Consider the following 125,982-nt stretch of genomic DNA (forward strand, 5'->3'; position numbering starts at 1 on the left):
TATTTGGTTTAAGAAAATAAAATAGTACTTTCAGTTTATTTCAAACCATTTCAGTTTAAGTATATTAAGAGTTGACATAACTTTTATCAATAATCCGTCCCCTAATGGATCCATGTAATGAACCTGCTGCTCCCGTACATGGAATGATTGTTATCCTATGTTCATGTAATTCACTCACTTAGTGCTGTCTTCTTTCGAGTTTTCAGCTTCTGTTTGTTTCTCTTTGTAACTTCTTGGTATGTATCTGAAGAAGATGTCCCTGATAGGAGTTGCCCATATGTCCCTCCAAAAGAATGTGACCCAGATTTAAACCGTGAAATATACGTATGAGTTGCATTTATATATTTTTTCCATTTAACCTGTTCCAATTATACACAGAAACTATAACATTTTGTGAATACGAATTACATGAGGAAGAATCCAAATCCATAAAACTGTACAACATTACAGAAGACCACTCCCATCAGAAGAAATCATCAACCGCTACATTAGATGAAGGCAGCTCACGCTCATCTTCCTTCTCCATCTCCAACTCTGGTTCGAACTCCGTCAGTTCAACAGCCGCAAGCTTCTTCAAATCAATAACAGATAGCTCATCCAACCTCCTCACCACCAGATCAGCCGCTCCAAGCTCATACATCGGATGCTTACTAGCCACAGCCACACACTTCATCTTCCCGTCATGAGCCGCCTCTATCGTCTGGTTCGAGTTTCCAAACACGATGCACCGTTCGGGTATGAAATCAAGAAGCTGCGCTGCGTAGACAAACATCTCAGGATCCGGTTTACCTCTGTGAACATCTTCAGACGCAACTATGACACTGAAGAACTTCTTGATCCCTATGGAACCAACGGCATTCTCCAGCGTCTCGCGAGGACGGGTGGAGACCAAAGCCATGGGGATCTTGTTATTCATCAAGACATTCACAAACTCCTGTGACCCGTCTCTGAGTCTATACACTCCTCCATGCAAAGCCTTGAAGATCTCTTCTTTCCGCGAAGCCATCCTCCTAACTTGCGCAGGGTCCCTCGACCAACACAGAACCTCGGAGATAGCTTGCTCGTTCTTCATCCCTTCGATGCGTCTGAGGATAAAAGCCGGAGGAGGAGACTTACCTTCCTCCTGAGCTAACGTAAGCCAAGACTGGGTCTCAAGGTCAGGACTGTCTTCAATCAAAACCCCTTCCCACTCAAAGATGGCACCCAACCAACCGCAGCCCATACGCTCCTGCCGTAGCAGAGGGTTATGCAAGGAAGGCTTGTCGGCTTTGTTCTCAGGAGGCCACAAACCGGGTTTATCAACCGAGCCGGAGTCGAGATAGTTCCAAGTCCTCGGTAGCTTCCTCCCGTCTTTCTTCTTAAAGGCAGGCATCTCCTTCGTCAGCTCCATAGCGAGAGCCCTGATTGGCTTCTTTACCACGCTCTGCATCTTATCAAAGACAACCCTGAATCGAACCGTGTTCTGGGATCTCTGCATCTTATCAAAGACAGAGATCCTCGCGATCGAAGGCCGATGACCCACCAAAGACACAGCATCCGCCATCGTTACAGAATCAAGAAGAAACCCCTAAATTCAAATCTCTCTACCGATTATCAAACCCAGAATCAAGAACCAAACAGCTTTCACACCGGTACAATTCCAAAAGCCTAATCGATCACCTACCCTCAGAATCCATTAGAAAGATCGAAACTTACGAGTATAGAGACACTCCAGCGGAGAAGCTTACAAGACCCAGATGACGAAACTTGAAGATCGATCAATGTACACGAGAAAGAAAGAGGGAATTTTGGATTGAAACCTGAGAATGGAAACTTCAAACGCGAAGAAGGTTAATTTGTGATTCTCTTTATGTTTTCTTGATTATTTTATTTTATTATGTGTGTGATTGTAATAATTCGAAGAGAAGCCATTGATCCAGATATTTCTGGTTTCGTTTATCTCACGGTGGATAAACACCCACGTGTCAGATGCTGGAGGTGTCTACGGAAAAGATTATTCGACGACGAAATACCGCTACCGCTGCAAGAGAGGAGATTCCTCCTTTGCCACGTCTCTCTATCTCTAGTCACCTGTCTTTTACAAAACTCGTATCCAGTACTAGAGTTCAGATTATCGCCCCAGGCCCATTTTTGTTGTTAGCCCAGATAATAAGCTAACTAGTCTCTTTTTGATTCATAAAAATAAAGCTCCCTAGTCTAAATTTTATTTCCTACCGTATAAATATTAGGAAAATTAGGTGTTATGCCCGTACATGCGTACATAATCTTCTAACGAATAATTATTAGTTTAAATCAAACCAGTGTGATAAATTATTATTTATCTTTTCAAACAAATTAAATCAAACATCAAATTATTTATATTTGATAAAGATTTTTATTAAAACATTCAAATATTAAAAATATTTAAGAAAATATCTTTATGCATCTTTTACCTGATTAATATTTGATTATAAATTTTTGTATATCTTAATTTAAATATTTTATAATAGAAAATTATTATGTTAAGATAACAACACAATTTATATGAATTGTCTTATTTTTAAAAAAATTATGATATTATTAATATAAAATTTTGAGATAACAACACAATTCATTTTTAATTATATATATATATATATTCATTAAGATAACAACACAACATGTGAATTATCTTCTTTTTTAAAAAATGATATTATTAATATAAATTCGTTTTTAGTTATATAATAAAAAAATCATCAAGGGCAACAATGACATTAACCAGTCTAACTTTAAATGTGAATGCTTGAATGCAAAAAAAATCACTTTGCAAATAATAATATAGATCGCACCTGAGAACTAGCCCCATACATAAAAACTGGAACCGACCTGAAATGAACCGGTTCGGTTGTGCCATATATACCCACATGATTTTACAGTCTTTACCCATGGATATCGTTTCGGTTACGGTTCTAGTTCCTACTTGGAAACGATCAGATTACCCGATTAAACCGAAATACCAACCTTAAAATCTAGCATATAAGGTAAAATAACATTAACCCCACTCGAACCCATACTGAATAGAAAGAGTGAGAAAATGTTACCATCAGGCAACTTTAACTTTAGCGTATTCTCTTACATCATAAATATATATAGTATTTCTATATTAAAATACTTATAAATTGACTCGAACCCTGGTAAGATTGACGAATGGACAAGTGTAACTACTAGACCACTTCGATTAACAATTTATGTTAGACATTTTATATATATATAGATATATTTATTTGATTCACATATTAAACGGGTATTTAGAACCGACACAGAACCAACAATATCTGAATCGAAACCAAACTGAAATCTCATAAGTATCTATTGGGTACAAGAATCATTTATCCGATAAATCCAAAAGCGAATGGATCTTGCCCGAATCCGAACCGAATACCCGAATGTCCAGAGCTACTGATAATATCAATACTATTAAAAGGGAAGGAGTCCTAAAAAGTCTACCTATAAAAGTTGTTTGGACAATTTCATTAGCTAACAATATTTTTGGTCTTACCATAATATTTAACTAATAACAGTGCATAACCAAATATTTCTCTAATCATAATTTATGTATTGATATCGTAGACATTTATTGTTACCTATATATTTGGAAATGTTAGCATCAGTTATGGGGTTAATTTTATATCCACCTATATATTTGGAAAATATATATCTTTTTCAACCCAAATATATATTTTCTCTGGGGTTGATTTTTATTCAATCAATATATTGATATCACTGAACGATATATTTTTGATGAGATTCTAATAATACTAATTGAATCATGTATTGAGTGAGGATGATTAGAATAGGAAACATCAAGTTTATGACTAAGAAGTAAGCTCGACAAAATGTAAGTAGGTCGTGTGTGTTAGATATATTAATAGGTAGATGTATTAATTTAATAAAATGAGTCGTTAAATATTAGTATGCTTAGGTGGTAGTCGAGTTGTTAATATATAGGTGGGTGTGTGTTAACTAGAGTAGAACCTCTATAATAATGTTAGAATTTTGAAATTTTATTAATTTATAGAGATAGTAATTACAAAAATTTTCTTATTTACATTTCTTATTTTAAGATAAGAAATATATATGATTTTAATGTATAGATATTAATTATTATTTTTGAAATTTGAAAGTTATATTAATTTTATTATATTATTTGGTGTATATATTATATATTGCATAGAGCTTAAATGTGGTTTTAGATATAATATTACTAAATTTTATCAAAAATATATGAAGTGTTAAGAGAATATAAAGATACTTACATTGTGAATATAAAACAAATAATATAATAATAGGTTATTAATTATATAAAATATGTATACATATAAATTATTAATTTATAATTTTCATGTGACCATATATTTACATATAATTTTCTAAAAAAAATTATCATCTTATTATTTTATTGATTTGTGTCAAATTTTGAATCAGTCCAAGTTGGAACCGACGAAATTTATTAATTTATAGGGATTATTAATTTATCGAGGTTCTACTGTATAAGGCTGAAGTATTAAAAATTGTTAAAGGTAAAAAAATTTCTGAAAATATGATGGCACAAAAATAATATGTCATTAAATTTTTTTTGATTAACATAATATATTTCTGAAAATATGATGGCACAAAAACGCGGTGCAACAAATTTTGCAAGTAGATTTTTGAGATGATTTCCTTTTAATAGTATAGAAAGATATAACTTGTGATGTATGTCACAACTTTTGTAATTTAATAAATTCATTGTTATCAACTTATTACAGAATTTAAACATGTAACAATATTTTATATACTTTGTTTTATTTTTGTGTATTTTGATAGTTAATATACATATAAATAAATGTGACCAGAATTTTTTATATATATATTTACCCCACTTTATAATTTTTATACTACTAAATATACAAATTTAATTTTAAAATTTGAACACATTCTTCGAATCCATATAAATCAATAGTGTTTATTTAAACCAAATATATAATATATATATATATATAATAATTTTATGTCTGTTGAATCAAACAATAAACTGCGTTTTGAAAACGTCTGGTCCGAATCGCAGTTCTATTTCAATGTTTATGTGAATCCACATTATCTTATAAAAATTCATTTAAAATAATAATAATTTAATTTCAAATTTAAGTTAGCGCTTTTTAAGCGCGGATCAAAATCTAATTATGAAAGTTAAATCAGTACCATAGATAATCGTGAATATTTATTTTTTGGTATTAAACAATGTATCATGTAGCAAATAACATATCAGCTACCAAATTATAATTATGTATCGCTTAACAAATTATGTATCAAACAATTTATCAACTAACAAATAACGTATCAGCTAATAAATAATTTATCAAACAACACAGCTAAAAAATTATGAATCAAACAATGTTTCAATCACAATTTTTTTTTTCACATTTCGTTTATCACTAACCGAACGAGGATATCAACCTAATTATACCTTCTCTCTTGTATATATAATCAATTCTCTCAAGAAAAAAACTACGACACTCAAATCTCCTAGAGACATAAATGTACAGTTTTCTGAAAACATAGACTTCTAACACGTGGCTAGTCTGGACCCACTTCTGTGGGAGCCCGAATACCCATGCATAATTAAAAAAAAGTGTACATTTTTCTCAACAGCCCTAGTGCAATATAATATATGTTTGAATATACATATACATACACCTAACCTTCTCTAGTAATTCCAAATTCACCGGTTCGGTTTGGATTTTCTATGTTAGTGATTACTAAATTTTTTTTTCATCGGCAATTTATTATAATCACATTACCAAAAAAAAAACATTACAAACCTGGAACCCGAACAAGAGAGGTTATAGAGGTTTAGCCCAACACAGAGCACCGTCGACCGGAGAAGGTGTAGAGATGATGACCTTTTTCGTTCTCTCTCGATTTATTTTGTTATTTTTTTCTTGTGCTTTAACTAGGTTAAGGTTTATTGATTAGTCTAACTACTTGAAATATATAGATTTTGAAACTTTATTCGCGCCACACTTGTAAGAGAGATAATGAATCATCTTGTAATATGTCATACACTTTACGGTAATTTCGTACCAATATATTCAAATGAAAATAAACTGAAACTTATTCGTTTACAGAAAGTACAAAGAAATACATACATCGAAAGACATACCCCACGATGTGAAAACATTACATGGTTAATGGTTTACTATTGTACACCATTGATTTATTCTGTCACAAACTCGAAAGGTGTTCTCAATTTATTCATAAAATCAAAACACCCCCATTTATTTATTACTATAGCATATAAAAAGACATAGGCTTACATAAGCACCCTTTAGTTGACACCATTGACAGCTTTGCGTGGAGTTTCACCTGAAATGGAGTGGCGATCACAAAAGCTCTTCAATCTATCAAATGCATCCTCCAAAGTTGGAGTATCCATGTCAATAGAATGCCTCACCCAGTTCTTCAAAGTAAAAGCAATCCCTAAACCAAACCAGCACACAATATATAAGTTGTTTTGTTAAAATTATCAAACAGAAAAAATGATTGTCTCCCTTGGTAGACCGCTAAACGTTGGACATAGATAATGAATACCTGGTAAAAGGACGAGGTTTTCCTCAGTAGCTAATTTTTCACAGAAGTCTTCATCATCTTCAATGTCCACAAAGGATGATAAGTTCAGCTCGGTCTGCGAGTAGAAAAGAAAACATAATTTAAAGAACACAATTATACAGAGAAGGTTAGAATAAGTTCTAAAGATGCATAGTAATGATAGAATACCCAAAAGAAGGTGCACGCTTCAGGTTTCATGTAGCAGGTGAGGGAAGGTATGCTCTTGAGCTTATAATATGCAAACTCGGTTGCAACTTTCAGAAAGCTCTGCCTCCTTTGGAAGAAATCTTTACCAGTTTTCTCCAAGATGGTGGGAATGGCCGCCTACATAATAAAAACCTGACACATTAGCTATATAATTGATAATAACTGGAATAGTCCGTAACATTTTATTTTATATTGTTACAGAAAGTGTCCGAATCAGAAAGTCTCGTACCTGGATAACGGTTGGTGGTTTAGAATTTAGATCAAGGAACTGTTTTATAGCAGCTAAAACCTGTCCATATAAAACAAGATTAGGAAAAAAGTTCATAAGAATGAACGTTGATAACTCTTAATATCAAACATAGTACGTGCATACTGAATATTAATGATACATTTCATTCATATATTTGCTTAAAGAGTGATGGAGAAAAATAGACCGGACATTTTTGGATTTAAAGACACCATCTAGGTCGTGAAGCGCGATCCAGCCAGTTCGCCATCCAGGGACAGACCATCCCTTCGATATGGACCCGAGTGTAACCACCGGTACAATGGACGAGAATTTTCCCATGGGAACGAAGGGATTACTCCCAAACACCGACCAACGAAAAACTTCGTCAGAAACAACCGTTATTCCAAGCTCTCGAGCCAACACAGCGAGCTAAGATTCATTAATATACAAACAGTCAAAGGATTATAACATAAGGCCATGTGAATACTTGGATAACTAATTAGAGTATAGGTGAAAATACCTGCTTGAGATGTATAAGAGAATATACGAAGATAATCTCATTGATATCGAATACTCTGTTTTAGGAACATTCTGTTTATACTTGACTTAGTCTACAAGTCTTGTCTCTGTATATAAACTGACGTCTATTGTCACTGTAATAATAAGATCAATACATTCCTTACATGGTATCAAGAGCCATCCGATAACCCTAATTATTTTTTTCTGTTCTCCAGCCGCCTACGGCTTCATTCTCTTCTTCTTCTTCCTTTCTCTCGATCTGTTCTTTCTCTCTCAACCATGGCCACCAACGCAGAAATAATTGATGAGACACAACCACTGCTCAACCTCAACATGGTCAACATCACAAAACTAACCTCCACAAACTACATGACGTGGAGCATGCAAATCCATGCCCTGCTTGAAGGCTACGACCTCGCTGGACACATCGACGACACGACTCCCGCACCAGACGAAACAATCACCACTCATGGAGAAACGACAGTCAACCCTGACTTTACCAAATGGCGTCGCCAAGATCGTCTAATCTACAGCGGTCTCGTCGGTACTCTCTCTCCACCCATCCAAGCGTTGATCACAAACACCAAATCCGCTCGTGATGTTTGGAAATCACTCAGCGCCACTTACGCAACCCCAAGCCGTGGTCACATTCAACAACTCCGTCTCCAATTGAAGCACTTCACAAAAGGAGACAAAAGCATCGACGAGTACATGAGAGGCCTCACAACTCGATTCGATCAGCTTGGACTACTAGGAAAGCCGCTGGAGCACGAAGACAAGATTGAGTACATAATCGATGGACTTCCTGAGGAGTACAAGTCGGTTACAGATCAAATCGAGGGACGAGACACAACTCCGTCAATTGTCGAGATACATGAGAAGCTGATCAACAAAGAAGCCAAACTCCTTGCCGTCGCTACTCCACCGTCGAACTCTATTCCGATGACTGCGAATATTGCCTCTGCTCGTCCCAAGCAACACCAGTCGCAGAACTACAGAGGAAACAACCCCAACTGGAACGTAAACTCCAAGCCCAACACTTACCCCTCGCAGAAACAAGACGCTCGCCCTACCAAAGGCTATCAAGGCAAATGTCAGCTCTGCGGAGTGTTTGGTCACAGCGCCAGACGCTGCACTCAGATGTCTCAGCACTATACAAACGTTGGAACCTCTCCTTTTCGCCCCTGGCAACCACGAGCTAACATGGCGGTTGCAGCTCAACATCCTACCAATGCCTGGCTCATGGACTCAGGCGCCACTCACCACCTCACCAGCGACCTCCAGAACTTGGCTCTACACCAACCCTATCTCGGTGATGATTCAGTTCTTATAGGCGACGGGTCCGGTCTGTCTATCACTCATACCGGTTCCATTTCTCTGCCTTCTTCTACACGCAACTTGCGTTTAAATGATGTTCTTTGTGTTCCAAACATTAAAAAGAATCTCATATCTGTTTATCGTCTATGTAATGCTAACAAGGTTTCGGTTGAATTTTTCTCTGCTTCTTTTCAGGTGAAGGATCTCAGCTCGGGAATCCCGTTAATCCAAGGCAAGACCAAGGATGAGCTGTACGAGTGGCCAGCCAAACCTTCTACCCTTCACTCCTTTTTCGTCTCTTCCAAACCACAAATAACGCCTTCGGATTGGCACTTTCGTCTTGGCCATCCCTCGGCATCTATACTTAAGTCTATTATTTCCAAATTTTCTTTACCCTGTTCGCAGTCTGTAACCCAAAACTCTTTATGTTCAGATTGTGCTATCAATAAAACTCACAAATTGCCTTTTCACCAAACAACCATCTCTTCTTCCCGACCACTCCAATATATATTCACTGATCTATGGAGCTCCCCTGTTGTCTCCATTGATAATTACAAGTATTATCTTGTACTTGTAGACCACTACAGCCGCTATACTTGGATGTATCCTCTGAAACTCAAGTCTCAAGTCAAAGAAGTATTCAAGATCTTCAAAGCTCTGGTCGAAAACCACTTCTCTCTCAAGATTGGAACCTTATTTTCTGATAACGGTGGCGAGTTTCTGGCGCTTCGTCAACTACTTGCAGACGCTGGTATCTCTCACCTAACCTCCCCACCACATACACCGGAGCATAACGGCATATCTGAGAGAAAACATCGACATGTGGTTGAGACAGGCCTCACCCTACTCACTCATGCTTCAATGCCGAAGTCTTACTGGACTTACGCATTTGCTGTCGCAACCTACCTGATCAATCGCCAACCCACTGCAGTCCTCGACATGGATTCACCCTTTCACAAGCTCTTTGGGACTCAACCTAACTACAGCAAGCTCAGAGTCTTTGGCTCTCTTTGTTTCCCCTGGTTGAGACCCTACACTGCTCACAAGCTCGAAGACAGATCCACACCGTGTGTCTTCATCGGCTACTCCCCAACCCAGAGTGCATACCTCTGCCTACAACCACACACTGGTCGCATTTACGTATCGAGACATGTTCGTTTCGACGAAAGAATGTTCCCTTTCAAAACCATGACTTCGCCTCAACCAAAACCTCAAGAAAATATCTCTCCACCCACAAACACATCACCCCCTGTCACATCCATACCATTACCCAAACCTATCCCAACGACCAACCCTCCAAACCCTACACCACCACTCGTGCAGCAAACGGGAATCTCGAACTCAGCTCCTTCCCTGCCAGAACAGGTAAATTCTTCTTCGACTTTGCATAGTCTTACTAACGATAACAGTGCTAGTGCAGAGCAGTCCGCGGGCTCACAATCCTCTGTTCCGGCGTCTCCAAATGTAGCTTCAGATTCTTCTTCCACGCCTGAGCAACACCAAGCATCACCAACACCACCACCAGCTACAAGCTCACCTACGCATGAGCCTGCTCAGCCCCCAAATACACATCCTATGGTCACAAGAAGGAAGAATCAAATCACCAAGCCAAACTCCAAGTACAACTACTCTGCTGCTCTATCATCTGGTGTCCCCGCTGAACCAAACACGCTCAGTCAAGCCCTTAAAGACAAGCGTTGGCGAGGCTCCATGTCAACTGAGATAGACGCGTTTGTACGCAACGGTACCTATGACTTAGTCCCGCGGAAACCAGAGTACAATGTAGTGGGATGCAGATGGTTGTACAAGAACAAGTTCAACTCCGATGGTACTCCTCGCTGCTGCAAATCTCGTCTCGTTGCAAAAGGATACAATCAAGAGTATGGTCGCGACTACACGGAAACGTTCAGTCCCGTCATCAAAGCCACTACACTTCGTCTTGTGCTCGACATTGCTGTCAGTTACTCATGGCCCATACAGCAACTCGACGTCAACAACGCATTCTAGCAAGGAACACTCACCGAGGAGGTTTACATGGATCAACCACCCGGCTTCGTGGACACAGACCGGCCAGACTTCGTTTGCAAACTGAATAAAGCGGTTTATGGCCTTAAGCAAGCTCCACGAGCGTGGTATAATGAACTTAGCAACTTCCTCATCAGTCTTGGCTTCATCAACTCACTGGCTGATACATCTCTATTCATTCTTCGCCGCGGCTCGCAGATCATCTATCTTCTCATTTACGTCGACGACATCTTGATCACTGGTAACACTACTGCTGGCATATCTCGCGTTCTTGCTCTACTTGCCGAAAGGTTTTCAGTCAAAGACGCGGAAGACTTGAATTATTTTCTCGGTATTGAGGCTCACCGTACACCGCAGGGTCTGCATCTCTCGCAACGGAAATATGTGCTTGATCTTCTCCACAAGTACGATATGTCCAACGCAAAACCAGTAACCACTCCCATGGCGTCCTCACCAAAGTTACACTTACGTTCTGGTACAGCCCTCACTGACCCGACAAAATACAGACGCTTGATCGGGAGTCTCCAATATCTCCAATTCACTCGCCTAGACATCGCATATGCGGTCAACAAGTTATCTCAGTTCATGCATATGCCCACCGAAGACCACTGGCAAGCTGCGAAGAGAATCCTACGGTACCTTGCTGGAACACCAACACATGGCATATTCTTCTCCGCGTCAAACAAACTGGTCCTCCATGCTTACTCGGATGCGGACTGGGCAGGAGACTCAGATGACTACGTCTCCACCAACTCCTATATTGTTTATCTCGGTCGTCATCCCATCTCTTGGACATCCAAGAAGCAAAACGGAGTGGCCCGGTCGTCTACTGAAGCAGAATATCGGGCAGTAGCTAATGCTGCATCGGAACTCAGTTGGATCTGCAACCTCTTGTCTGAACTTGGCATCACTCTTCTATCACCACCGGTTGTCTACTGTGATAATGTTGGCGCGACCTTTCTCTGTGCGAATCCACTTTTTCACTCCCGCATGAAGCATATCGCCATCGACTATCATTTTGTGCGAAATCAAGTTCAGAAGGGAGCTCTCCGGGTTTCTCATGTCAATACACGCGATCAACTAGCAGACGCTCTAACAAAGCCGCTAACTCGAGCTCGATTCATGGAACTTCGAAGCAAGATTGGAGTACAACTTCCTACTCCATCTTGAGGGGGTATATAAGAGAATATACGAAGATAATCTCATTGATATCGAATACTCTGTTTTAGGAACATTCTGTTTATACTTGACTTAGTCTACAAATCTTGTCTCTGTATATAAACTGACGTCTATTGTCACTGTAATAATAAGATCAATACATTCCTTACAAGATGAGCTTCAGAGTAGGTGTTCCCGTTGGGATTGTGCGGGTTTATTATAAATATTGCGAATGTGTTCTCATCCGCTGCCGCTCGGACGCTGTCAAGGTCAATCTCATAGTTCTTTTCGCGAAGAAATTCGTAATTGCGGACCTCAAGGTGCTTGAAGATGGAACGGATTAAGTTACTTGGGTAGCCTGGCTTGGGAAGCAAGATGTTGGCATTTGGTTTAGCCAATGTATCAACGGCAAGCTCGATGGCTTGTTTGCATCCAACGGTCATAAACACGTCATCAGGTGACAGTTGCTTCGGAAGATCTCTGTTTAGGTAATCTGCTACTGCCCTGAGAAAAGCAAAAACTATGGGTCACTTTTTGTCAAAGAGGTCTAAAATTAATAAACTATGCTACTATAATTCTATGTATGTATATATCACCTTTTGGCCGCCGGAAGGCCAATACTGGGAGCATAGGCGTTTCCAGTGCCGAATAGGACGGCTTTAACAACAGCCCTTTCAGCGGTGTGGCTAGTCCAGTGCCGGCTTTAAGGGTGTGCGGACAGTGCATTTGCACCGGGTCCCGTCCTATTAATTATTTTTTTCTTTGCATTTTAGGGCCCAAATTTTCTGAAAATTTGTAAAATAGGGCCCAAAATTTTACAAACATAATTAACACACCACATTTTGTTTATGTTTATATATTGCACAGGGCCCAAACACCTTTTGAGCCGGGCCTGGGCTAGTCTCGGCAGTTTCACCTCGTGGAGGCAAAATGGCCTTTCCTTGAGGATCGCACAGAGCAAATAGTTTAGAGGTGTAAGTGCTTAGTGAGGCTTCTGAGGCGGCCTTGCCCTCATCGCTGCCACTGAACTGCCAGTCAACGCTTTCGTTGTTCGCCATCTTTTTTTTTCCTTTTATTTCCTTACGTAGTTTTTTCTGTTTTTGGATGATTACTCTCGTTACTACTAGTGAGATTATATAGTACAAGTTTTTACACTTTTTCTTATCAAAGTTTATACTTCGCGTGGTTAAATAAGAAAAGAAAGGAACTAAATGCATCTCCAGTCCCCTACATGTTAGAACGTTTCCTCTAATCACGGTAAGTACAAAATGTAAAACTAACTGTCAATGGAAAATAGGTAATTTTTTTTTGGATCAAATAGGTAATTTATATAAAATATTTTATCAGACAGAAAAATCACGTGCTATTTGGATTTTCAATTATACAAGGTGATATTATATAATATAGTACCAAACTTATTTTCGGTTTTCTTTCTATCCGTAGTTCTTACCATCGGTAACGGCCGTGTGTCACCATCAACACATAAACGCAAGACTTGCGAACAATTCTAATGATTTGAGACGTGATTTACAAGAAACAACGGAATCTTCTTTTTTTACATCGTGTTTTTAGCTTTCGTCTATACACTGGAAATCGTGAGGATAAGTTGGAATAACCTATCGCCATACTAAATTTCTTTTGTATATCATACATATTCTTTTCTAAAATAACGTCTTCACTTTTAACTATGTAAATCAGATCACGTAATGTAACACCTTAAAATATGACAAAATCATTGAAATAACACTTAAAGATGTAGAATAAATTACCGGGGCTTGTGGCCCGGTGGTAATTATCTTGAAGCTCAATAAGGTGAAGTCATCTGGGTTCGAGTCCCGACCATTAGAGAACTAAATTTTTAGTATTGCCATGAACAGTGGACTGACACAAAATAGGCGAGTGATTTTTTTGTTTTGTTAAAGCGGTACAACCGGTGCTGGGTCGGAGCGACAGCTAGCAATACCATACTTGAATCGACATGAGTATGACCAAAGCACAGGCCCGGTGGTAATTAACTTGAAGATCAATAAGGTGAAGCCACTTGGGTTCGAGTCCCAGCCACTAGATAATTAAATTTTCGGTATTGCAAGGGACAGGATACTGACACAAAATAGATGAGTGCTTTCTGTTTTGTTAAAGTGGCACGTCGGAGCGACAACTAGCAATACCATACTTGAATCGATTTAAGTATGACCAACACACAGGCCCGGTCCAGGGCATAGGCAAGAGTTAACTTAGTTAACTTTCCAACGACATTGACCATGATAAGTCGAGGACAAGAGTTAGAAAATATTCATATATGCAGGGGCCAGATATGAGTCATTTGGGAGGTTTTGTTCGGCTTAGTATATTAGAAGATAATGGTCGAACATTGAAAGATACTTACCTGGATGAGGTCGACTCTTGATCAATAAGATGAGTGGCCTTAGCTAGTAACTTCCATTGCACAATAAGGAAGGGTGCTTAGCTTAAGATTTTCCCAAGTGGAAGAGACCGCGTCTTATTTTGCGGTAATGGGGCTTTGCGTCCGTGCGGCTCCTCCCACTCCCAACAGTTAAATTTTTTAATGTTAAGTCATTGTGTCTTTCCAAAGAAAAATCTGTTGAATTGGTTAAATTTAAGAGTAATTTGCAACTATACACAAATTATATTTTGTTTCTCAGTGTTCTTGCTTTTTAGAGGGTTCTTGTCTTGAAATATCAAAGGATTTGTAGATGAATGAAGTTCTTGTCTTGTCACTGAAGTTCTGTATCGTTGACTTGGTTATTGAAATGGTGAAGAAGAGGAAAGTGAAGGACATGGACATTAAGATCAAGTACACATGTCTAGCCATTACCGTATCCATTCTATTGTCCACGTCTCATTTGTGGCGTATTAATCCTGGGCATGTAGAGTTGATATGTGACATTGTTGAATTTAACCATGGGTAAGGCATTGCAGATTCTCCATTGTGATGTTTTTGGTCGTGAATCGCCTCTTTAAATACATATTTGATTATATGTTACAAAATAGGTTACTGCAAATGATAATTAGTAAGATGTAATGAAATAGTTGTCCATAGCTGATTCAAATTTTGGTAGCCGCTACAAATTTGTTATAAAATAGATGTTGTTAGTTGATAAATAATTTGTCAGTTTCTACAAAATCAGTTACAAAATAGTGGTCATTAAATGCTTCCCCCTCTATCCTTAAACCGACAAAATGTATGAGATGAAAATATTCACCACGTCCATAAGTTGTGGTGAAGAAAAGATAAATAATAATTATCATTCCGTTAACAAATATATTATCAGTTAAACGAATAATTTTTGGGTTTTTATATCTAAACGATACATAAACATTTATCTTTTAACAATAGTTGTTGTATTACCGTTGTTATATATGACCTACAAATGTATTGAATTGTTTTAACATGTTATATCAATACTATTAAAAGGGAAGAAATCCTAAAAAATCTACTAACAAAATGTTGTTGCACCTATTCATTAATGGTCCTCCCTTTATTTTCTGAAATTGTTCAAAATTATTGTTATTAGCCATAGTAATACATAAACATTGAATACGACAACAACAATTAAAGCAATATTATTCTCCCATAATCATAATAATATCTCCTACTAATTACATTTCAAAAAAAAAATTCCTACTAATTACTTACACCTTGATAGATTTTTTTTTATGTTTGAAAAATCGACAACCATTTATTTATTTTGTTATGAACATTTTAATCCTTGATTTAACTTCTTTTGCAATATTTACGTTACGAAGACCTCTTACTCATGTTTATTTGTATTCTATTATTAATAATATACGCCAACTACATATCAACAAATTCTAAACTTTTAAACCCTGAAAATATTAGCATTTTCAATGCAATTCAAAATTGTCAAACATATGTCCAAATATTTAAAAAATCCAATTTGATAAAAAAACACTTTAGAAAATATCTCTTAAAAAAATTATAGATTTTGCATTAATTTTAATAAAAAGTATTAATAATAATAAAAAAATTCGTTAAGATAAGTTTAAAAATATTAAAACCCCTACAAATTTATAGTATTAAATTAGCTAAAATCTACCAAATAAATCTTAAGCCTCATCAATTCAACAAATGTAATTGTTATAAAAAAAGCATACAAAGTATACTGAGAGAGAATAAGTTTGAGCATTTGGGTTTTTGGGTTAGGTACAAATCTGTTCTTTTCGGTTCTCAATTTTTGAGTCTTAAACATTTGAACCAAATTAGATATTTAAATTTTTTTAGTTTGGGTTCGGATCAGTTTCTTTCGTGTTGGGATAATTTCGGATAATTTAAATACCTGTAAAATACATGTAATTGGATACGTATCGGGTCCGGTTCGGTGCCGATATTTAGGAACTAAAAATCCGAAGTATCCGAAAACCAAGAAAACACTCAAAATCCAAACAAATACCCAAAATCCCAAACATATATCCGAAATTATTCAAATACCAAAGTTATATGAATATGTGAAATATATTTTAATTTTTTTAAAATTTTCCTTGAAACTCGAAACTATAACCGAAAACTCGATCCTGAAAGTTAAAAAAATATCTCTAATACCAAAAACATATATCCGAAATATCCATATATACCTAATATAAACAAAATATTTAGTATACTTTGGGTATCGAATCGGGTCTCGGGTCGGCATGTCTAAAAAAATACTCAATAGGTATTTTACCATGTATCGAGACCCAAGATAAACGTATATTTTTGGATTGGTTCGGTTGTATTTTTTGGATCCGAAAAAAACTCTCAGATCTAAGAGAAAGTTACATAAGAATGTAGATACAAAATCTCAAATAAACTAAAATTATATAATCTTAAACAAATTACCTTCTTCGATGTAATATATACTTTGTAACATAATAATATACAATCCCAAAATACTAATCCATATAAATTTTTTATAAAAGTAAACCCGCGCTTTCGAAGCGCGGGTCAAAATCTAGTTACAAAAATTATAATTCATCAGATAATCATAAGAATCAGATAACTATAAAAAGACTATGGTTAGAATATGATGTATTAGATAGTATTCAGACCATAATGTCCTTTTATTTTTATTTTCTCCCTATGCATTTTAATTTAAAAAACTTAAAAGGAACAAAGAAAAAAGAACGAACTTTATATGGTTAAAGGAAAGCAAACTTGAAAGCAACGAACATGATTTGTTTAATCCTTACTAGATCTTGACCCACACAACCGCGCGACTATTTGTTTTTACTTTTATATGCAGATTTTTTTGTCATTAACTTAAAAACAGATTCATACTGATTCTCTAAACCACACAGGTAGCTCCCCATCCGTGTGAACGATGAAAGAATGTTGTTTTCAGACACTGCGTGCTAGACTATCCACATTCAAATTCTGCATTCTCGATAGATGAATGATCTCAGAGCTGAGAAAACTTTTTAAGAATAATCTGTTGCAAACGTGACCCGAAACTACCGCAAATTCCTCATACACTCAATTGCCCAAATTAGCGCCTCCACCTCCGAATGAAGAGGGAAAAGACTAGCCCTGACATTTCTTACTCCCATCAAATCAGCAAAACCTTCTAAAGTAGTATACCACTCTTATCCTAAAAGAAACCTCATTATATTTTCAAGAACCATTTGTAAAATACCATCGCCCTGGAATTGATGGTAAGTTCATAGCTTAAATATGTTGTGCTGCCCTCTGTGTGGTTAAAACTTGTGCTTCAGTCCAAAGTGTTGATTCTGTTTTCGCAAATTTGAGCGTATCCATGGAATCAATGTGCAGATTACTGAAAACTTTGTTGTTCCTTCCTTTCCAAATGTACCATAAAATCCATGCAAATTGATGATCCTCCATTTGTGGAAAAACTCTCCAGAATAAATGATCCATATTTGTGAAGAGAGCTTCTGTGGAAAAAATAGATGGGTTTGATGGTATCTATGAGAGAGCCCAGACCTGACATGCTTGGAGGGCATTCAAAAAACACATGGTTTATTGATTCTTGGAAGGCTCCGCATCTGGTACAACATATATCCCATTGTAGCCCTCTTGCTTGCAGATTTTTCTTAGCTTATATACACCTTGACATCAATTGCCATAAAAAATACTTTATTTTTGGTGGGCACCAAACTTTCCGTCATAACGCTTTCAATATCAACTGTATGTCCCAACATTATTGGTGTTGTTTCCTTATCTGTGTAAACTCGTTCTACTTCGTATCTTGATTTAACCGTGTATTTTCTATTTCTTGTGAAATGCCACCCATCCCTATCTCTCATATGAGTCCTACTCAGTGGTATACTTTCTATGATTTTTACATCATGGGGATCCACCAAAACCCGAAGTGCCTATGAGTTCCAACTTCGTGAAGTTGAGTTAATGAGAGAGTCAACTGTAAGGTCTAAGTAAATGTTATGTTGATTTTTGTTTGCTGGTCTCGGGCGAGTGGTTGGGAGCCATGAATCGTTCCATACGGATATAGATGATCATTATCCCACCCTTTTAATTAGTCATTTGCTAACCAGAGATCTAGCTACAATACTCTGCCAGCCATATGACGGAGAATATGATCTAATCGGTTCCAGGGGTGAGGCATTCCTGTAGTACCGTCCTTTAAAAACTCGAGCAAATAAGATATTTGGTTTCTCTATTAGAAACCATAACTGCTTACCAAGCATCTTCGTGTTAAAATCAGTGAAATCTTTAAAACCTAAACCTCCTTCATCCTTATTTATACATAATTTGTCCCATGATTTTCAGTGCATCACTTTTGTGCTTCCCCCTGGGCTCCACCAGAATTGTGCTACCGCACTCGTCAGTTTCTTTGCGGTTACTTTTGGTAAACGATAGCAGGACATCACATGATTTGGTAAGGCCGTAACTACTGATTTAATGATCACTTCCTTTCCGCCTTTAGTAAAAAGTTAAAAGTCCAACCATTAACCTTATTATTTAAGCAATCTTGTATAAACCCAAAAACTTGAATCTTGAAACCTCCGAGATTCTCAGGTTGTCCCAGGTAAGATCCCATTCCTTCTAACGTTTGTGTTCGTAAGATATCACGCAACTCCTGTCGGCTGGATTCCTCAATTTTGTGTCTAAATTGAATTGAATTTTTTTGAAAATTTATTAGTTGACCTGATACAGCTTAATACTACTTCAAAATCATGTGAATGGTTTGGGACTCCTCCCTTTGTGCCTTACAAAAGAAGAGACTGTCATCTGCAAAGAGAAGATGAGATATCGATGGACAAGCTCTAGCTACTTTCATTCCGGTTAATGCACAGATATTTGTTTAGATCATTGGTAGTATATATTTTTAACGTTAATCATATACTTAAATATTTATATAACTATTTCAAATACAATAATTTTATAATTTACATGTTATAATTAATCTATTGTTTAAAACCGTCACATGTATTTGTCACTTCTTATTATATATATATATTTATTTATTTATTTATTTATTGTATTTGCATTTAGTTAATTTGCATTTAGTTATTAAACAAATAAATATATTCATCAGAAAACATATTTGAAAGTTATTTTGTATTTAATTTTTGCTAAACCCCGACTTTCCCTTCAAAGCAGGATTGCCTTTTACCAGTATTTTAAATATATATTATTTTATATAAAAAAGTCTAAGATATATTAATTTTAGATATAGTTTGCTAATTTTTAAGCAGGCCTGTCATCATAATATATTTTTAACACAAATAGTTTATATCTATGAAATAAAATTTATAAGTTTATCAATTTAATATACTTTTATCATATTTAATTTAATATAATAATTGAGTGTTTAACATGATGATTATGATTATAGAGTAGATAAAATGGGATATAACTTTAATTTTTCATTTTATAAACAATAACTTAATATATATTGATGCATAATAATAGTTAATTGCTAATTACAAAATTAGTGAAAATATTTACATAAATGTTTTTAAAATTAACATATTGTTAAAGTATTTTTTCAACAGATTATTAGAATTTTAAAAATATAATATAATATATACATATATATATTTATATTTATATTTAAAATGAAAAGATATCATGATTAAAGTAGTTACAAAGGTTTAATTTTGAGAAATTAGCTTCCTTATACAAATATAACTATATAATTTGCAAAAATAGAAAATGGAGATTTACCAAATATGACTCAAAACTTGATTTTGATTGCAAAAGTATATCCAAACTTGAAACAAATGCAAAAGTAACCCAAAAACTTTGTGAAATTACATCCAGCCTCTTGTGACCAAACAAAAAAAAACAGAACTCATTTTTACGAATATAGCCCGTTAAGTCTTCTGAGATTATATTAAGTCTTCTGAACGACTTCCACAAAAGTCGTCTGGTATAGTTGATCTTAAAAATAATTTATAAATTTTGTAAAACATATTTTGATAAGCGAAAAATAAAAATTATGTAATTATAAACAGTTTTAAGTGATATAAATTAAGATATAATAAAATTGAATTGTTTTCAACATAGATGAGTGAAAGTAGTGAATCATGATATTCTTTGGTCTAGGGTTTGGCAACATATGTTGATGAATTGTATGTATTCTTAGGTTTAGATTTTGGAAAACTTAAATGTTTTTTTGAAAAATTAATTTTGTTCCTACATGTGATTATTTCTATGTATAGTAAATTCTTTTTAAGTTTAATTTGATTTTATGAAGTGTTTAGTTAGTTAATTTAGTTTAGGGGTTATGTTTAGAGTCTAGAAGACTAACATGTAAGTCGTCTGGCGATTAGAAGATTTCTCTGAAAGTCTGCTAACCCGCTAAAAATATTTTAGTTTCCTGCTAAAAATATTGAAGTCTTCTTGGCGACTTACAAGTAAGTCGTCTAGTAAGTCTTATGATCGAAAATATTTAACCTTATTGGAATTTTTGTCTCCATATATAAAGAAAAATTTACACATTCTTTCTCCTCCTCTCAAATGGCTGCAACAAAAATGGTATGTTCCTCATTATAAAACTCTCTAACCTCTCTCTTTGAACTTATAAATATCAAACTTTATATCAATTTATTGTTTTTGTCTCATGTCTTTCTCACTAGTTTATCTTGTTTTGCAGGTTTTTCATCACATGCTTCTCATCTTCCACTCATTTAAAGGTAGATTTATTAATTTTAGATATGTTTTTTTTGTGTGTTTTATAAAGGTAGATATATCTAATCTCTGTTTTAAGTCATTTGAACGTTTTTGGAGATGTATGTTTTTCAGATCTGGATTTTGATATGCAGATTTTTCGGATTTGGAAGACTTCTGGGCTAGAAGACTTACATACGACTTCCAAAAAGTCTTCCAGACGACTTCTAAGAAGTCTTCTGACGGAGTCTTCTCCCATGTATCCCTTTCATAATAGATCTTAGCGTTTTGTTAAGTTTTTATGTCTGATTTTCTTTCATTTGGTAAGCTCCTGTTGCATAAAGTTCATACACTTTTCCCAAACTAAAACTCTCCAAACCCACTCTAATCTCTTTCACTAATCTATCTTTTTGTTGCAGATTTTTAATCAGATGGTTCTTATCTTCCACTTGGATATGTACTTTGTGTGTTCTATAAAAGTATTTCTATCTAATTTTTCACTTATTTTTTCTGTTTTTAAGTCATTTGAACGTTTTTTGATATAATATGCAGGTTTTTCAGATTTGGGTTTGATATACATGTTTTTCAGATCTGGATCAGACTTTTGAAGACCTATGGGAAGTCTTCTCGGAAGTCTTATAAAATATAATGCGCTAGAAGAAGTTTTCCAGACGACTTCAAAGAAGTCTTCCAGACGACTTCAAAGAAGTCTTCCAGTCGACTTCAAAGAAGTCTTCCAGACGACTTCAAAGAAGTCTTCCAGACGACTTCAAAGAAGTCTTCCAGACGACTTCTGACGAGGTCGTCTTCCATATCAAGCGGAGTCTAAGCTTGTCTTTGTAGAGGAAAGATCTTAATAGTTTTGTTTGTGGTCTTTTTTGTGATTTGCATATGTACTCCTTTAGTTGTGACTTTTTTTGTAAATTTGAAGAGATATTAATGAAAAAGTTTGGTAAATATGTTCATTTTCCACAATATTATCTTGCAAAAATTACTTGACATAATTGAAGTTGTTGATACAACTTCAATAACAAAACACAAAAACACAAAAAAATTAATCAAATTTATTACAACTAAAGGAGAAGAATTCTCAAGAAAACTTAGTCAAATTCACAAAAGATAAAAACATTAAGTTCAAAGCTAGAACACTTTCATTAGATACATAAGTAAAAAGTATATCTTATGATCTGAGAAGACACATTAAACCATGATACTTGATATTCTTGAAGTTACTTAACACTTTTGAAAATTAAATAAACATCTCTTAAAATTACTTAACAAATTTACAAAAACTAACGCAGAAGACTTCCACAATTAGCTAGAAACTTTACTAAACATGAATGTTGGTAGTCCCAATATTGACTAATATACATGACGCAGACAACATAGTTTATAATTTTGATTAGCCGTGTTATTGTACGGTTGACTTAATTAAGTTATTTTTTCGAACTGAACTAGTGTAAGAAATTTTAATATTATATTATAAATATATATGATACTAGATTAAAATATTAAAAATATATTAAAATTTTGCTTAAGCCATCCAAAAATGTTATACCGGCACTGTCTATTGTAATATCTCATTTGGAAATATGTTTGTTTCCTAACTTTTAAATAGTTTATTTGTGTATAAATCTATTAAAATCTATCTATACTATTATTTGCGAAGTGATTTTTGCAATGGATCTCTCATGTTGAAAGTTAGAGCGGCTAAAGTCTTTAAGACCCTAAATGAATAAGATGATTTGTTAATATACCATTAATTTAAAATAAAAAAACAAATTTAAATTATTTGAAAATTATGATTATCTAAAAATAATTTATATTGTCTAATAAAATCATTATTAACCTTAATAAATAATTAGATTTGTTAATATATAATAAAATATGAATAAAAATAATAATTTATTCATTTATAATTATCATTATATAAAATTTTATATTGTGTTATCCAAAAACTATTTTACATCATAAATGTATTTAAAAATTAAAAATAATGATTAATCTTTATATATATTGTATATAATTTTAGTTATACGTAAGAGTTTTTAATTTATTTTATATGATAAAAGATAATTTTATTATACTGAAAAACTTTGTGATATGTATAGAATATGATATTTAATATATTAAAGGCATGAGTGTTTTTAATTGTAATTTGACATAAACAAGTATTTAGGTTTTTCTGAAAAAACTTTGTATATATATAGAATTTGTTTTAAAAATTTATTTTTGAATATAGGTGCAATATATTATAAATATTTGTAAAATTATTATGTCCGCAGGTGCAGACAAAAAACCTAATCTAAATAATTGATGAATCACCTTAACGATTTTTATCTGAAAAAGGTACAAAATAAAAATTAGATATCCCAAAATGAGATATCCTAGATGAGAAAGTTGACCATTTTTATTAAATAATTTGACCAACTTAGTTTTCAAAATAAAGTTTCCTAAATAATTATTTGACCATTCTTATTTCTTAAATAGATATCCCAAAATGATAAAGTTCACCAATTGTTTTGGAAATAATTTTATTTTTGAACCAATAAAATATGTTTTTAACTAATATAAAATTAAATCAAATTAATAATATTAATTTTTTTTTAATTATGCTATAAAATCTTACAATATTGTTTTGTATCGAACTACATTTTAGCTAGATCATTCTGTAAATTTATAATATAACTGAAAATACTTTTTCTAAACAAACATTTAAATAAATAATACTTTTTCAAAAATTAATAACTAAGAAATTACAAACAAATTTAATTTGCAAAATTTGGAAATCAAATAAACTTCAGCGTAACTTTTGTTAAAAAAAACGTAACTAAATTAATTTTAATTTTAACTTTCACATAAACTTGTCAAAATGAGACTAAGATACTAAAGTAATAAAATAGATTCATCATAAAATTCCTTAAAGATAATTAAGCAATAAAATAAATCTAGGCTTATAAATTTACATTTATGAAATATAATTTATAAATTTAATATACTTTTATCATATTTAATTTAATATAATAATTGTGTTTTAACATGATGATTATGATTATAGAGTAGATAAAATAGGATATAATTTTAATTTTTCATTTTATAAAAAATAAATTAATATATATTGATGCATAATAATAGTTAATTGCTAATTACGAAATCAGTGAAAATATTTACATAATTTTTTATAAAGTTAACATATTGTTAAAAGTATTTTTCAACAGAATATTAGAAATTTTAAAAATATAATATAATATATACATATATTTTTATATTTAAAATGAAAAGATATCGTGACTAAAGTAGTTTCAAAGTTTAGTTTTGAGAAATTGGTTTTAGTGAAATATCTGTTAATTTTATATGTATTTTATAATTTGCTAATGTTAACCCGTCGTAGTAATGTATTATATTTTTATTTTTGAACGCAAATATTTTATACTTATGAAAATAAAATATATAAATTTATCAATTTAATACAATTTTATCATATTTAGCTCAATAAAATATTTTTATTTTAGTATGATTTATTATGATTACATTATAAATAAAAATAGGATATAATATTTATTTTTCATTTTGTAATAGATAACTGAATAAATTAATGTATAATATATTTCAAAACTAATTTCAAAATTGGTGAAAATATTTAAATATAATTTATAAAAATTAAGATCTTGTTAAAATCTTTTTGAACAGATTTGTTATATTTTTTTAAATAAATATATTTATATTTAAGATGAAAAGATATCAAGATTAAAGTAGCTTCAAAGATTTAATTTTGAGAAATTAGCTTCCCTATACAAATATAAGTGTATAATTTGCAAAATAGAAAAAACACCTTTTGAGCTGAGCTGTTTTTTTTTAATAATGGTCGAATTACCCCTACAATAACTACAGCCGGATAACTATATATGTAACATGTATCTAATTGTTTTTTCTTAAATTTATTTTAATGTTCTTAATTTGTTTTGTTTGGTAAAGTTTCCGCTCTTTCTTGACTGCGCCACCGCGGGACTTCTGAACATCTTTGTCGCTGCGTCATTGTCATCTCGTACCATGAGTTTCATGGAGTCGCCAGAACCGGAGTCGGATCACCAACACGTAGCACCTTTGGCTCTGTGTCGTCATGCTCGAGAGTTTGCAGACGGAGTCAAGAGAGGTGAATCGAGCGCATTAGTCACCTCAACTCTATCGATTTGCAGCATACAAGACTGAAGAATTGAAGTTTAAGGATGAGAACGCCAGATCGAGAATTTCTGGTATTCACAAACCGATTGATTCCAGCAAGCTTTCGGGTTTTGTTAGATCTGAGCTTTTCTACCCTTTGCGATTTTGCACGTTTGGTGCCTGATCTTTGTGACTCTTCGATTTCGGCCCCAAAACTTTCAAATAAGCAGATTTTTCATCAATCTTCTCCTAAAATCTTAAAATATGCTATGATTGCTTCTAAGGTTCTTATGGCTCTTAATGAAAGTTATTATACCTTTAACCGACTATTGATCGAAATTGCAACTAACAATTCTGATATTCGGATAATTGATATACATTACTTAACTTTTAGAGTTTGAGTATATACTGATAGTCGACTACTGGTAAAAAAACCCAACTAAAAATAATAGTATCCGGATATTTATTTTTAGTTAGCCAGTCACTAACATAATAATCATTTAATATGTAAAATATCTGGATAAATTGGAATATAACCATGCAAAGTCACAGAGGAAGATGAATAAAAAACATATGTTTATTAGTCGGTTAAACTAATTTATAGACTAGAAACATATTTGTTAGCCGTCTAAAATAATTTAAGATCTCTGATTGCAAAGAGCAAGGATAACAACGTCATTTTACCCTTATCTCTCTCCACTTATTATTGTTCTTCCATTTTTGCAAATTTTCAAGTTATTAACTGCTTTTCATGCAATTCATTCTTATTTGGAGGAATTGGTTTTAGTGAAATATATGTTAATTTTATACGTATTATATAATTTGCTAATGTTAACCTGTCGTACTAATGTATTATATTTTTATTTTTGAACACAAATATTTTATATTTATGAAAATAAAATATATAAATTTATCAATTTAATAAAATTTTATCATATTTAGCTCAATATAATATTTTTATTTTAGTATGATTTATTATGATTACATTATAAATAAAAATAGGATATAATTTTTATTTTTCATTTTGTAAATGATAACTGAATAAATTAATGTATAATATATTTCAAAACTAATTTCAAAATTAGTGAAAATATTTAAATATAATTTATAAAAATTAAGATCTTGTTAAAATCGTTTTGAACAGATTTGTTATATTTTTTTAATAAATATATTTATATTTAAAATGAAATTATATCAAAAGATATTATGATTAAATTAGTTCAAAGATTACATATATTGTTAGTATTAATAAAATATATTTAATAAAAAAATTAAAAGATGGTCCAAATTAAAAATCAAACATGAAAAAAGTCACGGCTTATATTTTAATAAATAAAATGCAACTAAAATAATAACCTTTATTTATAAACATCGTAGTGTACTGATTACCTTTTATTTTATTTATTAATTTGAAAAAAAATATTTTATTAAATTAGTAAGATATCCTAAATGAGAATGTTGACCATTTTAATAAAACTTCCTAACTAATAAATTTGACCATCTTATTTTATTAGAAAGATATCTCAAAATGATCATAAAAATCCTCAAAGATAATCAAGCAATAAAATAAATCTAGGCTTATAAAACTGTAAGTTAGTATATATATGCATGTATCTAACCTCTTTGTAAAACCCAAAAGTTAAGAAGGTGTGTGAAGATACATACTATGTTCTATCATATTGACAAAACAACAATATATATCTTATTAATTGTCTCTGTTCTCTTATTCACGCAGGGAGGAGGAAGAAAGATGGTGTCTTGTGGGAGGTTTGCTCAGGTGTCCTCGAGTGACGACGAAGAGGACTCCCTAGCGAAGACGAGGTCTCAGGGACAGAACTCAAGGAGACCTGAGGAAACAATGGAGGGAAAAATGATGAAGCGTGAGAAGGTGAGCCTGAACGAAGAGTCTGATGGGGAAGAGGAGGAGACAGAGAGGAAGAGAAAGAAAGATGACGAAGAAACGCCGCCGGAGGAATTAGAGCCCGATGACGCGAAACCGGTTGGTGAGCCGGTTAAAGTTACGGGTAGAGGAACCCATTACTGGCAGTTCGAATACGGCGGCAACAGATACGAGCTGGTGAGATACATCATGCTTTCCCTTTGCACCTGAATGCTTTGTTTCTAGCCTCTCTCTGACATTCCTTTATTGCACAGGAGGATTCGGTGCTGTTGCATCCAGAAGACAATAGTCTTGAGCCTTATGTTGCCATTATCAAGGTACTGAATTTTTGTATATGCTCAGCGCTGGTCTTGGACAAACCCAAATGAAACACTGATCTTAGGCACCCTAAAATTTTGAAGTAAATTACATAGACATGCCAAAAAGAAAAATAATTTACGCTTGCAAATTTGTAAAAAAAAAAAAATTAGTTGAAATGTTTAATAAATCACCTATGGCCTCTTAAATCTTGTTGTATCATCCATTTCACTTGTTTTCTTGGGTAGGATATTACCAAAAAACAAGATGGAAGGATGATGATTCTGGGACAATGGTTTTATCGTCAAGAAGATGCAAAGAAAATGGATGGTGGAAACTGGGTAGTAAATGATACACATGAACTTTTCTACAGTTTCCATCGTGATGAGGTCCCAGCAGAATCAGTGATTGAAAGATGCGTGGTGAATTTTGTTCCAGCTCATAAGCAACTTCCGAGAGGCACAGGTTTTATTGTGCGAGAGGTGTATGATACGGTAGCTAAGAAGCTGTGGAAGTTGACTGATATGGATTATGCAGTTGCAAAACAACGTGAAATTGACCTCTTTGTGGATAAGTCATTGGCGCGATTGGGTGATCTTCCTGACCTCTAAATCTCTAATCTAAACTGTTTCATTTTATATGGTTTTGTGGAGAGTTAAGCCAACCGTAAACCAATTAAAACTTTAAAAGTATAATAGTCTTTGTTTAATAATGCAAAAGCTAGTATTTCTCTCCATCCTTGCAATAATTCTAGTATTTCCTAAAAACTATGTCTTAAAGGATCGATTTCTCTCCATCGTTTAGTTTTATTTTGTTTGAGAGCGTCCCTTGGCCATAACGAGTGAACTTATTTTAATCTGAATTGTTCATATTAATTTTTAATAGTGTACTAGATTTTGATCCGCGTTTAGAAAGCGCATGTTTACTTTTGAAATTAAATAAATTCTTTTTATATAAGAGATAATGTATAGGTTTGAATACATTTACCCGAGTGCACTAAACCGTACCAAACTGAAAAAAAAAACTCAAAATTAATCTGAATTTCATAAATAATCGAGCATAGAAAAAATAGAGACGAAAGTAAGGACCAAATGAGTACTTAAAATTTTAAAATACAAATTATATAACCTATTAAACATAAATAAACCATTAAAAATTATATTATTAATAGAATTATATGTGGTAATGATCACATTTGAATAATCTATCATATATTCATATGGATTTATTGTTAGCAATTATATAATAGATTTTGAGAAAATAATAAATGAATTCATTTAAATTATGTAAAGTATTTATATAGTTAGAGAAATATAAGTTAAGACCAAATAAATAGTTAAGTCTAATGAAATGGTCCAACAACCTTGTTTAAGTAGATTTTTTAGGAGTGATTCCCTTTTAATAGTATAGATTATTAACTTAGAGTTTTAGTGCACATCAAATCACAATAGTATAGAAGGAAGAAAATCAACTAAGACCAAGATTTGACAATAAGTCTGTGATAATAGAGTCAAGTTAGGGCAAAAAGGGATTTTGGTTTTCCTTAAAGTAAGCAGAAAATAAATATGCAGATATAAACAATGAAATAAGAGCGTCATGCTTTAGGGAAATCACATGAAATCTGATTATGAATGTATACAATTTATGAAAAAAATCAACTAAGCACCATTCTAAAACGAATGTATAAACTTCCCACTATTGTGGCTCCAGTTACTATGTCTAATAACTTAGAGAACTAACTCCCATTGAACCTAAGAGATTGAACATGCATCAGGTTTGAGTTTCGATAGGTCCACAAAGCGCAATAGCATCAATCTCTGTTGGTTAAGAACACCTTGCTCACATGAAATATTTTCAAGCAATCAAATCAGCTCACACTGCATTCAGATAACCTAAGATCATGAATTAGGTGATCAATAAGTTCAAACATTAAAAACAATCCAAGTGAAGAACTGTAACGCATATTATCTAATCAAACAATCCTAAAATTCATTCTCTTAGATTCCTTTGAAACCCTAAAATCTAACTATAATGCTACTCAACATAACCAAATAACACAAGATCAATGATAGAATATGCATAATTGGAATAAAGAGACAAAAACAAGGTTCAAAAAGATTCTTTTGTCTCTTCACAACTTTAAAAGCTTAAAAGTCTGGACCTAAAAACGACTCAAAATAGTAGATATAGGCCAAAATACGTAATCATCAAATTTTAGGACAAATCAAACCGAAAATAAGAAAATCTAAAAAAAAAAATTCTCGTATTAAATTGGCAAATAGTCCAGTTTTCATAACTTTCGATCTAACCGATAGATCGACCTCCCCCGGTGGTATTGGAAAGAGAAGTCAATTCTCTATCTTTTTCCAAACTGAGCTCAATCTCAATGTAGAAAATCTTCCTTCAATTTCTGACACATTTTACATCTTTTGTTTTTTGTTTTTTTGTATCCAGTTCAAACTATATCGTTCTAAGTAGACTTTAAACCTGTAAAACTACCAAATAACACCAAAATAATTCAAAACACATACTTAACTTAATAAAATACTCAAAATATAGGATAGAGGTAGTAACAACACTGATATATCCTGTATGTGTAAACATAGTTTATAATTTTGGTTAACGCTATACGTCGACTTAATTAAGTTATTTTATCGAGTTGAACTAGTGTATGGAATTTTAATACGATATATATTATATTATAAAAATATATGATACTAGATAAAAATATTAAAAATGTTAAAATTTTCTTAGGCCATCCAAAAGTGTTCTACCGGCACTATGTGTCGCGAGGAAATCCCAATCTTACTCTATGTTTCATTCTTAAATATACATTAAAATAAAAATGACCCAATAGTTCATTATATTTTTTATATATAATAGAGTGAAAACGAGTTTACTAGATTAATTTGTTTATTTTTTATTCACCTCTCTATTTTTCACTTTAAAATAGAATACTATTGAAATATAACTCAATTTTATTATAGAGTTATTCTACTTTAGAGTGAAAAAGAGAGTGAACCATTGGAGATGGTCTAACATCTCATTTGGATATATGTTTGTTTCTTAACTTTTAAATATTTTATTTGTGTACAAATCTATTTAAATATATTTAAATAATTGAGGAAGCACCTTAACGATTTTTATCTGAAAAAGGTACAAAAGAAAAATTACTAAACAAGCACAAACCACTTAAGTATATATCATGAATTATTAATTAACTTCCTATTGTGAAAAATACAAGTCTTGACAGTGTTTTATGCAAACTACTCAATCTTTAAGGAACTAAAATACTAATCTTTACGTACAAACATAGTACGTAGTTTACTGATTACCTTTTCTTTTATTTATTAGCTTGACAAATTTTATTTTTATTAATAAGATATCCTAAATTAGAAAGTTGACCATTTTTCTTAAATACTTTTCCCAATCTTAGTTTTGTTAATAAATTAAACTTTCCTAAATAATAATTTGACCATTCTGATTTTCTTAAAAAGATATCCCAAAATGATAAACTTGACCAATTTTTTGGAAATAATTTTATTTTTGAACCTATAAAATATGTTTTAACTAATATAAAATTAAGAATATTAAATTTTGTGATTATGTTATGAAATCTTACAATATTTTTGTATCGAACTACAGTTTAGCTAAATATTTATGTAAACTGATAATTTAATTGAAAATAATTTTTGCAAACAAACATTTAAGCAAATAATAATTTTCGAAAATTAATAGCTAAATTTAAAAAAAAATTATTTTTGCTAAATTTGGCAATAAAATAAACTTCTGCTTAAATTTGGTCAAAAATGTAACTAAATTAATATTAATTTTCACATAAACTTGTCAAAATGAGACTAAGATACTAAAGTAATAAAATAGGTTGACCATAAAAGTCTTTAAAGATAATTAGGTAATAAAATAAATCTAGTCTTATAAAACTGTAAGTTAGTAAATATATGTATGTATCAAACCTCTTTGGAAGATCCAAAAGTTAAGAAGGTGTGTGAATATACATACTACGTTCTATCATATTGACAAAACAACAATACATCTATTTAATTGTCTCTGCTCTCTTATTCACGCAGGGAGGAGGAAGAAAGATGGTGTCGTGTCGGAGGTTTGCTCAGGTGTACTCGAGTGACGACGAAGAGGACTCTCTAGCGAAGACGAGGTCTCAGGGACAGAACTCAAGGAGACCTGAGGAAACAATGGAGGGAAAAATGAGGAAACGCAAGAAGGTGATCCTGAACAAAGAGTCTGATGGGGAAGAGGAGGAGACAGAGAGCAAGAGAAAGAAAGATGACGAAGAAACGCCGCCGAAGGAATTGAAGCCCGATGACGCGAAACCGGTTGGTGAGCCGGTTAAAGTTACGGGTAAAGGAACCCATTACGGGCAGTTCGAATACGGCGGTAACAGATACGAGCTGGTGAGTTACATCATGCTTTCCCTTTGCACCTGAATGCCTTGTTTCTTTTTTCTTTTTTTTTGATCAGTCGAAAGAAGATATGCTTTGTTTCTAGCCTCTCTGACATTCCTTTATTGCACAGGAGGATTCGGTGCTGTTGCATCCAGAAGACAATAGTCTTGAGCCTTATGTTGCCATTATCAAGGTACTGAATTTTTGTATTTGCTGGTCTTGGGTAAAGCCAAATGAAACATCAACCTTAAGCATCCCAAAATTTTGAAAAAAATTACATAGAGAGGCTCAAAAAAAAAAAAATTTAGGCCTTCAAATTTGTAAAAAAAAATTAGTTGAAATATTTAATAAATCGCATATGGCCTCTTGAATCTTGTTTTATATATCATCCATTTCACTTGTTTTTTTTTGGGGTAGGATATTACCAAAAAACAAGATGGAAGGATGATGATTCTGGTACAATGGTTTTATCGTCAAGAAGATGCAAAGAAAAAGGATGGTGGAAACTGGGTAGTAAATGATACACGTGGACGTTTCTACAGTTTCCATCGTGATGAGGTCCCAGCAGAATCAGTGATGCAAAGATGCGTGGTGAATTTTGTTCCAGCATATAAGCAACTTCCGAGTGGCAGAGGTTTTATCGTGCGAAAGGTGTATGATGCGGTTGATAAGAAGCTGTGGAAGTTGACTGACAAGGATTATGAAGTTGCAAAACAACGTGAAATTAACCTCTTTGTGGATAAGTCATTGGCGCGATTGGGTGATTTTCCTGACCTTGAAATTGAAGAAGATGTAGAGAAGGCTAAAAGATTTTCCGGGAAATTAAAAAGACTTCATGTTGATCTTAGAAAGGACAAAGATGTGTTTCCTATTTCATCAGAGTATCATTCTATCTTAGACAAGTTTGATTCACTAACAGATAATTCTCATCGTAACGAATGTTTGGCGAAGCTTCTGGAAGCAGTCCAGAGCATATGCTTTAATGCTGGTGATGAAGCAAATGTGAGTTCCAAATAGTCTCTATTTTCACGCACTCACCTTTCATTAACCCTTTTGTTTAAACTGCTTGATAGGATGAGAGCTTTCTCTGGCCAGATGCTGCTGTTTCTCCCGTGTGTGCCCTTGAGCTGGCTATAAATGTTTCTTATGCATCAGACTATTCTAAATACAATCAAAGGATAAGGACATTAGCATTCAATCTGAAGGTTAGAATCCGCACTCATGCCATTTCATGATTATCTCTGCACGTATGCTCCATATTCTTAACCGTTGTTGATCTATGAATTGAATGTGACATTCTTATATGACATGCTAAAATTTGTATGCCTTTCTGATCATTGAAAAATAGTTCCATTTTGTTTTGTCTGTAGAACACTGCACTGCTGGCTAAACGACTGCTCAGTGGCGAGTTAGAACCTGAAAAGATTTCGAACATGTCACCCACTGAGTTAAAGGTTAGGGAATTGTTATACTATCATGTTTGTAAACAGATTAATCTTAATCTTGCTTTCTGCTATAATGGGTAAATAGTAATGATTATTTCTTAAACTTTAAACTAATAAGATTTGTTTTTTTTATGGGATTCAGGTGGGTCTAACTAATGAGGAAACAGAGAAGAATGAGCCTGATGATGCGGAACGAATGCAGGTTTTTTCATTTATGACAGCCAAAGTTTTATCCAGTTTCTTGGATTTGTGTTGGAGAATGTCTTTGACCATGCCATGTGTTGGCTTTTCATGCAGATGACTGATGTAAGATGCTCGAGATGCAGTCATATTAAAGTTGGCCTGAGACATATCGTTCAAGCTGGGCATCGAGATCGCTATCAGGTTCTTTTGCTTTTCAATATTAAGTCATCTATTCTCGGCACGATCTTATGCATATTCATGGATCATAATAATCACATTCTGGTTTTTTATGCATTTAGTTGGAGTGTATTGCCTGTGGAAATTCCTGGTACACCTCAAGGGATGAGGTAATATCCTCTAGCTGTAGATACTGAACAACCTGCCTAAGGTACAAGGAGTGAGGACGTTGAGAAGAATTTAACCAGTCCTCCTGAAGCTGAGAAGAAAGCGACATAAGACTCCTTGAAGACAACCAATGACTCAAATGCTGACAACAATCCTGAAGCCACCAAGAAACCTGAGTGAAGAAAGTTTATTTAGGGTTTTAGGTATGAAATCGGACAATATGAAAACTAATTTATGAAAATAATTGTAAAACTTCGATTATGGGGATATATCAGTTGTCAATGGATTTTTGTTTCATTATGGATCCTGCAGAATTTGGAATAGAATAACTCTATTATTTCTATTTATTGTTATTACTTTGAAGTTAGATAAATACCTTTTTTTATGATTTTGACAAATAACCGTTTAATGTAAGAGTTAAGTTGCATTTAGTTTGAAAGGTTTGAAACTTTTATTTGTTTGCTACGACTAAATGAATCAAGAAATCGTTATTCTTAGATATTGCTAGAATAAATAAAAGTCTTTCCTTATCTTTTAGCTTCTGTTTCATCACTATCACTTTTTGGTCTTTATCAACAATTATCCTTTTTAGGTACCAAGCAGGGGCGGAGCCAGCACCTTATCCAAGTCATTTGAAATGTAGTGATGATGCATCTATCACCAACATATATCCTCGTTGAAGATGATGCTCCTATGTCTGATGTTGTAACCTTATGTCTGAACCAATTCTTAATACAGAAAATATGCTCAGTACATATTTCTTGTTGTAGAAATATATGTATATGTAACATGTATATGATATATTACTGTTTATGTCAGATAAAAGTAAAACAGAGACAAGAACTAGAGAATATTTGATATATACTTCCAATTCATTACATTTCAAATATCAAAAAAAAAAAAAACTTCTTCAACGAGGATAGAAATCTGTAATCGATGCATCATTGATAGAACCAGTAATAGACCTGCTTGTAGATTGGGTAGACTCCAAGCCATCAGTGTCTAGTTCATGCCTGCTTGGGAGGCAAAATCCTGGTGCTCTAGGCACAGGTAAAGTAGTTGTGCTACTAGTGAGCATCACAATGATTTCTGGCAACAATGGACGATCTGCAGGATCTTCTTGAATGCATAATAGTGCAATATGGATGCATCTAGTAGCCTCAGTGCTTTGATAACTCTCTCCTATTGTAGGATCTATAAGATCTAATGGTGATCCGTTTCTCCAAAGCCTCCAAGCCTAATACAAGTGATCAAGTAAATGAAATCATATGGCTTAATCATATAGACAAATGTAACTTCAAAGATCAATACTCACATGTGCGACCAAATTGCCACCAGAGTCACCAGTGTGGTTGAAACTGCTAATCTTTTTGCCACTTATGACCTCCAGAATCAAAATTCCAAAGCTATAGACATCAGATTTCATGGAGAAATTGCCACGCATCGCGTATTCCGGAGACATATAACCACTGCAAAAATATGTTATACACCTTTTTAGCCTATTGATAACAAATCGACCACCAATAAAGTTCATATCATCAATTTGAGCAAGAAAGTTTACTATGTTCCAACAATTCTTCTTGTGTCGGCTTGACTTTGATCAACTCCAAAAATCCTTGCCATGCCAAAATCTGCAATCTTGGGATTCATATCAGCATCTAAGAGAATGTTACTCGCCTTGAGATCACGGTGTATGATTGTAAGCCGTGAATCTTGATGAAGATATAGGATCCCTCGAGAAATCCCTCCAATAATGTTGTAACGTCTTGTCCAGTCTAGTTCGCTTTGCTTTGCAAGATCTGCATGTTCATTGCATACATATGATATATTTAGCTATAACAGCACTTAAAATTAATTAGTACATAAGTTCATATATCATACCAAAGAGAAAATAGTCGAGGCTTTTGTTCGGTACAAATTCGTAGACAAGTATCTTTTCTTCTCCTTCCAAACAGAAGCCTAGAAGCCTAACCAGATTCCTATGCTGAAGCTTTGTCACAAGAACGGCTTCGTTCTTGAACTCATGAGCACCCTGTCCTGATGATTTCGATAGTCTCTTCACAGCTACTTCAGTTCCAGTTGAAAGAGTTCCCTATAAAAAAATATAAATCAAATGTTGCATTTCAGAAAGGGAAATAACAAATCACGCTGAGAAACCACTTATTACCTTGTAAACTTCACCAAATCCACCTCGGCCAATCAGATTACTGTCTGCAAACGTATCAGTTGCATCTTTAATCATTTTAAAACTAAATTGCAGTGAGCGTGTTGTTGTGATCTCATCACCAGCTGCACAAAGAAAGCGAAAAAAAGATCTTTCTTAACATCTAATTTCTTTTTCAAGAATCTGTAAAATAAAACAGTTAAGCAGTTGATTGGTACATGGAGAACCAACCTCGAACTTCATTTGTTTGGTATAACTTCCTTTTCCTGCAAACCATGAATCCTACAACTAGTAGTACCAACATAATGACGGCAGGGACAACAATTGCCACAATAATACCTGTTGAAATAATCTTTCGATCTACAAAAAAAAAGAAATCACCAACAAAAACGGCAAATGAGAAGAGTCCACTTGACTTTTCCACACATTCTTGTTACAAATAATATAAAGAAGTTCTACCTTTGCCGGTTGTATTTGCCGTATCGCTTACGGGAGGACTCAAAGAAGGCGGTGGCGGAGATGAAGCCTGCGGTCGAGCCGGTGGCAATGTAACATTATCAAAAGCTCCAGCATAAGGATACAAATCCCACCGGAAAAAGCAACTCGGTCTTATAACCGCACCACCTTGTTTACCGCGACAACAAGAAGAATACTCGCCGACGCTTTTCTCGAGACAAAACTCACAGTCCCCTGAAGAAACATCAGGCGTACATTGCATCATTGCGTACATAGTTTCTAAGTTGGTCAACGAAGCGACCTCAGCTGCGAAATACTTTTGCTCAAAGGATGATGATCCGTTTGAAGCTGCAGTAATTGTACGGATCATTAACTCATCATAGACTCTATCGAACACCGTCATATTAGCATCAGTATCTCCGATATCTCCAGTGTTGTACAGAGCTTGTGATGGTTCCATGAGGAGTGATCCGGAGAAGGAAACGTTGGAATAACGTACCATGCAACAATCTGGCCATGTATAAGCTTCTGTCTGGTTAGGACAGCTTTGCGATAAGCGGTCTGATGCGCCTTTGATGCAATCTGAACAAGTCTCTGGTTTGGTTCCAGGGATACACATGCCAATGATGAACACTCTGTTGGGGGTTTGACCGATCGAGGAGCTGAAGAAACCGTTGTTAGATGTGACATTAGAAGCAAGAGAAGAGAGGAGTTGACGACGGTTTAAGTCGTAAGTAGAGTTGGGTTTAAAGAATCCATTGAAGCAGATCTCTTGTGCAGAAAGAGAATCTAAGGCTACGAGGGAAACTAAGAACACCGGTAAAAAGGAAGTCTTGAGCTTCATACTCTCAAGATCAAAACCAAAGGCTGTTTATGAGTTAAATTGTTAGAAGTTAGAGAAGGTCAACTTCAAATACTGTGTGGACTTTTGTCTGCTGATTTATCATCATTGAGAAAAGATTAGAAAATGACAGATTAGTTGAGTTCTGCGGAACCTCCAAGCTGGTCAAACAAAACGACAAGAAATAAAAAAGAGACCCCACTCTGATAATGATGAAAGCTACTATACTAGTTTTACCAATAATATGGACCTAAGAACAGATAGAATAATATTATAACTGTGGAAAATTAAGCAACTAAAAACCTTAATCATAAATCTCAACCACCAAAGTAAAATATTTTCAATACACAACAAAAGATAGACGAGGGAAGCAAAGTGAGCAAACAGTAAAATTTTCTTTTGGTTTTCTATTTCAGTGGTAAACTAAATAGAAACCGGTTACAATTATACACAATTGGCTCATCTTCAAAACAGAGTTTCCTTGTGACACGCGAAGATCATATACACAACATTTGTAAAATAAAACATAGAAACATCATCTGCCTTTTCCAACCAACCATCATTTAAAAAAAAAATGATCTGCCATCTTCAACGAGGAACCAACTCATTTATCAATGAATCATTTACAGAAACAGGAACAGATTTAATCGGAGGTAGACCCATCTCTGAACCCTCATATACTGGTGACTGGGGAAGCTGTAAAATGATCGAGTTACTGGTGAGCATCGAGATAATTTCGGAAATATCTGGACGGTCATCTGGATCAGCTTGAACACATAATAGCGCAATATGGATGCATCTGACTACTTCATTACTCTGATAGTTCTTTCCTATTTCCGCATCCACTAGTTCTAGTGGTGACCCGTTCCTCCAATGCTTCCAAGCCTACCAAACAATGAACAATCAGTTAAACCTTGGAAATAAAAAAGGCTACAGATTCAAGAAATGTTAAATCTTTGTGCTCACATGTGTGACCAAACTCTTTCCGGAACCGTCAATCTCGTGGAAGTTGCTGTTTCTTTTTCCACTAATAATCTCGAGAACCAAAACTCCAAAACTAAATATATCAGATTTCCTGGAGAATTGCCCATGCATCAAATACTCTGGAGAAATGTAGCCGCTGATACAAAAACAAATAAATATATTGAGTTTACCGTTGACAAAAAAGTTCACAGAATGTCAGAAATTAATAGGAGATAAAGGGGAAAAAGAGAATATTACTGGGTTCCAACGACTCTCCTTGTATCGGCTCGAGATTGATCCATCTTTAAAATCCTAGCCATTCCAAAATCTGCGACTTTGGGTTCCATTTCAGCATCTAAGAGGATGTTACTAGCTTTGAGGTCACGGTGTATGATTTTGAGAGGCGAGTCATGATGAAGATATAGGATTCCCCTAGCAGTCCCGAGAATAATCTTGTACCTTTTAGCCCAATCAAGCTGGCTTTGCTTTGTAGGTTCTATACAAGTGTCATTAACTATGATATTAAAAACCTAAGTTTCAAGAACTGCAACATAATAATAATCATTATAACTTCACAAGGTTAATCTGAGTGTTATATGTAAAATACCAAACAAGAACTGGTCGAGGCTTTTGTTGGGAACAAACTCGTAAATGAGTATCTTTTCTTCTCCTTCCATACAAAACCCGAGAACTCCAACCAAATTTCTGTGCTGAAGCTTTGCGACGAGACTAGTCTCATTCTTGAACTCTTGTACACCTTGTGCTGATTCTTTAGACAGCCTTTTCACCGCAATTTGTGACCCATCTTGAAGTGAACCCTACAAATTATATGGAGGGTAGATAAATTAGTAAATCACATGCACACAGTTAAAAGAGAAATATCAAAGGTGGAAAAAGAAGAAGATCACCTTAAAAACTTCTCCAAATCCACCTTCACCGAGCATGTTTCTCTTGGAAAATGTGCACGTTGCAGCTTCAATCGTTTTCAAATCGTATTGCAGTGAGTTTTTAGGTACATCTGCAACACGTGTACCACTATTAACTTTTAGATGTCATCCACCAGAACATCTTCTAAGCTCAACCTTATAATCATTGGCTATATGGTAAAAAGTTACACGGAGATAGAGCAATTGACATGAGCAATGAGGTCATTATTTCTATCCAAAACTCATATTCGTTCTCCAGATCAAGCAGTATATGTCTTGTTTCTTTTATGAAAGCAATTAAAAAAGAACATGATGAGGAAAAACATGAATCAACTTACTTGCAAAGTCAGGCGGTGGGTTAGACCTTCTCCTTCTGATAACTAGTATTACCACTAGAGCAAACAGTATACAGCAGATAGCGACGATGGGAACAACAACCGCCACAAACATTACCGTTGAGGTTTTGTTGCTACCTAGTATAGAAGAAGAAACTTTATCATCCAGTGATTGAATCTACAGTTTCAAATATATAAAAAAAAATTATAGGTTTTGAGAAGTTCTTGGAATGTTTTTATTTTATTTTATCTTTTTGTAGTGTGACGACTTACTTCGATTGAAACCTCCGCTGAAGGGATACGAATCCCACCGGAAGAAACAGCTTGGATATGCAATGACGCCTCCTTGCCTCCGAATGAGGTATTCATCCTTATGATAAGCACCAACACTTTCTCGAAGACAGGCCGAACACTCAGTTGAATTTAGATCCAGAGTGCATAGCATTAATGCGTGTAACTGGAACTTTGTCAAGGCCTCCACTTTAGTTGAAGCTTTTTTTCCACTAGAAATTTCAGCTATCAAACCAACTGTTAAATTGCTAAAGTTTTCTTCAAACTCTGTTAACCTCGATAACCCAATGCTGTGCTCCGAATAAAGCAGGTGCGTATCATGGGTTCCAACAAACGAACGGTTAGAGAAGCGTGCAAAACAAAGGGCTTTATACGGAAACCATATAAATCCTTCACTCTCGTTATTACAGTTGTGTATTAACAAGTTAGTCGCAACCCTGAGACATTCCGAGCATACCTCTGGGTCACTCCCATCTATGCACATTGCCATTGCATATACTCGGTCAGGAGAGTCAGGACGATCTCCCTTCGAACCGTTGTAGAAACCGTTGGGCATCTTCACATTAGCAGCAAGAGATGAGAGGATTTTTTCGCGGTTAATAGCATATGGGCTACCTTCTCCAAAAGACCCAGTGCCATCGCATAGTTGTGAAGAAACAACAGTAATTCTGCTACTGAGGACAAACAAGAAGATCAATAAGGAAATCTTCTCGGCCATTCTCATGTTTATGCTTTGGGTTAGTATATGCATATGTCTTTCCACTTTGTCGCATTTTAATAGCAGTTGAGTTCTGTTTGCAAGTTGCAAAATTTAGTTGTCAGTGGTATTATTAAAGCTGAGTCAAACGATAGACAAAATCAGAGAGCCAATCATAGCAAATACCTGATGTGTTTATGTTAATAAAAATACTGTTGAAGTTTCAAATATGTTTACCATGTGAGATGCACCCAGACCCCCCACGATGTTTGTTGAATGGTTCTCCTGAACTCACACAACGAAGCAGGGTGATGAAGAGAGAGAGGATCATATGAGCTATAGGTTATATAGCATTTGTTTCGTTAATATAGAAAGTCTCAATCTTTTTAGTCAAATGAATGATTCAGTCTAGCCAATAGATTTACGATAACAGTACTTTGATACCTCCAATAGACATTCTTATTATTTTTTCAGCAAATTGAGCAATCTCAACGACTAACATATATAATACTTTGACACCATCAATATTTTCTTATTGCTACTAACATAAACAGTAATACAAAACCTTTTTTTTTTTTGCCTGAGGCATTGTTGACAGAATCATTCAACTTGACTAAAAAGAAACAATATCATTGTCGGCACTCACTTTGAAAACCTAACATGTGTTAAAAATAGCGCCTCAAGTGGTGAAGCGATGAGGAAGAACAATCTAGCCTAGGCCAACGCTAGGGTCGCCTTTCCGACATGAGGCGTCCCTAGACAAGAAACATAAGGTTAGTAATCATCATTGATCCTTACACATGTTAACACCATTTTATGGCCATAAAACCATGTTAACACTATTTTAATAGCCGAATATAATTTTTTAAAAAACAGAGAAATAGTCAAACAATAAACCAATCCAAACAAAGTTACAAAATCAAATTGGTTAGGTTTTACACACCTATCCTTGACAGTGTAACATGGTTCCATGATCTCAAGCTTAGCAGCAAACAATGCAACAAACCCTTGACTATATTCAAGTACACCATCAGAGTCTATGAACTTAATTTATGAACTTTGCAAATAGGTTTAGGTCTCTAATTAAGTTTTTTTAGCTTACATACTATTAATTGAGAACACACAGTGAAAACATCTGTGACTGTACTATTAAAACATATAAGACATTTTTTTAAATCCCCTTTGCTTTTAAAAATATTTACAACAATGCCATTATGTTTTAATTTTAATTAAAAATATGAAAATTATTTGTATTATTGTTAAAGGAATATTTTCTAATTTATTCAATCTCTATAATATTATTTGAGAAATCAGATTCCTATGTGTCGCTCTCACGTTCACTCTTACGATGATTGATTATACTGATACCCTTAATCAAATAAAAATATTACATTTAAAATACTATTATTTATTTTTATTTAATTTCTTTTTTAAAATTTTCCGAAAAACATATACATATAATAAAAAGGAAATTTTTTTATAAATTTAAAAAAATTTAAAAACGAAACTATATGTATATATAATATGATTTCATAAAACAAAAGTTCACAAAATAGTAATATTATATTTAAAAATAACATAAAATACACTTTTGAAGTAATAAAATACTTTCTTTATATCTATATTTTCTTAGAAGGAAAATATATATATTTGTATGTAATGTGATTTCATTAAAAACAATTTACACAAATAATATTGATATTAGAAAAAGAAATATTATTTCTTTTAAAACATAATTTTAAACAATACAAATATGAGTACATAATTTTTTTTACTACACTTGCCACAACTCATGTGAGTTGTAAAATAACCAACCTATTTTATTGTCAACATGTATATGCACAATCATACATATATAGTATGCAACCTTATTAGTTTTTGTAATAGAATCAATATTGAAAATATAGTATCTATTTTATTTTAAAATTAAACATTTTTGGTTCCATAAATATAAATTTGATAGGTTTTGGTTTAAAAACTATTTGGGTTGTTGTCAAGAGAGAAAAACAAATTACTTGGGTTTATATAAGATATTATTTGGAGTTCCTTGGAGAGCAAAAAATTAACTAATGATCCTGTGCTTATTCAACAAAACCTGAATCATTATTCTCATATACACCCAAATTATCTACAAAATGTTTTGCCATTTACAAAAATTGTTGTCTTTATAATAGGAGTTTAATTGGTTGTAGAAGGTGGTTACGTAAAATATACAAAATTAGAAATTGAGATTAGTAGGATAGATTTGGTTAATTGAAAAATAGGAGTTTTATATCATCGTGTCCTTAGAAATAGGACATTAGTGGTTATGGAACTGCTTTATTAATTTTTGTTCACGTGTTATTTAACGAAGTGGCGATCAAATTGTGCTGAAAAGTAGGATTTTAGAATTTGTGGAACTGCCGTAAAAATTAATATAGTATTGATAAAGTTATATAAGCAGTTATATTTAGATGTTATTTTTTTTTTAAAAAATTGGACACAACTATTATTAATGGGGCATGTTCATGTTCTAATAGTATACTAGATTTTTACCCGCCATTTTCAAGGGCGGAATTATTTTGTAAATATATTTTTAGTAAAAATATTATTTGTCTTTTTAAGTTTTATTATAGTGGTAGTTTATTTTTTTTTTACTTTCTTTGTGATAAACATGATACATGCTAATTGTTTTAAATCATAACATGTTTAATTAGTTTGTTAGAATCATAAAAATTTGAAAATTATATTGATACTATCTTATTTTATACTATTCATTTGTATTTGTTTTTATTTGTAGTAAATATATATATCTAATACATAACTTTACCAAATTTCCAACCCGTTTTGTAAATTTTACCTTTTTATTTGATGTATTTTTTAAAATTAAATATATATTTGTAAGATTTAAGATTTTTTTTGAAATTTGTGTGTCTGGTATAGATGATAATATTTTCTAATTTAGATCACTATTTATAATAACTATGATATATATGATATTAAATAATTTTAATTTCAAATTTACAACCTTTTAGCAAGGGTGATAGGTTTTAAAGGAGCCATTGAAAAATGATTCATTTTTTTACGTTTTCGTTTGTGCTTTACGCCTTTTAGCAAGGTGATAAGTTTTAAAGGAGCCAATTGAAAAAAAAAGAATTTTTACGTTGTTTATGGTTCGTTTGTGCTAATGAAAAGTTTCATCAAAAATATTTTTAATAGTGTAATTTATTTTACTACGTAATCTAGGTAAAATCTAAGATATTTTGTCAAGATATTAATGATATTAATGATTGTTCAGAAAATATTGAGTTTAAATTAATTGTTAAGATATCTAGAATCGTACCAGAAATTTAGGGAGGTTTTTGTAGCAACCATTTAACAGATAAGAAAGTGTCAATTGTTCTGTATCTTCTTTCCATCAATGTAGCAAGTTTATACAATATGCATAGATACTAAAACGTTTTCACATATTTTATGTATTTTTAAAATGTTCTTAGACTAACTCATTAATATAAAATGATGGTTACTGTATGAAACATATAATTTTCCACTATTATGATGCAACATAAAATCTTTTAATTGTATATATAAATATACAAATTAATTGTCGATGTAAAACATTTTTAAAAATGATATTCTATTGTTTTCATCTTCATCTTGTTCATTCATATGCAGGTTTTCTTGACAAAGCATTATTAGAACAGAGGATTAATCAATCCTGAATTTGTGAGACCTTGAAGAGATCTTTGTTATTGACTCAAAGACAAAAGTTATTCATCTTGGTCATTCATATGCAAATTTTCTTGATAAAGCAGGATCAGAATTCAGGGTTAAATGACTCTGAATTTTTGTTAAACCTTGAAGAGATATATGTTATCGACTCCAAGACAACTGTTATTGCCAGAGTTCTAGTTGAACGAATTGCCTTTTTGTTTATCTAGATTTGATAAGCATTGTGGTGTTGATGATGTAATACGTAGCTTTGGAAGTTTTGGTAAATTTTGGGAACGATTATGATTGTTCATATAACTAAATATTGACTAACCAAATTAACAGAGTATATTTTATATTAATGAAACACAATTTGAACAGTTCCAAAACTTAAACCGAATTTTTAAATGGTGGTTTAAATGAAGATTGGTTTAGTTTAGGGACATTTGCTAAAACCAACCCAAATATTCAAGTCAAATGTAAAAGTGTACCCCACTTTCAGTCAAATGCAAAACCAACCTAAAGGAGTAGTGAAAGTACTATTTCACCCTTATGACCAAACAAAAAACATAAATGTATTTTACGTTTCTATCCTTTGGAAGTCTACACGTAATAAAAGAAGTCTACATATATATAGACTTCCTACGAAGTCTACTTTATAGACTTGTTTTGTAGTCTACACTCTAATTTGGTCTACTAATTTAATTTTGAAAATGTATAAAAATAATTATTGTGATATTTTTAATTAATCATCAATATAATGGATAATATGAAGTAAATAAATTAAAATTTCATATAATCGAACAATTTTGAAGAATATATACTAATTTGGTTATCATGTGCTAGACTATGTTCATAGTTTAGAAACAAAAGGTTCTAACATGTTATGTCTTTTAGTAGTTGATTTCATAGGGTTAGATTTTAGATTTTGTTTTTTTTTTTGTTTTATTAACTTAAATCTGCATATTAATGTTTAGTAGTTTATATTTTGTATAAATGAGACTTTTTGATTATCAAGCAAAACATTTAGGGTTTGATATTTGTGGTTTAGGGTTTCGTAGACCTACAATAAAGTCTATTTATCTGAAGACGTCTTTTTCAGTCTATATTTTTCAATTTGTTTTACAAAAAATCATTATATTTAAACTAAGTTAAGTTCCTTAAGAATAAAAAAGTGAAATCATATACTATAACTATTAAAAAATAAAGAAATAAATTTAATAAATCATATATTAAAATTATTAAAATAATAAAGAATAAACAACAATAATTAAATTATTATAGTAGACTTCCAAAAAGGTCTACTATGTTATAGTAAGATCTACTCCAAAATTTTAATTTTAGTAGACTTCAAACGAAGTCTACAGTATCGTAAATTTTAACCTAGTTACATTTTTGTCTCCCTATATAAACAAAATTTATTCAATCTCTCTCTAAAGTGGCTGCACAAGTTCTTAAAACTCTCTCCCTTCTCTCTAAAACTTTCTCTCTTCTCTCTAAAATTCTCTCAATTGTTTCTAAATCTCTCTCATTATCTTCTTTCTCTCTAAAATTTTCTCAAGTCTTTCTCACAATATTTTCTTGTCATTTTAGATATTATGATTCATGGTTTTCATCTTCTCCTTTAAAAAATGTAAGTTTTAGATCTATAGATTTTAAATGTGTATTTTATGTTTATTTCTCACAATATTATCTTTTTTTGGTAGGTATTATCACTCATGGATTTCATCATCTCCTCTAAAAATGTAAGTTTTAGATTAATAGATTTTAAATATGTATTTACATGTTTATATTCAAATAAATTTATAGATCAAGCTCTCTACATTAATTTGCTACTAGTTTACCTTATAAATTATATTATGTAAAGTATTTTCAGATTTAAAATTATTTTCACATTTCAAAATATATAGATTTTTTCAGATCTGAAAATTATCAGACAGTGTAGACTTCTAAAGAAGTTTACTAAAGCTTGCAGACTTCATATGAAGTTTACTAAACCATAAAGTTTAAGCAGACTTCATTGGAAGTCTACAAAAATATGACTTTAATTTTTTTTCTATGTTTTTTAATAATTTTATCTTATTTTGCAGGTATTTTCTTCCATAGTTGTTCTCTTCTCCTCCTAGAAATGTAAGGTTTACATCTATAGATTTAAAATATGTGTTCTAGTATTTATATTCAAATAAAGTTACATATTAAAATTCATATTAATATGTCTTTAATTTATAACTATTTTGTCTATTAAATCATATTTTTAAAAGTTTTTTAGATTTAAACTTATTTCATATTTTTAATGTATTATTTTTCAGATCTATTTTTTTTGATAGAGTAGACTTCATTTGAAATCTACTTAAAACTTACGGCTGGTAGACTTCAAATGAAGTCTACTAGCCTTGAATTTTAAGCAAATTTCATTAGAAGTTTACTCAAATATGATTTTAATTTTTATCTTATTTTTTAAAATTTTATTTTATTTTGCAGGTATTCTCTTCCAATATTTTCAAATCATCTTCCCAAAAATGTAAGCTTTCCATATATTCATTATAAGATATTTTGTGTTTATAATGAACTAAATTTATAGATTCATACATTATCTTTTTGCTTTGTTACAAGGATGACAAAAAACCATTTTTGAAATATTTTCCAGAACAAAGTATTTTCAAATTTTCTAAATGCACACTTTTAAATATGAAAATTTTCCATTAGTGTAGACTTCAACTAAAGTCTACTAAACAATAACTTTACGTAGACTTAATAAAAAGTCTACTAAAATATGATTTTATTTTTTATCTTATGTTTTTCTCATAACTCTATCTTATTTGGCAGGTACTTTTTCCAAGACTTTATTTGAAGCATCAAGATTATGAAAAATCAAACATACTCAAGAATAATTTTTAATATATTGCTCTGTAATAACTTTCATAATAAAATATTAATTTTTAAATAATTTTTTAATGCATAATCTATAAACATTGTATTCATTTTTAGTTGTTTTCACTTGTATGATATTATTAATTTTTTGTTAGATATCAATTTTTTCACAAGATCTAACCAACCAAACAAGTAAAACCACCATAAGCTAAAATAATAACTAACACACATGTGAGAAGAAGAAAATCTATACAAAATTTTCCCAAAAATTTTCAAGAATAATACTAATCAAAACAATTTGCAATAAGTATCAAGTGTATAATTATAACACATTAAATTGTGAAATTCATCCAAGACCATTAAAATTTTACTAACATACACTGTAAAATAATTAAATCATGAAAAAATATGATGAATAATACACAAATACACTTTTAATAGAATTTACGACGTAGACTTCAACTGCAGTCTACATTTGTAGATTTACAAAAACGTCTACACTTATTATTTAACATATAGTCAATCCAAATTTTTTAGTGTATTGGCGCAGGCTTGATACACAAAGGCGTACAAAGTGTGTCTTAGATAACTCGATCAAGTTCCGTACTTGTCGATTATTCGTGACAGGCATAAGAGGAGTATATTCCTATTCGGAGTCATTTGTTTTAAATGATGTTTGGTAAGGAATAGGTTAGCACCATCTTCTCAATTTTGTTGTCCAGATCATAATCTTCTTGTGTCATTTCAAGAAGTTTACCATGTGTACAGCCATCATGCACAAGGAACATTCTTCAACCTTTCCGATTCTTCATCTTTTTCGAATATTTTGTCACCCAAAATGTCTTTGGCCCATACTTCACACTCGCTCTAAGTTTCCAACCACATCCTTGAACACGACACTTAGCCACATACAGAGTTTTTGTTGTCTTATATGCTGAAAATGTAAAATTATATTCCACAGTCACCGACTTCAGCTTTGAAACAAGCTCAGCCTTACTAGCAAAACTATAAACGAAGACTTAGAAATACGTCTACAATTATTAGCTAACAACATTGTCAAATCAAATGAATTATACCTTCATAATTATAAAAAAAAAATTATTTTCAAAATCACTCAAACCCATTAGGATTAACTAACACACACTGTCAAACAAAAAAACTAGAAAAAATTTAATGAATAATACACAAATTCACATTTTTATAGATTTTTCTATGAAGACTTAATATTTAGTCTCTGAAGATGTTGACGTTCTTTTCAGTTTACAGACGTAGACTGTCAAATAGGTCTACTCTTTGGGTTGGTTTTTGCAATTGACCATTTTACGGGTTGCTTTCTATAGTTGAATAAAAGTTGTAATTTTGTACATGTAGACTTTCATTTCAGTCTACAATTTAAAAAGGTTACTTTTTGCAATTGACCAGAATTCATCCAAGATTTGACTTTCAGAACTAGACTTCATATGCAGTCTACATGTTTGAATTTTTTTGAAAGAGGTTAGTTTTGCAATTGACCAAGTTTGACTTCAAATCAGTAGATTAAAATGAACGTCTACGGGTGTGTAGACTTCTTGTGAAGTCTACTCTCAAATCCGACGGGTTGGTTTTGCATTTGACCAAAATAAAAAAGTAGACTTTATACGCAGTCTACATTTTTTTTTTAAGATAAGAAGACTGCATATGAAGTCTACAATTTAATAAATTTTTGATTGCTTTTTAAACTTTTTGGTCAAACACAAAACTAACCTATTCCACGAAGTCAAAGTTTTGGTCAAATGCAAAACTGACCTTTTATAGACTTTGTTGGCAGTCTACATTTTGTAGACTTCCGTTGAAGTCTATTTTGAAAAGTCAAAAGTTCGGTCAAATGAAAAACTAACCTCTTTTAGGTAGACGTCTTAGTAAGTCTACCGAAAGTTTTATTTTTGTTGTCAAAGGTAAAGACGGAGACTACTGGGGAAGTCTGCGTTAGAAAAAAAATTTGTCTGCTCAATTGCAAAACTAACCCGTGCGTTGACAAATAGACTGCATCGTAAGTCTCCACGGAGGCGTAGACATACAAAACAGTCTACCGTCGCGACACAGATCTGAAAAAGAACGAAAACCATGTAAATAGTTACATTTTTCATGTGTAAAGCTTGTTTCCAACCTTTTCAACCGTCCAAACTCCAAATATGAGCAAAAAGAAGCATCTTTAACGATTCACTAATGAAGAAACTCGAAAATATGAAGTTTGTGATTATGAAAATGATAGTTATGAGAGTTTTTTAGATGGAAATGTAGAGGAGATGAGAGAAAATGAAGTTTTTTGGGTTATAATGAGAAAAAAAGTGGTTGAAAATTGAATTCTAGAGCTTTAGAGCTCAAAAATGGTGGTTCATGGTGGTTGGAAAAATTGATGATGATGGCATTTTTGTAAATAAGAAGAAATGGTTAGGGTGTATTTGATTTTTTGTTAATTTTGAAATTAATAAAAAAATAAATAAAAATGGCAATTTTGTGAATAATTCAAAAACATAAGGATAGTATGGAAATTTTATTGATGAATAGTATGGACAAAAAAAAAGGGTTGGTTTTGGATTTGACTTGAAAATATGGGTTGGTTTTGAAAAACACCCTTTAGTTTAAGTATGTTGGTTACCATATAAATTTGTATATGAAACATATCTTATATATTAAAACAGAAGTCACAACCTTGATTCATATGTGATTTTTTTTTAAATGGACCTAATGGACCTATTCATAGAAATTCATACTATATTTTAATTCAGACTAATAATAAATATAATTTTAAAATATTTTAATCATAGTATCTTTTGATATCCTTTCATTTTAAATATAAATATATTTATTTTAAAATTCTAACAAAACTGTTTAAAAAGATTTTTACAAGATCTTACTTTTTGAAATTATATTTAAATATTTTCATTAATTTCGAAATTAGTTTAAAATATTATTATACATTAATATATTCAGTTATATAAAATGAAAAATAAAAAAAATGTATAATATTTTAGTTATTATATAATCATAATCAATCATGTTAAATTAAAATTATTATATTGAGCTAAATATAATAAAATTTTATTAAATTTATATATTTATATATTTTATTTTCGTAATTATAAAATATGTATGTTCAAAAATAAAATCTAATATGTTGGTAAGATGGGTTAACATTATCAAACTATATAATACATGTATAAAAATTAACATGTGTTTCTTTAAAGTTAATAATATAAAATCTTTGTAACTACTTTAATCATAATATATTTTCATTTTAAATATAATATATATTTATATATTATATTTTAAAAATTCTAATAAATCTGTGTAATATTTAAACAATAACTTAATGTATTTTAAGTTATCGTTTATAAATGAAAATAAATAAATTATATCATATTTTGTCTACTTTTATAGTTATGATCATGTTAAAATATAATTATTATACTAAAATAAATATGATAAAATTATATTCAATTGATAAATATAAATTTTATTTTCATAAATATAAACTATTTATTTAAAATATAATATGATGATAGAACGGCTTAAAATTAACAAACTATATAATACATGTCTAAAAATTAACATATCTTACACTTTTATATATACAATAATAAATTATCTAAAATGAATAAGCATAAAAATATTGGTAAAAAGAAATCCTGTTTTGAAATACGGGTCAGAATTTAGTATAAATTAAATATAAAATATTTTTTAAATATATTTTCTCATGAATATATTAATTTGCTTAATAACTAAATGAAAATACAATAAGATAAATATATAATAAGAAGTGACAAATACATAAGGTTTAAACAATTAATTAATTATAACATGTAAATTATAAAATTATTGTATTTGAAATAGTTATATAAATATTTAAGTATATGATTAACATTTAAAATATATACCACTTATGTTCTAAAACAATAATTTATGTATAGAAAAATGAAAACAAACACCCGTGCGGTTGCACGGGTCAAAATCTAGTTTTAATATTAAGTCACAACATTGTTTAATAAGCCCAAATTAAAAACATGCCATGGTAATTTCAAATAGAACTCTATTTTAATAGAGTAGATTGATTTCTGAAATGCATATAGTACAAGTGTATTTTTATGCAACTTGACAAAAAAAATTACCAAAAATTATATTAAATTAAATTAATATCAAACACAAATATGATTACAAAAAAAACACAAATATAAAAATTAAATTTCTCAAAAAAATTTAAACAGACAATATACTCGCCTTTTAAAGAGCGGGTCATAATCTAGTTTCATGTAAAATACCGTACTTGTCTAAAACAGAAAATAAAACTTTTTGTTTGTTCTAAATTTTTTTTGATGAAAAAGAATATTTGTTCTAAATTTTACAATAACGCACATGATACAAATTAGCTTGAGTTATATATGGTGCGTTATTGATAATTCATGTGCGTGTTTAGTTAGTTTATTTACTCACATGATACAAATTAGACTGATTTTTTTTTTTTTGCTTAACATTTAGACTGAGTTTAATTTAAATGTTTGTGCATTAACTCTTTTTAACAGTTATCCAAATATATTTATTTATTTTATTAATGTATATAGATATAACTAAAATATTCAGAGCAGTTGATGTGTATTTATATCTAATTCTCTAACTAAACCAAAATCTGATTTTCAAATATTTAAATCTATTTTATAAACTGAAATATCTTTATTTGATTTTCAAAATTACTGACAAAAACAAAATATCCAAAAAATCTAATAACTAAAAGTCTAGAATATATAAAACAAAATAAATCTATACTAATAAAGTAGCTCAGAAAGGCTCCAGGTGAAGCCACGTCAGCAGACCCTGTTTGTTTTGTTGACACGTGTCGAAGGGAGAGGGGATTTCGTTTTTTCCGCGTGAAACTTTGATTCAGGAAAGGGATTTCGTTTTTGATTTATTGGGCTTTAATGATATCCCAAGCCCGTTTGTGGTTAAGGTTTGGTGTTTCTTTGAGATTGCGATCTTCGCCGTCCTCTTTCCATCGTCTCCGATTTCGGCTCCTCACTGTAACGTATTGCTTCTCATTGAAATTGATCTTTAATTTGGTCATCAAGCTTTACCCCACCTCTCTTCCCACTCCATCTCATTTACTCTCATTGACGATCCGCATTTGTAACAGATCGAAGGTGTCGCTATAAATAAGTGTGTCTTGGAACGATGAGGATCTACAGCTTTGAGATTTATAGCTTTTGTATTAGTTTTTTTTTTGTGAACCATAAATAATAAATCTTTGGCAGGTCGTCAATGGATTCCGACGTGGTGGAGATTGCTCCTCCTGCATTTGCTTTGGGTTCTACAACTCTGGAAATCCAAAAAGGTCGAATCTTTCTATCCTTTTGTGTAGTTAATGTATAAATCATGGGCCGTACTTGAGCAGCTTCTTATAAATCTTATCAACTCCATTGATTGTGCTCCAGAAACAGAGCTCCTCAAACTCGAGTGTAAGCTTCCCTGGAGGTAATGTGATTATAGATCGGAATGGCATAAGAACAGATGCGGTAGAGTTCCCAAGTTTAGCAACCAGTGGGTTCCGAATGTAAGCTTCCATTACGTCTGGTTTGTTCAGCCGCTCTCTCTATGTGATCTAGCATATGTATGTCATCGTTGTACTGTATTGTGTGCTCTCTCAAATTGCGTATTAATGAACTTCATATAGTGAAAAGTATGTGTTTGAAAAAAAATATGTGTTTGTGTAACATCTATTCCATTCTCTATTGTTGCTTAAAATCTTAAGATCTTGTCTGAGGCTTCACATGGTTATTACGTTTCTCCTGATGCAATGTCTAGAGATTTGCCTTCTTATGAATTTAGTAATGCCAGCATTAAACTTATGATATTATTGTTATGTGCAAAATCTATTTTACACTTGTGTTTTCTTATCTCTAAATTTACTGAAAAAAACTGATTCCATCTGAAATAAGTTATGATGCTTAGATCTCTGGAGTGCGTCACTAAAAACGTGTGGAGAAAGGGTCAAGGATTTTCTGGCTTCAGCAAGTCCGGGCCGAGCACTGTCTCAAAGTGATGGTTGTCAACAGCTGTTTTATTATGTTGGAAAATCATTGTCTAATAAATCTCAAGGTATAATATTCTCCAAGTCATACTCGAAACATATTTCCTTATGTATTTGCTCTTTTTATTTCATACTTTAACATGCAGCAACGGGAGGGCCTGGTGGCGTTGCTGGGTTTAGAATCGCAGATCTCTGGCGGTTTTCTTAACAAGTATTAGTCATCGATTTCTTCTGCTTTCTGTGATAATGATTTTTGGTTCTGTAATAAGATATTTTCCTTTCATTTGGCTGCCTTAGACTCAATGTAACTTATGATTCTAATGATTTAAATTCCAATCAGCTTCATGTTATTTAACGATGACCATGACAAAACAAACAGCCGCCAACTACACTCACCTTCACTGGCGGCCTATAGAGCACTACATCAACAAGATTCCAACTTCTACAAAACTCTTCTCGCCTTCAGCTACAAACTATTGCTCTGTTCCTTATCTGTTATAAATTTTGCATTACGATTTATCAAGGAAAAGAAAGCATGCGACTGGTCGTGGATCAAAAAATATTTTTAATAGAGATTTTTTTTTATTATTATAATAATATATATGTAAATAAATCATATTTATTATCAATAATTATTTATAATGCGTTACATAAATTAATAAAGTGAATACTTTGAAAGCACAGAATAATTTTATTTATGTGATTAATATATATCTGTAGTATTTTGTCACAAATATGTATTGTTTGTTAAAACGAACTAAAATAAGCTAAATAAATTATAAATGAGTTTTCAAAAAACATAAATACAATTGGATAACTAATTAAAGAGAATTCCACTATAACTATATTAGCAAAACTAAAAGGTATATTAAAATAATGAGCCAAGTTTTTCAATTAGTATATCGAAAAAAAAAACAGTATGTAAGCTGAGCGAGCAAATATAAGAAAACATCTTTTTCAAAAAAAAAAAAAATCAATAGTAGGTTTTAATTAGTTAAGAAAAAAAATGAATTGAAACCATGAGAAAAAAGAACTGAACAAACATTGGTTGGAGGCAGCCAAATCTATCAAAATACTTAATGATATCAACAAATCTATAAAACATTTAACTATTTAGTTAGAATTAGCTATTGAGATTTGTCTGCATTATAAACGTGGGTGTAATTAAGCTTATTTATTGAGAGAAATTTATGGGTCATTATATACTTTTTATTAAAAAATTGAATTAAAATGAATTCAGATTAAAAAAAAAAAAAACAATACTCAATTGACAACAAAAGACACAAAAATAAGGAAAATTTCCAATATACAACAAAAGCAATATCTCACACAAGAAAGAAAATCCCTTACATTAACAATTCACATCGTCTGCCAAGGCAATCCCCAAAACGACAAACCACAATCAAACAACCTACTATGCCAAGCAGTTCAGTCTACAAGAAAATACTTTGATTAGTGATCACCAGAATACTAGATATTGATTGGTATAGTAGTTGGGTCAAATGATTGTACCATTTCAATCAGGTTTTAAAATTTTTAATTTAATTTTAAATAAAATAAATAAATACAATATATATATATAACTATATAATTAATTTGTATAAGATTTTATATTATTTTTAATTCAATTCAATATAAAACAATAATTTTTTAAAAATAATATAAAAGATAATGAAAATAATTATTTTAGATAAATATTAAAGTCATAATCTCGAGATAGTAATGCTGCAATCAATTGTGTTGGAATTATTGTACGTGATGGGAAGAGTAAAATTAAAATCAGCAGTTATGTTATATTGTTGCTGGCTGTCATGACGTATTGGCTATTCTCGTGAATAAGGAAGCTGGAGTTGGGATGGTGAATCTCATGGTACATTAAATTGTATATTCTTTATGTATTTTTCATTTGATTTATACTTTCTTTATTTTCTCTTTATGTAGTTTTTTTGTGTGTTTTATATTTAAAGATATCAGTAATATATGAGTTTTGATTTAGAAGTTATCTTACTTCATTGAAAACTGAAAGTGGATAGATTTAAATATTTGATTGGAATCAATAATATTTGATTAAAACAAAATAAATTATACAATATTTGGTAACTTTCTAACCGTCTATGTTTAGTGGGTCTCTCGCGTATGTTCATTTGGGCATGTAGGCTAGATCAAGTGGTACGTTAATTTTTGGAAGGTCAAAAATTTTGTTTACTGATCTTAAAAATACCATATGACTTTTACACGTGTTTTGATTTCACTCACACAATATCAATAATCAAACCTAAAATATTAATTATATTTCATTTAATGAGTGTTTTAAAAACTGGTTTGGATCACCCGGTTAAACTGTGATTCGTTCTTCTATCTTATTACATGTGTTAAAAATCCATATTTGTCTTGTGACATAGTTATTTAAAAGTTAGCTATATATATTATATATCATATTTATAATCAACTTTGAATATTTTAAACGAAGAACCAAACCAAACAAAAAGGTTTCAAATAGAATAATCATAAGAAAAATTATATAGAGTAACACCAAAATATATTTTTATTCCACAATATTACTTAAGAGAGAGAGAAAAATAATTTATTTCTATAAATCAATTATATTATTTTAAAATTTGTTAACTTCTAAAATATTTTTAAAATCACATTATTCATAATATTTATCTAGAAAAATAGTAAAAAAATTCACCAACCAACCATTATTCAGGGCTGGTATGGAGCATAGACAAGAGAACCGACCGCTTAAAGCATCATATTTTAAGCAAAAAATTTAGTTGTATACATGGCATAATTTTTTTTTATATGAATAACAATTGCTCATACACCACATCAGGCATATTGACTAAGCTGCTCTTCGGGTCGTATCGATTGGTTGCATAAAGTTTTAAGTGAGCTTAGAGAATCAAGAAAAAAATGAAAATGTTAGACTGGCATTGCGTTTATTCTATCAAAACGCACATATCCTGCAAACCACATTAGTCACAGTTACACCATACCACACTTTAGTTTCACACTATTTATATTATCAAAACCTTTCAGACTTTCAGATATGCCTTCGGATACTGTGTGTTTATAACCGATATGCTTCTGATGGAATCGAGAAGAGTATGACACTATCTCACAAGATATGTGGTTGTGAGTCTTGTGACCATTTACATAAGCTTTTTTTTTTTTTTTGTAACTTATTTACATAAGCTTTTCACCGTTTACATTTTACAAGGAAGAATCATTTTCACACAAACGGTGTATGGGTCAAACCAATCTCAACATAAATGTTCTTTATCATCAAATACATGCATTAATACTGACTTTTCTTTTGGGTATAAATATAGACTAATTTGTATCAATGACTTCACAAAACCAAGCGTTGAAATGGACATGATCCATGCGATATGGAGTTCAACAAAAATGAATGCAATATATGCATACCTATACGCCCATCGTATGGTAGTGGAATGATTTTTGAATCGTTTCCAATAAATGGAAATAATATCAGCTAATGAAAAGATTTGTTCTTACAGTTTCGTTATAACTTTGTAATTTTGATTTGAATGAATGAAATTTAGTCGGCAAAAAAAAAATGTTATTGTAAATGTTATTTTGTTCTCAAAATAAAAAGAAAAACTGTTGGTCTCGCTCAATTGTATAACACCTAGTGCTTACATAATTGGGTTCTTATTGATCCTAATAAGACAAAACGAGGACTATCCGAAACTATTAAAGATTGTGGTGTTATCTGCAAATACTGGTAATACATATTTACAACAATCATATTAATACCAGAAACCCTAGTCTCTCCCCATCTTCCTTTTTTTTTTCTCTTTCTCACCACTCTTGTTTCACGGCGACCAGGTTAGTGCTAAATTTCGTGTCCCTGAGAGTGATTGGATCTCTCTGCTATTGCCATCGGATCTCATCGAATTCATCTTCTCTGAATTTTCATCAGTTAATCGAATCGGATATGTTTTAACCAAATCGAGTTTCATCCTTATTGATTCTTTCAGGCAAATTTAAGAGTATCTACTTCGAGTCAAGCTTGTTCGTCTGAAACATGGCGAATTTTGCCAAACCTGAGAACGCACTGAAGCGTGCTGATGGTAAGTTGACGAATCACATGCCCATAGATTTGGTTTTAGGGTTGTATGAGATTGACATATTACGACGTGTCTTTGCAGAGTTGATCAACGTTGGACAGAAACAAGATGCCCTCCAGGCACTTCACGATCTCATCACCTCCAAGAGGTACAGAGCGTGGCAGAAACCTCTTGAGAAGATCATGTTCAAGTATCTTGATCTCTGTGTCGACTTGAAGAGGGGCCGTTTCGCCAAGGATGGGTTGATCCAGTACCGTATTGTTTGCCAGCAAGTTAATGTGAGCTCCTTGGAGGAAGTTATCAAGCACTTCCTGCACCTTTCCACCGAGAAGGCTGAGCAGGCTCGCTCTCAGGCCGATGCATTGGACGAGGCTCTTGATGTCGATGACCTTGAAGCTGACCGAAAGCCTGAGGATCTGCAGCTGAGTATCGTCAGTGGGGAGAAGGGGAAAGATAGATCTGACCGTGAGTTGGTCACTCCCTGGTTCAAGTTTCTCTGGGAGACTTACAGAACAGTGCTTGAGATTCTGAGGAACAACTCAAAGCTGGAAGCACTTTATGCGGTTAGTATTCGTCTAGGATAAGCTTATTTGAACATTTCCTTAAATCTTTAGTTGATTAAGGTCTATTTTCTTGTAGATGACAGCACATAAAGCGTTCCAGTTCTGTAAGCAGTACAAGCGAACAACAGAGTTCCGTAGGCTTTGTGAAATTATCAGGAACCATTTGGCGAACCTGAACAAATACAGAGACCAAAGGGACAGGCCTGACTTATCAGCACCCGAGAGCTTGCAGCTTTACCAGGACACAAGGTTTGATCAGTTGAAAGTTGCTACTGAGCTTGGACTTTGGCAGGTGTGTGTTTTGTTTCCACTTGCTCCTTATTGTGTCTCTTCTAAGAGTGGTTGGTTCCTGATGTATCTTTTTTTTTCTAGGAAGCTTTCCGTTCTGTGGAAGACATATATGGATTAATGTGCATGGTCAAGAAGACGCCCAAGTCATCTTTGTTGATGGTCTATTACTCCAAATTGACTGAGATCTTCTGGATTTCTTCTAGCCAACTTTACCATGCGTATGCGTGGTTCAAGCTGTTCAGTCTGCAGAAAAATTTCAACAAGAACTTGAGCCAAAAGGATTTGCAGCTAATAGCATCATCTGTTGTTTTGGCCGCGTTATCTGTGCCACCGTTTGATCGGGCTCAGAGTGCTTCCCATATGGAACTTGAAAATGAGAAGGAACGCAATTTGAGGATGGCCAACCTCATTGGATTCAATCTTGAACCTAAATTCGAGGGCAGAGATATGGTAACATAGGATCTTTATTGTTATATATATTTCACCTTTTATTTCTGATTTGTTAACTCTAGTTCCATGCATTTCTTTTCCAGCTTTCAAGGTCAGCTCTTCTGTCTGAGCTGGTGAGTCTCTAGTAGCCACATCACAGTTGATATTATATGTATCGCCTTGCAGGCATCTGATTTTCCATGTTTATTGCGCAATTAGGTTTCTAGAGGCGTTTTGAGCTGTGCGTCTCAGGAGGTGAAAGACCTCTTCCATGTTCTGGAGCATGAGTTTCACCCTCTTGATCTTGGCTCCAAGATTCAGCCTTTACTGGAAAAAATATCCAAATCTGGTGGGAAGCTGTCGTCAGCTCCGTCTTTACCCGAAGTGCAGCTCTCCCAATATGTTCCTTCTTTGGAGAAGCTAGCAACTCTGAGGCTACTTCAACAGGTAAATCATTACAACTTAATCTTAGCCCTTTTATCCGGTGGTTTCTCCCGTTTATGTAAAAAAAGTGTGTTGTGATTATTTTTCCAGGTGTCTAAGATATATCAGACTATAAGAATTGAGAGTTTGTCTCAGTTGGTACCCTTCTTTGAGTTCTCAGTGGTAGAGAAGATATCTGTTGATGCTGTGAAGAACAACTTTGTTGCCATGAAAGTTGATCATATGAAGGGTGTTGTAATTTTTGGAAATTTGGTAAGCTTCTGTTGATGCTTTAGTTCAACACTGCCCATCATTGAGTGGTATAACTTAACTTTGGACCCTACGGTAGATACTAAATTTAGTCAACTGCTTTCCTATTAGGGTATTGAGTCTGATGGACTGAAGGATCACCTGGCTGTTTTTGCCGAGTCCTTGAACAAAGTAAGAGCTATGTTGTATCCTGTTCCAAGTAAAGCATCAAAGCTAGGTGGCATTGTACCAAATCTAGCAGATACTGTTGAGAAGGAGCACAAAAGACTACTTGCTCGGAAATCAATCATTGAAAAGAGGAAGGAGGATCAAGAGCGGCAGCAACTAGAAATGGTATTGTGTTTTTTTTTTCCAGGCTGCGTTTCATACTTCTCTATCAACGTTGTGTCATTCGTTTGATACTCATTCTTTGATTTGATTTTTACTTTTGAAGGAACGTGAAGAGGAACAGAAACGGCTTAAACTTCAGAAGCTAACCGAGGAGGCAGAACAGAAGAGGCTTGCGGCAGAGCTTCAGGAGAGAAGGAAACAAAGAATTCTGAGGGAGATAGAGCAGAAGGAGCTTGAAGAAGCTCAGGCGTTGCTGGAGGACACAGAGAAACGCATGAAAAAGGGAAAGAAGAAGACACTTTTAGATGGGGTAAGCTTATTAACACAATATGTAAGATGTTATAGCTCCCTGGGTTTAACTAATATTGGTTCAAATAAAATGTAGGAGAAGGTGACAAAGCAAAATGTGATGCAGATGGCCTTGACTGAGCAGGTCAAGGAAAGGCAGGAAATGGAGAAAAAACTCCAAAAACTTGCCAAGACTATGGATTATTTAGAACGAGCAAAGAGAGAAGAGGCTGCTCCAGTGATTGAAGCTGCATATCAGCGAAGACTGGTAGAGGAAAGAGAGTTTTATGAACGCGAGCAACAGGTAAAACATCCCATTCCTTTTAACTCGGTTCTGAATTGAAGTGTATAAGATCCTTAAACACTCTTCTCCTTTTCAGCGTGAAGTTGAACTCAGTAGAGAGCGTCATGAGAGTGACTTGAAGGAGAAGAGCAGATTGTCCAGAATGTTGGATTTTAAGGTCAGTTATAAAATGTTAAATTGTTTCTCTGAATCTTCATCTCTTCATATGATTTTCTGTGTAAGCGTACTCATAATCAAAACTATGTGCAGGAAAAATTCCAAGAGGAAGTGATTAGTCGTCGTCAAGCAGAGTTTGACAGAATAAAGACAGAGAGAGAGGAGCGCATCAGCCAAATAATTCGAGCCAGGAAGCAAGAAAGGGATATCAAGAGGAAGCAGATGTACTATTTGACATGTGAAGAGGAAAGAATAAGAAAGCTGCAGGAAGAAGAGGAAGCTCGCAAGCGTGAAGGTGAGATATGTTTCCATGAATTCACATCAGTTTACATCGATGTTTGAGTTTTTGTAAATAACCCCCTTCCTGTTTTGTTTCTGTCTTGTTTAACTCTTGTATAGAAGCTGAGAAACGCAAGAAGGAACAAGCTGAACGCAAAGCCAAGTTGGATGAAATTGCTGAAAAGCAAAGACAGAGAGAACTCGAGCTGGAGGAGAAAGAGAAGCGGAGGCGTGAAGAGGTGTTGAAGGGAACTGATGCACCACCTGCTCGCCCTGCAGAGCCTACAGTTGCTCCTGCCGCTGCACCATCAGCAGTGGCGCCATCATCAGGTTCCGGTAAATATGTTCCTAAGTGGAAGCGTCAGACAGCTGAGGCCTCAGGTCCAGCAGCTCCAACGCCCACACGACCAGCTGCAGAATCTGATAGCTGGACCAGCCGCGGACCGCCTCAGAGGTCTGACAAGTGGACCAGTGGTAGCAGCAGTGATCGCCCAAGTGGTGGTGATGCTTGGCGAAGTGGTGAAGAACGCCGGTCCCCGTTTGGAAGCTCTCGGCCCAGGCCAGCACAGCGTTGAGTTGCTTTCTTTGTTTTGGTCCCAAATCTGCACTGAATGAAAGTGATCTCTGGATCTTTCACATCACAGCCTCCTGCTCCTTTTTTTTTTTGCGCCAAATCTCTGTTCCTTTGAGGATTAAATGAAACATGCTCAATGTTTTTCTCTTGTGAGGATTTTAAAAACCTCTGAAGACTCGTTTTTGCTCTAGTATACACCAAGAGAGTTTTTCTCTTTCGTTATTCAGTTAGCTTACCGTTCATCTTTGTGTCTTAATATTTCTGCCGTAAAAATCTTACGTCGAAAAGCTACTTTTAATGCTATTTCTTGTATTTTTTGTTGGATGTGGATTAATAACCCAAACAAAGTTTTTAACTTAGAATCAGGGAGACGATCTTTATTCTTAAACTTAAGAACCTGGACTTTCACGTGAATGCATAGATGTGTATGCCTGCGGGTTGTTATTTTGGGTTGGTTAATTCGGTTTGCCGGTTTATGTGGATGCTGAATGGTCTGCAGAAGTGAACCGAAATATTTACGTTCAGTATTGGTATCAACCAAATAATTAATTTAGAAAATATTCCAAAACTTAAAAATAATTAAATCATGTATAATCTCTCTCATTTACCAATTCTTCTTCAAAACATACCACGATATTTAATATCTTAAAAACTATTTACACCAATGTTCTAAAAACGTACCCACTATAAATTTTTATATAATAATTTTTGAGAATATTATTGTTTTGCAATTTAGAATTTTTTTGATAAACACTAAACTAATCACCATATATATTTTTATTAAAATAATAATGAAAATGTTTATTAACTTTAAAACGTTTGAAAATAAAATTTCAGTACGTAAAATTAATATTATAAAATGTAAAAATATCAGAATATGTAAGCAAATATATTAACAAACAATCTATTAATATCGGGAAATATATTGTTAACCCTATCAATAACATTTTTGGAAATTTATTAGAACAAAATTATATTTCTTAGCAAAATATTATCAAATATATTTTTATCATTAAAATTATATCTAGTTTTAAAACATTAAAAATCATTTAAAAATAATGGAGGACATGTTTAAATAGACAAATTATACTATTTTGATTCTCATATATATATATATATATATATATTTATATAAAAATTTAGATAAATTTAGAAATTAATAATATTAACAAACTATATATGTTAGCATATGCTATATATATACTGGGTTATATACGGATCTTCAGATCTATTTGTGCCACCATGAATCTCCATCGGATATAAAAACATTGATCGAAACTCAAAATTATAATAGAATAACTTTACAACCATTTGTTTTCTAATAAAAGTTATAGATTCTTCCATATTTTATCAAAATGATCAAAATCTAGTTTTCTTTAAAGCAAGATCATACTCTAGAAAGATTTTTTAAAGTTGCAGATTTTAATAGAGATCATGAGTAAAGATGAATCGTATGTAAAATGATCTCTTATTTCTCAACTGACAAAATGAGTTTGGTACAAGATATATATACACTTGACTAATCCTGTAAACCAAATGAGAATCATAATACCTATTCAACTAAACCGGACTAAACCAGACTCTATACATTAATATTCCCCCTCAAGATGAAGGTGCATAAAGGTTAAAAACACCCATCTTGCTGATAATGTCTCGAAATGGAGCTGGATACAATGCCTTAGTCAACACATCGGCCAGTTGATTGTCGGTACGAACATACATTGTCTTCAAGATGCCACGGACGATGCACTCTCTCACCTTATGGCAATCAAACTCCACATGCTTGGTTCGCTCATGAAAAACAGAATTAGTAGCAATGTAAAGAGCAGCAGTGTTATCGCAATATAAGTAAGCTGGAGGAGAAAACGGCACTCGGAGAGACTTGAGAACACCACAATACCACATAATCTCCTTAGTAGCCACGCTCATAGCACGATACTCCGCCTCAGCTGTACTCATCAATACTATGTCTTGCTTCTGTGATCTCCAAGATACCAAAGAACTGCCCAGAAACATCGCATAACCTGTGACTGATCTCCTATCATCAGGACAACCTCCCCAGTCAGAATCAGAGAACCCTCGCAAGTCAAAATTATCCTCCACTCCATAGAACACACCCTGTCCAATAGTACCTTTGAGATACCTCAACACCTTATGAACAGCCTTCAAATGAATATCTGTTGGAGCACAAGAATACTGAGCAAGCTTGGATACTGCAAACGCGATGTCAGGTCTGGTATTTGTAAGATACTGAAGCTTCCCAACCAATCTTCGATACTGCTTAACATCTTCAATCAAAACTCCATCCTCCTTAGATAATTTCTGATTCGGTTCCATAGGTATGGAAGAAGGTTTACAATCAGAAAATCCCGATGCCTCCAATAGATCCAACACATACTTTCTCTGGCATAAAGAAATGCCTTCAGCTGTTCTTGCAATTTCAATGCCAAGAAAATACTTAGGTATACCCAAATCTCGTAGCTTGAAAACTGCACTTAAACTGCTGATCAACTCACTCACTCCCTCCAGAGATGTACTCGCAATGAGTATGTCATCTACATACACACTGACTATCAAGAAATGCCCCGCAAGTTCTTTGATGAACAGAGTGTGGTCTCCATGACATTGTTCAAAGCCAAAACCCAACAGAGTTGCAGAGAATTTTAAAAACCACTGCCTCGACGCTTGCTTTAAGCCATAGATAGACTTATGCAATTTGCACACTGCAGTTGGTGAGATTTGTTCCCCCTTAATCTCAGCATATCCCGGTGGAAGCTTCATGTATAATTCTTCATCCAAATCACCATTGAGGAAAGCATTGGAAATATCCAATTGATGTAAATGCCACCTCAATTTAGCAGCTAAAGCAAAGATCAAACGCACTGTAGTCATCTTAGCAACAGGAGAAAATGTATCTAGAAAATCAATGCCCTCCTGTTGTGTATAACCTTTACCTACAAGCCGCGATTTAACTCTCTCAACTGTACCATCAGGGTTAAATTTCACAGTATGAAGCCACTTACAACCTATAGCAGTTTTGCCTGGAGGCAATTCAACAACACTCCACGTTTCAGTACGATCAAAAGCTCCAATTTCCAATCCCATCGAGTCACGCCATACTTTATCTTCAAGAGCCTCGGAAAGTCTTTGAGGAATTTTGAAAGAAGTAATGGCATTTATGAAAGCACTAAAAGGCTCAGCTAAATAAGAATAAGAAATAAAATTTTGTAATGGATATGGAGTTGTAGTTATAGGAGTAGTGTTATTAGTAGTATAGCAATGAAAATCCTGCAAATGAGAAGGCGGTTTGCGTTGCCTAGCAGACTTCGGTTCAGAGGGAACAAAAGCCGGAGAAGATGACTCATCACAAGGATGATGAGTATCAGAAGATGTTTGCATAGAAGGCAATACATCAGTTTGTGCAGGGAAATGAAGATGAGGAAAGAAACTTTTGACATCTTCAGGAATGTTTGAAGAAGCAAAAGGGAAAGTATCCTCATAGAAAATGACATGCCTAGAAATTGAAACTGAGCGAGTCTCTATATCTAAAAGCTTGTATCCTTTGTAACCAGCAGGGTATCCTAGGAACACACAGGCTTTAGCTCTAGGTTCAAACTTATTCCTAGACTTGGGTGACGTAGACACATAACAAAGGCAACCAAAAGTCTTAAGGGAATGATAATCAGGAACTTGAGAGGTTAAACGCTCATAGGGTGTCTTATTCTCTAAGACAGGAGATGGTAAACGATTAATAAGAAAAACTGCTGTTAATACACAATCCCCCCAATATTCTAAAGGCATACCTGACTGGAACATAAGGGCTCTAGCTACATTTAACAGGTGCTGATGCTTTCTCTCAACCACAGAATTTTGTTCAGGAGTTTCAGGGCAAGAATGGTAAGCTTTTATTCCTTTATTCAAATATAGATTAGTGAAATTCAATTCATTTGCATTATCAGATCTAACTGCACTCACATTCATGTGAAATTGATTCTCAATCATTTGAATAAAACCCGGAAAAACATGTAACACATCAGATTTCTGTCTAAGCAAGTAAACCCAAGTAGCTCTACTAAAATCATCAACAATTGTTAAGAAATACTTGTAACCATCAACAGTAGGAACAGAGAATGGACCCCAAGTATCTATATGTATTAACTCAAATGGTTTATTACAAAGATGATTTCGGTTTATAAAGGGTAACCGCTTTTGTTTAGACAAATGACAAACATGACACGCATCAGAATGTTTAACATGTTTATCTTTAGGGAAATTTAAAATTGTGGAAAGAGATTCAATTTTCTTCATAGACGGATGTCCTAATCTTCTATGCCAAGTCAGAGAATCAACTACCAGGTTGGAGCAAACAGAGAAGTTACCTGGAGCAATGAGATTAATACGCGAATTCTCTTGATCTAAGACATATAAATTTGCGACTTGACTACCTTGACCAATCATCAACTCCTGAGTAAGAGCCTGAATAAAACAAGCATCAGAAGTGAAACAAACTTGAGAATGTAAAGTCTTAGTTAGAACACTAACACTCAGCAAATTGAATTTGAATTCAGGAATATGTAACACATTATGGAGAGACAAAGCATCAGTGAGTTGAATGTAACCAGTCCCTGCTATCTTAACTGTATAACCATTAGGAAGGGTAACGAAGGTGTTTTCTAGACTTCTATACTCTCTATATAATTCCCTAGTATGAGTAACATGGTGACTAGCCCCGGAATCTATGATCCAAGCACTAAGAGACAGCTCAGTTTCTTTAGATACAGAACAAGTCAGCATGTCATAGTAAGAGTTATTATAGAGAGTGAGGAAAGTACCAGAAATTTGAGATATAACTGGTACAGAAGTTGAAGTCGAGGCTACTGATTTATCTGAGCATGGAGCAACACTCGGGGAATGGAGCTTGGAACTGAAGAACGCAATCATCTGCTGGAGCTGTTCCTTAGACATATTACTGCTTAACTCATCAAAACCTTGCTCATTCTGGTTCTGTGACACAGTCATCGTTGCAGCCAAGTTAGTATTACCAATCGTGTTACTCTTCTTTGCACGTGGATGTCCTGGTGGATAACCATGGACTTTGTAGCACTTGTCAACTGTATGTCCAATGCGGAAGCAATGTGAGCATTTTGGTTTCTGATAACTACCACCATGTGCCATGAGAACCGGATTTTGATTCTGATCTGCAAACTGTGCTTGATTCTGAAACGCTGATGGAGTAGGCTTCATGACCGAAGGTCCTCCTACTACTCGCTGGCTCTCGTCTTGATCAAGCATATTGTAGATGTCATTCAATCCCGGCCTTGGCTTCATGTTAAGAATCTGACCACGAATGTTATTGAAATTATCATTCAATCCCATCAAGAACTGGATGATACGGCTTGTCTCTGCTTCCTCCAGAAGTTCTTTGACTTGATCACAATCACAACGCTTCACCGTGCTAGACTTCGTGTTAGCTAGTTGTTCCCACAGTGTCTTCTTCTTTGTGAAATAGGTTGACAAATCAAGATCTCCTTGTTTGAGAGTCATCACCGCTTGCTCCAATTGATATTTCCGTGGCAGATTACACACTTTGAATCTTCGAAACAGATCATCCCACATCTCAGTAGCATCCTGATAATACAAGATACTATCATAGATCTCCTTACTCACGACATTCAGAATCCACGATTTCACCATACTATTGCAACGACTCCATATCTTGAACGAGTTATCATCCACTAACGGCCTAGGAAGCGATCCATCAACAAAGCTAAGCTTATTCTTCGCATCTAAGCTTATTTTCATCGCAATCGACCAGCTGTTGTAGTTTGAACCGTCAAGAGTATGAACAACAATCGTCAAACCTGGATGATCCGCAGAATGGAGGAAGAACGGACTGTGGATGCTATCGTACGCTTCTGATGGCTTTCGCATAGATCCGTTTCCCCCTGGAGTCATCGATTGGCGATTCTGTTGAGTTTTCGTCATCGCAGTGAGAGGTTCATCGAGATTCTGGAAATCCTGACGAAATCTGCTCGTGGAATCTTCGTCTTCCGATATCGCACTTCGAGTTCTCATCTTTCCCCCTCTCTTCACCATTTTTCACCAGATCTGAGCTCGATACGATCAGAAATTGATGAATAGAGTGAAGAACCAACGATCGGAGGATGAATTGGGAAGAAAACGAAGAGGAATCGAAGAAAAAACGAGCTAAAAGAGCTCTGATACCATAATAGAGATCATGAGTAAAGATGAATCGTATGTAAAATGATCTCTTATTTCTCAACTGACAAAATGAGTTTGGTACAAGATATATATACACTTGACTAATCCTGTAAACCAAATGAGAATCATAATACCTATTCAACTAAACCGGACTAAACCAGACTCTATACATTAATAGATTTTTGTTTCCTTTCTTTTTCTTTGGTTTAAGAAAGCAAAATATCTTAGAGCACTTATGTTTTGGATTTAGAAAACTTACAAGTAAATGATTAAATCTCATTAACCTACTACCAAAATACTAGAGCAATCTCTACTAATAAAAGGGATCTTTTGAGGCTTCATAGGGCGTCCACATCAGCGGAAAAAATTTCTCCCGAAAGATGACACGTGGCATAAAATATAGTTTTACATTTTAATATTACTTATTTTCGAAAATTGTAAAAAATATGTAAACATACAGCATAAAAAATGGAAAAACTACATAAAACATATGTAAGATTACTATTTTTCACATAAAAAAAAAAGACGGCTTATCTCCAAAATGTAACATTACCGTTTTATAAAAAAAAAAACAAAAAACATTATATATAATTTCGAAAATAATAAATATATGTAAAACATACAACATAAAAATGGAAATACTACATTGAACATATGTAAGATTACTATTTTACATTTAAAAATAACAATAATATGTAAACATACAACATAAAAAAATGGAAAATTTACATTAAACATATGTAAGATTACCATTGTTCACTAAAAAACGGTTTATCTTCATAATGGAACATTACCACTTTATAAAAAAAAAAAAAAAAAAAACATAAATATAACTATTTGACTATTTGTCCAAGTTCTTCTATTAAACATTGCCGTTTTACATTAAAAATGGAAAAATACGTAAATATTTAAACATCTATCTTAAAATATAAAATATAGACATTAACTAAATATAAAGTATAAGAAAGAGAAATACTCAATATATAAAAAAATAAATAATAAGTAAATATTATAAATATACGAATTATATATACAATAATAAGTAAATGCACAATTTTTAAGAAAATGGAAAGAGTCCATTAAATATTAAACATCTATTTTAAAATGTAAAATATAGATATTAAGTAAATAGAAAGTATAAGAAAAAGAAATACACAACTTAAAAACAATGGAAAAAGTATATTAAAATTTAAACATCTATCTTAAAATGTAAAATATAGATATTATGCAAATAGAAAGTATAAGAAAAGGAAATACACAATTTAAAAAAATGGAAAAAGTACATTGGTATTTAAACATCTATCTTAAAATGTAAATCAATCTTAAAATATAAAATCTCTACTAATAAAAGGGATCTTTTGAGGCTTCATAGGGCGTCCACATCAGCGGAAAAAATTTCTCCCGAAAGATGACACGTGGCATAAAATATAGTTTTACATTTTAATATTACTTATTTTCGAAAATTGTAAAAAATATGTAAACATACAGCATAAAAAATGGAAAAACTACATAAAACATATGTAAGATTACTATTTTTCACATAAAAAAAAGACGGCTTATCTCCAAAATGTAACATTACCGTTTTATAAAAAAAAAAACAAAAAACATTATATATAATTTCGAAAATAATAAATATATGTAAAACATACAACATAAAAATGGAAATACTACATTGAACATATGTAAGATTACTATTTTACATTTAAAAATAACAATAATATGTAAACATACAACATAAAAAAATGGAAAATTTACATTAAACATATGTAAGATTACCATTGTTCACTAAAAAACGGTTTATCTTCATAATGGAACATTACCACTTTATAAAAAAAAAAGAAAAAAAAAACATAAATATAACTATTTGACTATTTGTCCAAGTTCTTCTATTAAACATTGCCGTTTTACATTAAAAATGGAAAAATACGTAAATATTTAAACATCTATCTTAAAATATAAAATATAGACATTAACTAAATATAAAGTATAAGAAAGAGAAATACTCAATATATAAAAAAATAAATAATAAGTAAATATTATAAATATACGAATTATATATACAATAATAAGTAAATGCACAATTTTTAAGAAAATGGAAAGAGTCCATTAAATATTAAACATCTATTTTAAAATGTAAAATATAGATATTAAGTAAATAGAAAGTATAAGAAAAAGAAATACACAACTTAAAAACAATGGAAAAAGTATATTAAAATTTAAACATCTATCTTAAAATGTAAAATATAGATATTATGCAAATAGAAAGTATAAGAAAAGGAAATACACAATTTAAAAAAATGGAAAAAGTACATTGGTATTTAAACATCTATCTTAAAATGTAAATCAATCTTAAAATATAAAATTATTAGTAAATAGAAAGTATAAGAAATAGAAATACACAATATAAAGAAAAATAAATAATAAGTAAATATATAATATAATCCCGAAAGATGACACGTGACATAAAATATAGTTTTACATTTTAATATTACTTATTTTCGAAAATTATAAAAAATATGTAAACAGACAGCATAAAAAATGGAAAAACTACATTAAACATATGTAAGATTACTATTTTTCACTTCAAAAAAAAAGACGGTCTATCTCCATAATGTAACATTACCGTTTTATAAAAAAAAACAAAAAACATTATATATAATTTCGAAAATAATAAATATATGTAAAACATACAACATAAAAATGGAAATACTACATTAAACATATGTAAGATTAACATTTTACATTTTTAATTTAAGAAAATAATATGTAAACATACAACATAAAAAATGGAAACACTACATTAAACATATGTAAGATTACAATTTTTCACTAAACAAAAAAGACGGCTTATCTCCATAATGTAACATTACCATTTTGTAAAAAACAAATTATATATAATTTCGAAAATAATAAATAATATGTAAACATGCAACATAAAAAATGGAAATACTACATTAAACATATGTAAAATTACCATTTTACATTTAAAAATAACAATAATATGTAAACATACAATATAAAAAAATGGAAAAAGTACATTAAACATATGTAAGATTACCATTGTTCACTAAAAAAACGGTTTATCTTCATAATGTAACATTACCATTTTATAAAAAAAAAAAAAAAAAACATAAATATAACTATTTGACTATTTGTCCAAGTTCTTCTATTAAACATTGCCGTTTTACATTAAAAATGGAAAAATACGTAAAGATTTAAACATCTATCTTAAAATATAAAATATAGACATTAACTCAATATAAAGTATAAGAAAGAGAAATACTCAATATATAAAAAATAAATAATAAGTAAATATTCTAAATATATAAATATAAGAATTATATATACAATAATAAGTAAATGCACAATTTTTAAAAAATGGAAAGAGTACATTAAATATTAAACATCTATCTTAAAATGTAAAATATAGATATTAAATAAATAGAAAATATAAGAAAAAGAAATACACAACTTAAAAACAATGGAAAAAGTATATTAAGATTTAAACATCTATCTTAAAATGTAAAATATAGATATTACGCAAATAGAAAGTATAAGAAAAGGAAATACACAATTTAAAAAAATGGAAAAAGTACATTAATATTTAAACATCTATCTTAAAATGTAAATCAATGTTAAAATATAAAATTATTAGTAAATAGAAAGTATAAGAAATAGAAATACACAATATAAAGAAAAATAAATAATAAGTAAATATATAATATAATCTCGAAAGATGACACGTGGCATAAAATATAGTTTTACATTTTAATTTTATTATTTTCGAAAATTATAAAAAATATGTAAACATACAGCATAAAAAAATGGCAAAACTACATTAAACATATGTAAGATTACTATTTTTAACTTTAAAAAAAAAGACGGCTTATCTCCATAATATAACATTACCGTTTTATAAAAAAACAAAAAACATTATATATAATTTCGAAAATAATAAATATATGTAAAACATACAACATAAAAATAGAAATACTACATTAAACATATGTAAGATTACCATTTTACATTTTTATTTTAAGAAAATAATATGTAAACATACAACGTAAAAAATGGAAAAACTACATTAAACATATGTAAGATTACCATTTTTCACTAAAAAAAAAGACGGCTTATCTCCATAATGTAACATTACTATTTTGTAAAAAACAAATTATATATAATTTCTAAAATAATAAATAATATGTAAACATACAACATAAAAAATGGAAATACTACATTAAACATATGCAAAATTACCATTTTACATTTAAAAATAACAATAATATGTAAACATACAACATAAAAATGGAAAAACTACATTAAACATATGTAAGATTACCATTGTTCACTAAAAAAAACGGGTTATCTTCATAATGTAACATTACCATTTTATAAAAAAAAAAGAAAAAAAAACATAAATAGAACTATTTGACTATTTGTCCAAGTTCTTCTATTAAACATTGCCGTTTTACATTAAAAATGGAAAAATATGTAAAGATTTAAACATATATCTTAAAATATAAAATATAGACATTAACTAATTATAAAGTATAAGAAAGAGAAATACTAAATATATAGAAAAATAAACAATAAGTAAATATTATAAATATATAAATATACGAATTATATATACAATAATAAGTAAATGCACAATTTTTAAGAAATGGAAATAGTACATTAAATATTAAACATCTATCTTAAAATTAAAATATAGATATTAAGTAAATATAAAGTATAAGAAAAAATCAAATACTCAATTTTAAAAAAATGGAAAAAGTACATTAGTATTTAAACATCTATCTTAAAATGTAAATAAATCTTAAAATATAAAATTATTAGTAAATAGAAAGTATAAGAAATAGAAATACACAATATAAAGAAAAGTAAATAATAAGTAAATATATAATATAAGTAAATACCAAATTTTAAAAATGGGAAATTACATTAAGATTAAATATATTATGCTTTAAAATAACTTAAATTAAATAATAATAATATTATGCTTAAAATATAATTTTAGAGAGTTTTCAAATATAGTTTACAGAACATTATAGGTGATGAATTTAATTTATTAAATTCGTTTATTACTTAAAACTAAGTTTTTTTAAAAACATACTGAGTTATAAATATCAATGATGGATTGGTGAGTATAACATGAAGACAAAAAATATAAATATCTGATTTCAAGATAAGAAATTCAGCTTTTATTTAGATACTCAATATATAATATCTTAATTTTTTTTTTAAATATACATAATTTATATATATATATATATATATTAATCTTCCAAACTTAAACTATTATATTATATATGAATAATGTTTTTAAATAAAAATAATTTCTGATTTAAAATAAAAATAAAAACATAAAAATGGTTATTTTCAAATAATGGATGTAATTTACATTATACTATCATTTAACAAGTATTAGATACGTTTTGATATATCATTATTTTCTATTTCCAGAAAATAATAAATTATTAAACATCAATATCATCTAAGTTAAGTATACGAACAACACAAATTCAAACATCACAAAAAATATTTACATAACCATTATAATACAATAATTTAATCAAAAAATACAATTAAAAAAATATTAAAAAGAATAGTTATATACTTAATATTTGAAAATAAAAGATATTTTTGCTAAAATTGTACTTACCTGGCCAAGGAGATCGACCATCTTTTTACGGATCGATCGAATGTTGAGCATGTAGTCGATCCGAAAATACACTGCAGTTTAATAAAATCTCTAAAACATTTATTCCAACACTCAAAAGATAGTTTTGCTAAATATGATAACTAGATAGCCAATAAAATTACAAAAAAATATTTAAATAGTAAAAAATATGTTAATTTAACGTGTTAAAATTTAAAAATAAATTTTAATTATGACATGCATTTAACATTTATATAAATATATATCATAGCCTAAATATAAATAATTTAACAACTTAAATTAGAAAAAATAAAAATCCCGGGCGTAGCCCGGGTTAATCCCTAGTAATATCTAATAAGTATTAGGAAGCTGCTACTTGCGTTGATCTGAGAATCTCTGCAAAGAGCTCTCTTCCGAGACGACACTGAGGTGTGTTTGTGAACTTTTCAATTTCGCCAAAGAATAAAAAAATGTGGCCTTTTTGGTGGAAAGGAGCATCTGGATTCTCAGCTCACTCCACAGCTGAACAAGTCACTCATGGAATCGACGGTACTGCTCTCACCGCAATCATCACAGGTCCTTTCTTCTCTATGATCTGTGTTCGTCTCAGTACTTGATTTTTAATTTGATCAAACTGATTCAGCGATTTAGTCTTTGTGGGTATCTAGTTAACTGAAGAAAGGCTCAAACTTTATTATTTACAGGAGCATCAAGTGGTATTGGAGAAGAGACTACGCGAGTTCTTGCTCTTCGTGGTGTTCATGTCGTAATGGCTGTGAGAAACACAGATTCTGGTAATCAAGTCAGAGCAAAGATACTTAAGGACACACCTGAAGCTAAGATTGATGTTATGAAGTTAGATCTTAGCTCAATGGCTTCCGTCAGGAGCTTTGCATCAGAATTCAAGTCCTTGGACCTTCCATTGAATCTTCTCATGTAAACATTTTATAATATCATTACTTGCTTTTGAACTAGTGTGTATGGTTTAAGCTGATCTATGTTCTTGTTCTTGAAGTAATAATGCAGGGATCATGGCATGTCCCTACACGCTCTCAAGCGACAACATTGAGTTACAGTTTGCAACCAATCATTTGGGTATGTTTAACCAGAAACAAAAAACAACTTATGATCCTTCTTCATTTTTGCATTTTTGTCTTATTGTATTAACATAAGATGGGGAACATTTTGTGTGTCAGGTCATTTTCTGTTGACGAACCTTCTTCTGGATACGATGAAGAAAACAGCTAATGAAAGCAATACTGAAGGTAGAATTGTCATTCTCTCATCGGAAGGTCATCGATATGCTTACCGGGAAGGGATTCGGTTTGACAAAATAAATGACGAAGCAAGGTGATTGTTAGGGGATAGTATTGTTCATACTAATAACATACTCTTATTGCTCTCATTGTGTCATTTGCAGTTACAACACTTTGCAAGCGTATGGTCAGTCAAAGCTCTGTAACATATTGCACGCAACTGAGCTCGCTAGGCTGTTCAAGGTACACTAGTATTTTTTGTCTTTTTATCAGTTCCAAATTTTTTAAAGAAATGAGTTGAGTTTTGTCGGTTCTGTGTTGGTTTTGCTTTAAAAACAGGAACAAGGTGTGAATATCACTGCCAATTCACTTCATCCCGGATCCATCATGACCAATCTTTTGCGCTACCACAGCTTCATAAATAGTAAAAATTCTTTGGCTCTTTTGTTCTTAAATTTTGGCACTGGATACACATCTGATTGTAATAATAAAATTCTAAGCCTGCCCTGTGAATTATATCCTAGGTGATGTTTTATGTGTAAACTAGTATAAGATGAATTTTGCTTACCATATTAAGCTTGTCAATGAATGAATTTAGAGGACCAACCGCTAGTCTCATGTGGAGTGGTGAATCTAACAACGGCTTTCTCTTTTCTTTTTTCTCGTGTTTGATGCAGCACTTGGAAACGCTGTGGGCAAGTATGTGCTTAAAAGTATCCCACAGGTAGGTTTTTATTTTATTTTATTTCTCCATATGTAATTTACTTCCACATTCATCACCATTCTCAACCTATCTCAGGGAGCCGCAACTACATGTTACGCAGCGCTGCACCCGCAAGCAAAGGGAGTGAGTGGGGAGTACTTGATGGACAACAACATATCTAGCCCGAATTCTCAGGGTAAAGACACAGATTTGGCCAAGAAACTGTGGGAGTTTAGTTTGAGTCTAACTGGTGAAGAAGAATTATAGATTTGTTTGCAAAGTAGAGTCCTAAAGAAAAGAGATCTGGTTTAAATGTGGGACTATGTAAGGATATGCTGGTTCAGCTGTGAAGACAAATATTATCCTTTCATTTGAATAAAAAAGTTCAGCTGTGAAGACATATATGTGTTCCAAGTCCTAGTTCCATGTAGGATTTGGGCATGATTTATTAGCGTTGCCCTCATGCTTAAAGATTTAGTTTAAAAAAAAATTGGGTTTTTGATGTTTTGAAAATGAATATTTACGTAAATTTGAAATTTAGATTTTTTATTAAAGAAAAGTTTATTTGTTGACTCGACTCCATTGTAGCTATTGACTCCAAACTTGGTCTGTTGACTCCACTAAGGGATCTGTTCAGAATTTCACAATCTATTTGCTTATTGGTGGATATAATAGCATTGATTGTCATCCTCATTGGTGGCGGGCGTCTCTATGTCTTGTCCCCTTTTCATCATTTCTCCATGGATTATCTGCAAAGAAAAGCCACACACGGTTTGCCTTGTAATTTTCTAACATCTAAACACAAAGCCTTTGGTTCTGATCTTGAGAGGATGAAGCTCAAGACTTCATGTTTACATATCTTCTGTTCTTTCCTCATAAGCTTGGATGCTGTTTCTGCACAAATCTGCTTGAATGGTTACTTTAGACCCAATAGTGCGTACCATTCAAACCGTCGTCAGATACTGTCTTCTATTGCTTCTAATGTCACGTCTCACAACGGTTTCTTCAACTCCTCCATCGGTCAAATTCCCAACAGGATCTTCATCACTGGCATGTGCATCCCTGAGACTAAACCAGAGTCTTGTTCAGATTGCATTGAAGACGCATCAGAGAGATTGTTAGAGGGCTGTCCTAATCAAACGGAAGCTTATTCATGGCCAGATCTTTGTATGGTGCGTTATTCAAACGTTTCTTATACTGGATCACTCGTTATGGAACCGTCTCATGTGATTTGCGATCCCGGAGATATCAATGTTGATTTGACAGTGGTTGATAGAGTCTATGATGAGTTAATGGTTCGTACAACAGCTGCAGCTTCAAATAGATCATCATCATTTGAACAAAAGTACTATGCAGCTGAGGCTGCTTCTTTGAAAAATTTCGAAACTATGTACACGATGATGCAGTGTGCACCTGATGTTTCCTCACAGGATTGTGAGTTTTGTCTCAACAAAAGTGTGGCTGAGTATAAGTCATCTTGTCGCGGTAAACAAGGTGGTTGGGTTAGCCGACCAAGTTGCTATTTCCGTTGGGAGATGTATTCTTTTTCTGAAGCTTTTGATACTATCACATTGCCACCACCTTCTCTGACTCCTCCTGCTAGCGATGGTGCAACTACAACCGGGAAAGGTAAAGCTTCTTGATATGATTTGTAACAAGAATCTGTGGTATATTTCTCCTCTTTTTTTTTTTTTTTTTTTGGGGGGGGGGGGTGGGGGGAACACAACTTATTTTCATTAAAACAAACAACAAAAGCAAGAGGGAATTTAGACATCCTCTTGGAAAATAAACATAAGGTACAATAGCAAGGAAGATTAAACATGATAATTCTTCTAACGAAGTTGACAGCGAATTCAAGACAAAGATTGAATGCCTCGAGGAAGCTTTTACGACATACAGCTGAGATTTAGTCACCTTATGTTGTGGAAAACTTCTTCTCATTCGCCAGTGATTTGTGACTTATGCAGATGGAAAAACAAATTTGACAGGGACTATTGTGGGAGTTGTTGTCCCTACCATCGTTATCTTCTTGGCAGTGCTTATTATAAGATTCACGGTTTGCAGGAGAAAAAAATCAGAACCTGGTGATGATATCACCCGAACAAGCTCATTGCAGTTCTGTTTTAAGACAATCGAAACTGCAACTGATAAGTTTTCGGACAGTAACCTGATAGGACGAGGTGGATTTGGTGAAGTTTACAGGGTATAAGTTCTTTCTCTGTGATGAAGTTGATACACAGCATGGTTTAAGTAAGCAGATATGATAGTTAGTTCATCTTACTTATGTAGGGAAGGCTTCCAAGTGGAACTGAAGTAGCCGTGAAGAGGCTGTCGAAATCATCAGGGCAGGGCGCGCAAGAGTTCAAGAATGAGGCTGTTCTTGTGACAAAGCTTCAGCACAAGAATCTGGTTGGAGTTCTTGGGTTTTGTTTGGAAGGAGAAGAAAAAATACTCGTCTATGAGTTTGTACCCAACAAAAGCCTTGACTATTTTCTCTTTGGTATGGTGAGGTTTATCATTACTTACAAGTTCTGATTACTCCTTAGTAGCTAAATGATTCATATTTTGGCAATGTACAGATCCTGAAAAGCAAGGCAAACTTGATTGGACAAGACGGTACAACATTATTCAAGGGACTGCTCGAGGACTTCTATATCTTCATCATGATTCAAGTCTTACAATCATACATCGTGATCTCAAAGCGAGTAACATTCTATTAGATGCCCACATGAACCCGAAAATCGCAGATTTTGGCATGGCGAGGATATTTGGAGTTGATCAATCTCAAGCCAACACAAAAAGAATCGTTGGAACATAGTAAAAACTTATCTTTTTGGACTTTAAAATTTCTGCTTGGTCGTTGCTTGTAAGCTAAAAGGTGTTTCTTTTATGTTGCAGTGGTTATATGTCTCCAGAATATGCAAGGTGTGGCCATTTCTCCATGAAATCTGATGTGTACAGCTTTGGAGTTATGATTTTGGAGATTATAAGTGGCAAAAGGAATAGCAGCTTCTACCACATTGATGATTCTGCTGGCAACTTGGTCACACATGTAAGCGCGTATAGTCTTTCATGTTTGATTAGGCCAAAGCATATGATGAACTTACTTGAACATTTGTCCTAGGTTTGGAGGCTTTGGAGAAACGGGTCACAATTAGAACTCGTGGATCCGACATTGGAAGAGAATTATGAGAGTGACGATGTTATTAGATGCATTCATATTGCACTTTTATGCGTTCAAGAAAACCCTGTAGATCGTCCAATGTTGCCAGCAATCATCTTGATGCTCACTAGAAGCAAAACCACTTTACCTGTGCCTCGAGCGCCCGGATTTTGCTTCTCAAGCATGAGTGGTTTTGCCTCACAATCCACGAGCAGGTCTATTCCAGGTTCTATCAATGATGTGACGTTTACAAAACTAGATCCTCGTTGAAGAATGGTGTTTACTATAAGCTGACACTCTAATAAATCTATGGAAGTATCAATATGGTCTCGTGTTTATTGTCATTGGCTCTACTTTATAAGACATTTGAACAAATATACAGACATATAAATCACATTCTTGTACTACATATACATACATTCTACAACAAGAACCACGGTTTGACTCGTTTATCAAGGACGTACAATCAGGGCCAGCACTGAGATTTTGGAGGCATGTGGCTGTTTCTATGTAGAATTTTTTTTTTTACAAATTTGAAGCTCTAAATTTTTTTTTTCAGAGGCATATTCGTATGTAATTTTTTTTTAAATTTAGAAGCCTGTTGCAAATGTTTCACTACGCATTCCCTAGGGCCGGCCATGCGTACAATCATTCACATGCATTTTAACAAGAATCTGTTGATACCTGAAACTGAATCAAACACTTAAATGATTTAAAGCTTATGCAGACATGATTTCAATTTCGATATGGACTATTGGGTGCAATTGTTGTCCCTAAACAACGTCAACAAAATGTTGCATTATATAATCAACTAATCAAGTTTAGTGGACTTAAATGGGCCTCTACAGCTCTGTTTCACCCATTGTTACAAGTTATATTACCTCTGTTCTTGTGACAAACCAGTTTTGCTATGTTTCATAAACAGTAGTATTTGTTTTCAATGAAGCTGTCATATTAAGCTTGTCAATATATGTTTATGATCTAACAATGGATGCAGTAGAGGACCAACCGATAGTATTACGAACTGTGTGGAGTGGAGTGGAGTGGTCGATCTAATAACAATTTTGTTTTTATCTATTGTTTCGTGCAGCAACTGGTAATGCTGTGGCACACAGGTCAGTTCTTTTCCTCCACATATAATTTACTTCGAAACATTACAATTTTAAGAATTTTGATCCTTCTGTCTCAACTCATGCACATACATTCAACCTTTTGGGGTGGATGTGGGACACGTGTGTGATACGTTTCACGTATCAAGTCGGATCAAAACATATATAAAGCTGAGATACTAATTTTATTGATGAAAATGATGATAGAACAGGTTACAAGCTTGAGAGTTTAATCATGGAGTCTCTCCTCTCCCCCTGGTTTGACCACTCTCTTTCGTGATGACTCTCCTCTCTCACATTCCCAAAGATTATAAAGCTACACCATAATAGTTATTTAACTAAACCATGGTTACTTTTAGTGTAACCCCTACTTTACTAAGGTTACTTTGCCACTTGTAGTCCTTATCCCTTGGCCATTTGACCCTTGAATAACTTAACGTCTTAACTTTATGTTTCTAACACGTTTTTGGTTGTTGTTTAGGCCATTTCACACTAGTATCTTTGATCATTTGAAACAGCTTTTAGAGCAAGATTAACCATAGAACCCCTAATGGGTTCTTAATTCGTTTTAAAATAATAGATTTAGCTTAAGAACTTTTGTTAAGAACCTTTTCGTTTTAAGTGCTCCAATGGTAAGTTCTTAATTTGGGGTTCTTAAGAAAAAAAATAATATTAAAGATAAATCTTATTAAAGATAAAAATTTATTTATAAAATAAAACATATTACAAGAAAACGTTTTTAAACATAGATTTAAAAAAACATTAAAACAAAGATTAGTAAAATAAACGAGAATAATTTGAAAGAAGCATCCAAGCTCAATTGTTGTCCTCATCACGTCCGAATTTACGCCATATATGTTCACCAAAATCAGCTTTCAGTTGTTGATGTATTTCTCTATCACAAATTCTAGTTCGAACACCCATCATATTGGCGATATTTGTAAGGATATCTGTAGAATACGTGAGATCAACATGTGAACTCCCGGAACTCTGAAACATCATATTGAGTGTATCCATCTCGTTCGTCTTCTACTATCATATTATGGAGTATGATACATGCTCTCATAATCTTCCAATTTTGATTTTATCCCAAAAAGTACTAGATTTTTAACAATGGCAAAGCGAGCTTGCAAAACTCCAAATGCACGCTCGACATATTTTCGGACAGCCTCTTGATGTTGAGCAAATAAAACTGCTTTTGGTCCTTGTGGTATTGGAATAAATTGGATAAAAGTTGCTCGTTTCGAATATACCATCGGTGAGATAGTAAGCCAAATGATACTCTATTCCATTGACAGAGTAAGTGACTTTTTATTATGCCATCGAAAACAGGTGAGCGATCAAGAACATTGATATCATTTAAGGTACTTGGAGGTCCGAAAAATGCATGTCATATCCATAGATCATACGAAGCAACCGCCTCTAAAATGATCGTGGGTTTTCCCGAACCACGTGAATATTGATATTTCCAAGCGGTAGGAAAATTCTTCCACTCCCAATGCATACAGTCGATGCTTCCTATCATCCCGGGAAATCGACGATACTCTCCAATATCAAATATGCGTTGAAAATTAGCCGGTGTTGGTCTTCTTAGGTACTCATCGCTGAAAATTTTTACTATTCTTTCGACAAAATTTTCCAAACATGACCGAGTAGTAGTTGAACCGAGCCGGAGGTATTCGTCAACCACATCAGCTGTATTACCATATGCCAAGACACAAATAGCTGCTGTACATTTTTGAAGTGTAGAGAGACCAAGCCTTCCGAGACCATCTTGTTTTTGTTAAAAATATCTCATTTCATTAAAGAGTCGATCAACAATTTTCATGAACAACGGCTTGTTCATTCTAAATCGTCGGCGCAATAGATTATCAGGATATGTTGGTGTTTCACTGAAATAATTATTTCACAGACGGAGATTGCCTGCTTCACGGTTTCTTTCGATATAGGCTCATTTTTTCCTTCTTCTCCTTTCTTCTTGTTGATCACCGTAATTATTGACAACATTTTCGATGTTTGATCAAAATATTGATCAAACTGTTGATCAAATGTTTCATCTTCTAATTCCTCAAAAATGATTATGGGAAGAAGATGCCATAACTTAGGTAAAATTGTTTGAGAAGAATGAGAGGTGAGAACAAAAGAAACAAGAGGAGATAAGAAATGAGATGGTGGAGAATGAGAAGTTTATTTATATGAGACATATGTTTATATGAGAAGTATGAGAATTTTGTTTATATGAGAAATTTGATGTTGGAGAATGAGAAGTTTGTTTATGAAAGAAGTATGAGAAGTTTGTGAAAATGAGAAGTATGAGAAGTTTTTTTATATAATACATAACACATTACTTGACAGTTGACACAATACATACAAATTGACAAAATACAGAACACACTACTTGATACAATACATACTACTTGACACATCACACTACACACTACTTGACACAACACTACAACTTGACAAAGCTTGTCCCACAAAATTTGTTGACTTGGTCGTTTATCTTCTGCCACATTTGCTTACAATGAGATGACTCTCTCACTTTAGAACCTGCAACCTTGGGACTTGCTGCAAAGTATGCAGCAATCCTTTTCCAGAACGCACCAGCTCTTTGCTCGTTAGCTACAATCGGGTCTTTGCTTGTGTTTAACCAAGCGCTAATGAGGGCAACATCATCTATTGGCGTCCATGCCCTCCTTTCCTTACGCTCTGCAGGAGTCTCTTCTTCTGTTGCTTGACTGCTAAAGAGAGGGACTTGGGAGGAAGAAACTTCGACATTGTCTTGGACATAACCAAAGACAGTGTCTTGCTGACTATTCAGAATGTCAACAAAGTTTGCTAACGGTGTATATGAATTTGAATCCTTATCCGAATGGCTCAAGAGAGAAAGAAAAGAGAGAAAGAAAATAAATATGTTTGATAGATGGAAGAGAACAAGGATATTTTTTTTATAGAAGAGAAGAAGGAAAGAAGCATTGATCACCATTGATCAACACCCCAACCATTTCGAGAAGACAGTTTTCTAACACATTAATCACACATCAACTTTGATTTCTATCTAACCTCTTACATCTCTTTAATACCAAAAACAGAGTTAACTCTATCTCTAACCACAACATTAATTACCAACGTTTCAATTCAAACCAAAATCACAATCAATTCAGTTCAGACACACAAACCAAAAGCACATGAGACACTGTTCAATTCAAACACAAAGCACAATCAATTCAGTTCAGATACACAAATCAAAAGCACCATCAACGCGGTTCAATTCAAACCAAAACGATAATCAATCCAGTTCAGACACACAAACCAAAAGCACAATCAATTTCGTTCAAGTCAAACCAAAAGCACAACCATTCCAATTCAATTCAGACACACAGACGAAATCAATTCAGTTCAGAGACAAAGATATGCGTGTTACCTTTATTGCCATTGTAGTCGAATGTTGATGTCTCTTCCTCCGAACAATCTTGATCCGAACCATCTTAGACGAACCTTCCTGTCTCTTGATCCGTCAGACGAACATTGATATCCTCTTGATCTGAACCATCTCAACAGACACAGCAAAAAACCAAATAAAAATGAATCAGAGGTGGCCGATTACATGAAGCAAACAAATCATAAGAAGAGACACCAAAAGCCAGATCATATGAAGCAAACACATCAAAATAACAGAGAAAGACCAAAATCTAAGACATGCATCAGTTGAAAGATTACGACATAAAAAGAAAAATACTCTGCTTTACCTTTCGCTTCGTCGAGTTCAGCCGTCGAGAGAGAAATAGAGGTTTTCCACCGTCGAGGAGCGCCGTCGAGCCACCAAAAGAGACGCCGTGATTCTTCCCCAAGGAGAGATTACGAAAGAGAGGCGGAGTGGTGGAGGAGAGCTAGAGAGACGCGTCATCGTAGATCAAATAGGACACAATCGACGAGTCCACCAACAGATACGAGGTTTCCACAGAGACAAAGGCCGACGGCTTCATCCGATCAGTGAGAAATCAATAATCACCGGCGTATTCGACGAGGAGAGGTGAAGAGACGCAGTTTCATACACGAGAAGGAGAGAGAGACGCCAAGTGCTTTTTTAGAGAGAGAGAGAGAGGTGTAACCAAGAGCGAACACGTGTTCCACAAAACCCGGTTCTTCTACCCCCTCTTTAAGCACCGTTTCTTCACATTAATACCTTTTTTTCTAAATCCCCATATATTAATTGAGGAACATTTGAAAAGATATAACTTCAATTTTGTAATACTTAAAAAAGACCATTTGCTTATGTGTCAATCAATTAGGTAGTTAATTAGTCTTACGTGTCAGCCTCACATTGAAATTGAAAAATATGTTGGTCCAATTCGATTTTTATATCTCACTAGAAACATTTAATACCAACTATATGATATCATATGATATTAACTAAAGCAAGGTGGCTATTTATTATATATTATTTCCTTAAATAAAACCTACGAAATTACCTAATGTGATTATGATATATATAGTAATTAATGATTTTAAATAATGAAGATTTGCTAATAATTTGTATGCTTTCTATTATTTTTGTTTAATTATTTACTATTAAAATAAATTACACAATTATATTAATCATATATTAAAATTTTAGATTTTTTTATATGTTGTATTTTGAATTTTTCAATACGGGTATAAATTACTAAAATTGTTAAAAGTCTCACATAAACTTTTGTGTTCAATGTTTAAGTTTTTTTCTACAATAAGATACAATGATAATAAAATCATATAAATAAATAATTTTATTTTAATAGGTGTTTATGTTAATATATATATATATATATTTCATATTGTTTCAATTTAATTATATATCATATACGATAGATAAGATTGATTGTTTTGATTTATTTATTCTAAAATGATTGCGAATAAACAAGAGCGGTCATTTAATTTATATGTACAAGCCAATTTATTACATAATAGTAACTGATTTCTTAGCTATTTAATATATAATTATTATTTTATTATTCATAATATGCAGAAAAATATAAAGTAAATATTTATTCTGCACAAGGTGCAGATCTTAACCTAAGTATGTATCTTTTTAATAATTTTGAATCTTAAACATTTTCTAAATCTCAGGTCAAAATAAAAGAAAGAAATGAGAATAAATTCAAAAATCAATATTTATATCGAGCAATAACTAAAATGACACAAAAAGGAGAAACATATCGAAGATAGATATGATTGACACGTGAACGTAAGCTTCTCATAATTATAATGAACTTTTAATTTGCTAAATCATGATATAAAACCGAGCTGACATGGTTTCATTGTAACCAAATAGTAGGCATGATTCTTCGATCTAAATGTTAGGTTTTTATGCGATAAATAATTTTTTGACCTAAATTATTTTTAAAAATGAGATCAGTTCATTAGTAAACAAATTATGTAATTAACAGAAAAAGTTTTAAAAAATTGTTTAAGAGCCAAATATATTAATTCGATCAATAATATAATTTTTTTCCATATAATATTTCTTAAATAATTTTTATATAAATTACTATGTGCAATGCGCATATCTTATTCTAGTCCTAAATTAAGCTAAGCACCACCTTAAGCACCCGCATTGAACATGGTCTTAGGGTTTGTGTTTGTCAAAGAGTCAAAGTCAATGCCTTATCTTCTAAACCTATGTTTCTAATTGGGTCCGCTAAGGAACATATGCAGACAAACCCACATGGCATCTTGATGTATTTTTTGTTTTTGTCAACACGCACTTATATCCTCATCTATAGATCACAGCAAATATTAATACCCCTGTTCAAAAACGCGGTCGCCTGGCCGCCTAGGCGTCCGAGAAGGCGCGATTCGGACATCACCCGCGGCGATTTTTGTATAATCGCCCCAAAAACTCGGACTCAGATTACTCGGCCCATTAACCAACTAATCGCCTCATTTACCGATTAATCGGCCCGATCATATAGACAAATTATAAACTGTGAAGTATATGTCGGGCTTTAGAAGAAATCCGAAACCCAATTACCTTCTATCCTTTTCCAAACATATGAAGTCTATTATATAGAGTAAGATTTTGCATCTCTTTTCTTCCACAACCGATGTGGGACTTCTGTAAATCAATACAAAGTTACAAACAATGCGAAAATAATATATTGCAGGCGGGGTACTCGGCCTAAGAACATGTGACATAACCACTGAGAAACAGCAATGTTTTGTTACTTGTATGCAGATGTTAATATATATACACGCATACATATATGAATATTCAAAAACTAGGCTAGATTAATTTGTTTTTCAATTGTATGGTATTAACATATGCTAATAATTAATTTTGTTGTTCAAAAAACTATTACATTCTAGTATATTTATATTTTATATTTAATTTAAATTATAATTAAATAAAATAATAACTAAACTAGTCCCCGCGTATATCCCGATTAATCCCCGATTTTTTGGTAACTCGCTAGGCCCGTGATTGCCGCCCGACTAGCGCGTAGCGTAGTTGCGAACATGGATTAATACGTAACATCTGTTAAAAATGAATCAAATCATAAAGAATTATCTACTTAAAGATGATAATACTAAAACTTAAAAAGATGAATATCTGATCCAATCTAGCAAATGTGTATATATAAGCACATGTACAGAATTATATATACGTATATTGTTGTTATGGTAAAATAATTTCTTGGTAATACTATTAATTACAATTATTTATATGTATATGATACTTTTTAAGGTTTTTGCATCCAAATTAAGAGTACAAATAAATTTTCTATTTCATCTTTATTTAATACATTACTTTATTTGATTTCGTTAATTAAAAACGTAAAAGTAAGGATAACAACGAAAAATTATCTGATATATGCATTGAAAGTTTAAAATGATACTTATAATAATATAAATTTTAAAAGATCAAACGACGCTTAATATGAAATAGAGGAAATATTAAACTGTATAATTATTTTTTACTATACCAATTTAAAATATTGTATAATTATTCTTTATAATTCCTGGGGACATATTATATAATTACTTTCTTACCTATACAAGGTTTACAATGTTTTTATTCTTTAGTTATTATTTTTTTAAGAGATGACAGATTTGTATTTTTGAATGAAATATTGTTGTTTCCACTAAATTTTGTTTTCTAAAAAACAACATTTAAAATTTTATTTATTCTTATGAATCAAATCAAATATCGGGTTAAAAATACATGTTTTACCAGATTGTGTAAAAAAATCAAATCCTAGAATTGCCTATTCAGACGAAACGAAGCAGATCATGATTAGGCCTGGGATTTTTATCCATAACCGAATACCTGAACCAGAACCGACCCGAAATAGACCGGTTTGGTTCGGTTTCGGTCCTAGACAATTTATCCGATGGGTATTAGTGTTAATTATCCATGGATATCGGTTCGGTTCCGGTTTTTACCCGAAACCGAACGGGTACCCGTTTAACCCGAATTCTATGCTTAAAAACAAAGATTTTGTATTTTCCGAGGGTCGAACCTGGGTTGGATAGGCAAGACGACAACTGTAATACCACTAGACTAGTTCAACTTTGTTGTATTTAATACATATTACTAATATATATACGATTTCTATTTACTTTTCCTTAAAAAATAAAATAAATAAATAAAAAATTGGTATATAATTATTTTATTTTGCAAATATTTATATAATTCACATAAAAAAACGGGTACCCGGAACCGACCCGAAACCGGTAGTACCCGATTCGAAACCCGAACCGAAATCTACTAAGTACCCATTGGATATAGAATTCATTTATCCGAAAAACCCGGACCCGATCGGATCCTATCCGAACCCGAACCAAATATCCGAAGTCCCAGCCCTAATCATGATTATTTATAACAATTCGGATATCCAATTGGTGCTCAGCTTTGATGTAAACACAAGCTTTTGGTTCTGTTTTTTTTTCAATTCTAAAGTTTGTGAATCCCATCGCTTTCCTCTGTTTTTGAATGATTTTACGCAAATCTGATATATTATAATAACTGAGAATCTTGAGACCATTTCACCATGTGCTTGCTTAGTTTCCTAAACTACCTTTATTATATGTTGTTGATGCAGTACAGAGTATATGAGTCCATATCATTGCTTTGATCTTTATTATCATTTATTTCCGCGAGTGAGGTCTCTCTCTCTATGTCTTGCTGTTTTCTTTGACCAACTGGTAGGGTGCCCTAGGAGTCAACGAATCTGTCATTTTCTCAATGCATAAATCTGCAGAAAAAGTCCATATACAGTATTTGAATTATTATTTTTGATTAACCACAGTATTTGAATTTGAACTTCTCTAACTTCTAACACGAAGCATTTAGTTTTTTATTTTTTAGAGGATGAAGCTCAAAATTTCATTTTTACCAGTCTTCTTGTTTTCCCTCATAGCCTTAGATTCAGCTTCAGCACAACAAATCTGCTTCAATGGATTCTTTAAACCCAATTCTACTTACGACTTAAACCGTCGTCAAGTCCTCTCTTCTCTTGCTTCTAATGTAACATCTCACAAGGGCTTCTTCAACTCCTCGATCGGTGAAAACCCCAACAGAGTGTTCATCATTGGCATGTGTATCCCTGGAACCAAACCAGAGACTTGTTCAGATTGCATCAAAGCTGCATCCGACACCCTGTTGAAAAGCTGTCCTAACCAGACAGAAGCTTATACATGGCCAGATTCTTGCATGGTACGTTATTCCAACGTTCCCTTCTCTGGATCCTACGATATTGGACCTTCTCATGTGCTGTACAAATCCGGAGTTCTCAACTCTAATGTAACAGTATTCGATAGAATTGGAGAAGACTTAATGGAACGTACCATAACTGAAGCTCCCACGAGGGCTCATGAACATAAGTATTATACAGCTGGTCTTGCTTCCTTGACAGCTTCCCTAACTATGTACGCGATGATGCAATGTACACCTGAACTTTCTACAGGGTACTGTGGATTATGTCTTCGGACCAATCTTAATTAATTATAACTTATGTTGTCGCGATAAACAAGGTGGTTCTATTACAAGACCGAGTTGCTTTATCCGATGGGATGTGCATCCTTTTGCTGGAGCTTTTGAGAATCTTACATTGCCGCCTCCTCAGCCTCAGTCTTTACCTCAGCCACCTCTTTCTTTGCCTCCTCCAGTAAGCGATCTGGCTAGTAAAACAGACAAAGGTAAACATTGTAACAAGAATATTGATGAAATAAGAAACTGAATAACTAATATGCAAGGATTGTTGGTGATTTCACGGCTTATGCAGATGGAGAAGCACTTTCCATAGGAATTTTTGTGGCGATTCTTGTCCCTATTGTCGTTATATTGGTACTACTTGTGGTAGGATTCATGGTGTGGAGGAGAAGTAAAGCATACCTGACAGTTACAATTCAAGGTTTGTTGGTTCCTCTTTATGAAACTACCAGAAGTAACAAATATTGGATGTTGATGAAGATGTTTCACATTGTTTTTGTAGCTGGTGATGAGATCATACCACTAAACTCACTCCAATTCAAATTTAAGACAATCAAAGCTGCAACTGATAAGTTTTCGGACAGTAACATGATTGGGCAAGGTGGATTTGGTGAAGTTTACAGGGTAACTAGTTCTTTCTCTGAGGATTGCTACTTGTCTGTACTGAATCAGTAAGCATATTGTGTGTTTGTAGGGAAAGCTTTCAAGTGGAACTGAAGTAGCGGTCAAGAGGCTGTCAAAAACATCTAGACAAGGTGGGAACGAGTTCAAAAACGAGACTGTTCTTTGCACAAAGCTTCAGCATAGGAATCTAGTTCGACTTCTTGGATTTTGTGTGGAACGAGAAGAAAAAATACTTGTCTACGAGTTTGTACCCAACAAAAGCCTCGACTACTTTCTCTTTGGTATGATATGAACTTAGTCAATAAATAAAAGTTTCAAAGTGTTTTCTTTTGTAGCTAATGAAACTATGGTTAGGAAATGTGTAGACCCTACAAAGCAAGGTGAATTGGACTGGAAAATGCGATACAACATTATTAAAGGGATTACTCGAGGGCTTCAATATCTTCATTATGATGCATATCCTACAATCATACACCGTGATCTCAAAGCGAGTAACATTCTCTTAGATGCTGATATGAACCCCAAAGTCGCAGATTTTGGCACCGCGAGGAGTTTTGGAGTTGATCAAACTCAAGCCAACACAAAAAGAATCGTTGGAACATAGTAAACATTTTCTCTTAATAACTTTTGAAGCTACTATTGTGATTGCTTTGTAGGTTTAAAACTGTTTCTTTATGTTGCAGTGGTTATATGTCCCCAGAGTATGCAATGCGTGGCCATTTCTCTATGAAATCCGATGTATATAGCTTTGGAGTATTGGTTCTGGAGATTATAAGTGGCAAAATGAATAGCAGCTTCTACCATATTGATGATTCTGATAGCAATTTGGTCATACATGTGAGTCTGTGAGCTTCCATTTTACTTGTGTATAATAAAACCAACGGATGTTAACTTAATTGGTCACATATGTTATTGTTAGGCTTGGAGGCTTTGGAGGAACGAGTCACCATTAAAACTAGTGGATCCGGCAATGGGAGAGAGTTATCAAAATGATGAAGCTTTTAGATGCATTCATATTGCACTGTTATGTATTCAAGAAGATCCTGCAGATCGTCCAATGTTGCCAGCGGTCATATTGATGCTCACTGATAGCATTACTATACCTGTGCCTCGGACGCCTAGATTTTGCCTCTCAAGCATGGGTGATTTTGCCTCCCAGTCAACACTTAGTTCTACCAATGATCAATCGATTGGAGATTCAGATCTTCCTTGAAGAATGAAGTCTTTTTAGATAATAGAACTGTAATAAATCTATGGAGTTGTCATCATCTTCTCTTGTTTCCTGTCATTTGTCTAATTTATGAGATTTTTTAATATAAAATATAGACATTACAACTTGATTGTGTTACATACATGTGTAGCTGTCTACTTTTTTGACCCCAACCTTGGGTTGTTGACCACATTAAAGATTCAATTTTCTTTCATTCTTCCACACGTTGCCTTCTCTTTTTGTTTGCTTTTCTGTAACACTTGTGTAGAATATTGTAACATAATAATGAACGTTCACACCATTTCTCACTCTACTTGCTTAATTATTTGATTATATATTATGACGCCATATCATTGGTTGGTGGAGCTAATAGATTTATCATTTGACCAGCTTGTTGAGTTCGTCAATGTTAACGTTTCTTCTTAAGTGAGAAAATCGACAACTAACATACTAACGGAGAAAGTGAGAAGATGAAAAAACCTTAATACTTCAATGGGCTTGATAAAACGAAAAGATGGAACAAAAATTTCAGTCAAAAGAAGCCAACGAAATCAGAAACCCAACACAATTCGAAACCAGCCCGGTTACAAAATGAAGCGTTTTAAATAAATGATGGGACAGGTGTCATCATTCCCCCTCGTGGAGAGAAAAAAGTCTACTTTATTTATTAAGATATAACATCAAATATTTTAATAACAGGATGGTATTCTCTCTATATGAGTCCTCGATCACTTAACAATGTGTTTATTTTTTCCGTTTTGTTCAGCTCATATGGATATTATTGGTATCGCTTTTTCAACTTGAATTATAAATAAGATGCAAAATCACATAATCAGATTAATATATGTATACATGAATATGTTTAAAAGTTCAACAAATAAATTTGGACACTTACCTTTCAGATGAACACATCGCAATATTTTCGCAACTGACTAGAATATATGTGTGCATTGTGGGAGTCTTCTTGACTCGACAATCAAACTTCTTTCAATTTTTCAACCAAACATCCGATTTAGAAAATAATGTATGGAACACCATCAGCAACGCAATATCACCATCGTCAGTTACATGTGTATGATTAAACCAACGGATGTTAGCTTAATTGGTCACATCTGATATTGTTAGGCTTGGAAGGTTTGGAGAAACGAGTCACCATTGAAACTAGTGGATCCAACAATGGGAGAAAGTTATCAAAATGATGAAGTATTTAGATGCATCCATATTGCATTGTTATGCATTCAAGATCCTACAGATTATCTAACGTTGCCAGCGATCATATTGATGCTCACTGATAGCATATACATAAATATCATTATTTAAAAAAAATGATTGCTGACTACATGAAGTATTGACCATCACATTGCTAATTATGCAAACTAAACTAATGTATGCCTATCTACACGAAGTATATGTTATGCATGACAACATCCCTCAACTTAATGATGTAATGTGGTTAACATCACGAGTTTAGTTTCATTCATCCAAAAAATTGATGTATTTGTCAAAGAACGTTTAAATATCTCGTTTCATCAATTAAAACATTACCGACCCTACCGTAATTTAACAAAAAATAGATTTTAACCAAAGTTTTAAAAGCATAAGAATATTTTTAATAAAATATAATTTACAAAATCAATATGTTTTAACATTTTTTATAAGTAGTGTTTTATATTTTAGTGTATTTGAAAACTATATAATTAAATTATTTTTATTTATATTAAATATGAAAGTTATATAAGATTTTATGTAATTTGTTTTTGTTTTAATTATTTAACCTATTTTCTTATGATTTTTTAATAAAATTTCTTTAATTCATTTGATTAATTGTGTGATACATACTTATTCGATAAATTTTTATCTATAAAACTAATTTAACGTCAATTTACTAACTTTCAAATTGTATTTGCTTAAAACTTATTTAATGTCAACTTAAACCAAACATAATCTCGCATATATAATTATTAATTATATACTTTTAAGAATAAAATAATCTAAGAATAAAAATCTAATATGAAAGTTTTACTAAGTTTAAATGAATGCAATTTTTGTTTATAAAAATATAAATAATATAATTCATTAATTTATATTAAACAAATAGAATGTTTTAATCTGTAAATTGACATCAAATGAGTTTTATAATAAAAATGATCAAATAAGTATATATCACACAAATAATTAAATGAATTACATAAGTTCTATTAAAAGTTAATAACAAAAACAGATTAAATAATTAAAAACAAAATTGAATAATGTCTTATATAACTTTCATATTTAATATAAATAAAACAATATAATTATATAGTTTTCAAATACACTAAAATAAAAATGTTAAAACACTACTAACCAAAATTTTATATTGATTTTGTAAATTAGATTTTGTTAAAAATATTCTTACGCTTTTAAATCGCGGGTCAAAATCTAATTTTAGTTAAATTACTTTCAGGTACAACATATTTTAATTGATAAAATGGGAGATTTAAACGGTCTTAACATCCACATCACTTTTTGGATGAATGAAAGTAAACTCGTGATGTTAACTACATAATATCATTAAGTTGAGAGATGTTGCCATGCATAACATATACTTCGTGTAGTTAGGTATACATTAGTTTAGTTTGCATGGTTAGCCATGTGATAAGCAATACTTCATGTAGTCAGTAATCATATTTCCACTGTTTTATATCCTTTTGCCTAGTACAATTCTAATTAGGTTATTTAAATTCTTTTATATTTTTAATAAAACCACATAAATAATATAAATGAAATAACTTCAAATTATGTTATACATATAACGAATTTTAATGATCCTTTTCTTCCATTTCATAAAATACGTTTTACAAAATACATTATTAGTTATTTGGTTATGTCAAAACAAAAATACATTAAAATTAAAAGCCTAATAAATTTTCGTAACAAAATATAAAATAATTTTAGTAATGGCAATTATGTATAATTTCATTTCATGAAACTTAATTTTGTAACTGGTCATTTTAAAAATTAATACGAGATCGATACATATAAAACTAAGTCCTCAAATGATATTATAGAAATGAAAATAAAAAAATAACTATAAACTATAGATAACAATTTTTATTATACTTTTCATAAAGGAAAATGAATAAAAAGGAAACATCTATAAGATTAAAAATATATAGATTTGATAATAATATTATAAATAGCATAAACTGATCATTTAATAACAAATTATTAAAAGATTATTTAATTTACAGCTAACTCAAAACCAATAAAAAATTCAAATAAACAGCATTGAAAACTAAAATTATTATTGTCGCTTGATCTGAATCAAATATGACAAGCAATCTTATATGTTCTTCTGCATTAGTAAGTTATTAAATTTTAATTGGTCGGTGAGCTTTCAAAATATTATTTATTATGTTTGTTTATGCAACTTTGAATGTCTCAACATTTTATTTTTCTAATTTAATATCATATATCAAATTATACATAATTTTATATAATGTATTTATAAGTAAGAAGAAAAAGAAAAACAAAAATAAAGAGAATTAACAAAATTAATTTATTTTAGCCTAGTTAGCTACAAAAATAATTATTATTCAGTTCAAAAGAACTGATGCTACCCAAATATATCTAAAAATGTAGATAACCAATTCAATCTAAATTCTTTTATTTAATACTAGTTTCAATTTTTATAATGTTAATATTATACAAAAAAAGTATATATAATTTTGTAAAATATATTTAAAATAATTATAAGAAAAATAAAAACAAAGCGAAATATAATATAATTAAAAAATTACTTTTATATTAGCCTAATTAGCTACAAAAATAATTTTCATTCAATTCAAAGGAGCTGGTGCAACCCAATATATCTAAAATATAGATAACAAATCCAATCTAAATTATTATATTTAGTTTTATTTGAAAATATATTTTTTTTTACTTTTCATACATATTAATTAAAAATAGCAAAAAATATTAACTAATTAGTATGATTTAATTATTTTTTAAATATTTATATATTTGCATGATCTTTTGAAAAAAATATCAATGGTCATGTTTACTTATACAAAGCCGTAACAATCGTCACTTTAGCTGTTTTAATATATTTTTAAAATAATATATATCAGATTATTAAAATTACAAAAAATGAAATATAAAACTAAAACCTAACTAAATGCAATAAAAATTAGTTGCGTTTTATTTCAAATATATGCAGCTCACCCAAACAATGAGTAACAACATCAATCATGGTTCATATTCTCGAAATAAGAGGTAATTAAATCAGTGCAAAATTATTACTTAGAATAGTCTTTTATATGTTAAAAAAAAGAATTGTCTTTTATTTTTTTATGCATATAAATTACAGACACCTAAAAATAATACACAAGTGAAAGAATATATTAACAAATTATTACATTTTTCTATTTCTTTTCCAAAAAATAACATATATAAAATTTTATATAATTTTACAAAATTATATTATAAATCCAAGATAATAAACCAAACCAAATGCAGTTGACTAATGGTATGACTGGTTTCCCCGCTACCACCCGCAACAATCACTCAAACCGCTTCAAACCGCTGTAAACCTTATAAATTCAAAAGCTGATTTCATCTAGCATTTGCGGTTGCAGGCGGTTATGAGAGAATAATTTTTTTCTTTTCTTAAACAATATAAAATACAAAAATAAAAATATTCAATAAAAAATTTAAATTGGAATTATAAAAATACAAAAATATATCTATTATATTTTAATTAATATTATAAATTTTAAAATAAAAATATTTTTTATAATTTTTAAAAATTTAAAGCTATAACTTTCTAAATTTAATTTTTATATTTATTATAATATTATGATTTTTGATATTTTTATAATTATATAAAATGTAAATATTGTTAAATTATTATTTAACTGCTGGTGCATTTGGTAGTTAACCAGTTATAAGTATCGCGCAAACGCATCAATTTCTAACCGCAGAGTCAGTCGTACAAATCTCTTAAAACCGTTAGAAACCGCAACCGCAGCCGCTGCGTTTGAACCAGTAAACCCTAAGTTACTCACGTTTATTAGCATATTTAGAATCATGAAACAATTATGGTTTAATTGGGAAGCATAGATACAGTCCAGCATACCGAAAAAAATGGACCAATTAAATTGTTTATAAGCAAATCATATGTATATTCTGGTTCGACAACAGAAAGACAAGATTCCTTGGACTAAACTGGTCTGGTTCTCGCAGGGTGTACCGCGCTTTGATTTCATCACCTGGCTAGTTTTTCAAGATCGACTGCCACTGGACACCGTACCTGTCGATGGGGTCAGACCGTGTTGTTTATTCTATGGTGAAACCCGATGAGACGCAAGACCATCTCTTTTTTTGCGTGTCCGTATACGTTCACTCTCTGGCTGCAGGTTGTGGGGACTTTGTTTGGTGTTGAACCTGACTCAGACTGGGAGATCACCTCTACGCAGGTGCTCTCAGGATCTTATGATAGACTCACGTTCATCCTGCTTCATCGGGTTCTACAAGTTACTATCTATTTCATTTGGAAGGAGAGAAATGCAAGGAAGCACGACAAGGGCGCAAAACCGGTGGACCAGCTGGCTCAGATGATTGACAAAACAGTAAGAAACCGTATTATGTCTACGAAGTATTACATGAAGCCAAAGTTGCAGGGACTCTTGGTTCGATGGTTTGAAGCTCACATGACATAAATCCATTGACAGATTCTTTAAGCATAGCCATTTTTTCTTCCTGTATACGTTAGCTAAAAAGAAACCCCTTTGTATTTTGTTCAAAAAAAAAAAAAAAAGAAACCGCTTTGTACATAACTTTTCAGAATTGATCAATAAACTGAAAATTTCATCAAAAAGAATCATATGTATATCCAACACTTCTGAGGTTTTGGGGGACGAGGAATGTGAGGAAAGGCGATGAACTCGTGAGTCTTGACATGCTACTCATTGATGAGCAGGTAAGCACTTCCGTCTCTGATTAAACCTGACGTTGTTAACATCGATTCTGATTTTCTAATCATCTGATTTTCTCCTTTCAAACAGCCAACGGTTATGCAACGATCCGTTAGTGCGAACCACATACCCAGATTCAGGAACCGCTTCAACGAAGGTGCTGTCTACACGCTCAACTGTTTCGATGTAACCTGGATGCAGATAAATATCTTGTTATTTATTTTATTAGTTACTAGGGTAAACCCGGGTAAGCAAGTGAAAAATAATTAAAAATATGTGTAAAAATATTCAATAATTCCTAAAACAAACTAATGTCAATCTTTAATATTTATTTATGTTCTTTTTATTAGAAATGAAAGGCCTCATAAATTATTAAAAAATATTATTTTCATTAATGTAAATATTTTTAGGGCGAGTAAGCAAGTGAAAAATAATTAAAAATATGAGTAAAAAATAATTAAAAATATAAGCAAGTGAAATCAAAGACATGATAAATTATTAAAAAATATTTTTTCTTTAATTTAATTATTTTACATTTTTATGTTTGCTACACTTTTATTAAAAAGTAAGTAAATTACTTGTAATTACAGTTGAAATTCAGTATATAAATCATGAATTATTTTTCATTCTTATATATATTAATCTGTTGGTACTTTTCTTCTCGTTTATACGTTTTTAAACCTATTCATGATTTAGATAATGTAAAAATGAGTCGATTTAAAATTTGTTTCTAAATTTAGTTAGATAACATAACAATTGAAAATTGATTATTTAAGAATATGCACTTTTTATTACTACTTTTATCAAATTAACCATATCATCCAAACTGATTAAGATTATTAAACAAATATTGTTTTTAGTTTTTAGAGCAGAATTGGTTGTTTCATTTTTATTTGATTATCTTTCGAATATAATTTTTGAACATTAGTTATATATATAAGGTTACTTTATTATTTCCTTAAGAAAAATACCATAATGTTTTATTAGTAAACTTTTTTTTTAAATGATGTTGTTGTTTTATGTTCATAATATTATATTTCAATAGATATATTGCGTACTACATATTTGGATTAAGTACTACTGATTCACTGAATACCTATGGTTTTGTAAAAGTTTATTATTATGAAATTTATTATCTATTATAGTCTATTAGTATAATATAAAGTTATAAAAGTAGATTCAAACTAATAATTATTTTACAATCATAATATACCGATTTTAATGCTACAAAAGATAACCGTCTTTTGTCGTTCCCATGGATGCGGAGTTGCCGGTTTGGTTTACAGAGTTAGTTTGAGTCTGTGAAAGTGTTGTTGTCAAAAAAAAAATCTACAAAAGATAATGTATCTATAGGTTAATGGAATTTAAACCAATATATTTTTTGGCTAAGTTCATTAAAGAACTTTGGTAAGCATATAAACTTTCTTTTAGTAAAACTTGGTTAAACTGCTCGGTTGACCAACTTGTTTAGAGAGATATACAGAATCGTAAAATTTATGGTACCAACTCTGCATCCATATTGTTTGTATTTATCTTCTCATTGTCCTCTGCTGCTACCTTTTTTTTGTTGGTAAAACTTTTGCTGTTACTTCTCGGAGAGAGCCACGTAAAAAGTAATTGTTGCATAATATTTTCTTCTGCTTGATTTTAATTCTCGAAAGAGTATAATACTGATTGACCGATAGGATACTGTAAGCTTACCATTGCGAGAGAAAGAAACGCGTAGACAACTCTCAGGTTGCGAATCTTGCGATCCAGACCGGAGAGAGTTATGGTTTTTTTACTAATCAGTTTCTCTCCTTCGTCTACAGATGAACTAAACAAAATTTTATTACGCAAGTAATTAATTGCATGTGGCAAGTCTCACGTCTCTTACCGTGCATTCCATAACCAATCCGTTTTTTTAAAAAAATTTCTGGTCTAGCCCAATTTTCTCTCGCTTGGTTTGGTTTAATTATCGTTGCATTTACGTTTGAATACAGGAGCATATCATTGAAAACAGAATTAAAATGTAGATCTGATATTGAATCTTCGTCTTTTCGGTTTTACGGGAACCTCTAATTACATCCATCTTGAATTTATATTACAGTTTCTTTATTACCTGAGAAAAATAAGAAACACAGAGCATCCTTACGTAATTGAGATCTGCCTCCATGTTCCACACTATCCTACTTTTTGCACACAGAGAAAAATAAGTTCTTCCTAGCTTCCATGATAACCGGTTTAATCTTTTTCCATCTCTCCAATATTCCATCAACAATCAATTCCTCTGCAACCTTAATTCAACAAATGCAATCACCATCAAAAATTTTTTCTACCATACACAAAGGATCTCTTAATCCAAGAGCTTAATCATGAGAAGGTTTATTTTGATAAGAATTCACACCCATTGAAGATTTTGGAATAGAAGATATCTTCGTCTCCAATAATAGCCCAAGTAGAAGATTATCATTAGCTCGTGGTCTTTCCTCAGATTATGGATCTCCCAGAATCTCACCTGTTCTTGGTATTAAGTAAACAGCTGCCTCAAAGGCTGCAACTCCTGGCTTTGATCTTCAGTTTCTCTCTGCCACTTCTGTTGCTTCACCACGGCTTGTTTAAGTAAACTGTTCTCCTGGACAATAGCTTCTAGCTGCTGCCTCAGCATCAAGTTCTCCTGTTATAGACCGCTTTGCATCGCTGCATCAACACCTGCACGTGCGTTGATGGACTTATCAGAAGCTTATACCAGTACGGCCTTTAGCTCTTTTATGTCTGAAGCATTCATCATATCTCTGACAAAGAGATCAACCGACACAGTGCCATCCAATTGCAAGACTCTCTCCTTCCTTGATGATCCTTATCCTCAACTTTGCTTCTTATGAATCCTTATTTGCAGATTCTGAACGAAGCAGATTCAAACACTACAACACTGATCCCACCATTACTTGTCCCTATCGCTGCACCAACAATCAACTCACCGTATGGACCTACAGTCCCTGACCCTGGCTTGGGATATCCTTTAACTGTCTCTAGATCGTCTTTTCTCTTTACAGTCTCAACATCTCTTTGAAGAATCGTCGCTGTAACAGCTCCTCATGTAATCATATATCTTCTCTCCCTCTGTTCGTAATTAAGTTTGGTCCACTGCGATTTCGTGGCATAGCCTAACAATTCCAGAACCATCATTGTTCCTGCTTAAATCCAAAAACTAAATAAGCACTCTCGATGTAATACTAAATAAGCACTCTCGATATAATTATTTCAAACAGTTTTCATTCAAGTGATTAGAAAACAAATATGATGCTGATCTGTTTGTGTGATAAAAAAACGAAGGAAAACTACAAAACAATGAGAAATAAAAATCTGGAATAAAGAAGGCGGAGTTGTGTATAGATTTTAAACGGCGATATTAATCAAATCATATACTAAAAATCTACAACAGAAACTCCAAAACACAATGGAAAACTATAATCTGGAATCAGAAAAAGGGAGATGTGTAGAGAATTTCACCGGAGATATTATTCAAGCTATGAACTAAAATCAGTGTTTAATAGGTAACCTGAGAATCAAGAAGGAGCATGTCGACTCCCATGAGATCTCCACCACGGCGTACATTCCTGGCATCCCAGAAACGGAGCAGGGAAACTTGAACAGTGGAGGAAGAGCGGCTGTTCTGTAAATCAGAGAGGAAATCCAAAGCCTTAGCCATTTCGGTTACTGTGATGCTGCTTAGTTTAAAAGGAATGAGAAGATGATTCTAAAAGCAGGAACTCATACCTTTTTATAGCAGATCTTTCACCGACATGATTGATGGAGGGCTTTATGACAGAATTTCGGTTACTGGTCTCGTCTCGCAACCGACAGGAAGAAGGTTAAAGATCAGCTGCGCGATAAGGGAACTCTAGTTCTGTCTCGACATCCTATGCCGGAGACGAAAGCTATGCGCAAACCCTAATACTAAAACGACGTTAAGAAGAGCGTTTACATCTGGATGAATTAATTGATGGGCTCGCCAACAGATAGACATGTAAGGCCCAGTTTAACTAAATATCCACGAAACCACATTTAAATGAAACGCGGCGTGTCTGTGTGTTTAGACACGTGTCGCCTTCTAGGAAGATTATTTTCTGACATGGCGCTCTCACAGGAGAGAGTAGCTCTAGTTTATATTATTAGATATTAATTTAAATAATTACCTTTTGTTTGTATTTTCCATATTTTAATGGTTTTCTATTTTAATTAAGACTAGATTTTGACCTGCACTTTCAAAACGCGGAATCGTTTCTTTTTAAAATTTCGTTTAAATTAATAAATATTTGTCTAATCTATATTTTAATAGATTTTTATTTGTTTATCGGTAATTTTTTTAATATTGTCTTCTTTATTTTTTAATTAATATTAAAATTAAAATGTTTGTTTGTGAACTAATTAATTAGTTAAAAGATTTTAAAATGGTAAACTTCTACTCAATAAATTTAATTATATTGTGATGATATATTTGGTAAGTTTATTTATTTATAATTTTGTCTTATTAAGGAAATATTATATGAAAAATATAATAGACTTTACATTTTTCATTCAACATATTTTTAAATTATAATAACCGAAATATTTAATAATAAATACGTATGTAAATTGACTTATTGTTGGTTTTTGAAAAAAAATGTGTTGGGCTTTGTTTTAGTTAGGATTTGTCTTTTTGTCTGATAAAATGGGCCAGAATTGCCCAAAGAGAGCAAAAAAATCTGTTGCTTCAAAATCTATGTTTTTGTGGCCGTTTGCTTTAAAAAAAAAAAACAGAATGGGAAAGTAAAAAAAATTCTCGATCCAATTTTTCTTTGACGAATCGACGACACGATATTACAGAGATAAAGAACCGATGGGAGAATCAGTGGTTAGATCTTGATGGATAGGGCGTTGGTGAAGATCGAAATTGTTGCTTGGTGAATGTTTCTCATGAATCGGGTATTGATCATAAGCCAAACTAAAATTTCGATCTGATTTCCTTTCCTCTTGGCATAATAATTGTTTTATTCTGCAGAATCACGGTTGAATAAGATTGATCAGTGATTTGCTTGGTCACTTAAGATCTCCGAGCAAAAACAACTTCCAACTTCTTAGATGGATGATAACAGAGGTAATCCTTTTTATATAAGATGCATCGTAACATCTTTCACCTTCGTTACTTCCTTTCGCTGATGTCCCAAAAGAATTTATTTGCTGTCTCTTATGCTAATGACTGAATAATATATGTTTATGCTTGTACAATCTATATTCCTCAATTTGCTGTCTCTTATGCTAATGACTGAATGAGATATGTTTATGCTTGTAAAATCTATGTTCCTCAATTTAGAGTCTCTTATGATTTATTCTAATTTTTTATTTCAGGCACTAACAAATTAGTGTATGAATAATTTGATTAATCTGTTATAAAGCAGAAGCTGAATGATATATGTTTAGTTTGTTGGCTTATTAATGTTTACGACTCATGTGCAGGTCTTGTAGTGACAGAGAGTACTGGTAGAACTTTATTAATACCAGTAGAACTTTATCTAGTACTGGTAGAACTTTATTAATATTTTGTAAATCTAAACGGTTAACTAATGTTTTCTCTTAATTTTACAGAACAGAGTCTATATGTTGTATGATGATGAAAGACATGAGGCAAAGTCAAACAAAACTTGGGCACCAGTATGTAATAACATGTATCCAATCATTCGGCAATGATATAATCTGTAAGTTACTATTAAACATTTTTCAGAATTTTAGACGCTAGGAATGGAACTGACAATTGGTAGTTAGGATTGAAACCGGAGTTTGATTGATTGATTTGGTGTTATTATCTGTAGATAGGAGAATTATATTGCTTTCTGCAACGTAGAACTTTTCCTAAAGTTCATTTTTCGTGTTAGAAATAATATATCAAATAATTTTAACAACAAAGATCATATGTTTGTTTCTGAGGCTTCACATCCTCACCAAAAACTCACATTTCAATCAAAGTAAGAATCCTTCCCTTACTTTCAATGTAAGTCCTTTTGCATGTTGCATGAATTTTTTGCCCCTAAAACATGTTACATATAAATTTAAAATCAGTAGCTAATCCCATCCTTTGTAAATAAGACATAATCGAGTAATAAATACAGGGAAAAACGCTTACAGTCTCATCAGCCAAGACGAATTCCATGGTCTCCACGGATTGAATGTAGTGTTTCCAAGCGTGTAGAACCTTTACATGAACCAACCAAGTGTTTTTCCATGGTTTCAAGTCGCCGAAGACGACCGATTGATCATTAGGACCTTTCAATGTTTGTATTTGCATCTTAGTAGCCATTGTTATGTTTTTTGTTTTCTTCGAAGGTGTGGGTTTCAATAGAAAACCGGTGCTGCCTATTTATAATATTGATCGGATTCAAAGCGATGTGTTAGGTTTTGGAGAAACTTGGGGAGAAAGTTGGAGGATATTTTCTTTAATGTCTATAATTTAAGATTAGTTTTGGAAAATTCAGTTACCATGTTAAATAGTTAAAATATTTTTCTGCGTGTTCCTCAAGTTGGGGGATTTCTTTTTTTATTTGATTTGATTCCGTAAATCTCTGAGTACGAAATATGATTTTTCGCTACTGCATGGGCCTAAGAAAACGTAAATGTAAGTAGAAAATAGGTTGGGCTTTTTTTGTCAATCGAATAACACTGAAAATAATTTAAATAGGGAATGAAATGTTTTGTAATTAATAGGAAATTTCAGGGGCAGATTCGTAAGAAGTATTCTGCTTTAATAGTATAGATTAGGGTTTTCTAAATTTAAGAATTTATTATAAATAGGCATTGAAGCCTAAAGTTGTATTCAGACTGATAATTAGTAAACTGGCTGTTTTGCTTTATACCTTGTTCGATTTGATTAAATTCATCAACCAGAAAGTTGGTCTCAAGAAACTATCGAAAGAAACTTTTGATTGATCTAATAACAGGTCTCTAAGAACCCTAAAGGTTACTTGATCGACCGTTCAACCTATTTGTCCGCTGCATGTAACCCCAATTTTCGGTTGTCTGATGCCCCCTCTCCATACGGTAAGTTTTGAAAAAATTAACTGATCCCGTTACACCCAGACCTACTGAACTGTTCCGATTCCGACTACATGACAACCGAAACGAAAGAAGAGAGGTTTCTCGCTCGGCGCCTAAAGCGCACTATGCTCCGTTTTAACAAATGAGAGTTTTCGGTGGAACCGGTGAACTACGCGAGCTGGTTAGATGTGTGGGACAGAGGGCTCGTAGTACCTGCATCAGAGGAAGAACAAGCTGCTTCGGATGAGAATGCTCCGAAGAAAGCACGTTTGGAAGAGTCCAATACTAGGACTTAAACAACCATGTCTTCTCTTTATCAAATAATGCATTAGCATCTCTCACTTTTCTTTTAATCTATTTCTTTTTTTTTTAAACTCAGTGTGGTAGTTGTTGTTTCGATTAGTGATAAAACATCTTTTCAATTTTGTTTAAATCTATTCCTCTTTTTTTATTCTAAAAAACTCAGCGTGGTGGCTGTGGTTCCAATTAGTAATGAAAATCATTTACAAAATAAAACATTTACATCACGTGTATCTGTAAAGTCAGTAATGCACTCTTGCATATAATGTGAGAACTTATTAAACCCCTAGTCTATCTATATCTCTTATATAATAAAGTAGATTATGCTCTCTCCTTAAGCTGTCCACATCAGCAAGGAGTGAGGGGCTTTTTTAGACACGTGTACAGCTTCCCCAAAAGCTAATCTATATCATTTCGGTTTCTCTTTCGTTTGCGAAAACTCAACTCATCAAAATTGGCCCATTAAAATCGTTCAAAACGATGAAAATTAAATCCTTAATAATGGTCCGTTAAAATACTGCAAATAGACTCCACAAAACAAGCATGTAACAGGCCATTTAAGGCCCATCTCTACTTGCAAAGTTTCCGTCTTCTCTGTGTCCTCTTTTGCAGTGCCGATGAGGATTCCTCTGTGGTAACTGGTAAGTAACTGCATCGCATTGAATCATTTCATTAAGCGCTTACATTAACTTCCTCAAGCCACCTATCCCACTACGTCAAGTTCATAACCCCTCCACACCATCGATTTGATAATCCCTAATTCCTGATACTATAAATAAGTCATGAAATCCTCCCCTAATAACAATGATTTATTTATCATATTCATTATTAGACAGTTTCCTTACAAAATAATGGTGTCCTCTTCGATCATGCTCCTCAGATGGTGGTTACCGGTTACCCGACTTCTCTGTTTTTGGGAGGCAGGCAACGTCAGGAAAGTGGAGTGCTCATGTGGATTGACATGCTCCTCCTTGTGAAAAGGTACGCCTATTCATTTTCGGTCGCATATCTCTTCCTATTCTTAACTACTCACCCTACTTTACTTGACGAGGTTCTGCATGTTTCTTCCTCTTTACAGTCGGCACTTCTCCAAGGTTCCATCTTTGCACATCGTCTAAACATGTTCTTTGAAAGAGGATTTTATTTACGACCTAAGTGGCTTTGATGTAACGAGGGGCAACAACTACTTTAAGTTCAAAGATTCACCTGTAGCTATTCCATTCATCAACAACACTAAGTTTGTTGAACTCACTGTGGGACCACCTCCAATACCACTTGAGCTCTTTAGGTTCCATAGTTACGAGCAGCTACAGGCTCTGGAAAACACAAACACTGAGTTTCTCGGCCTGTTTCTGATTTTGTATTCAGTAAGTTCATTTCCGGTTAACATAACCACATTTATCTTATTTTCTCTTGCAGACATCATATGGGAAGTCAGTCTCATCAAGAAAACCTGCAATGACCCTGCTCACTCCTCAGACAATTCAACGCATTATGGCAAACATTTGTATTGATGGGTACATCTCCTGTCTCAGAACTAATTAGTTGTTTTTAAATTATTTCTATTGCCTTTACGTAGTACCAATTTGCTACGAATTAGCTATTACCAAATTATTTTATTGCTTTTCCATATTATTATGTTTGTGTTAATAAACTTACATACCACGGATGCATACGTTCGTCTAGATGCTTACTTTTCAGTCCCTGCTCTGATGGTGAAGCTAGCTACAACACACACACTAGCATTACCTGTGTTGCAGTCCCAATGAACCAAACGGCTCCATCAACTGAAACCACAACAACTGCATAAGTCACTGTTGGCGATAGCTCAGCAACGGAACAACATGTTGCAGCAGAAGAGAGGGCGCTCAAGAAACCACGCAAGGCTTAGCTGCTTAAGTTACCCATATGAAGAGTTCTCTGCATTTTCTGAAGTTTTATTTGCATTGTCTTCTTCAGCCATCATTAGGTTTGACATTCATGTTTGCAACTTATACAATCAATAAAAGAATATTTCAATGCTAAGGACCACCGTGTTGATAGTCAACACGTTCTTTTAGTTAACGAAGGAATTTCAAATACGTTACATATTTGGTTTGAAGCTACACAAAACAAAACAAAAAAAACATTTAAAATTATACTCTATTTCGGCGCCAGGCTGTGATAAATATACCAGTTTATAACACAGGAGAAATCACTATCCAATATCATTATCATAAGAAGGATGAGGCAGAACCATCTACCCAAAACCTGTCACATGATTATTTGATTGTTATTTCATATTCTTGCCTAATTTTAACCATGATTGCTTGCCACTATTTTAGAATAACTCTTGCTTGGTAAATGATGTTCTGAGTATCTGATTAGTTGCATGATGATTTAGTTTGTAACCAACGGTGAAAGAATCTACTGCTCTTTACTAAAGATTGGATGTAATTAGTTCATTTGTTCAGATACTCTCTCTACTATGCTGTTCTATAGAAGAAGCATCAAACTCTGAATATTTTCTACTTCATGCTATCTAACACATGATGGTTTTCAGAGTGTTACAACTGAGTTTCCGTATTCTTGAATATGACAAAAGCGGCTTTAAGCTATTAGTATTGCTCGAAGAAACACATTGGACTGAGGCTTAAGATCCCATCTCTCATATGATGCGACTGTGAGCTTGTGTGTGTTTTAGTTGCATTAGTTAATATCGATATGAAAAGTCTCAAGGTATATCAGTATGCAACACATACTCGAAACATATTTCATTATATCTTTGTAGTTTTTCATACTTTAACATGCAGCAATGGGAAGGCCTGTTGCCTAGCTGGGTTCCAATTTGCGAATCTCTGGTGGTCTTGATTTTCTTCAAGTATCAAGCATATTTCTCTTCTGTTTTGTTTTTGCTAATGATTTGGTTCTGTAATAATCTGTATTAAAATCAGGGGCCAAATCTATTGTCACAAGCCAAAAGCCCATGATATGAAGTGTTAGTTTGTCAACTCTGTTACAAAAACACTTGAAAGATTATCGTTGAAGAGGAAAAATAGTAAGTTATAAAAACTCCATAAGAGATCTTAGGTGTTCAATTTGGATTTAGATTTAATTTTGGTTCGTTTTTTTTTAAGTTTTAAGTATTTTGGTTTATAAAAATTAACCATCATATTAAATTCATATCTACATTAGTTTCGTTTCAAATATATTGTCAGTCTTCGATCTATTTGATTTTATACCACCAAATCATAAATATTATTTAAATTTATAATATTTTATATGATTAGAAATGGATAGTATTAAACACACAAATATATTTTCAGGTAACCTAATTTTAAATAGAATGGTATTTCGGTTTTATATAAATATAAAAAATTAATAAAAAGATTAATAATTATGATAATTTTCATAATAATAAACATAATAAAAGTTAGTGATATCAAAATATTTTAAATTAACAAAATTTAACATAAAATAAATATGTCATCGAAATTTTTTTATTTAGTTTGGTGAAAATGAAAAAAAACTTCGAAAACATTTTCATTAAAATCAACGACTAATACTGTATTTTAAAAATAAGCTATATATATTAATTATATTATATAATTTATCAGATATCTAAATTAATATCTTTAAAGTATTCATTTATTGGTTTATTCGGATTGATTGGTTTATAACCGAATTTTATCCAAATATTGTGATTTAGAAAGAAAAAAAACATTTGATTTATATGATATTAGCAGATCCAAACCACTTTCTTTATTTTGGTTTAGTTCGTTTTAGTTGGTTCATGTTACATATTAAACATCACAGATTATTATATAGTAATACTAGGAATATGGTTTTTAAGACCGACTCTTTCAACCGCTCAGACATCCATCCCTTTCTCTTACCTACTTTGACTCAGATCTTCGGTATACCTCATACAAGATAAGCATAGGAAATGATATTCAATCAAAACAAGTAAATTTCTTCACAGTTTGGCTGTTCGGGTGAAACAAGAGAAACACATATATCAATAACTAAAATTGACAAACGTTTGTGTCCCCAAACTTAACTGCGATCGTTTGCCTTCTCTCCCTTTTGTTCTGCATTTTTCCTTTGCAATTAATAAATAGTGATTTCTTTCGATTTTTTCTTTGTCCCACTAAAATTTATGTTTACAGCGATTATTGCAGTGATTCACAAAGAAAGAAAAATGCCATCCACTAAAAATCCCTACACCACTGGAACTAAGCACTATTAAATGGATCAAATAACAATTTTGAATTCATTAGAAATGAAAGATACAACTACGCGCCGGCAAACCACTAGTATATATATATTTTATATAAAGCTTGGTTCTTCAAAGTTGCTAATTAACATGATCGCGACATGTGTCAATAAATTTTTTAAGATTTTGACATGTGTCAAAAATATAACATCCTTTTTTTAAGATTAAAAAATATGATATATTATTATAAAAATATGTTTTTACAGTTATTTTTAAGATTTTGGAAATGAACAATTACTATTACATAGTCTTTTACAATTATATATTGTTACAATTATGAGATAGTAATTTTTTTTAATCCTAAACAAGTAAATACTTATAAAAGATTATTTGAAAGTAAATTAATTTTTTGTTTAAAAAAATATAATTTTCGTTTTTAAAGATACTAAAGAAAGAAAATTTTGAAAGAAAAATATTAACTAAAATTTTTTTAAAAACGAATTATCAAAATCCTACAAGTACAAGAAATTATTTAATAAATATCATAAAGTAAAACTAACTATAAAATAAGTAATATTTATTTTTTAAAAGCCTAACAAAAGAAAATTGTAAAAGTATTACTATTAGTTTACCATAAATAACAAACTTTCCTTCTTTTTATAGGTAATTGTATGTTCAAAAATTATAAACCAAAAATAGCTACAAATATTTCACAACTATATTTAGGTTTAAGTTTCCACATATTATTTTCACAAAACGAAATATTATTTACGAGAAACGTATTGCCTGAGTATTTTATTTTAATTTCCAATTATGATGTGTTGTAATACATGAGTATGTGTGAATATGAAAAATATTAAAAATATGTGTTTGTACGTATAAGATAAAATATAAAATCAGTTAAAAATAATATTTTATTAAAAATAAATTAGTTGTACAAAAATTTTAAACAAAAACGAATTATAATATCCCACCAATACAAGAAATTTTTTAATGAAAAATATAAAAGAAAAATAATTATAAAATATGCAAGTTTCCTTTTTTAAAATTCTAAATCAAATCAAACTGTAAAAGAATATTATTTTTTCTTATAAATAACTAAATTTCATTTTTCTTAGGTAATTTTTTGTTAAAAAAATTATACACCAAAATAAATTCAAATATTTCACCCGGTATGATTGTTACATGTGCCAATAAAAAAATTATATGTTAATGCGTCAATAAAAATATGCCATTATCTGAAAATAACTTTCTTTTTCCTAAAATCCTAAATAAAAGAGATTTGTGAAATGATTATTCCTTTTTTAATTTTGACCAAATAAGATTTTTTTTTCTATTTTAAAAAAGAATCCTTACAAAATATCATTATAAAAGTCTATTTAATAGTAATTTTCACTTTTAAAATTTAAAATTTACTGATAAACATGATACTAAAAATTATTTAAATAACAAAGAAAAATTGTTACAATATTAGTGATATTGAAAAAATGAATTTTGAAAGTAGCAACTGCTAAAAATAGTTAATTAACTGGAAATAATTATTTGATAGTAATTTTATTTTTATAAATCCCAAAAAATTAATTTTTTATTTAATATTAATTTTCTTTTCTATATCCCTAAAAAACTGTAAGAGAATATTTGATATATTTTTAAAAAAATCATAAGCAGAAGAGTTTTGTATCATATTTTTAAGTTCTAACCAAAATAAAATTGTAAAAATTTATTTCGTAATGTTTTTAAGAGAGAATTTTATGATGAACATGATACTAAAAAATTACTCAATCTGTTTAAAATTAGCTTAGATACGAATTGTATAAATAGTATTTTTAAAACTTATTTAATGGTAACTAGAAATAATTATTTGATAACAATTTAATTTTTCTAAAATGTTAAACAGAAGACAATTGTAAAAGATTATATGATAGTAATTTTCCTTCCATAAAATCTTAAAACTAAAATGTAAAAGAGTATTTGATAAATATAAATATATTTGATTGTAAATGAAAAGGATCCCATTAAAAAAAATCTAAGCAAAAAAATTGTTAAATTATGTAATAATAAATAAAAAAAAGATTTCGATGACAAGTATGATGTTAAAACTATATAATTAACAAAAATAAAAAATTAGGATGTCTTCATGATTTCTATTTATATATGTTTGGTCATACGAAAATTATACACATGTCTGATATATATTTTCATGTTTGGTCATAAGAAATAGATTATTATTATTATTGTGAGTGAAGTGATTTTTATATGCATTTTGTTAAAAAAAATCAAGTTTAATTGCCATCTTATTACATTTTTTTTACTATGTAATATTTTTCTATATTGTTATGGAAATATATCATTAAGAAATAATGAATTAAGAAAATTATTAAGCATCAGATAAGTTTAATAAATATGAAATTATTAAATAAGAAAGTGTATGATGTTGTCATTGACTCGATTAGCCTTATTTAACTTTCAGTTTTTTTATATTCTAATTCTTAATTTGAGTTGGGTTGGGTTTAAAGTTATAGATATGAGTGTTTTCTCTAGCACTTATTAGAAAATTGATAAAAATTCACATATGCACTATGATTATAAAATACAAATATTAACTGTAGTTTATGTGTAAAAACGAGTTTTTAATTATAAAATAAGTCTCACACATCATATGCAAAAATAATCCTAAAAGTATAATAAAATTATTTATTTCTCTATTAAATTAAAACATCCAACAAAATCCGTTGCAACGCACGGGCTCATATCTAGTATATATATATTAATAAAAGAAATTTTTTGAAGTTCTAGGAAGTGTCCACCTCAACGAAAAAAAATTATTCTAGAAGAAGCCACATAACATTATTAATCGGGTTCATTACCCAATTATTACATCCGAACTATTACTCTAGCCCACATTATTACTCTAGCCCATCCGCATTATTACAACCGACTAACCCATGCCCAACGATAAGAACCTTGGCATCTCCAATTTCTCTTCCTTGCCACTCAGGATAAAAATTCTAAATTCCATACAATATTAGAAATAGAATATTAAAATATAACAACACATAAATAACAAATAAATAAATATCTATCTATATCTATATGTATATATACTAGTGGTAGCGCCGGGTTCATATGTTTTTTCTTAAATGAATTTACAATTCATTTTATGGTTTTAGTAAAGAAAATATGTTCAAAAATATGAATATGAAAATATGTTGAAAGTGAATGATATCCATTTGATAGTGGTTAGCGACTGTAATGTATTACTTTGTTTTAAAGTTGATTAGTTCAAGGTAGAATATCATAAGTGGTTGTGACTTATCGATTCGATAAAAATAGAATAAAAAACCGATAGTCGTAACAAAGTTAATTTAATTGGAATTTAAACATAAAGTAAAGTTGATATTTTATTTAGAAAACATACTTATACTCTTTAGTACCATGTTGACAGTATATGGAAGGAATGACATTTGAAGTTCTATTTTAGTGACTAATTTGAATTAAAACGTGTGTAATAAGCATAGGTGTTACCAGCGGGAAAGAACTGTTGTCAAAATGTTGAAGTTTATATTTTTGTACGCCGTTTGATTTGAGCGGCCTTGACTAAAACTGTTGATGATTTCGTAATATTATAGATGTTGCCCCTCGAATATTGGCTAGCACATGCGATGATATTTTCTTTGATTTTAAGAAGTTTTTTTAATGATTGATAGTTGATGATTTGAAATCATTTTTTGAATTTTAATGAAGATAGCGATATTGAATTGGTATTACCAGTGACTAATTATGCTAAAAAATTATAAGTAAAGTCTGAATTGTTAAAAATGATATTATTTGTTAAGGTGGACCCATTAAGTCTAAAAATGATATTTTCCAACTCAACTCATTAGGGTAGAATGTGTAAATTCTTAAACATTCTTAAAAAATTTCTTAAAAAAATCATTTATACATTGAGACAAAAAGAAGATAAATAATGTTAATTCTAAAAATTATTGTGTAACTCTTATGAAGATTGCATCATGCTGTAATTTTCCTTACTTGTAATTAATGTAATTTTGCTAAGTTAGAAATTTATCTGATATATTAGTTAAGGGAATCTTTTATAATAATTCTGAAATGACAAAGACGTAAATTATCAAACAAATTATTAAATTTTATTATTTTATTCAGCTGATTAGACCATTATAATAACACAAAATTAATTTTTATTTCTTAGTACTATATAAATAAATTGATTACATATTCATATATAATCATTTGTTTTATAGTTTATATCCAACTGTAATACATATAATAATGTTCATTTCCTTAATGCCTTAGAATTTTACACACGTCTAAGAATCGATATTCAAATTTTCTTAGTAATTAAAATTAATCTATACACTTTAATTTAACTGGGAGGAGACATAGCCAACACCAATATACATCACATTCCCCCCTGATTGTATAATTCCTAATACTTCCTAGAACTTGTACTCAGACCGGGGCGACTTGGTAGGATGACTCCACCTTTCACGGCCATCTCCTTTGTATTCGCCACCTTTCAGGAGTAGTAGCGTCAAGAATTTTCATGGACAAAGCCATCTCAGGCGATTAGTCATGTATGCTAAGTGCTAACCAGCTGATATACTATTTTATATTGAAAAATGTGAATAATATTGGAACAAATTACTTCTTTTTGTATGTGTGTGTCCTGTAACCAATAGCTTTCAGAATTTGGAGTTTGTATCATAAGAAATGAAGTGAAGATAATAGAAGATCCATGAGACCATCCCAGACATTTGGGATGAATTGATCACCAAGTTAAGTGTCTGACACTGTGTGTTAAACCAGCAAGTGATGGTTGCTCCACTGGTGTTGCATGATTATGGTTAAACTCTTATTCAAATGTATATTTCTCTTATTTTTGTTTCTTTAAACCTTGAGGCCTCTCCTGTAGTTCAGTACGTTTGGGTTACCTAAATAGTTAGTAAACTAAACTAACATTGAATCACTTGGATTTTACATTTAATTCCCACATAACTTTTGGATCCATTTGTAAGGCTCATTAAGACTGTCCAATTGACAAGCAGCCACAAAGTTTTGTAACCAGAAAATCGTGCGTTACATAAAATGCTCAGGCAATCCCAAAACCTCAGAACATCAAAGTCGCACTAACACAAAAACTTAATCGGCATCTATGTCTATAGTATCTGAAGACTAATTTGAGTTTTAAGTGTTTCTCCTGCTCTCTGTAAACGTATAGGAACTCAGCGGGTGCTCATAAACTCACCAGGTTCAACACCAGAAAGAAAAAAAAAACAGGTCGAGAAGGTAGCCTTGATTTACATTATTTCCATTCAACAGTACTGGAATCAGTTCTCATCTCTTTAGTTCACCTTATACTTTCCAGTTTGACATTAGGAAACTACAGACTCACAAATCCAAATGTACAGCTGAAACATTTAATCACATTGTCAACTCTCTTAAGAGATTGTCTACCAAGGATTCCCAAAAACTCTTTCTGCAAATGCTGTGGAGTACCCTGCTACATATGTAAGAGGTGAAGGTATGGTTTCAGTTTCTGTATCATAAATATAAAAAAAAAGTTGATTAACTGTCTGCATCCATCTGTTGCAAATGAAAAGAATTTTGAGTCAAAAAGCTTTGTCTTCCAAGAAAATTTGAAAACCATTTTCTCTTCTCTCTCATCAAACGCAGAGCCAGACCATTCCGCATCGACACACCTTTAGCCACAGAACTCGGTTTAGACAATAGAATCTTTAACAGACCCATACCAGGAGCTCTTACCACTGCAAAATGAAAGAATCAAGACAACAATTCAAGTCTCGTCTCGGACAAAAGTTTGTGTAATTACTAACAGAATATATTTATACCCAAAAATAAGTCTTTTGGCTCCCAAATCCCAATCTTTCAAGATGGAGTGGTAAGAGAAAGAGGAATTAGGAAGATGGTTGAGTGTATGAGTTTAGTCCACGTAAACAATATTTGTAAAATACACAGAAACAAACCATTCTTTTTGTCTGACTGTGGTTGTATGATTAAGGAGGACGTCGATGGACTGGTGCCGGAAAATAAACCGTAAACGTAGATCCACCGTTCTGCTCTGTTTTATGTCTCTTTAACACGACCTCGATAGATGTTGCTTCTGTTCCGGTCTTCTCCTCCGTTTTCCAATCTCTTCCTCCACCTTCCGTTTTTGTTGTCGCGGGAGCTTGTCTGAATCTAGCATGTCCAGTTTTAGATCTACCGAGAAGAGATATAACCTTGACGACGTCAGTGACCGCTGTTATCTAAGAGGCTGAGCTTTATATAGAAGACCTTCCACCGGTTAGATATGAAGAGGTTGAGCTGGAATTAATGCTACGGAGTGGGGCGAGTGAGATAAATGGAAAAGGAAGGCGTCACAGAAAGTGAATCGGCGACTGCTTCATCGGAATGAAAAGAGCTCAGACCAAATAACCTACACTAAGACCACCATTATCCCAACAACTGATTATGGGTTGCTTAATTATATAATATTGGTTTTTAAGAATTTTTTTTAGTAAGCAACTTAGCTAAGCAACTTGATAATTTTCCTCCTCCATTGCAAGTTGCTTATATTAGGGATCTTAAAAATTTTAAACATTTTTTTTAACTTCAAATTTATTTAATACATAAAATATATTACAAGACAACATTTAAATATAGATTTAAAAAAAAGAACATAAAAAAACAAAGATTCATAAAATAAACGACAATTATTTGAAAGAAGCTTATGAGATCAATTGTTGTCTTCATCATTTCCATATTTATGCCATATATGTTCAACCAAATCATTTTTGAGTTGTTGATGCATTTGTCGATCACGAATTCTTGTTCGAGCACCCATCATATTTGCGATATTTGTAGGGATATCTGTAGAATATGTTAAATCGACATGTGAAGTTCCGTTGTCTTCTCCTTGTTCGAACTCTGAAACATTAAATTGAGTGTGTTGATCTCGTTCATCTTCCACTATCATATTGTGGAGTATGATACATGCTCTCATAATCTTCCCAATTTTGACTTTATCCCAAAACAGCGCCGGATTTTTAACAATGGCAAAGCGAGCTTGCAAGACTCCAAAAGCACGCTCGACATCTTTTCGGACAGCTTCTTGATGTTGAGCAAATAAAACCGCTTTCGGTCTTTGTGGTAGTGGAATAGATTGGATAAAAGTTGCCCATTTCGGATAAATACCATCGGTGAGATACTAAGCCATATGATACTCCCTTCCATTAACAGAGAAGGTAACTAGCGGAGCTTGACCCTTTATTATGTCATCAAAAACAGGTGAGCGATCAAGAACATTGATATCATTTAAAGTACCTGGAGCTCCAAAAACCGCATGCCATATCCAGAGATCATACGAAGCAACCGCTTCTAAAACGATCGTTGGTTTACCCGAACCACGAGAATATTGCCCTTTCCAAGCGGTGGGACAATTTTTTTCACTCCCAATGCATACAATCGATGCTTCCTATCATCCCGGGAAATCAACGATACTCTCCAATATCAAGTAGACATTGAAGATCAGCTGGTGTTGGTTTTCTTAGGTACTCATCGCCAAATAAATCTATTATTCCTTCCACAAAATTTTGTACACATAACCGAGTTGTTGTTTCACCGAGCCGGAGGTATTCGTCGACTGCATCTGCCGCAGAACCATATGCCAAGACACGAATGGCCGCAGTACATTTCTGAATGGGAGAGAGACTGTTCCTTCCGAGACCATCTTTCTTATCCAGAAAGTATTGAACTTCGTTGGATAGTCGATCAACAATGTTCAAGAACAACGGCTTGTTCATTCTAAAACGGCGGCGGAAGAAATGTGCTGGATACGTCGGAGTTTCACTGAAATAATCATTCTATAATCGAATGTGCCCTTCTTCACGATTTCTTTCGATATAAACTCTTTGTTTTCTTTTTTTCTTTGCTTCTTGTTGAATGGTAAGTTGCTCCAAGGTTTGATCAAAATATTGATCAAATGCATCATCAAAAGCTTCATCAAATGAGTCATCTAAATTGTTTGATGAAGATGCCATATAACCAGAGGTTGAAAAATATAAATAAAGAGGGTGAATCAACGAGCGAGGTTTGTGAAAAGAAGAAGAGATGATGTGAATCAAACGTTGGGTTGTGAAGTTGTTTTGTGAGAAGAAGAGGGTGAATCAATGAGTTTTGTTTAGAAGTTTTATTGTGAGAAGAAGCGAGATGTTTGGTGAATCAACGAGCGAGGTTTGTGAAAAGAAGAAGACATGATGTGAATCAAACGTTAGGTTGTGAAGTTGTTTTGTGAGAAGAAAAGGGTGAATCAATGAGTTCTGTTTAGAAGTTTTATTGTGAGAAGAAGCGAGATGTTTGGTGAATCAATGAGAAATGTGTGAATGATAGATAATGAGTTTGGTGCCTTTATATAGAGAATGCAAATGTTGGGTGAGTTTACATGTGAGACACAAACCATTCCGTGATCATACATTACAAACCATTCCGTGATCATACATTAAAAACCATGTGACACAAGACTCCAATTTTTGAGACACCCCGTGACAAAAGAAGAAAACAACATTACTACTACTCCTGACTACAAAAGCGTGACACAACCACACTTTAAGACAACAACATGACTACTCCTCCTGACTACAAAAGCGTGACACAACTACACTTGAAGACAACAACATGACTACTCCTCCTGACTACTGACCCTGCCGTGATAGAAGACAACCACTCCTCGTCTCTGTTAACTTCACGTGAAGCTCCACCTGCACAATCATAGAAAACATTATCATACATGTATAAAAAATTCCACGTGAAGCAGAGCCTTCCACAATCATAGAACAAGCTGAGACAAGTACATTAACTACATGAAAATTAAGAAACACATTAACTCCAACAAAGACAGCAAGTAAAACAGAACACTTACTTATACTAATTAGACATTAACTCAGAAATGAGTTTTAGCTTCAACGCTTCCTCAGACTCAGCAAGTTCTTCTTTAGCAATGAGATTCTCTAGGATCCTCATTTTTGACAGTTTTTCTTAGATTGCTAAATCCTCCTTCTTTATGCTCCACATGGTCTGAAAGCCATCCAAGTTCTTCCCCTCTACCATCGTCCTCTTACCACGGGCTTTAGCTGCCTTAACACCTATGGGTCGATTGGAGACTTGATCATCTTCACCAGTTTCGGGTCCATCTGCGACAGGGCCTGCTGTATGTGCACCTTCTTCACCTTTCCTCCTCTTACGACTTGACACTTTCATCTTCACCAGTTTCGGGTCCAACCAACTACACTATCACGACTTGACACTTTCATTACTAAACCACATTCATTACTCAACCATAATCAAAGCGTTAAACACATTCATTACGGGAAAGACCTTCAACCAACAAACAAACACGACTTGACACTTTCATTACTAAACCACATTCATTACTCAACCATAATCAAGGACAAAGAGGGCTTCACATCTATTTATTACCAACACCCAACAATTATCTAACACTAAAGATACCATTAATTACGCTATACTAAAGCCAGACAAGAACATATCATTTCAGAACAGAACAAATTTTTAAACTAACCTGTATTTTATTGTCTTCAGTTGTCCGATGAACCTTCCTTATGTCTGTTTGAGCCATCCACCTGACGAGACAAAGACACACACATATAAGATAATCAAGAGACAAAGAACTCAAAATTGAAACAAACTTGCAATAAAAGTGGTCAAGTTAAACTAATACTAACCAAAACAGAACAAAGATAGATCAAGTTAATTCATGCCCACGCTCACGTTCTGTAGTTTGTGAAGAATGGATCTCTGAAGAGTTACAATGCCCATTTCACCTAAAGATTGAAAAGAATCTCCATTCCCAGTGCATCCACCGAGAGACATGCATGATTGAACAACCAGATAAAATGATTAAAACATGCTACAGAACAAGAATAATCAAAATCAAAGGCATACATGATTGAACTACACCGAGGGAGGTCCGTGATGTTTACCTTTCGATTTGAGGAGAGACGCACCGAGCGAGGTCCGTCGAGAAGATCAACCGAGAGAGACGCCCAGTGCTTCATCGTCAACGTTATCTCGTGAAAGACAGACGGAGAGGCGCAAGAGAGGCGGAGAAGCGTAAAGGCGAAAGGGAGGCGGTGTGACACCCCCGATCGTAGATAACCAGAAATGACACGGTCAATGTTCCCCGATGGTCGACCCGAGGTTCTCGAAATAAATCCGATCACCTTAGACCAGCAACCAAAGAACAGAGACACTCCTATCGGATATTACTCTAGGCTTTTCAACCCGATAAAGCAATATTCGATAGTTAATTCGTCCCGGACAAGGACTAATATCATATGAGAACTCGTGATTTATAAACATCTTTTATACATTATTTATTTACTTTAAACATCTTACAAAGTGTTATAGTTTACCCTACGGCCTATCGCCCAACAACGTTGTAAGTAAATATACATCAAAAGGTACGTTGCAAGGACAACAAAATACTACCGCTGGTTGGCCGCTCCTTCCGTCCAAAAGAGCAAAGTGTCTCCCGCCTAAGGGTTACCTGCACACACGAATGAGTCATGAGCAACTAGTTTACTCAGTGAATCTAGAATCAAAACACAATCAATAATAAACCAAACAATTATCAAATGGATATACATGATCATGCAAGTACTAGTACTATACTTTAATATCGATCATCATTGTGAATTCTTATTTTAAACATCACTTCCACAACACCCGCCCGTTACCATACTCATATAATACAATATATATACTAGACCCGAGAAACCACTAAGGCTAACCGAGACTAGTGAGTTAGCATCACCATCATTGTCGAATGTCCGGTATGGACAATCCGACACTGCATCGTCATGCAGTACACGGTCTCCAGGGAGCTACCCCATCATCGTGTCTTCATGACCTTGTTCCGTTCGCAGGACCAAGTCACGGTAATGCGGGGGCTTTAGGGATAGTGAATATAACAAGATTTCACATGCTTTTACTTCCATAATTATTCCAAAATTAATCCATAATTAATCCTTAATTAATCATAATGAACTCTTAATTAATCCTAGATTAATCCTCAATTAATCTCATATTAATCTTTAATTAATCCAAGATTAGTACTTAATTAATCATGATTACTCTTAAATTAATTTCAGATTAATTCTTAATTAAACCAAGATTAATCCTTAATTAAACCAAGATTAATCCTTAATTAAACCAAGATTAATCCTTAATTAAACCATGATTAATCCTTAATTAAACCATGATTAATCCTTAATTAAACCAAGATTAATTCTTAATTAAACCATGATTAATCCTTAATTAAACCAAGATTAATCCTTAATTAAACCATGATTATTTCATAGTTAAGATTAGTACTTGTTCACAAGTACTAAGATGAGGATTAACCTTACTTTAACATTTTGATTACCCTTATGTATAGTTCACAATAAGTTAACACAACACCACTCTTATAAACTTGAGAGACTTTACTATCTTAATCAATCTCAACATATATCTAGACTCACCTAAGAGATTAGTCTTGGAACTGGTTGGATACCTAAGGCCTTACTCCACCTCTTACCTGAAACTGAAGTGAATGACTACAAGATCAGTTTGGTTCATGCTTTAACACCTTAGATCAGATCAGTTCAAACTTGGTTCCACTCAACTATACCAGTTCAGCTTGGTTCTAGTCAGTCTACCAAAGTTCAGGAAAAGATCAGACTGAGTTCAAATTGGTTTAATCAAAGCCAGATCAGAACATCATAGCTGGTGGTTCTAAGAGGTTGATTCAAACCGAAATTACTCAAAATCTGAACTATATCACCACTTAGAGAACTGATCCGACCAAGTTCTTATGTAAACATCAACTAGCTCTGATCAAGACATGACTAAGGTAAGAGACCAAAGCTTACCAAGATGAACCAAAGGACTAGATGGCCTCAGCTGATCCTCTTCTCCAAGATTAGATTGTGGCTGAACTGATCAAAGAGAAAGATCAAGGCCTGATCATGATCTGAACTGAACTAGGTCTAGGGTTTTATTTAAGAATCTCACCTTCTGATCTTTCTCACAGCAACTGACTGAGCTAGGGGTGAAGATCAAATCACCAACAATTTTTTTCTTGATTTTATTTCCTGATTTTCTCACTGATTTTCTCTTCTTCTTTCTCTCTTTCTCTCTGAAAATTTTGTGTATTTTTCTGAGGTTTCAGAACGTGGGAAGCAGCTGGAGGAGAGGTTAAATATGAGGTGAGCTTGCTTCAGGTGAGGGTTTCACTCAGGACAAAGCTAAGCTGAGTGGGGACAGCTGGCCAGCTGTTTCAGCACTCTCAGCACAAGCTGCTGTCCTTTCCTTAACCTGAAGAAACTCCAGCCCTTTCATGTGCTTCTCACATGACAATCTAAGAAACAAGGCAAGCAGGCAGCTTGTGATTGTCATGTGACAGTTACTGAAGAAGCTAGGCAAGCAGGCAGGTGCAAGTCATGTGATTAAAGACTGAGCAAGCAGGCTGGTGGAAGACATGAGTCTGGTCCAAAATTAATTTTAGCAGTTGGTTGATAATTTTCAATAATTGTTCAACCAAATATTCCTTGTCTTTGGCTCTCGTCTTGTTCTCGGAAAATCTCTTCCAGTTTAATAAAAATTCGACCAAAATATTTAAGACTCGACCAAACTATCAAGTGAAGGTCTTTCAACCACAAGACAGTCCCTTCGAGGAATTAATCTACCAGGTCGATCTTTATTTTTATTAATCCTTGTTGAACCAACTAAAAACTGGTCGATCGGGATTTTTCTCGACCAAAAATTTATTGGCTCATGAGGGTTATTACAGGCGGAGGCGGAGGCGGAGAGGCGAAAGAAAGGCGCAGAGTCGATACACGTAACCGACTGATTCATCGCGATGAAAGGTGAAGAACGAAGCCGGAGAGATCAATCGCAACTCTCTGATTTCTTTTTTTCAAGCCGAGACAGAAAGAGAGAAGAGAGAGAGAAGAAACCGTGAAAGATGGACGCGTGTCCCATAAGCGTCGTCGCTTTCTTCCCCTAATTAAGCAACGTTGCCGCTATTAATATGTAATTTCCATTTATTTTTAATCACAATTAACCTAAGCAACACCCATAAGCAACAGGGATAATGGTGCTCTAAGTTTTGTGCTCAGAGACCAAAAAAAAAACAATTGGGCATGGACAAAATAACCTAATATAAGCCCAAATAGAAATTAATTTTGGAATAACTATACAAAGCTCATAATGGTTGCGGAAGGATTATTGAGAACGGAAAAAAAATTGGTTTGTCGCTCTTTTTGAAGTGCCAGGTGTCAAAAAAGCCCATATGTGAATGATGAGGTGGAGAGCTGTGTGCAGAACATAACTCTACTTTATATATATAAGATATACTAGGTGGACCGTCCGCACGCATGTGCGGACATCAACATTAGTACTAAATTGATAATTACATATTTACAACTATATAATACTTATATTATATGCATATGGTTAATATGAAAGATTTGATGTTACATATTGATATTTATACTATGTTCATATGAACAAAGAATACATTAGAACGTTTAGAAAACGATCACATTTAACACTAATCTTAAAACATCAGAAAAATATAATTGAGAAAAACAAATATTTCACGTATAACCCCAATAAAAAAATCAGCCATGAAATATAAAAGAGATATTTGAATTACCTAAGATTTCTTATCATTAGTTTCATTGTAACATCATAGATGATTTACAGTTTCCTTCTCTAAGCCTTGAGTCAGAAAAGAGGTAATTCTAACAAAAATATTTAAATATGTAAACAATCCCCAAAAGATAACAAATTATATAATTGATAGGACAACGTCGATGAGTTTCAAAGTTTTTAAAAAGCTTTGAGATTACCTTTGGCTCTCAGACGTACCGAAGAGGATCACTCACAATAAATAAATTGCATTTGATTAGCATACACATCTTATATTATATTCTTGATAAGTGATTTAACTTTATAAGAAAAAGAATTATCTTTTTCGAAAGGGATGATCAGTTCCTGAATAAACAAAGTCGTCTCTTTTTCTTAGTTGAATCACTACTGATGCAAAAATATAGATAGAGATACAACATAGAGAGGAAGAGAACAAAAATAAACGGAGAAGAAGAATTCCCAATAAAATTACCAGTAATGGTGTATGAGTTACTTATTGATTATCATACACATGCGCAAGATCACAAAAGTAGAATTTAAATTAGAACGATCAAAAACATATGAAAACTTAAAAGATAGATGCGTGAAACTAATGGCGGTGGCGTGATATTTATATAGCAAATTAGTTAAATTTTTAAATGACCTAGTTTTCAAGAGAAGCTATGAGATAGAATATCCTCTAATAAATTTTAATTCAGCTATGAGGTAGAATATCTTCTAATAAATTTTTAAAGATATTTTGGTGATAATATATACATAATTTTGGTAACTCAATCTTGCTATATATATTTAAATATTAAATGCATATTAGGAAAGAAAATATCTCGTCAGTTGATTGCAACTGGTTTTTGATAAAACAAATCCTACTATAAATATTTAAATAATAGATAATAAGGAAAGAATAATGAATTTTAACGTTAAAACCCCTCAACTAAGTTTGTTTTGGGTAAAAACTCTCAAACTAAGTATTTAACGAAAATCCCCCTAAACTAACTTTATTTAATGAATTAAACTCTAACAGGTCATAATTACTATTACTACCAGTAAATCTTTAGTTTAGGGTTTCTACACTAATTAAACATAGTTGAGGAATTTTTCAACTAAAAATGAAAAAAATCAAAATATTGTAATAGGAGGACAAATTTTTAAAATACATTTTATAAATTAATGTATATGCTTCTACAAATGACTTAAAACCTCTTATAATAAAAATGCATTTATAATTTTATAAATGATTTATAAAGCATGCATTGAATTATTAGACATTAATAGTTATTATGATAATTTATATACAAATATAATTCTTTATATATGAATATAAAATCATTATATCAATTCAAATAAACACTTTTGTTTATTATTTTATGTAATTTAGAAATATATAAAAAAATTGATCGCATTATTACTCTTTCATAGTTTTAACAATTAGTTACCATAAATATTTATTTCTAATATTATGTAAATTATTTGGAAAGTATTAATTGAATTATCCTTTCCTTTTAGATATAACTATAATAAATAAAATGAAAAATCATCGGTCAATCAAATTATAACAATTTGAAGAGTTCATTTATGATCGACACGTAATAAAAAAATCATTTATGTGACTTCTCAATCAATATATAGTAGGATTTATATTTTTAAAAAATTATTAATAACACTATATAAATAATTTTAAAATTCTGATAAATTTAGTCTGTAAACAACGATAAATAATTTAAAATAGTTATTATATAATTATATTCGAATACAATTCATCAAGTATAATATAAAACTATTATAATTATCTTATATAAAAATTCGTTCATTATATTTTATAGTTTAAAAATATTAAAAGTAATAAATATAACATTATTAATCTTTCTATAATTTTGAGAATTAGTTGCAATAAATTGTTATTTGTAATATTCTTTAGATTATATGGCAAGTGATGTTAAATGTTTTTAGACTTACCTTAAATTTTTAGATCTAATTTAAATAAATAAAAATTAAAAACAATCGACCAATCAAATTATAAAATTTTTTTTGAAACTTCACCTATGAGCGACACGTCACCAGATCTCACTAAAGTAACTTCTCTTTTAATATATAGGGGATAGGTGTTTTGTCCGCGATGCGGGCTTAAACATTTTCATAAATTTTTGGAAAGTTCTTTGTACACTATATTCATTATACTAAAATAAATCTTAAAATAACTCAATATTCTATTTTAGTTATATAATTTATGTTTTTTAACTTTTTACTAAAAGACTTTTTCAGATAACAATACAATATATATATATATATATATATATAGAAATTATCTTTTTAATTATATTTTTAGATTTTGGATGATGCAGTATTCTATTTTTAACTATATAATTAAGAATTTTATTTGATTAATATTTAGTTTTATAATTATGTTTTTAACTATTTACTAAAAGACTTTTTCAGATAACAATACAATATATACAGAAATTATCTCTTTTTAAATTATATTTTCAGATTTTGGATAATTCTTACTATTATTAATTTTAATCAATTATCTTATCAAATAAATTAAAATTTCGTTTTTATTTTTTAATTGATTTATACATTTTATTAATTAAAGGTATAAACGATATTAACCGCTCTAATTTTTAACGTGAGAGCTCGATTTCAAAAATTTACTTCGCAAATAATAGTATAGATAAGATAAAATAAGATAATATTGTTTCCTCTCTCCTGGGCGCGCCACGTCAGCATCCACATAGGAAAGTCGAGCTCGGGCGTTGCGACGTGTGTCCAAGTAAGTAAAGTTTTGTGTTTCATTTAATCTAAGCGTAATAGGTTTAGATGGTTTGTTGTGGGTCGTCCCTCTAACCCTAGCTGCAGTGAAGAAACGAAGTTCGTCTTCTTCTACGTGCGATGGCCAGACTGTGACTTTTGATGTTCTTCTCACGGCCTGAAACGGTTTGATTAATGGCTTTGTGTTTAATCCCATTGATTCACACCTCCACAATGTGTCTTCAAAGCGTTGTTTGAATCTGGGAGTTGGTGTGGTTTTGGTATAAATATATGTGACATCCCACGCCTTACTCATCTTCTCTTAGTATATCCTATATCTCTTACTAATTGACGTTGTTATAAACAGCTCTGGCTTTTGGAAGGTCTGTATGCGAAGAAGAGGTGAGCTCACCAATCTTGGACAAGAAGACAATGAAGAAAAAGCGTTTCCACCGCCCCACACCTCACAAGCTCCAATGGTTTGAATCATATTCTCTCTTCTTCTCTACTCAATTGTTTTCTCCATCTCTTTCTTTCTGTTCTCTTATGGTTTTGTTTACAGAGCATATCAGCATCCAGATGAGCAACTTAGCATATAATTGGGTTTAGCCGCAAGACAAATCAAGATTTGGTTTCAGAACCGAAGAACACAGACGAAGGTTTTCAACTTTTTACTTTCTCTCTTCCTTGCTTTGTCTCTTCTCCAAAAAATAAATTAAAGAGTAGTCCTTAGTTTTGCTTTTCCATCGTTTCTTCTTGCAGGCACAACTCAAGAGAGCTGATAATTGTGCACTCAAGGAAGAGAATTATAGGATTCGTTATGAAAACGATGCCATTAGAGAAGCTCTCAAATACGCCACCAAAATTCTTACTTTGATGAACAGACGCTTTGAATCGAAAATGCTTACAGAAGAGTGATGTGAACATGATTTTCAAATTTAGTTGGATAATAGCCATCACAGCAGAGATCAAGATGGGACGCAAGTTAAGAAAGACAACAACGGATGCGGTGGCGGAAATTCTTGTGGTGCCGTGTTCACGCGGTGGTTTGTGGCGAGGTGAGGAGACAAGAGGGATGAGAAGGGAGATTGAGTCTGTTGTCTAGAAGTAGATTACTGCTATCCACACTATCAGAAGTTCTCTGACAATATAAACCAGTAAGGTCCTTTTCCAAGTTGATTTCTGTTAAAGCTTCTTAGATGGTTTTAAGGGCTTGCTGAAGTAGACCATTATGCAAATCCATGGACCTCTGATTCATTGTATTTCCATAAACTAGTCCTGAAAAACTATTGTTCAATTGCTTAAAGCGTTCATGGACCACAAAGGACTTATTATTAATACACCTTATTAATTGCTTCCAAACGTTTAATCTTAGGTACTGATTTTGATTTTCAAGGGTATCTACAGAAGCATCACTTCCTCTTTCTACTTGCTCTGCTAGCCATCCTTCAATCCCTTGAAGCACATAAACATCAACTCCAAGAGTGAAGATAGCTTTTACATTCTTTTGAAAATAAGGTAGAAAGATGATGATCAAATTTTTAGTATGCTATTAGAAGTTATATTATTATTGTTTTTCTTTCTGATTTTAGTTTGATACATGGCTTATTAGATTCTGGTTGTTATATAATCTTTATAAGTACATGGTTTAAATTGTGGTAGAAGAAGAGTTATTCTTGGGTCCACCCCCTAGGGTGAATCTCTAGGTCCACCAACCAATAAGATTTTATTATTTCAAATTCGATATCTTTTAGAAAAGGAAACAAAATATTGTCAAGATATATTATGTTTTTAAAATAAAAAGGTTAAAAAAATTAGAAAAAATAGTAGTTAGAGAAAAACAAATTTAAAAAAAATAATATTTTT

The 125,982-nt window shown here is 32.3% G+C and overlaps 9 protein-coding genes, 4 long non-coding RNA genes, 2 other non-coding genes and 1 pseudogene across 28 annotated transcripts; 9 read left to right on the forward strand and 7 right to left on the reverse strand.

Moving 5' to 3' along the window:
- Positions 1-314: 314 nt before the first annotated feature.
- On the reverse strand, positions 315-1,944 carry LOC103833856 (5-amino-6-(5-phospho-D-ribitylamino)uracil phosphatase, chloroplastic). Of its 3 annotated transcripts, none has more exons than XM_033278944.1 (2): positions 1,728-1,944; positions 315-1,695 (listed from the first exon to the last, which is right to left on the reverse strand). In XM_033278944.1, the coding sequence occupies exon 2, from the start codon at positions 1,541-1,543 to the stop codon at positions 464-466; it is 1,080 nt and encodes a 359-aa protein (XP_033134835.1). In that variant the 5' UTR covers positions 1,544-1,695; positions 1,728-1,944; the 3' UTR covers positions 315-463. The 3 variants fall into 3 exon arrangements, with proteins under 3 accessions (XP_033134835.1, XP_033134836.1, XP_033134837.1); XM_033278945.1 differs by having other exon boundaries at positions 315-1,690; positions 1,723-1,933; XM_033278946.1 differs by having other exon boundaries at positions 315-1,591; positions 1,696-1,884.
- Positions 1,945-6,092: 4,148 nt separating this feature from the next.
- Positions 6,093-13,166, reverse strand: LOC103833946 (cystine lyase CORI3). 2 transcript variants are annotated; one of them, XM_033278936.1, is made up of 9 exons: positions 12,957-13,166; positions 12,658-12,745; positions 12,237-12,565; positions 7,563-7,573; positions 7,253-7,471; positions 7,043-7,102; positions 6,775-6,930; positions 6,589-6,682; positions 6,093-6,477 (listed from the first exon to the last, which is right to left on the reverse strand). In XM_033278936.1, the coding sequence occupies exons 1-9, from the start codon at positions 13,117-13,119 to the stop codon at positions 6,326-6,328; spliced, it is 1,272 nt and encodes a 423-aa protein (XP_033134827.1). In that variant the 5' UTR covers positions 13,120-13,166; the 3' UTR covers positions 6,093-6,325. The 2 variants fall into 2 exon arrangements, with proteins under 2 accessions (XP_033134827.1, XP_018509544.2); XM_018654028.2 differs by having other exon boundaries at positions 12,658-12,753; positions 12,965-13,164.
- A 1,273-nt stretch (positions 13,167-14,439) lies between these two features.
- On the forward strand, positions 14,440-14,603 carry LOC117128686. The gene has a single exon (XR_004452080.1). It is a non-coding gene; the product is annotated as a U1 spliceosomal RNA (small nuclear RNA).
- A 172-nt stretch (positions 14,604-14,775) lies between these two features.
- LOC103833857 lies at positions 14,776-28,139 on the forward strand. The gene is made up of 4 exons (XM_033278370.1): positions 14,776-14,898; positions 27,067-27,408; positions 27,486-27,548; positions 27,777-28,139. Exons 1-4 carry the CDS (start codon positions 14,776-14,778, stop codon positions 28,137-28,139), a joined length of 891 nt encoding a protein of 296 aa, XP_033134261.1.
- A 979-nt stretch (positions 28,140-29,118) lies between these two features.
- LOC103833947 lies at positions 29,119-34,339 on the forward strand. Its single transcript, XR_004450908.1, has 5 exons — positions 29,119-31,958; positions 32,080-32,142; positions 32,367-33,154; positions 33,320-33,403; positions 33,537-34,339. It is a non-coding gene; the product is annotated as an uncharacterized LOC103833947 (transcript).
- Positions 34,340-34,699: 360 nt separating this feature from the next.
- LOC103833859 (putative cysteine-rich receptor-like protein kinase 35) lies at positions 34,700-37,628 on the reverse strand. Its single transcript, XM_009109914.3, has 7 exons — positions 36,546-37,628; positions 36,318-36,446; positions 36,090-36,211; positions 35,804-36,014; positions 35,484-35,721; positions 35,238-35,391; positions 34,700-35,159 (listed from the first exon to the last, which is right to left on the reverse strand). The coding sequence occupies exons 1-7, from the start codon at positions 37,384-37,386 to the stop codon at positions 34,833-34,835; spliced, it is 2,022 nt and encodes a 673-aa protein (XP_009108162.1). The 5' UTR covers positions 37,387-37,628; the 3' UTR covers positions 34,700-34,832.
- A 225-nt stretch (positions 37,629-37,853) lies between these two features.
- LOC103833860 (putative cysteine-rich receptor-like protein kinase 33) lies at positions 37,854-44,926 on the reverse strand. The gene is made up of 7 exons (XM_009109915.3): positions 39,881-44,926; positions 39,611-39,763; positions 39,255-39,364; positions 38,954-39,164; positions 38,605-38,842; positions 38,350-38,503; positions 37,854-38,268 (listed from the first exon to the last, which is right to left on the reverse strand). Exons 1-7 carry the CDS (start codon positions 40,647-40,649, stop codon positions 37,972-37,974), a joined length of 1,932 nt encoding a protein of 643 aa, XP_009108163.2. The 5' UTR covers positions 40,650-44,926; the 3' UTR covers positions 37,854-37,971.
- Positions 44,927-51,829: 6,903 nt separating this feature from the next.
- On the forward strand, positions 51,830-54,474 carry LOC103865323. Its single transcript, XM_009143119.3, has 4 exons — positions 51,830-52,392; positions 52,439-52,518; positions 52,619-52,737; positions 53,136-54,474. Exons 1-4 carry the CDS (start codon positions 52,359-52,361, stop codon positions 53,224-53,226), a joined length of 324 nt encoding a protein of 107 aa, XP_009141367.1. The 5' UTR covers positions 51,830-52,358; the 3' UTR covers positions 53,227-54,474.
- A 2,429-nt stretch (positions 54,475-56,903) lies between these two features.
- On the forward strand, positions 56,904-61,521 carry LOC103833861 (eukaryotic translation initiation factor 3 subunit A). 2 transcript variants are annotated; one of them, XM_009109916.3, is made up of 14 exons: positions 56,904-57,069; positions 57,222-57,314; positions 57,393-57,874; positions 57,951-58,166; positions 58,247-58,615; positions 58,699-58,728; positions 58,814-59,041; positions 59,129-59,290; positions 59,399-59,620; positions 59,721-59,927; positions 60,003-60,209; positions 60,286-60,366; positions 60,459-60,660; positions 60,765-61,521. In XM_009109916.3, the coding sequence occupies exons 2-14, from the start codon at positions 57,269-57,271 to the stop codon at positions 61,217-61,219; spliced, it is 2,907 nt and encodes a 968-aa protein (XP_009108164.1). In that variant the 5' UTR covers positions 56,904-57,069; positions 57,222-57,268; the 3' UTR covers positions 61,220-61,521. The 2 variants fall into 2 exon arrangements, with proteins under 2 accessions (XP_009108164.1, XP_009108165.1); XM_009109917.3 differs by having other exon boundaries at positions 57,019-57,162.
- A 6,097-nt stretch (positions 61,522-67,618) lies between these two features.
- On the forward strand, positions 67,619-75,461 carry LOC103833862 (short-chain dehydrogenase TIC 32, chloroplastic). Its single transcript, XM_009109918.3, has 9 exons — positions 67,619-67,747; positions 73,448-73,678; positions 73,807-74,038; positions 74,118-74,197; positions 74,299-74,452; positions 74,523-74,601; positions 74,698-74,782; positions 75,036-75,082; positions 75,158-75,461. Exons 2-9 carry the CDS (start codon positions 73,573-73,575, stop codon positions 75,326-75,328), a joined length of 954 nt encoding a protein of 317 aa, XP_009108166.1. The 5' UTR covers positions 67,619-67,747; positions 73,448-73,572; the 3' UTR covers positions 75,329-75,461.
- A 110-nt stretch (positions 75,462-75,571) lies between these two features.
- LOC103833863 (putative cysteine-rich receptor-like protein kinase 35) lies at positions 75,572-78,823 on the forward strand. 2 transcript variants are annotated; one of them, XR_001955752.2, is made up of 6 exons: positions 75,572-76,690; positions 77,029-77,264; positions 77,351-77,566; positions 77,641-77,878; positions 77,960-78,113; positions 78,186-78,823. XR_001955752.2 is itself a non-coding variant. In XM_009109920.3 (6 exons), the coding sequence occupies exons 1-6, from the start codon at positions 75,802-75,804 to the stop codon at positions 78,492-78,494; spliced, it is 2,037 nt and encodes a 678-aa protein (XP_009108168.1). In that variant the 5' UTR covers positions 75,572-75,801; the 3' UTR covers positions 78,495-78,782. The 2 variants fall into 2 exon arrangements, 1 of the variants encoding a protein (XP_009108168.1); XM_009109920.3 differs by having other exon boundaries at positions 77,351-77,561; positions 78,186-78,782.
- Positions 78,824-81,637: 2,814 nt separating this feature from the next.
- On the reverse strand, positions 81,638-83,980 carry LOC103833864. Its single transcript, XR_626317.3, has 2 exons — positions 83,083-83,980; positions 81,638-82,877 (listed from the first exon to the last, which is right to left on the reverse strand). It is a non-coding gene; the product is annotated as an uncharacterized LOC103833864 (long non-coding RNA).
- Positions 83,981-84,261: 281 nt separating this feature from the next.
- LOC103833865 lies at positions 84,262-93,873 on the forward strand (annotated as a pseudogene).
- A 4,211-nt stretch (positions 93,874-98,084) lies between these two features.
- LOC103833866 lies at positions 98,085-100,100 on the reverse strand. The gene is made up of 3 exons (XR_626318.3): positions 99,852-100,100; positions 99,634-99,747; positions 98,085-99,265 (listed from the first exon to the last, which is right to left on the reverse strand). It is a non-coding gene; the product is annotated as an uncharacterized LOC103833866 (long non-coding RNA).
- A 461-nt stretch (positions 100,101-100,561) lies between these two features.
- Positions 100,562-105,467, forward strand: LOC103833869. 9 transcript variants are annotated; one of them, XR_004450912.1, is made up of 7 exons: positions 100,562-101,039; positions 101,116-101,211; positions 101,700-104,083; positions 104,323-104,423; positions 104,521-104,536; positions 104,862-104,959; positions 105,129-105,467. It is a non-coding gene; the product is annotated as an uncharacterized LOC103833869 (long non-coding RNA). The 9 variants fall into 9 exon arrangements; XR_626320.2 differs by having other exon boundaries at positions 101,700-104,423; positions 104,521-104,778; XR_004450913.1 differs by having other exon boundaries at positions 101,700-104,423; positions 104,521-104,778; positions 105,164-105,467.
- A 4,638-nt stretch (positions 105,468-110,105) lies between these two features.
- LOC103833870 lies at positions 110,106-117,958 on the reverse strand. The gene is made up of 2 exons (XR_004450918.1): positions 116,576-117,958; positions 110,106-116,414 (listed from the first exon to the last, which is right to left on the reverse strand). It is a non-coding gene; the product is annotated as an uncharacterized LOC103833870 (long non-coding RNA).
- Positions 117,959-125,982: the final 8,024 nt, after the last annotated feature.

The sequence above is a fragment of the Brassica rapa genome, chromosome A09, assembly GCF_000309985.2.
Source record: "Brassica rapa cultivar Chiifu-401-42 chromosome A09, CAAS_Brap_v3.01, whole genome shotgun sequence".
Taxonomy (NCBI): Eukaryota; Viridiplantae; Streptophyta; class Magnoliopsida; order Brassicales; family Brassicaceae; genus Brassica; species Brassica rapa.

Coding starts and splice junctions, on each gene's coding strand:
- LOC103833856 (XM_033278944.1), bottom strand. CDS start 1,543: ATGGCGGATGCTGTGTCTTTGGTGGGTCATCGGCCTTCGATCGCGAGG.
- LOC103833946 (XM_033278936.1), bottom strand. CDS start 13,119: ATGGCGAACAACGAAAGCGTTGACTGGCAGTTCAGTGGCAGCGATGAG. Junction 12,566..12,657: donor GGCCTTCCGGCGGCCAAAAG/GTGATATATACA, acceptor TGCTTTTCTCAG/GGCAGTAGCAGATTACCTAA. Junction 7,103..7,252: donor GTGTCTTTAAATCCAAAAAT/GTCCGGTCTATT, acceptor TTATATGGACAG/GTTTTAGCTGCTATAAAACA.
- LOC103833857 (XM_033278370.1), top strand. CDS start 14,776: ATGAATGAAGTTCTTGTCTTGTCACTGAAGTTCTGTATCGTTGACTTG. Junction 27,409..27,485: donor GCGGCAACAGATACGAGCTG/GTGAGATACATC, acceptor TTTATTGCACAG/GAGGATTCGGTGCTGTTGCA. Junction 27,549..27,776: donor CTTATGTTGCCATTATCAAG/GTACTGAATTTT, acceptor TTTCTTGGGTAG/GATATTACCAAAAAACAAGA.
- LOC103833859 (XM_009109914.3), bottom strand. CDS start 37,386: ATGAAGCTCAAGACTTCCTTTTTACCGGTGTTCTTAGTTTCCCTCGTA. Junction 36,447..36,545: donor GGCAAATACAACCGGCAAAG/GTAGAACTTCTT, acceptor TTTTTTTTGTAG/ATCGAAAGATTATTTCAACA. Junction 35,722..35,803: donor CCTCGACTATTTTCTCTTTG/GTATGATATATG, acceptor ATGAACATGCAG/ATCTTGCAAAGCAAAGCGAA.
- LOC103833860 (XM_009109915.3), bottom strand. CDS start 40,649: ATGCATATACTAACCCAAAGCATAAACATGAGAATGGCCGAGAAGATT. Junction 39,365..39,610: donor CCCACCGCCTGACTTTGCAA/GTAAGTTGATTC, acceptor CACGTGTTGCAG/ATGTACCTAAAAACTCACTG. Junction 38,269..38,349: donor GAAAGAGTTTGGTCACACAT/GTGAGCACAAAG, acceptor ATTGTTTGGTAG/GCTTGGAAGCATTGGAGGAA.
- LOC103865323 (XM_009143119.3), top strand. CDS start 52,359: ATGAGGATCTACAGCTTTGAGATTTATAGCTTTT. Junction 52,519..52,618: donor AACTCTGGAAATCCAAAAAG/GTCGAATCTTTC, acceptor ATTGTGCTCCAG/AAACAGAGCTCCTCAAACTC. Junction 52,738..53,135: donor GCAACCAGTGGGTTCCGAAT/GTAAGCTTCCAT, acceptor TATGATGCTTAG/ATCTCTGGAGTGCGTCACTA.
- LOC103833861 (XM_009109916.3), top strand. CDS start 57,269: ATGGCGAATTTTGCCAAACCTGAGAACGCACTGAAGCGTGCTGATG. Junction 58,167..58,246: donor CTGAGCTTGGACTTTGGCAG/GTGTGTGTTTTG, acceptor TTTTTTTTCTAG/GAAGCTTTCCGTTCTGTGGA. Junction 60,367..60,458: donor CCAGAATGTTGGATTTTAAG/GTCAGTTATAAA, acceptor AACTATGTGCAG/GAAAAATTCCAAGAGGAAGT.
- LOC103833862 (XM_009109918.3), top strand. CDS start 73,573: ATGTGGCCTTTTTGGTGGAAAGGAGCATCTGGATTCTCAGCTCACTCC. Junction 74,198..74,298: donor GTTTGCAACCAATCATTTGG/GTATGTTTAACC, acceptor TTTGTGTGTCAG/GTCATTTTCTGTTGACGAAC. Junction 75,083..75,157: donor TGCTTAAAAGTATCCCACAG/GTAGGTTTTTAT, acceptor AACCTATCTCAG/GGAGCCGCAACTACATGTTA.
- LOC103833863 (XM_009109920.3), top strand. CDS start 75,802: ATGGATTATCTGCAAAGAAAAGCCACACACGGTTTGCCTTGTAATTTT. Junction 77,562..77,640: donor CCTTGACTATTTTCTCTTTG/GTATGGTGAGGT, acceptor GGCAATGTACAG/ATCCTGAAAAGCAAGGCAAA. Junction 77,879..77,959: donor AAAAGAATCGTTGGAACATA/GTAAAAACTTAT, acceptor TTTATGTTGCAG/TGGTTATATGTCTCCAGAAT.